The sequence below is a fragment of the Dicentrarchus labrax genome, unplaced genomic scaffold (assembly GCF_905237075.1).
Source record: "Dicentrarchus labrax unplaced genomic scaffold, dlabrax2021, whole genome shotgun sequence".
In the NCBI taxonomy this organism is placed as follows: domain Eukaryota; kingdom Metazoa; phylum Chordata; class Actinopteri; family Moronidae; genus Dicentrarchus; species Dicentrarchus labrax.
In genome coordinates, this window is record NW_026136722.1 from 10147476 (window position 1) to 10284936 (window position 137461).

Genomic DNA, 137461 nt, shown 5'->3' on the forward strand with positions numbered 1-137461 from the left:
CCACACAAAGCAAGAGACAAAAAGAGAGGAAGATAGGACAAAGAAAGATTCATCCTTTTTCACTACGGCTCCAGACAAATTCTCTCTTTCAGCAGGTCAGCCATATCCATCAGTTGTCACATTTGATTATACCACCAGATATGCATTTATAATTATGTGTCAACAAACATAAAGCTAACTTTAGCTGTGGTGATACTTAGATAAAGTACAAGTGTCTGTGCCTCCAGTGCATGCAAATATATTTATTTATGTCCCTCCTTTCCATTCTATTTTTCAGAAATGTAATGCATTTGTAGTTGTTCAAAATCAGTATGTGTGTTTCTGAATAAGCCTGTGCACATACAGCACACACTCCCTCTGCCATCGATATTGTAAAAGATATGAGTTAAGATATGAGATAATGTTATTGTTTGGCTGGGTATGACGAGGGAGCCATGTTCTCCGTTCTCAGGAGGACATGACACATGGCCGAGGCCAGAGGATAGAATAATGTGTGGCAGAGTGAAAGGCTGCACATGCTCATTAGTATCATTAATCACCAGGGACAGAGATGCCTAATGATAGAGGGAGGAGGGACTTCACAGAGGGAGGAGGGAAAAGGATATGACAGAGATAAAGAATTCCTCAAGAATATTAACATTTGGAAAATATAAGTCGCTTTCAGATTCATTTAAATGTATCTATTTTGGGCACTCCTGGGTCTGGCAACATTGCAGGGATTGCTCGAAACAAAAGGAACAGTGTAATTAATACCAGCCTTAATTGTCACTCTAAATTGTCATATAATTCAAATTTAATGTGGCGTTCTCACTCAGGGTGTGAGGGAAAATTGGGCTGAGCCAGTTCCCTTGTGGGGAAAAAAAAGGATCTCTGGTGGGGGGATCAAATGGGGTGTGTGACATTTTCTCACAGACGTTTGATTGTGAACTGAAGGATTCCTCTTATGGGGCTTCCACTCGTCCACCACAGTATGCAGCTAATGGGTGTAGCTGAGCCTTGAACCAGATCTCAGGGTGGAGAGTGTCGGTTGTAGTTCTGTCGGCCGCTCTGCAGCCGGTTCGGTGGGAGCTCAAGGCCCTGAGCTTGGCTGTCCCTCTGCAGCAGCAGAGGCTCTGGGGATAGTCGTGCATGGCGAGGGCAGGTTGTTTGATCAGCACATATTTTTAATTGGCTCCAGGCACCCTGGAGTGTCAGCATTGCCACGGAGTAGACTCCTATTGCACCTTTCCTAATTAAAATCATTACAAATTCCAGGCGCATCATGAAGGATTAAATGAGACTTGTGTGAGTGTGTGCCTGTGTGAGTGTGTGTGTGCATTTTATCCAGTGGTGTGCCTATGCATGGGTGCGTTGTCTCCTTGATAGCTAACATGTATAGCTTAATTGTTTTTCTCCTCAGTAATAGTAAATGAGGGAGGGCTGGCTGTAATCCTGGTCCACTAATCAAATTACATGAAAGAGAATCTCTCAGTATATTCACACTGAAATACTGTGGAGGATTTAAGTTTCTATATGTCTTTTTGAGAAAACTGAAATTAAATATGAGCACCAAAAACTTCTACTTTAGGGAGTGTTTAACCTGCAGTTTTATGTCTTTTATTGAATATTCACATCTGTCCTGCTGTGTATAGCGGCTTTAACGAGAGCTGTTTGTCTTATTCGAAATAATTGATGTCAGGCAAACTGTGCAACTCCTTGGAGGATTATTTTGAGCGGCTTGGAAAACAAATGGTCTCAAGAAAACTTATATTTAACTTCAGTGGATGTTTTATTCATCACGTCTTTTATTGAAACAAAACTCTTTCCATGTGTTGAATTAGATGTATAGATGATGAAGATATTGTATTGAAGCTGAGTGATCTTGCTGCTGTACTGTGCTTTAGGGGACTATGGAAGGAGTGGCTTCAGTCCCCTAAACAAAGGAGGCTTAAATCTCTTAAATATCCCGTGCCACTTTGCCCGGAGGGAACATAGAAACAAGGGAGGGTTTCTTTGGTCTGATATTGGAAGCTAGAGTTCATGAAGGCGAAATACAAGTGATGACTATGGAAGGATTTTAAGAGCTGTCTCTGTTCGAAAACATGCCCCTAAAGCCTTAACACACACCCTGACACAAACATAAAAATCATATGACATATGACTGAGAAAATTACTACAATTTATAAAGGTAATAACTATGTCTGACCAAAGTTAAAAATGAATATCTCAGTCACGAGCCATTATGAGAACCTCTGCTACATTCAGGGACAATAGAAAAGTGTTGGACAAAAGCAAGTCATAGCCGATAGTTATGGTGATCGAGAATCATAATGTCTCTCGTGGAACACAGTGGGACGTCTATTCACAGCAACAACCAATAAAACCACAGCAACTCATATAATAGTTAATGGACAGTATTGTCCAGCAGTGAATGGACATGTTATGAGTAGACAGCACAATATACAGACGCCAACTCAGGGTTCACTGCAACTCGCTATTGTGGTTGGGTATGTCAGGACTAAACTAGTCGCAGATCGAATTGTGTAAACACAGAGAGATATACAATGTATTTAATTGTTAAAACTGGCATGCAGATGGATGAAATTTACAAATTACAAATTACAAATTAAATTAATTATTTCATTAGTGATTTATATGTTCCTTTTATCCAGTCAAAGTTGTCAGAAAAAAATGAAATGGAATTTGATAGTTTGTTCATTCCAAGAGGACTTAATACAGAAAAAGGTTGGTCATTCAAAGTTGAGGGTACTCAATTTTCTCAAGAAAATGAAAAACCACATATTTTTGAAGGGTATATTTGTGGAACATGATCGCTTGGTTACTATTGACTCAAGAGGGATAGACAACAGAGAGACGTGGCAGAGGAACGAAAGTGAAAAATGGATCGGAAAGATGAGTGAGGGTGGGGTGTCTCTTCAACCATCGTGGCTTCCTGTCCGGAAAAGTCCATTCATCATTTTCACGTCTTCGTGTCATGGCTTACTTTGCCAATAGCCAGAAGTGTGGCAATGATGACACAGAGGATTGATGAGGTGCAGGCGGGGGTGGCTAGCAGGGGTTTGGGATGGAGATGATCAAACCAGATGTGGTGTGAGGTGGGGCTGGGATGGACTACGAGGGGGACCTGATGAAGGTCATGATGTTACCTATTGCCCCCATTAACCATGTCCATTTGCAGACACACATGAAATGTAGGCCACGTACAAAGCCTGCACTGTGTATTCTGGTGCATATTCATATAAATCAGCAAAAACATAGATTTCCACATGCCGTTGCCTAGCAGCATACGGGAACACTTATATGAGAAAATCAACACCATTCCAGCAGCAGCTGGTTAGCTTAGCTTCGCCTCGCACACTGACCCAAAACAGGGAAAACAACTCTGTCCAAAGGTAATATAATCTGCCTGTCAGTAGTTTGTTTTATCGGTAGAAAAACAAAAGTGTAAAAATTAAACGTTGTGGTCTTACAGTTTCTAGTCTTTATGCTAAGTTAGCTACCAGCCTGCTGGCTGTAGCATCATATTTACAGTAAGCTACACACTCAGCAAGAAAGCCAATAAGCACATCCCCAAAATGCCAAAATATTCCTTTAATGAAAAGGAATATAATATATTAATTTGGGAATATATGTATTAGTTTGCTTGTTAATTATTAGCAACACTTGTTATCACTGTATATAGGTACATTTCAGTCTGTCTGTCTATGCTGTTAGTTTCAGCGTTCATTTTTGTTGATGCAGTGTATTTGTCAGTGTTTGTAATGTGGTGTGAATATTAAATATTTATATTATTTATTTATTTTTTTTGACCAACAGGAGTGCAGTTTGGGTCCAGATGATCCGTCCTCTCTGGAGCTCTGTTAGTTGTCGGGTTGCCTCACGTTGCTCTGAAAACCCAAAAGTGTTGATTCACCGACAAATGCTGCTAATTAGCCTTCAAACTAATATTCCACACCTTTATAGAAACATGTGAAATGTTAATTAAGGAATTAATTCACTTAAGTATTTTATTAGTTGTTACACTATTTTGCCAACCCCCTGTGAATGTTTAGTGTGACTAACATGTGGTGGCAAGAATGCATAAATATTCAATCTAACATTAAATCTGAAAGGACCTGGTCCAGATGTCACACTGTACCATGAAGTCTTGTATTAATTCTACATTTTAAAGCTCTCCTGTCTGTTTTACAGTAGATGAATGCTGGCAGGTCCACATTAGCAGACACAGTGATACTGTACATGCATGGGTATTGCTGGACTCCCCCTTGTGGTAAAATATTACACAACTGTAAAAGACCACAGTCTGCCAGACAAATAGGAATACACAGAAATGTGAGGGGGTAACTGAACTCAAACTGAATTAAATTAGAGCCAAGAGTAATATCAAAAGGTGTTCTCTCTTCCGTCTCTCTCTTCACTTTGCTGTGTAGTGTATCCCCTGCTGGCACTGGGCGTACTCCGAAGATTGTGGTTCTCCCAACTCAGTAGCTGATCAGAACCAGGTGGGAAGGCCTGCATGTGCTTTCCATTTGTGCAGGATGTAAATGGATTCAATTAGATCCAAATGCACAACCTGTCAGCCAGGGGGAAGTGGCAGACTTTCAAAGGCCATTAGATTATGGACAGGATTTGGAATAAAAACTTCACTGGCCGGGATTGTGCCATTAAATTGGTTGATGTGAAACTATTGAAGTGATTTGAGCTTGCATGCTGACTGTGCGCTATTCATGTGGGCGCAAATTCTGTCACACACACACCCCCTCTCAAATTATCATTAGCAGCCCCCTCCTTTCTTTCTTTTTCCATCTGTCTCCCTCCTTCCTTCATGCGCACACACACACACACACACACATACAAATGCAAACACACAAAACGGCGTACATAAAGCTGTAGTATATCCTCAGACATATTGCCAGTGGCCTCGCAAACTTGCCTGCATTACAAACAGTAGCTCTTACAGCCTTAAAGTCAAATGGCTCCATCAGTCATGGCTGTTAAGAAGCCTCGCCATAAAAATTAAAGACTTCCAGCAATCTGACCAACTGTAACACGTCTCCTTTGTTTTGATTGGCTGAAATAATATGATGTCTACCGTTAACATTCGGTTTCACTCACTGGTCTCTGTAAACATGTAAAAAATGGCGGAATTTAGGCATGTTGAAGGAAAAACAGTGCAAAGGAGTCATTCATCCTCTAAGCGGTAATGCATTTTCACACTTTTGTTAAGGAAGCTTTACGGAAATGTATATCACTGGGCCGAGCAGATGTGTTAACTACAAACCAGTTTCACTCGTCATGAATTGGAGCGGGGGAGGGGCAGTCGTGTGAAAACAAAGGACTTGTCACCCAGATATAGGCGGAGGATAGGAGAGAGGGTTCAGTTGACCCACGATTTTTAATGCAGAGAGCCTTTACTTTACAGGCCTGATATAGAAGTGAATCAATGGGACATTTCTAAGCCATTATTATCAATCACCATTGCTTAAGACACCCTAATGAGCTCATTAGAAAAGATGAACCGCAGATTGATTGCAAAATGGGGCAAGTAAAAAGTAAGATGTAGAGGAGTAGAAGGTGATGGAGGAGAAAGGAAATAGGTCTCATGGATCTCAGAAAGAAGAATGGGAGAGTGAAATTAAATGAGTAAGAGACAGGTCATGTGTCTTGGGCTGTATCTCAAATTCAGAGTTTTTCAAATTCAATATCTGCTTTTGCATCTTTTCAATCTTTTTTTGCAGATTCTGCACAGGCCTTATGAAGATCACAGATATATTTGTTACACTGCGATGCAGAGGTGGTTTCTGAAGGCGAGATGTCATCAAACAGGGTCAACAAAGTGACCGCAAACCCTCGCAGATATAGAAATTATAACTTGACGTCTGTCTCCCACACACAGCCGCTGAATCTTGGCTCTCTGTGGTCCATGGAGCAAAGAAGTTCAAGGCGACCCACCAGCTGTCTTGATAATATGTGGACATATGAAGGAGAGACAGTAAATAAGTAAAAGAACAAAGGAGGAAAGCCAAAGAAAGTCAGTGAAGTCGCAGAAGCAAGAACACAAAGAAGGAGGGGAAACGATGTGTAAGAGATGTGATTCAAGCAGACATTTGTTCCCCTTGGGCGAGCTTGATAGGCCATTCTGTCTGAATTGGGGGGGAATGCTAGAGAACCCCGCTGGTGTTGGATTTTGGCTGCTGTGGTACAACAGCAGATTGAAAAAGTGAAAATATTTAAGAGAAGGTCAGCATTAAAGCAGCAGCAACCCTCTCTGTTTCCACCCAGGACGGAACAGATGTGCTCACAACCCCAGCTGTTGCCAGATGTGGATATAGGACCATCTGTATGAGCTGTTACTGTGTGTGTATGTGTGACTGCGTGTGTTTAAAAAAAAAGAAAAAACAGGCACTAAAAGCTGCTGCATGAGTCAAAGTGAGTAATGTCGCTATTTTTTGATTTGAGTCTGACACCTACCTCTCCAATTACCCCCCGTCAGGATTATTGTAGCTGCTGATAGCCTCAAGGTGAATGTTGGCTGTTTTATGGGAGAAAAAACAGCTCAATGTTTAATTACTGGAACATAGTTTGGAGTGTATACATACACTTTCAGCATCTTGTCACAGTTCTGCATTAAAAAGCAGATCATAAAATGTTTCTGCACAAACACACTTTGATCTCATGTGTGGTCAATTATATCGTGAAGACTGCCTCCATTCATCAGTAGATCCATGCTGACATACAGGCAGCTTCAGTACAAGGTGAATTTACAGGCTGACAATATACGTTTAATGCAACAGTACACTTGTCTTTTTTTAACTCTTCTCAGATATATAAGAACAAAAAAAATATGGCGACTAAAAAACCCCAAAAGAAGATAGAAGGAATACCTAAAAAAAGGAAAAGTCATTTCTTTGTGTGATCCTAGAATATAAAACCTGATGAGACATATAAAGCTATAAAGTGTTATGAGACCCCAGGAGATGGCAGATTAAAATGTGCAAGGGCGATTTCCACCAATAAAGGTGGAGACGGCGGTGGCTCCACCGCTGTGCCGTGCTCCACGAGGCAAAGAGAATGGTCTGAATAGATTTCAGCAACCTTCATAAAGCCAGGACTAAAGCCACTTCACAAAAGGGAGTAGAAACCAAGCCAATCAATTAATGCCCCCCGACAATGACAAGTATAGACAGGGAGAAATGCTTTCAGACCCGGTGCGCGTCTGAAACTTGCTGGGTTCCAACATCCTGTGGCATTGAGCAGGAGAGTCAGGGTCTACTCTCTGCATGTTCACGGCTGCTTTCTTTGTGTGTGTGCATGCGTGAGTGTTCTAATGTATTTGTGTGTGTGTGTGTGTTGAAAAGCTCACTATTGAATGAGTACATTCAACAGAGCACAGAGCTCTTTAAATGCCAATGAAAATAAAGAGAGGGAAATTGTAGGCACTCTGAAGCAACAGGGAAAAAACCAACAGAGCGAGACAGAGAAAGCAAAACCTTACAGTGCCAAAAGAGACTTCATAAGGTTTAGCAGCCCTCCACTCAAATATATGGCGGCCATAAATCCTCCACTTAATGTCCTTTGGGCTCCACTTTTTATGGGTAGTGACAATGACAGTGAGTGACTTCTTCTAAAAAAATGTTAATCAACACAGCAAATTTCAACAAGGCTGTCTGGACAAACTCCAAGGTTTACTCTTTCAAAAACTCCCATTCCAGTAATGAAAGTCGACAATATGCTCTGTTGCACTACACAAGACATTCAAAGGGATGTAAAATATTATGTTTCCACTGAAGTTTGGAAGGAGTAAATCATTAGCAGACAGCCCAATACATGATACTGTGTTGTTAAGAAGGCCACACTTGATGAAATACATTTGTGTTGGGTTTCTTTTCTGGCATTGCTTTTAAAATTGACATTTGCAGTGACACTGCAGGTAGAAAGATAGAGCTGAACTTAAGTATCAATGGTAAAATCTACTACTCATTTATCAAAAGTAAAAGTGCTCTTGTGAAAGGTAAAGTATTAATGCACAGAACTGAAGGAGAAGATACTTCATATAGTCTTGAATGGTCTCAACTCCAATAATGCATCCTATTATCTTAGTAACAAGATGATGAAAGGAGTTCACTTAAAGTAAAAATTCAACATTTTGAGAAATACGCTCTTTTGCTCTATCGTAGTCAGATGAAAAGATCAAAAAAGACTGGAAATGGGGAACCAGCTCGCCTGGCTCTGTCTAGTAAGAACAATATCCATCTACCAGCATCTCTAAAGCTCACTATTTAGTTTTATTTAATCCATAATTTTTCTTTTAAAACATTAATTCAACATTTTACCCCCTTCTGTTTTACGAATTGTTTAATTGACTAATTCTTGTACCTGAGTAGGCAACCCGGGCAACCAGTGGAGACTCCAGGAAGTTACATCTGGCCGAGAAATAGGTCGGCACATAACCCCCAGGGAAATGTTTTTGTAGCAATTAAACAAATAAGATATCCCATGTTGATTCAGTAGATTTAATGATTCTGGTTGGCAGATTTGGACAGAGCAATCGTTTCAATATTTGGTTTTAGTATTACACTTGGGGGAGATTTTTAAAAGAATGGCGCAAGAGAGGCCATTTTTGCCATTCTAAAATATTAAAAAAATTCACAAACACATGGAATGCACTTTTTATTTATTGTTTACAATAATGTGGAGGCCAACAGGAGTCTGTACATTAAGATTAGACTGTTGCAATGTAAGCATCAGTCTTACACAATATTTTTCTCTCCAGAGGAACATGAGTGAGTTTTGCTTCTGCCGTGGGACAAGTTTTTACAAGTAGAGCCAAACAGCTTAGTCAGTCATAATCAGTTGGAGATGTGTGAGGACCAGTGAGTGACTCATTTCAGGTGACAGCAGAGGAGAGCAGTAATTCAAATTATATGTTTTCAAAAGTAAGCATTCGAGATTCTTTTTTGTTTTTTGTTTTCTTTGGAGATATCTGGTGTTCCTCCAGCCAAGGGCATTAACTGACTTCTGCTGTGCTTTGAGAAATGTTCCACAGTCTTCATGGCAGTCACTCAACATGTGTGAAGAATAAAAATAATTAATTTACATTGAGCAATGCTCCAAAATTACATTTATTTTGTAAATAAAGTGCTGCTCTATGGCATTCTTATTTGTTAATAATCTAAAAAACAGAGTCAACGAAATATTGTTGCTGAATACAACGTTAAGTGTGTTTAGTGTGTTAAGTATTTTAAGATTTTATGTTTTATATCTTGTTAAGCTTTAAAAACATCACTGATTATGGGAACCAGACCAGTTGATTATTCAAAAGTCGATATGGTAGTGAACTAAAAAAAACTACTTTGGAAGATACCACATGATTTTCTAACTCTGACTGTTCTAGACTGTTGAGGCCTCATATTATCTTTATCTGAACTTCAGAATAAGGGTCTGTGGATTTTGTCCTCCATGTCTTACAGTGTAGTGTTTTATTCTGAAGGGCTCTGGGTGAAGTTGTACAGCTTTCTTTGACCAAATGCAAGTTATGTATTTTGCTCATTGGCATATTTGCTTGTACAATGTACAGTAGTAACTGTTGTACTTAAGATTAACAAGACAAGGTATTGATCCCCCTGCAGTTTATATCATAATTCCTGCCTTGCATAATGCAACAGTTTTTACAGGCTGAGTAGTACTCATGACAAATAAAGTCAACTTCATGAGTAAGGTAAAATGAAACCCAAGTAAATGCACTTCCACTTACAAATACAACATAGTATAGTAGTAGTAGTAGTAGTAGTAGTAGTAGTAGGGGTGGTAGTCTGACGTGCCTGCGTACAATTGCTGCAAAGTTGACAGTCTTTACAAGAGATTACAACAGCTCAGAATGTTTTCCATTAGTCTTGTTTTTTTTGCGTGTGTTATTAAAGCTCAACCATCAAGGTTTTTGAGGATGAAAAGGCTCGTCATTGGGAATATAGTTCATGGGAACTTCTTCCCTTCTGATTTGATGATTACCCATGTTTTTATACCCCCCACTTTCTAACTGGTCCAGCGTAGACAAGTGTGCACCATCATTCCCTGTGCCATCGAGGTGTTTCAACAATCGTGAGCAAGCCCAAACAATACTCTGTCCAAGGATTACTCACTGTTTTCTTTGGAGAGCCAGTTTGTTTTTATATTTTGTCCATATATCCATGACTCCATATAACTGAGCTCTGTGATGTCAGCCTTTTCTCTTTAGGTTTCTGGTTGTTCACAGTCGGTCTTGATGGCTCATCAAGTTGTCATGGCCTTCCAGCTTTTACAGCATTCCTTTCTTTATGTCCTGAGTTTTTTTCCATCAATGCACACTGCACACTGGCTGCGCCATAAAGTAAACCCACGAGTCGACCAAAAGCTTTGAGGTGCACTCAAGGCCAGGTACATGGTGTTGATGTTGGAGGAGTCCTGCCTTCATTCAGAGTGTGATGCCACTTCGGGCTTGGCTTTCGTCTTGGAGGAACAGTAGGAGGTCACTGTCTTTGAAAGACTGCCTTGGTGTTGTGCGAAAACAACAGGGACTTGCTCCAGGAGAGGAAAAGCTGTGTGGGAGAGAAAAAGGGGGAGAAAGTTTGGTTGCCACGGCCTTGGTTTCATGTTCGACAGAGGAGCCATCATCACTAAGCTGGAAGAGGAGAGCAGGGATGGTGACTTAGAGACGACTAGGCCAACAGACATGATAGATGTCTTTAATAACCTCTGGCTGCTTTTTTAGTGTCCTCTAGGATTCGTTGTTATTAAGATCTAGGTCTTATTATGATGACCACCTCTTTCATCGTCTCCCACGTCTCACTGGGCGTCAGTCCAGTCAGTCAAAATAAACATAAAGTCAAAAGCCCCCCCTGTACTTGTGCTGATGTGGCACTTGTTGATGGTGCCAGCATGTCTCAGTCCTGACCAAGGAATACGTGGCTTTCGCAATAGTCAGCAACGAGGAGAAAACAAAACACCCTTGCTTGGTGATCACCTGTTGAATCAGTTGGAATCTGTTCCACAAAGCCCTGTGGCAACTAACATCACCACATTACAGGGTAGATTGCGAAAGCATGTTTAGGTAAATGGCGTTTGATGGTTTTAATAAGCATTTCCATTACTGAAAAGGAAGGAGGAAGAGGAGCTTATTGGGAATACGCGCAGGACCACGGGAGCCGTAAGGACTCACGCTCATCATTGCTGAAAAGCAAAATGAGAACGATTTTATTGTGCTTCCATTTCTTTTGAAAATAACAATCACAAACACTCAGTCCTTTAGTGTGTCTAAGTAGCTTCAAGCTCTATCACAAGCATAGATTTGGTGAGGGCCCATGTTTTATTAATTTGCAGATGAGCTCAGCTATTGATGGCGTTGGCCGCCCATGGGTTCAATTAGGATAATACAGGGAGAGGGGCAGATTATGGGCGGCTATTTAAGTGAGGGTATATCTCTTCCTGACAGTTATAGTCCAAATGCAACAAATTGCACCTCGGTGGCTGTGAGCGGCGCCATATCAGTCCTCCAGTGATGAAACATGCCTGTGTGGCAGGTCAGCCGTGTGGAGACGACACCAGGCTGTGTGAGCCATGTAGTCCGTCCTCTCTGAGCTAACAACGCAGGCCTGAGTGCAGCCTATTCCCATTCAGTTAATAGGGGCCATTTAGAAAACAGCGGTCTATACGGTGGTGCGCTGAGTGCATGCTCTACCCAGCCAACCCTAAACAGTCCCACTTAGCACGACTTTCTCTAAACTATTGCACTTCTTCTCTCCGGCACTCTCTGGGTTGAAAGCCTGCGAGTGTTGACAGCTGAACAGGGCAAAACTGAACCACGTAAACATCTCGTTTTACAACTACAAGGCAGGGTGTGTGAATATTCTCACAAGCAGCCATAAAAGGAGGAACGGTTGTGGCCTGCATGTGGGACAAGTAACTGCTCACAGCCTTTTCTTTCTGTGTTCTGGGGGTGAACATTTATTATGATTGATTGGGGCCTTGACTGTAACTTCGCTGTGCAATGAAAACAGTCTACTGTACATTGTCTCTGTAGCGCATTGTGTGAAATTGAATAGGGGGGCCATAAAGTGGAACCGGAGATACTGACCCAAGCATGCCGAGCCTGCCCGTTATCTTACTTTTCTGCTCAGTCCGTCCAAAGCATTAAAACTGCAGACAGCTCTATAGAGAGTGGCTGGACTGTTTGCTTTCTTTTGCTTAGGGAAATGACGACTGTTTCTCAGCTGCATTGGGGCAGCATGTTTAGGCTACAGTCAGTGAGATAACCCAGTCCTCCTCTCCGCACCCTGACAGCAACAGTTGGGGAAAGAGTGAGCACTCGCAGGAGCAGTGTAGGCCGGCTCATGGAGGATGAGGAAGAAGATCCTCCTAAGTTTGTGTTTCTACTCAAGAGCAGGTCGTTTCAGCCTGAGTGCTGCTCCTTCAAAGCCATACATTTTAACAACCTCTGTCTTCAACTGACTTGCTCTGCCACCAGGTGGAGTGTAATACATATAAAAATCCAGAATTCCTAACAATAATACTGTATGAAATCCACTTCTTGTTTTATCTGCCAACATGGCAGTAAAATTAATGACAGGTCCGATGTAGGATGTAAAAAGGACTTGCATAAATTCAGCAAACAGCCTAGTATCACCTGAATATCTATCCATCTTAATTCCTGACCTGTGAAGCACTTTATCATCCTGACCCACTAACCCTTCCCTCTCCTTGTTTGCCTGCCACGGCTTTCCCTATTCCCCGCTCCAGCCAGGCCGGGGCAATAGGGCACCGCTAATGTGCTTGGTGGGTCATTAATTCTTCGGATGGCCATGGGGGCAGCAGAGCAGGCGAGCTTTGTTGTTTGATGTTGGGCGAAATGGTGGTGGGGAGGCAAAGCAGATGTTTGTGTTGGCTGGCAAGGGAAAGCAGTACACTTGATGCCAACCCAATCACTATCTCATGCTAGGCAACAGCTGCCCAAATACATTTCAGCCAAAGTCTGGCAAAGAGAGGCAAGGGTGACCAGATCAGATTTAGCTCACTTTTGCTGATGTTCCTTTAACCCTGACATATTTTTTTTAATATACCAAAGCCACTCACTTCAAGGTCTGTCCAGTGGCCAGTGTGTCTTTTTGTTTGTCTAAAATAATCTTGGGCTAGTGAGATTGTTCAAGGAGATTTTGTTTTAATGTGCAAGTCTTGAAGCTGAAGGTGAACTGGACACTGATAAATCTAAAACACATGGTAGTTTGTCTGCTTGTATTTGTTGTGTGTAGCTGATGTTCACTGTGCTTTTGTCTTTGAGGAGAGATGGGAATCGGAGAGGACAAAAAGAAAAGGAGCCGTAGACTAACCCAGATTTTTTTTCGCTGGCCACAGTAAAAATATAACAATGTATGCGCATACATAGACCCCAGAACAAGGACAGTTCATTTAACTCTCTCCTGCCTCTCCACTCAACTGATATGAGCCATTCATCACCGCCCACCTTCATATCTGTGTGCTGCCCAGAAAAGACAGTGTATGCGTGTGTATGGAAACAGATTAAAGATAAATATCTTCTATGTAGCCCACACGTTCTGATGTTGTAGAATTCCCCAACATTTATGAGATTCAGGCGAGGAATACAGTTTGCGTCCTGCTAACACTCAGAGTGTGCTGCCCTCTACTGCTGTCTGCATGAACATGTGGACTCAAAACATCTGCTGTTTAAAAAATACACTGCGTGAGTATTTATGCTTAACAATGTCAACCTTGTGTAAATAATGTTTTAGTCGTCGCCCTGTGTAAATAAAAAACCTTTACTTATTTTACTACTCATTATCCACTCATACCTGAATGACAAGTAATCAAATGGTTCCATGATGCATCCAAATCTTTTTCTAGTGAAGTGTTGAATTTTCTAAACCGCCATAAAAGGAGTCATTTTAAACAGCATGCACAAGGGAATTCAAGCGTTTTGTTGCATGATTAAACTGAGTTCAAATTTAAATATATTTACTTTTCCATGTCTTATCCAATATGTTTTTTTTCCTAGCATTGTATCTTAACAATATTTTTGTTAGCCTAATAAAGTACTATGGGGGTTTGTTGAATTAGCATTTCGAGGTAAATAATGTCTTTAATATGCAGTAATGTTTTTCTCAAACAGAAATTTTGATTATTACTGGGAAAATATTTATCCAAGCTGCTGCTAATTGCATCCTTGCCATCTTAATTACATAGCACTTGCCTGGCTCTAATGTGATGTTTGCTTCCAGATACAAAAGGTGGTTCAAAGGAGGCACACCTCATATGAAGCTAAGATGAAAGGTTCACTTACGACTCACTAATTGTCCCTCTCTATACGTTGCTGTACAGTATGTTTGGTAGCTGCCTCTCAAAATAATGAGAGGCCATGCACCTGAGAAAGGAAAGAGCTACGCTGTCACGATGCAGGAAGATTTCTAATCCTGAATTATCATTGGCTCATTCGTCATCTCTAATTTAGTAGAGGTGGAGCGAGGGAATCAAAGGAGGCAAGTAATAAGGACCCACAGTAGCCGGCAAGGTAACCGTGGTTACGTGTGGTGCATTAATGTATGTAATCTGTTACTGTGTCTGTAACAAGACAAGGACATGTAGTGTGCTAATTAAAGGAACCTTTCACTGCTCCTCGCTTAGACACAGGTCATATCTCATTAATGATGCTCTCAATGCAAGGGGAGTCATTCATTACTGGCCATTTGGAGAAAAAAGGGAGGATGTGTGGATGGAGGGAATTCCTGTTTGCACATACAATACATAGCATGCAAAGCTGAAAAGGTATTTCCTTACAGAAGAATAGCGCGAAGGGCCCGAGATCACCCAAGCAACACCATGTTAGAGATTTATTATATAATATTTAAAAAGGGCCACTTTATAACAAGAATAAAAATCATGCTTGGTTAAAAAAAAAAGAATTGTTTTGTCCAAAAACATTCTTTTTTATTTTTTAAATGAAGGGGTATTTACAAGAAGAAAAAAAAAGAGTCAATGTCAGGTTAATGTCATGTACATTACTAAATACAAAAAATATATCATTGAAAAAAATAAAATAAACCACATCTTCAAAATGCTTTTATTTCTGAAACACCAGTCTGAAAAAATAAAATAAAAATAATAATAATAAAACTAAACAAACAGCAGAGCTTACTCCTGGGATGAGGGTTCAGCATGAAACCTATCCACCTTTAAGAAAAGGAGAGGCACAGCCTTACGGTCAGTGCTTGTACCTGGATGTTCAGTGCACAGGGACACGCATACAGCAACCATCGGATGGTAGTGCACAGGCAGAAAAGGCTCGTCTGCAATTCAAACAGCATTTTAGTGGCTCCAGTAATATTGCAAACAAAGCCTGGGGAATGTCTTTTTGTTCCTACTGTAACCCCCCGCCCTCTGGACAGAAAGAACAATGTTTTCCAATATGCTCAAACGCCACAGCAAACAGCCCTCCATACAATTAAAAAATATATATTGAGAAAGTCTAAAGGAGCTTGAAAGGCAGTAGAGGTCATGGGTGTAACTATGTTTTTGTTTTCTCTTTGTGGTCATAAGAAGCTGGTGATCACTGCATTTGCCCATGATCACAAAAAAACAAAAACAAAAATAACCATAACTGCTTCACTTATCTGATCTAATCTCATAATAAAATATTCTAAATGATTCCCTCATGATGTCGGCATAGTAATCTTTGTTGTCCCGTGACTGATCTTGACATAAATTGATTTGTATTCTCACAATTATTAGAGAAGACGTGCCAGATGTTGTAATTAACTATAATCCATACAAAGCAATCTCTATCCGATACTGCTTTGTGTCATTAGATTGTTAAACAACTGCCGACAACCGCAGGAGCACCATCACTCCCTGAATATCACAGTAATATTACATGGACACTTCCTTTGGTTGCAGTTGCATCCGTTTAAACATCAACGGTATTGAAGTCTGATGTAAAATATGAGCAGTGACGTTTGGCAGCACAATCCATGGCATTATTATTTAATGGTCATGAGAAGACAGTATGCAATATTATGTCGAGATCACATAATGCAGTGATCGCCGGAAAACAAGCGATTCTTATGCCGAGATCATGTAATCACTCATCTATTCCATGATCGAGAGAAAATAAAACAAATGACGGCTAGAAAGCGACACCTGTGCGTGCTACTGCCAAAGCTGCACAATAGACTGTTTCTAAAAATTTGAACAGGAACAATAAACATACTGTATACTTTTTTTTTTAAACCAAGTGCAGTAGCTGATGGAAAATTAGCATAAGTGTTCAAAATTCCCTGTCTTCCTTTGAAAAACATTGTGATCCATGCTAAAAATCCATGGGCCGACTCTCCACTACATCTAACTGAAATCTATGGAAAAGAGCTTTAAATACTAAATAATATTAACTGATAAAATTATAAAATGAAAAATAACCTCCTTGGCCAAGTTAACTCCCATGGCTTCTACATTTTCCTGTAAAGGAGTCCCTGTCTGAATATGAAAGCAAACAAGCAGTCCAAGACAAGTGCAAATCCTCCCTGAGACTGGTCTATGTACTTACACAGACATCAGATTCAGCATTATACAACCCCAAGTACCCTACTAGGAGACTAAACAGGTCACACTGACCGGCCTAAAAATTGTGTTTGGTGCCATTTCTGCAGCTACAGTAGCACTGTTTTCATACAACATTTAAGACAAAACACAGGGATTCATCATCGTCAATCAGTCACAATAAGGCTCCGAGAGCAGCATGTAAACCAGACTGGTCAGAAATCAAGTGGATCACAAAACATGTTTATGTTGATCACACAGTTATTATTGCTAAAATGATTATCATTTTGATTTATTTGAATGGTGAACCCCCTCCAGATACCTGACCAGGAGCTGGTCTCCATCCACAGATATGTAGAGCTGTGAGATATCACAGTAACTGGAGATGGGTGGGAAGAGCTGAGTGAAGTGAATCAGCATGTGATCCTCTGACATGCCTCAGGGACTCAGATCCTCTGGTGGCTGACAGAGAGACATAAGGTCGTCATGTGTCTCTGAGGTGACCTCGGCTCTGCAGGCTCTGGAAGTGGGCCTGCTTCAGGATGCGGTTGATCTGCAGGTAGGACGCCAGGTTTGTAGGGCCGGCCGGTTCTGAGGACTCACCGGAGCTGAGGGGACTGCAGGGGCCCACAACACACTGACTCCCAGCCGCGTGTTCTGGACTGCTGATGCTGCTGCTGCTCTCGCTGTTGGATGACTGAAGTGCAGATGTCAACATTAGCAGTGTGCTAGCTACATAAAAACATCAACATCCAGGGGTTCCACAATAACACAGACTTCCATTTCAGAGAGTCAACTCCGCCTACCCAGCAGGAGAGACGCTTTGCTATGTGCTGGGATTTTATTACTGAATTATGAGCAGGTTGCACAGACTGTGTGGAAACTAGGGCTGTGTATTGGCAAGAATCTGGGGATACAATATGTATCACAATAGAAGGGTTACGATTCAATATATTGTCATAGTCCCTGTAACATCCAGCATAACAGCCCTCAGTTGACAACACTGCTACCTAGCAGTTGGGGGATTTAACACAAAAATCAATGTAGTATTTTTGAGAATCAATACAATATTACAAAACAAAATACTGCAATACAATATTCTTTGATAGTTTCTTACACCCCTTGTGCAGATTATGAAGAAAGGCATTAAAATGTGAGGTAAAAAAAAAGACTCACATAGGAGTAGTTGTTTCTTTTTATATGTCACTGTTGTTTTTTAATGTTCAAATGTTTATGTGTGTAAGTACATGGGATTTATTGTTTGTTTTTGACCGTGGTATTGAATTAGGTATGAAGAATTGTGGAATATCACTAGTATTGGTATCGACTACTAAATTTCTGGCATTGGACATCCCTACTTGTTACTTAAGTTTGTTTTTGCTGGCGTGTTTACTGTCAAACTGTACCGAGACAGCTTGGAAAGTGGGGTCTCAGTCTGCTTCGAATTCTAGTGCAGTTGGTTGGAAGCAGACCAATCACAGAGTTTACAATAGTCAACAACAGTAATGTTGGCATGAATGCCAAATCTAAACTACTATTTAATCCATCTGTTGATAAGGAACCTGGTAGATCCTACACAATCATATTTAGGTAAGATTATTTGGTAACAATGGGAGCATGTGTGTGTGTGTGTGGGGGGATTTTACCCACACTCACACAAATCTTTACTCAGACAGTGAAAACTAGTTGTAACAGAAGGGGTAATATTAAGCTACAAGATGCAATTTTTTCTCTCAACTAATAATGAGTATCTGTTTCTTTGTGAGCTCATTTGTGAAAACAAAAAAGAATAATGCACAGAAAAGTGTTGCATGACTTTCGGTCTGTCCTTAATTTAGATTCTTAAAAGCTAGGTGTGAACAGGAAACAGACTACAACTAATAAAGCATCGGTTCATTACTATTATTATTTTCTTCTGTCTCTTTTTAGTGGGGACAAAGCGAAACAACCTACCTAAAACTCTGGCTACAAACAAAAGAGTAAGACAACTACGTACGCAGCTTCTGTTACAGTTTCTTTAGTATTAAGATTTCATTCCCACAGCTTTGTACCTCAGAGTCCCAGGCATCCCGGCCCGGCTCAGGAGAGAGAGGATGACCTCTGCTGTGCCTTTTGGCTTGGGGCACCAGGTGGCCGCTCTCCTCATCACCACCACTGCGCTGCCGTTTCCTGTTTAAGTGCAAACAGACATTTAAAATCACACACACACACACACACACAGACACAGTATAGGCTCACACACACACACACACACAGACACAGTATAGGCTCGACACACACACACACATATAGTTGCTGTGAACTGAGCGTGAACCCTGAATATGTTAGCATACTCCGGTAACCAACAGTTTTTAAATGGCTGCTTCAAGTGGTTGATTTACCAGTTAGCTTTAAATAAATTGTATCGTAGGCCGAACTCACCTGTTTTCAGTCAACATATGATGACACTAAAATCAATCTCGACGAGTTTCCTTTGTATTTGTTCGGACCAGACTGGAAGGCTGGTCGGCGTTATCGACTCGTTTCCTGTCAGTCGACGGCCTATCACCTGAGTTAGCAAACTAACCTTGCCTCGCTAGCTAATTACGTTTAATATCGACGAGATACTTGTAGTCATCTTGGCAAATACTAAAAGATGATTCTGATATAATTAACTACAGCGATACTTTAAGTAATTGGCTATTAAATAGTACAAAGATCGGGCGTTAACGACCTAGCGTTAAGCTAGCCAGTCCCACAACGCTGTAACGTTAGGTTGTAAGCTAACGTCGCCGCTAGCTAATGTTTGTAGCCGCTTCTCTTCATTAGCTTGCTGAGCACAGCACATACAGCAGGTATCGCTTAGTTTCTTTGATAAGATTCAACTGTTTCACAGCCGGAGTAAAATTACACCTCTTTTGCTTCAACCTAGCTAACTATAACAGTCCCAGCTACAACCACAGCCAACCGCAGCAGTTGTGTTTACATGGTACTGCGGCTGCGCGAAGACCAGTAGTGGCGCCTTTAAGGACTATCTGTAAAATATGTTTTGTTTTATGCTATAATGGAGAACCAGAGTGGGGTTTTCTGTGGCATCAGATATGTGAAGTGTAGTGATATTCACGACGACAATGATTGTAACTGAAGCGATGAACTCTCTTATTTTCTCCTTAAACGTATGTTATACGTGACTTTCGGAAAGGAAGTAGGATTTTACGGGCAGCGCTTAAAGGCAGCATAAAATAACACTGGCGCACATTCTATAATGCAAGTAAGCTGCTAGGCAACTCAATGATTCACTGGAGTTAGCTTCACCACGAGTTTATTAATTTGTTCATGCTATAAAAAAGTAATTGGTCTTAATCAGAAACACTAAACCACAAATGATGCCCTATGGCCTGACACAATGTTCATTTCCCCAAAAGATGTCGCTGTTTACAACAGAACGATTTCATTCGACACATAGATGAATGTAATTATTGCTTTAAGGCTATAAAATACCGAATACTGTATCTTTAATTAAAAAAAACAAAATAAAATCTACAATAATAGACAGTGAGTGCAGCCCGTCTGCCCATACAACCATTATGGCTATTTTACACCAAAGTATGGAACAATATCCAGTCTAGGGGCATATAACTATTATTGTTTCGTATATAGGAGTGAAAATGCTGCAACAAAACATCCAATCTGACCGAATGGTTGACATCTTCACAACCCGGAAGTTACACCCTGTAGTGCAGCAGGTCCAGCCAGCCAATAGTGTAAAAAGAAAACGCCTCCACCAATGACTCAAGCGAAGGACGGAGCTGAGATTAACAGGGATTCTCAGCAGCAGCAGTCCTGTTTATTATAAAGGGAAATAATCGCAATGGGCAGCACCGACTCAAAACTGAACTTCAGGAAAGCAGTGATTCAGCTGACAACCAAAACACAGGTATATGTGCCTCTATACAGCTCAGTAAAGGATCACATAGAGAGACAGTGTGTCGATGAGCGCACCGGAGAGCATCACCGCGGAGATGAGATAACGCGTATGATGTGGTAGCAAAAGGAAAAAAAAGAAAAAAAACAAACTGTCTAATGTTGCATGCGGGATTTTCAGTTGACATTCATTTATTTTGCCATAAGCGACATGTAAATAAAGTCTGTGCGATTAAAAAAAAAAAAAAAAAAAGCTGCTATGCACCGTACTCCAAATATGTCGTGTTTGTCATAAACTGTTGGAGTAAACGATGGTGGACACTGTGCTGCAGATTACCATGAACCTTTATTCAGGCTGTACATGGCGTAGTTAAAGCAAAGATGATGACGTAGGTCTGGAAATGACCACGTTTGCAGATGCGGCAGGTGGACTGTGCTCAGATCAGTGTGCCAGATAATGCTCGCTGCTATAATAGAGGTTGTGTTTACATTGCCATTAGGTAGGCCCTGGGTGAGCTATATAATGAAAGACTGAACAACCATGTAGGCTTATGTATTGTGATAAAAAAGGGCAACATGATATTTGAATGCACCACAAGATCAACCAGGCTTTTAGAATTTCAGATCTCATAAAATCCTCCTCTTGGCTCACATATATGGGAATTGAAATAAAAACATGTTCTTTCCAGCCAGTGGAAGCCACGGATGATGCCTTTTGGGACCAGTTCTGGGCAGACACCACCACCACAGTCCAGGATGTTTTTGCACTGGTGCCAGCAGCAGAGATAAGGGCCGTTCGAGAGGAGTCCCCCTCGAATCTAGCAACCCTTTGCTATAAGGTACATTGTGTATTAACTGTTAATGCATCTGTGTGCAGATGTGTTTATGAGATGAGATTGCATGGGGACATTCCTTGCTTTGAGGCTGTATCGTGGAATAATTTTTGTTTTGAAACAATGCAGGATTTTGTTTGTTAGAGCCCAGCACAGTCTGTCAGCAAGGCACTGCCTCATGCACTCAGATGTGGGAAAAAGTGAGTCAACTCCCCTTCCTTTCCCCCATGCTTCCTGTCTCTTGGTCCCAGCTTCCGTTTGAAGCTGCCTATCAGAAGCAAAACAGAAATACTGTGGTACTTACAGCCTGATTAAATAAAGAGGAGGAGATGAGAGCCCTTGAAGCTGAGCAGATTCCAAGGGCTACCTATTTTAGACACAGGCTTATAATGAGTCATTTTCAGGTCAAAGGCCCAAAACAACATATGTCCCCATCTAATAGGCGCAATATTTTCATTTTGAAATGAAACAAACTGAAAATATCTAGTTCACTTCTCAGGGTAAATGTGTATAAGAGGTTCTGCAGTTTGTTAGTAAAATGGTTATATCTTTGTTCTCCAGAAACAAAACCATTAGTGTCCACTAAAGTTGAAACAAAAAATACATATTTGCATAGTGTCTTTACTGCCCAACAGTCCCATCATTAGCAAGTCTAAGAAACTGAGATGTTTACTATGGAACCAATGTTGCTGTAGCAAATTAGATATGTTTGTTTTATCTGTGTGCCTGGCCCACGCACTCACTCTCATGTACACCTTGATTCTTGTCTCCCCAGGCCGTGGAGAAGCTGGTGCAGGGTGCAGAGTCTGGTTGCCCCACAGAGAGGGAGAAGCAGGTGATCCTCAACTGCACTCGCATCCTGACCCGCATCCTTCCCTACATCTTTGAGGACCAGGACTGGAGAGGATTCTTCTGGTCAACAGTGCCTGGTGCTGGGCGGGCTGGGGTGAGTGGGCACAGGAAAGGAAAACCTTCTTGCAAAAAGCATCAAGACTGGTCTTTTAATTACTCAACACTTTTTTTAAAGTGTCACTTTGAACACAGGATGTTTGTTGCTTTCTCACTCCAGTGTAATGAAAGCTCTGAGGTTATATGAGCACATATCCTTCTCTTGTCAACTGAGAGAAGGATCATATATCTTATCACTCGGTTTCCTCATTCTCATTCACTTTTTTCTTGGTAAAGCAAGAAATGTAATGCTGAAAGGTAATTTCATCTGTACTGAGACATCTGTTTCAAGCTCTTTTTTTCCATTAACATAACTACTTTTAATAAATGCTAGAGAATACCGTTCCTCATCTGGATCTGGTCTCATATATATGTGCATCCTTTCCAGACGGATGAGCTGGATGATGATGACGGAGCTCGACCACTGGCTGAGTCGCTGCTCCTGGCTGTCGCTGACCTGCTCTTCTGCCCTGACTTCACCGTGCACAGCCATAAGAGAGGCCCTGTGAGTACCCGGTTTGGCATTTCATCACCATCCAGCAAATAGAATAATTGCTGACACATTATGACCATAGTTGGAAAATGGTTAACATGATTTGCTATTATTATTCATCGTTGTTTTTTGGATCCCTGTTCGGTTCTGTTACAGCGGTTGCAAATCCTCCTGGGGTCCGAGTACAATTACACAAACAATGACAGCATACAGACATAACAACAAAGAACAGACAGAAAAACATTGTCTGACTCCATCAGTCTAGAAAATATGTGCTGTTCATTTTAAAGGTTAAAAATGTTTTTGAGAGCTGTTTCCTTCTTCCTTGTGTAAGGTTGCCCAACAAACCTGTCACTCAAGTTTCTTCGAAAAGAGAGAACATAGAAAGAGATCATGATTAAACACCGTCAGACAGGCCAGAAAGAATTCCTTGTCCCTCATGAGCTAGAAAGGAATGTTGCATGTCAGTGAATGCCCTTTAGAGGTTTTAACTTCCGTGATAAACTGTAGAATACTGTCATCACTGCATCATGACAAATGCGCTCAGATACAGCTCCTGTGCGAAGTTCAGAAAAAGTGAGACTGTTCTTTTGTGACTGCATCTTTTTTGCATTTGTTTCTTAAGACAAACCATGTTTATTGATAATCGCAAAGCAGGAAGACGTGTGTAAGTGAGGACAAAGGAGTGCACATCCTATTTCTTACCAACACTCTCTTTTGACCTTAACATGTGTTTTAATTGCCTTAACCTCAGCCTGTGCTGTGACCATGATGTTTTCCTTTTTTAGTTTCCAAAACTTTTTTTTTTTAGAACGTAGCATTAAACAGCCTAATATGTCCTTCATGTTTGAGGACTTGTTGAAAGAATAAAGTAACATTTGATCTAACAATTTGATCTATGAATGTTTTCTGTGACCACATCCAGGACTCGGTAGAGAGCATGCAGTCTATAGACAGCTGTGAGTACATCTGGGAGGCAGGGGTGGGCTTTGCACAGTCCCCCCCTCTCAACTACATCCATGACCTGAACAGGTGAGTTGGTCAGCTCTGCGCCGCAGTGCTTATCTCTCATTTTCAACTGGGATTGACTTCTTTTTTTTATCCACCTCTGTGCTTTTTTAACTGATCCTCTTCAGGACAGAGTTGCTGAGGTTATTACTAACCTGCTTCTCAGAGGCCATGTACCTGCCCCCCTCACCGGACAACAATGTCCTCAACCCTTGGGTGACATTCTTCTGCTCCACAGAAAATAGGTAATGGGCAAATGTTGGCACAGTCACAAATGTATGAACAAACAAATGTGATATGTGAATTTTCACTTTAAATTACCACAACAGACTGTAAGCAGAATTTAGCCAGGTCAGAGAGCACAAGAGTCGTTTTTTGCTAAAAAAATAAATAGATCTGCTCTAAGGTCCACTTTTAGGTTTTGTTTTCAGAGCTTTCAACTCCCTCTCACAGTCTTCATCACAAGTGGAGTTTGCTCAGTTACTATGGAGGTTGCTCTAGGCTCAGTTGTCAGTGCAAATACAAATCTAAATAAAGCTTGTAAGTGGACCATGAGTGAAGTTTTTTGTCTAACTACTGTCTCCAAAGTCAAGAATATCACCTGTATTTGTGCTGTCATATTATTTGATATTAACACAGATATTATGCACAAATGCATTTTAATTTCTCTGGTGGACATCACTTCATAATTTCTGTAATCGACAAGAAAAGGATAGTTAATTACAAACTACAGTATATTGCATTTTTCATTCAATAATGACAGCTAGAGCTACAGAGGGTAAACTCTGAATACAGTTGCACATGATTCACTAACATGATTCATATCTTTGTCCCTAGACACGCTCTTCCTCTGTTCACCTCCCTGCTGAATGTGGTGTGTGCCTATGATCCAGTGGGCTACGGCATCCCGTACAACCACCTGCTCTTCTCTGACTACCGGGAGCAGCTGGTGGAGCAGGCTGTTCAGATCCTCATCGTGACGCTGGAGCACGACGGAGGGGTTTCCCACCGCCCCGTCTCCCCGTCCAGCATGGAGGAACAAGAGGTACGTCACCAAGACCACTGCAAAGAAATAAATCCCATGACTATATGGCATGTGTTGTCATTCAAACAAATCTCTTTATCTCTCTGCAGTCTACAGGCCCTGAAAACCTGTTTGTGAATTATTTGTCGAGGATTCACAGAGAGGAGGTATGCTGATCATTATTCATATAAAATACATAGCGATCTTCCATGTAAAGATGCCCAAAGCTCAACCTTCCATCTCTCCATTGGCAGGACTTTGACTTTGTATTGAAGGGCCTCGCTCGTCTGCTGACCAACCCTTTGACTCAGACTTACCTGCCTAACTCTACCAAGAAGATCCAGTTCCATCAAGAGCTGCTAGTGCTTTTCTGGAAGCTTTGTGACTTCAATAAGGTTGGGATAAAGAACCAAAATGAAGACTGTCTTTTGGAAGATGTAGCATTAAAAGTCTGTGCTTTATTCAACAAAATCGCATTTGTGTTCCCACAACAGAAGTTCCTGTTTTTTGTCCTGAAGAGTAGTGATGTGCTAGATATTCTGGTTCCTATACTCTACTACTTGAATGATGCCAGGGCTGACCAGTGTGAGTCTCACCCCAGTGTTGTTCTTGCACCCAACAAGCCCCTATAATGGAAATACATTTCCAAACTTCTGACGTGCTTTATCCTTGTTTGCAGCCCGTGTTGGACTCATGCACATTGGTGTGTTCATTTTGCTGCTGCTGAGCGGGGAGAGAAACTTCGGTGTGCGCTTGAATAAGCCCTACTCCGTCCATGTGCCTATGGACATCCCAGTGTTCACAGGGACTCACGCTGACCTGCTTATTGTGGTGAGATGTCTACTACATTACATCATCTGAAATGGTAATGTTCTTTATCTTTATTGTCATACAGTTAATGCTCACAGCTGTCACTATGTTTGTTTTGCAGGTGTTTCACAAGATTATCACCACGGGCCACCAGCGTCTCCAGCCTCTGTTTGACTGCCTTCTCACTATTGTTGTAAATGGTGAGTTACTTTGGCACCATCTGTTTGTCTGGCAACGCACAGATTTTATTTGCAACATCAACTATTTCAAAGTTGTAACATCTCATTATGCCACTTAATCAAATAAAAATGCCTGGTTTTCTATGTTTAATCACACAATCACTCCTCTTAAGATTTGTTCTTCCTCTGCAGTGTCTCCCTATTTAAAGAGCCTGTCCATGGTGGCAGCTAATAAACTGCTCCACCTTCTGGAGGCCTTCTCCACCAGCTGGTTTCTGTTCTCTGCAGTGCAGAATCATCACCTTGTATTCTTCCTTCTCGAGGCTTTCAACAATATTATCCAGTACCAGTTTGACGGTAAGAGAAAGCTGATCCGTAACAGAATGTTGTTGTCAAGATCGAGGTATTAGAAGGAACTTTGTTATAAATCTTCTCACATAATAAATTCCTCTTTCTCTCAACTCCAGGGAACTGCAACCTGGTGTACGCCATCATCCGCAAACGTAACGTGTTCCACCAGTTGGCCAACCTGCCCTCTGATCCTGCTTCCATCCAGAAGGCTTTGCAGAGGAAGAGGAAGTCTCCGGATGTCATTTCCCGTACCAGCTCCCAGGAGACTGTATCCATGGAGGGCTCTCACCCTGCTGTGCCGGCAGAGCCTGGTACACTGAAGACTAGTCTGGTTGCGATTCCAGGTACTGAATCTGTTACCTGCTATGTGGATGTTACTGTTTGCATGTTAAACTGTACTGTACTTACTGTACTCATATTTTGTAAAATTATAGAAAAAGGTGTATAAATTGTCTAAGTAATGACTGGCTGCTTGATAACAATTGGAATATTTGTTTCATCAATAATTATAATTTTGGAATATAGGATGGGTCGACAAAGGTGAAGTGAATGAAAGGGTTAATTTCTCTAAACATGAAAAAATCCAGTTTGTTAAAAAAAAAAATATATGGATTTTTAGGGATGGAAGACCAGTACCTGCATTATTCCATCTCTCAGTGTTTTCTGGCTTCCCTTTTTCCTTATGGATCTTGACCCCAAACCCACTGGTTCATGGTAAAGAAGAAAACATGTCACCCAGTGCATTGGTGTGTCTCACTGATGTGTTTTTAATGGACAAAATTGAGCTTTATGACACAGAGGAATCAGGTTTTGGATACACTCAGGATCAGTTCATTCTTGGTTTTGGTCTAAAAGAAAAATATAGAATATCACCAGACTTTTTAAAGTATTAAGTTGTGAATGGTTTCCTGCTTTCCTGCAGCGATTGATAAACTGACTGAGAAGTCCCAGGTATCAGAGGATGGCACTATGGTGTCAGTTCCAAAGACAGACTCCCCACACACAGCCCACACAGACCAAAGTGCAGTCGCCGGGACCAGTGACACAGAGTCCAACTCAGGCCGAGACAGTGAAGTAAGTGTGTAAGTGACTGTGTGCATGTGTTTGTTTAAAAGCATATGCATGTTATAGTAAATCTATTTCTTCACATTATCAGGATGTTTTTTACACTGAAGCAGAAATGGAGAGAAGACGTCTGTCAAGTGCGTCTTCGACATCTTTTTGGGTTCCCACACCAGACTGGGTCAGTAACTGTAGACGTTTTTGATACATGTTGTATATTTATCAGAATGTATTACTGATCTGGATTTACCTTTGTTATTTTTTTTTCCAGGTCCATTCCTGGAAGTGTAAACTACCCCTGCAGACTATCATGCGACTTCTACAAGTGCTCGTTCCCCAGGTGGAGAAGATCTGCATCGACAAGTATGCAAACACTTCTGTTCCTTTTTTATCACCATGTAAAAGTCATATATTGGCTGAGATTCTTCAGAAATATTGCCTTCATAAAGCATGCTCACATTTCACTGCAGGGGTCTGACAGATGAATCAGAGATCCTGAAGTTTCTCCAGCACGGCACATTAGTGGGCCTGCTGCCAGTTCCTCACCCCATCCTCATCAGAAAGTATCAGGCCAACGCAGGCACTGCCATGTGGTTTCGCACCTACATGTGGGGTGTCGTCTATTTGCGGTGAGTCAGCCAAAAGGGCTAAGCGTAATGCAAAAAGTCCTCTTTCCACACTGACTGAACACTAACATCGTATTCTGTTTTTCCAGCAATGTGGACCCTCCAATCTGGTATGACACTGATGTCCGCCTTTTTGAGATTCAGAGGATGTAGACGGAAGACTACAAATGGGACTGTTCAACTCCAGGGTTCCCTTCCCTTCGGTATTTGCTGGTTTCCCAGTAAACCTCACTGTGTTTAACTTGCCTCCATAATAATCATCATAATGCTTACGACAATGACTTGGGTAGAAGAGTCATTCAGACGAGTGAGGTAGACATACCCCCTCGGATTAAGAGGGGAGATGTTTGAATTATCAATATTGTCCATAAACAACTGTGTTTGTACATTTTCTTAGACCTCAAGACCATAGAATGTCTGTCAAAGCTGAGACGACTGAAGCGTTTCCTGAAGACTGAAGTTCTTTTCTTGACAGCATAGAAGTGAAAAATGAAATCTCATTTTTAGGCAGACCTGTCATAGAAGATATGGTGCTTTCCAACAGAGGCTTGTAACATATCTTGGACGGCACAATATTGATGTTTCACGTTATTCGTTGTACTTGCCATGCTTTAAAGTGCACTCTTTATGAGTTGTCTGTTATTATGGTTGTAGTTTATGAGACAGTGATACAGATTGTATGTTTTTATGTATATGGCCAGGTTTAAGTGATGATCTGGCTGGATATGCTTATAATGCTTGGTGTTTAAAATTGTATTTTCCTTAAATTATCTTGAAAATATATATTGATATGCATCTGTGAATTTTATGTTGGTCTCATTATTGAACATTGTTCACAAAGAGTCACCATTTACTCTGAGTTAAATCAACACACAACCATCCAGATAACTACCCAGCTATTGTAAGGTCTTTACTTTATCCACCCTGTGTGTAGCTTAGCCACAATATGCTGTTTAAAGTGCTGTCCCTTTACGTCATGATCACTAGATGGCACTGTGTCCCTTCCCAGCAATCTGTCAGCTCAAGTTTGACCTTTAAAAAAGGAACACATTTACACTGCCACAATGCAAAACGAGGTCACGCTTTGCATACATCTAGTTTTGTTGTTTTAACCCCAAAAGGAATTCAAGACAAATCCTAAAGGGTCATGAGCTGACCAACGGTGAAAGATTACAATCAAAACATGCCCTACAAAATAGTTTTTCTATATTTGCTATTGTCTTGTGAAATACTAAGTTTTTATTTCCCACTGTTCAAAATAATTAGTTAATGTCAAACTGTCTGACTCCATTACACTACTTGAATGAATTTTGATAGTCATAAATACTATACATGCAAGTCTAATTTAATGTAATATGCAGCACATTAAACACCTGTCCCCCATGTAAAAGTAAATATACAATACACAGACGTCTTTTAAGTTAAAATTTATTAACATTAACAAGTTCAATTTAAACATTCAATAAATAAAACAGATCATAACATTAGTCTACATGCTAAAAATAAGTCCAGCGAATGAATCCAACTAAGAAATTAAGTACACCTCAAAGAGACTGGCGACAGAGTGCATACGGTAGAAGATTCCAAAAGGAAGTCCAATATTCACAATGGCAGCCCACATTGTGAAGCTGTAGAATTTTATCTCGACGGGATGATCAAACTGGGGACGAGCGCCGAAGGCGGGGATGATCCACAGCTGTTGGTACAAAATGAATAAAGCGGGACATATTTCAACAGGAAAACAGTAACCATTGGTTTGTTGGAATTATAGTTAAAGAACTTAAGCATTAAAACTACTTACAATGATGTTTGAGAGCAGAAGAAAGGCACAAACATCCTTCAGTATTCGTCTCTTCCAGCTTAACTTATGAAAACTTGAAGTCAGGTAGTAGCTGGACTTATTTATCTCCATAACAACGCTCATCTCTGTGTGCTCTTGGAGGTGAGCGTTTGTGTGCAGGGCTGCTTCCTGCATCATGTGGAAGGGCTCTCGATGGAGGCCTTCGATGATGAAGTAGTTCTGCAGGCCGAGCTGGAGCACTGTCAGCACGGCCCAGGACAGGTTGAGGGCATTCAGGTACCCACTGGCACCTGTCGCCACCGCAGCCACGATGGTGAAATAGCTGATGATGAACTGTCCCAGTGAGGCTCCCACCAGCAGCCCCACATCCAGGCTGCGAGTGGGGTTTTTCTCCGATACGTGCTCCCTGTGGTCCAGCCTGTAGACAATGCACCCAATCATGGTGGAGAGGGACATCAGGCTCACGATCACGATATTCATGATAAAATGAATCAACAGGGCCTCGTTTCGCTTTTCCTCATCCTCTTTCAGTATGTAGACCTCGTAGATGATGAAGGTTACGAGTCCCGCCACCACCAGGAGTATTCCCGTTACGGGTCCCATACACACATCCTTTAGACGGAACTTCACGCTGTGGTGGCTGTGATCCTCCACAAGTCGACCGACATTTTTCCACATGACGTAGGCCATAGCCGACGCAAAGAGGCTGTATTCGATGTTGAAGGGGTACAGGTAGTAGAAGGCCTCTTTGAAGGTGTTGCATGCTGAGTGACTGCATTTACATTTATGATTGCCATAGCTGGCTGAAATGGAAAGGACAGTTTTGAGTCATCTCCCTCTTAATCGGATTTAAATTGAAAAATGTGCCTAAGTAAATACCTCTGTACATCTTGTGAGAGACATTGACATTTAGATCAGGAATCTCTGTTTGGTGAATAGATTCCTCAGTCACAGCTGCCATCCACACCACCAGGTTAGTTGAAAGTGTAAGAGTGAGGCCACACCTGCAAGAGCGAAAGCATGAGTGTCCTGCACGAAAAAAAGACAGATTTTGTAACGAGCTAAGAAAATACTTTACCGTGTAAAATTAGTGTGTAGCTGCACGCAGTCCTTTGCATGAACCCACAGGAAGTATGTCTAAAAAACAAAACAAAAAAAACAAGACGTTTTGTTTCCTCAACTCATCCATGTGCAAGTAAGACTGCTTGTTCTTGCAAGCGTGATGTTCATAAAATGCAACAACCTGGACAAACAAAAATACAGCTTGCACGACAGGGAAGGCCACTTTAACAGCAGAGTCACAGTGAAGGTAGCCCACGTAGTTGGCAATCTTGAAGATGTCCATGAGGAGACTGAGAAGCCCAAACAGCAAAAGTCCAGCTGGAATATAAAAATTTGATTTGATTAAGCCTTGAAATGACTAATCTAAACCAGAAAGTCGTGGGGTCTCACCTCGGAGCCACACGGGCCCTGCATGGCTATCTTTGAGCAAGATCGCTTGATCCTTTCGGGAGGTTACGGCTGCGTAAAACAGCATCCACAACATTGTGAGGAGGAGGAGAATGATGAGGAAGATTTGCCTGTGCACGGCAGTAATGGCCACGCTGTTGAAGGCACTGCCGCTGACCAGAGCGCAGCCCAGGATCAGGATGTTGATGCAGATGATGCCAGACAGGAGCCATCCACCACCATGGTGGGCCCTCTCAATGACTACCTCCACATGGTGAACACTCTCTCTGACCGCCTCCACACCGTGAACACTCTCTCTGACCGCCTCCACACCATGAACACTCTCTCTGACCGCCTCCACACCGTGAGGATTGGAAGGACAGGGCAAATGTTGGATGTTTTCCAGCTGTGCTGCTGTCTCAATGTTGGACGGATGGGCCTCCACAACATCGTTTGGAGTTTTTCTTTTAAAAAAAAACCAAACAAAAAAAACCAAACAAAAACTGTTGTTGTTAAGAGATTGCAACCAACTCGCCTCACCCTACTAAGCATGTAGGAGAAACTACAGCAGTCTGCAAAAGACCCTATTTAAAGCCAGTGTTTGGTTTGTCTGTTCTGGGCTGCTACAAAAACTTGGCCCGCTACCTCTTTGGATAAAAATGTCAAATTCAAAAATAAAGGAAAAAAGAAAAACAAAAAAACAAACAAACTATGATTCTTAGTTTCAGGTGATAATGAAAACAGACATTAATATTCTATTCCATTTCTACCAATAGAGTCGCTTTAGTGTCATACACACACAGTGGACCTTTAAAATTTGGCAGGTGCTTAATGTATTCATGTGCATTTTGGTGGCTTTTTTAATTTACAGTTTTTTCTTCTTGAGTGTATCGTTTAATAAAAAAGGCACACCACCTTAGTAGTATTTCAATTAAGTGAAACAAAATATTCAGGAAGATTATGCTTGTACTGTATTATTTCAAATACATTTTGTTTTAGTTTAGCAAGATTGTCTCGCTCTGCCACTTCAGGTAGGACTTTAAAATCTAATGAAAGCCAATGCAACTACTCAACCTTACAATATTATTGAGGTTATTGTTTGCACTGGTGTTGAAGTGGACTGCATTATATTAGGAAGCAGTTCAAATGTTTGGCCCATCCCAGTTACAAACATGTGGGGGGAATAATAGAATAATAATAGAGACATTTCAACATAATGCAGGTGCACTGAGCATTATAATTACAATAAAGTGCAGAATTTGTGGCAGATCTTTTGCATTGATGTACCAAAAAGTGACCATGGAGTGCATCTTAAAGCAAGCAAAAGCTGTTTTTAGACTGCTAACAGTGTATTTGAACTTATAGTTTATTTATATAGGACATTTTTTATATTTTAGTATTTATCCACTGAGGCTGACCCCAGCTCCCAAAGATTTCCACTGACCCTACAACCGCCCATGCTATAGTAGGCCTCACAATTAGTGCTGCACACTTAAAAGATACATATATATATATATATATATATATATATATATATATATAGTGACTAAGATTGAAAATGCATCACCACAGATTTACCCAGAGAAAAGTTTGTTGCAGGTCCGGAACATCTGTTGAGCAACAGTTTTCATGATCCCTCCAACCAAAACGGAGACGGCACGCCACACAAAAAAGCCAGTGCCAGGTCCGAGGTCTATATCGTGTCAAAGATGAAATGCATACGGGGGTCAAACGAAATACACAATGAAAACAAGTAGAGCAGCGTCCCTCCCCTGCAGGTCAGATTGCACAGAGAGCTGGCGCAACGCACCAGGTGGAGTAAATAAATACAAACAGGTGTAATGAGTTTCAGCTGATTCCTTCTCGCCCCGCACCCACAGCCCCCTCCCCTCTACAATACGTTTTCAGGGGCAGCTCCGATCAAGTCAGTTCCCAAAATTTGGCCACCTCATTTTATTGTTATTTTATGTGGGCAACATTATCTCTAACAACATGCAACCGCGGCCTGCGATGAGCTGCCTCGGGGGGAAATTCAGGTTCAACGAGGGCGTGTGTGTATTTGTTGTAGCCCAGCCTGTTCCAAGAAGCAGGATTACGTCTAACTTGGAAATCCTTTTCTGAGTAAAACTCTGATCGTGACATGACACATTAAAAAAATAAATAAAACATCTAATAAATAACTTGATAACTGGTCCATACAAGATAGTGAATTTTAATATTTTATGACATTTTCTTCCTTTTAAGCATCTGTTTGTCACTGTACAAATTTAAATAATAGTTTGAGATTTTAACCATTAGTTTAGATATACAACAGTTCAAACTGAAAACCTCAGCAAATTTTCCAGGCTGACTCCAAAGTGCCTAAGGGGCAGAAAGGAGCTTAAAGTATGTCCAAAAGTTTTCCTTTTAAAAAAAATGTGTGAAATTTTAAGAATCTGTGAATATCATCATTTACTTAGATGAATTTACACTTTCAGTACCCTGCAGTTAGACTATTTGAAGTGATCTCTGTCATTTCATGATGGCTATAAAACACAGGAGAATGGAAGAAAGCCCACCAGATGAATACTGAACTTTAGAAAGTTCATAGAAATTTGACAAACTAAAAAAGAGGGAAAACCATAAAATAATAAAACTTGAAGCAGCTCTGTTATTGCAGATGTAAATCATTTACAGATCACCTGCTGGTGCGGGTTGATGTGGTTCAGAGCTCATCAACTTTACTGGGTAGCTGTGTGCACTCATGTGTTTGTCACAAGGTTGGAAACAAAGTTCACCTGATGCTCTCTCAGTCCATCACAATTATTCAGGATGCTGAAAACATCAGACGTGCTCCTTCTCTTCTGTCTTGTTGGGGCAGCGAATGCCCTGTACAAGCAGTGGATTCCTGACACCAACTATGAGAATAAGACCAACTGGGACAAAGAAGAAGTTCCGTGTGGCAATGACATAGTCAAGTTTTCAGCCCAGAGAAAAGTGTCTGTGTTTGTGGAGACCACGCATGCTGTGCAGGAGATGAAATTGCCAGTTGATGGAGAGTTCATCCTGAATTCAGGAGCTGGATTTTATGTCGTGGCCGGTCAAGATCCAGGATGTGGAGCAGGTGTCACAACCCAGTTCAAAGATTCAGAGTCTCTTCAGTGGTTCAACCCAGCTCTGTGGCAGGCGGCTGCAGCTCTCGATGACCTGCAGCGTGGAAACTTCCTGTTCTCAGTCCACGAGGAGAGCGTCCCGTGCCAGTATGATGATGTGGTTTTTAAAGCCCGCTCCTCTTTCAGGGTGGACACCAGCTCCAGTCAGTCTAGCATTCCTGTCAAATCTGTGTCTGTGCTGGGGAAGATGTTTGATAGCCAGCCTGAGTTCTCCCAGTATGTCAGCTCACGCTCGGGCCGACTGCAGTTTCACGGACCCTCTGCCGTCACTGTTGGGAAACCGGGCTGTGGGGATCCTTCTGGCTGTGACTGTGGGAATTCTGTAAACCATCAGCGGATCTGTGGCACTGTAAAATGTGCCCTCTCTGAGCTGTAAAAAGCCTCTCCTCCCTCTAGGACACTGCTGTGATGTTTGTGGTGCCATTGCCACTATCCATTATGCTGCTGCTTTTAACCTGCAATCTTACAGGCAACGAATCCATCACCTATTTCTTGTCCTGCCAAAATACAAATCCATTCAGCTGGGCATGTCTAAAGTCTTCAAGTCACAGCGGTTCATGGGGATCATCCCTTTTGGTACCTCACCTGAGATCCAGGTGGTTATCCTGGATGGAGAGAAGGGAAAACAGTCAGAAGCTTTGGCCCGGGACATTGTGAAGGATGCCCGATCTCATGGCTCTACCTTGGGGATCACTGGGGCAGAATTTGAAGCCTCCTCTGGGAGCAGCAGTGGTCAGTCTGGAGGCAGTGCTGGGATGGTGGTTGGAGTTGTGTTTGGTATTTTAATTATTATTGCGTTCATTATCATTATGGTTCTCTTGATTCATAAGGGGGTTGTTCAAATGCCATCACTGCCTCCGCTGCCATCTCTGAGCAGCTTGAAGAGACACAGTGATGTTGGAGAGCTTGGTGGTCCACTTGACCATGGCTATGATAATCCAATGTTCGACAAGCCCAGCTTGATGCCTGAAGTTCCTGGTCTGTATGTGACTGAAACAAATAATTCAATCTCCCTGACTCAGACAGGTGTACACTTCATAAATCCAGTTTATGACGAGAATGAAACTGATTTCAATGCATGAAGTTGACTGCAGTGAACGTAAGGTATGTTAATAATTTCCAATGTACCTTTGTATTAAACTGATGATTTTACAGACCTGTACTAAAGCTTTATCATTCAGCTACGTAAATAAACATATAAAGGTTCTGACAGACACTGAAGCTTTTAATAACCAAATGCACTTGTAAGAGAAATAAAGTACTCATTGGCAGACATTTGTGTACTTTTTTTCTTCATTCATATCACATTCAAGAGCAGTGAAGTTGCAATAAAGCTGCAGTAAATTCCAAACACACCTACTGCTGCACGGGTTTCTTTCGTCCATGCTGCACAGTTACCACTAGATGGTAGTAAATGTATCCTTCAATGACGTGTATGTGAAAAAAAAATCCTCCATACCATAACTTTCTGCACCTTGTTATGTAACCTCCATAAACATTTATAATGCACAGTTTTTTCTTTTACAAGCTCACAGTGAAGACAGACTTGTTGGTAAAACATGGGAAGATGCATCATTTTGCATCAACCAGAGAAACTACATTGTCCTTTTTTGACAGCCAGGCTGTAACATATAAGGGCTCTATGAAATCAGCAGTGTACTTGTGGAGCAGCCTCATAGGGCCGGTGACATCATAAAAAGACACAGAGCTTTGGTGAAAGTCAACATACAAGCCAACTCTTGTGATGTCAGTGACCTCCAAGGGCACCTCCACACCAGCGTGCCAGGCAAAGAAACCTCGGCTGTTCCTTCCCACGCACCAGGAAAAGTCGTTCCCACTGATGCAGCTGGTGCTCTGCTCCCCCTTACGGTCGATACTCTTGTACGTGAGTCCTACATGTGCACCTTCCCCACTCAGCTCAGCTTCAATATAGTGCCTCCCCAGGTAAAGGCTATCCGAGGTCATTGCCTGGCGCCAATATTCAAAGCGACTTGGGTGTTCTGGGTAGCTGTGCTGCCAGGGGCTGGTGTTGGTCAGCTTTCTGTTGTTCTCCATTACACGTAGGAAATGATGGGTGGTGTCTGGGTCAAAGGTCAAACTCCTTGTGTCTACAATACAGGGGAAATACCATTTGTGAATCGTTCATAAGCCAACTGAACAGGTGCGATTCGGCAAACAGAAAACACAGAATATCATATATTGAAAAGCGTATTTACATTTCAAAAAGTCCTCTCGCGTCTCAGGAACAGGCAGGGGTGAAGCTTGAGATTCTGACATCGGGGATTTAGTACCTAGTTTTTAATAGACATGAGGATTTATACAATATGCTGACATTTTGATAAATAGAGAGGTTTAAAAAATGGGGCTGAGCAATGAAACATAACAAGAATAGCAACGCTACAGCTAGTGGCTTTGTGAGGCTGTACCACAGCAGTGCAAACATGCTCACAATAACAATGCTAAGATGCTGATGTCAGGCAAGTATGATATTTACTATGGTCCCCATTTTAGCGTGTTAGCATGCTAACATTCACTTAGTGGTCATAATGCAAATATTCCTGACAATTTGTCCAATAGTTGTTGTGATAAATTGTTTGCATAAAAGCACAAATGTGAATCACTTGGTGGCACTAGAGGAAAAGGCAGGGGGGCACATTTGTCTGGGAACCATGAATTCACGGAAATTCATCTTTAAATATTTAGAATCTTTAAATATTTAGAATATTTTCTCCATAAAGAACCACACCCACCACTTTTCCAAATCAAGTTCAGTTTTTCCCTGTAGGAGGAGAGGATCAGGTCACACAGCTCTTGTGTAGCATCAGTCACTACTTGGACATAAGAGGTTAGATGATCCATACGGTTGATGTACACAGTAGGCAGACATACATCCGCCATGCCTTTCTTCCACTCTGAGTACTCCTGAAACAATCAAAACAAAATATATCAACTTGATGACATAAAATATTTTCTGAGGTAGAAAATTGAGATAATACTTGGATGTATCAGATCTTGCTGTGATCTTCCTGTGTGACAGTTACAGTTGACAATAATCAAAGGGTTCCTATGATATAGCTACTTACTACTTTTTCTTAAAAAGTATAAAAGGTAAATTAAAAATGTGAATGGTTTGACATCGAAAAACATATTTCGAGGAATACCTGGAACATGACATGATTAAAACTTTTTGCTTACAAATATATCGCAAGAAAACAAACCCACAGAGATTTTGCACATGCATTGTACTGCTGCACCCAACTTATTGTCTTATGTAAAAACACAGTTTCTGGTTGATTTTGGACAATACTGAACCCTTGGTGTTGACATCAAACAAGAAGACATGCGTTTCAGTATTTTGCACCACTTGGATTTCTGAGGATGTTTCTGTTGCAATTTTTGTGGGGTCATGTTGTATGATACCATATTAAAAGTGACATGTTGAGTATCAGGATGACGAAATAACATGCAACTCCTCTTCTCTGATCCAGAACTTTACAATGAAATGCCTTAATGCCTGCCGTGTGTGCACTGTCAACACACTGCGGCATCCAAAATAAACTTTGTCTCAGAGAACATCCTGTTCTAATCCTATTTCACATGAGACATCTGATCAAAATGAATGCACACCTGGGTAATAGCTCTACGTATTTAGCATTATCTTATATATTTCATATATTTTGTACCTGCAGGAAGTCAACATCAGACTTGCTCCTGGACAGTTTGTTCATATGAGCCAACGTTTTCATCAGCTCTGTTCTCCTCTGCTCCAGATGTGCCTGGATGCCCTCTGCCTGTTTGAGGGCCTGTCTCTGTTCTCCCTCCAGCACCTCCGCTGCCCCTTTTCTGGCCTCCTCTACGGCTGTCTGCAGCCTGGCAAACTGCTGTTCAATGATAACACAAACCTCCTGCACTGAAGACTGAGGAAAGAGAAAATATGCGTAATGAAATCAGAATGTTTAGACTGTTATGCATTTAATGAATGAACAAAAAAAAGTGTTATGGTTTAATACTTGTCTATGTAACATACCTTAATTAAATCATTGTTGCTCTGTAGCTTTCCAATAGCTTTCTCAGCTGCTGAGGCACTCTGACTGATCTCTTCTTGCTTCTTCTGCAACTTTGCCTACAAACGGTCACAACAAACACAGCTGCAACAGATGCTGCATCAGGTTTACACAGATCTAAGTTAATTTGCCCTTTAAAGATAATAAAGGGAAATAGTTTAAAGCAATAAAAATAACCAAAACAGAAATTAATTTCATAATATTAAATGCTCTTTGTTGAATAAATTGTACTATGTCTTGTGCTGTGTGGAGACCTCAATCTGTGTGCGTGCCTCCCCAACAGATGCAGTCATGTGCCCTTCATGCTCCTGATTCTCACAATCCAGACACACACAGCAGCCGTCCATCAGGCAGAAGCGTTCGAGAGGAAGTTGATGAACCTCGCAGGTCCGACAGTCGATGTCGTGGAGGGGATCCACCAGGCGGTGGTTTTGAAATTTGGTGTTCTCCAGATGGGGTCTGAGATGGGCCTCGCAGTAAGAAACAAGGCAGGTCAGGCAGGATTTTAGGGCCTTGCTGGGGCTGTCCATGCAGGAGTCACATAACACATCTTGTGGGAGCAGCGTGTCGATGGAAGGATCCCTTGGTTCCTCATTTACGTCTGTGTTGTGTTGACTCTCCTTCAAATTCTCCTCATTGTTACTGCTGAGAGTTGCCATATTTGAGAGTGTTCACCTTAAACCTGATTTGGTTTAAGTTTAGGCAGTCAGAAAGCCTACTGCGCACTTACCGTATGGTTGCCTTTTCTGAGACCCTCGGAGTGCATAAGGAAAGAATTGAAAACCACGCCTATGGCATCTTGTTCTCAGCCTGCTGAAGAATTCTCATTTTTCACCCCTCCCCTGTTTATCTTTGCTCTGTTTCCAACCTCACAAAGCTTAAGACCCAACAGATTACACAGATGAGGGGAGGAAATGACGAGTGTATTATGATCAAGCCAGGCAGGCCAATGAACATCCTCCTTTTCATTCTTTCTGAGTTAATGACCTGGCTTGTTTACTGACATTCTCTGGCAAGGTTGGGTTTAAAGGTTTATTTCAACAATAATAGTAATAACAAAACAATTTTTTATGGGTCCTGTCACCGATAAGGCAAATGAATCAATAAAAACAGTATCGTCTATGTAAATTATCATCAGTATAGCTTGTGGATGCTGTGTTGTGCTGCCTGTGTGGGAAAATGACAGTGTTTCCTTCTGATAACAACGTTATGTAAGAGGCATGGAGCTTCCAAAGGCACTTATCTACAGCACAACTTCCTGACTTCATGTCATGCTGTACAGGGGAAAGAATGACGCTTATGTTTTGTGAGGATTATCACAATTGCTGAAGATGGCAAAACAAGTATTTTCCGCTCTCTGCTTCTGTCTCACATACATACAGACACACACACACACCAAGGACTTGTTGGCAGAAATGGTGTCTTTATAAGCAGGTAATGACTGAGACAGGATATTCATTGATCTGTAAAAATTGTATAACAAAACATGATACACCAACAGTGCATATTAGTTACACTATGCATAAATACTGTAAGAACTCAATTAATTTACATATGTGGTACACTAATGAGTGAAAATGTATTTACTTTAAACTGGAGCTTTAAAAATACTGTGGCTGGATTTTCCCATCAATCTATATTTTTAACTATAGCTATAGTGTTTCTTAAAAAACACATTTAATTTGATATTTCATTGTTTAATTATAATCTAAATGTTGTTTCAAAGCCTTCTGCACACACCTTTACACGTATGTAATTCCGGTAGAAATGCCTAAATCCCCTTTTATTTAAAAAATATTAAGTTGAAGAAATTTCAGAATCAGCCCAAAGAAATTTTGTCATACGTGTATAATCACAGAGTGTAAAAATATGACAACATGCCCTCAGTGTCATGATTTATAAAGGCACATGGATACATCAGTTATGTAATTTACAGCATTAAAAACCTTTGTATTTTTTATCTAAAATCCACCTAAAATGTTACAAAGTTGACATAATAAACATCAATGTATGTGCCTGTGCAGCTGTACATTACTAAAAAAGATACTCAGTGTACAAACAGTTGGAAGACTGTCATATTGTCAAGACTGACTGAATGATATACAAAGCATATTATCTCCTAGTGCGGTCCTAGAGCTACAACATATTATATTGTGCATCATAAAATAATCTAAAGATACTGTGTTTTCACATAGTTTACAATACTACAGTAAATCAGAACAGTAAACTCAGTGAACAATTGGCCTGCATTGCCAGTTAGCCACACTTGGACTGACATGGCTTGCTGTCTGTAAACATGCACAAAGATGAAATATGAGTTAGGAAACAGTTCAGTGGCTCTGGGTGAAAATGTTGCTCAAAATGTTGCAATTGAACTGGTTAATAATAAAGTTGCAATTAAGTTCATGTCAAAGTTATTTATGACAAAAGACACTTTTAAGCAAATGCACAGGCACGAGCAATGCGGGCACATTAGGGTGGTAGGATTTACCCCACAGGGGCAAACACGTTCAGGGGACACAGACCCCACAATCGACTCTCTGTCAGATCTGCCACACGGCATACAATGACGCTGCACAGCACTGCACTCTGATAATTGTCTTTCAGTTTGTTAAACCATGCAGCGCAGGAGACTCCAACCAACGTACAGAGATATCTTCAAAGATCCTCCAGAGGTTAACAAGACACTGTAAAAGAATCCTGTTAGGAATTTATCTCACACTCATCTCTTCTTGCTTGACATATTCATCTTGACAGTGTCCTTTCTGCTTTGTTACCACTGAGGTACCAGGAGAGGTAAATCATTAAATCCCCCCTGTCCATACATGACATTCACTCCACAATGCTGCACTGACCTTTAAGGCTGGATGAGCACACAGCAGGAGGACCGTCCACAACAACTTTTATTATCTGCAGTACAGAATGAAGACAAGAGAAGACACTATGTTTGTAACTGAAGAGGATCTGCGCTGGAGTGAAATACCAAACAATATGCCCAAATACATTCCTGTATATCTTAAAAATGCCATCACTCACAGTTCTGTGTCCTCAATGCAGTCTGGGTCCTCTATGGTCTCCAGCCGTCTCTTACAGGCATCTAAGATCTTTTTCCTCGGTCCTAAGGGGATATGGATACTCTTAAGGTCATGATCAGAACACAGTAACAGTGCTTCAAGGTCGATCTTCTCCCTCTTGAAGATAGAGAAAAACTCGCTCATGCTCTGCGTAGCGAGGAAGACCTCCAGAGGGCTCGTGTCAGGCTCATCGTCGTCGTCCAGCCCTAATTCAACTTCCTCCCAGGGCAGCTCCTCCACGTTCCTCTCCTGCAGGCTCCGTGCACTACCGATGCTGTCTTCATCTAGACTCGGGTACTGCTGCAACCTGCTGCGTAAACGCACATTATTGCCTGACCGGCCCACACTGGCCTCATCTCGACTGCCGAGGTCAAACATCCCCCCACTCACATAGTTCCTCCTAAAGACCATGGTGCCCAGACCAGGCCGGTTGAACAGGGAGTCATGTCCTGAGTCAGTGCTGATCTCAGAATAGTCCACATCAGGCCCATGGAGGTCCGGCTCGCTCATGGCACGTGAAATGGCATCGTAATTGTCTCTGGGGAACATGTCACGAACATTGCGGCGGCCACGGTGGTCCTTGGGGTTGACATAAGTCCCCTGTTTGACAAACATGACATCGTTGCCCAGCTGAAGTCCAGAGAGGGAGCGAACACTCTTCCTCCCATCCTCGTAGATTTTAAAGGTCCCATCTCCTTGTTTCCTCTTCTCCAGCTTCTTCTGAATCTTTGTCTTCCCTCGGTTTGTGGCATGGAGAGTAGCCTAATGAGACATGAATAATACAGCAATTAGACACAATCACAAATGAAAGGATTAGATTTTCCAAACACTACTAGTGACCATTTTTTAAAATCTTTGATATAGATTCATGTATTTTTTGATACTTTTCACTTAGACACAGGTTTCGGTTCATGTCACTGTAAAACCTTTAGCCATGCTAGCAGGCTTGGGATGGCAATATTCAGTTGATCCACACTGAAATATCTCAACAACTACTGGATGGATTGCCATCAAATTTGGGATAGGAAATTCATTGACCCCAGAAGATGAATTGTAACAACCTCACAAACAATCTTCAATCTATGGAACCATGCAAAAATGCAAAACACAAATAAACTTTAAAAATAGACAAATCAAAACTCCTGACCTGAGAATATGGCACACTGACGGTGGCTGCATTTAGGTTGCGCAGCTTGTGGCTAAGAGAGCTGCTGGTGTAACTGGAGAAACTCATGACGTCTGATGCAGAAGCCTCAGAAGCATCCTTATGAAACTTCCTCTCCATGCGTTTGTGGTGTTTCTTCTGCATCTTCACGCATTCTTTGATACGCCGCTCAGCATCGCGAAACGCCCGGTCCTTCAGCTTACTGACCAGTTTTGGGTTTAGGGATGTCTGCTTGGCGGCGATTGAATCCAGGTAGCGGACGCAATCCATGTGATTCTTTGTGGCAGCCATGTCCAACGGGGTGTGGTAGTCGTTGTCCAGGCACCATATGTTGGCACCGAAAGACACCAGGAAGAAAAGGCAGTTGTGGTGACCATTGGCAGCTGCCAGGTGGAGCGGCGTGTTCCCCCATATGTCACACTTGTCGGGGTTTCCTCTGCAGGTCATAATAAAGATGTTAGATAAAACCTTTATACTCAGAGATCTTGTATCAGATTTAATGAATAAATATTTTAATTCCTAGTTCAGACTGGTAGAAAGATTATGGATACAGGTTGCCTCCTTGGTGTTGCATGTAGATGACTCACTCATGAGTAAGCATGTGCTTTTTTGATTATGTTTTCAGCACTGACCTCCCATCCGTGTGTTGTTAATGGGGCCTTATTTAATAATTTACAGTCTAAACACCAAATTGCTCTTTCAGAAAACCAACCATGGATCTTCTGTAAGCCACACATTTTTTAAAAGCTTTGACCAACTGGCAAATAGGATGGTTCGATTAAAATGACGCAGATGATGATTTACTATCACGCAAGGGCCATAACTAACAACATAAGCAACATTTACCCTTGGCTGACAGTCCACGACCTTAGGGTTACCTCTGTGTGTACTGCACTGTTGCTGTTGGTTTGTAATATGACCACAGGCTTGCCAGCACCACTGCTACACTACCTGTATCCAGTTTCAGGGGAGGCCGAATAGGTAGCGCCTGACTCAAAAAGCACCATTGTGAATGGCTGGTGATGTCACACTGAATTCCTCAAGTCAAAACATACAGTATTACAGCTGCTTGGACGATGTGGAGGACAGATGTGTCTGAAGCTTTCTTACTTTTCTCTCCCGTCATAAGCCTGGTATGCAAATCTAGTTCATTATTAAAATTTTGTTCAAAATAGTATTATGTTAAGAATCTTAAAGTTAATTGATAATGTTAAAAGGAAAACAGGATTTATTCATGATATACAGCTTGTTTGTAGCCACCACAGCTAAATGTGGGTTAAACAATTTCAGCTTAAAGTTCCTGCATTTATTTTTCTTCAGTTTAGAGCACTCTGGTTGATGTCACACCCCCCAAAATTTACATGCTTACTGAACTGTCTTGTGTCTTGTCTTGTGTCTTCCAATGTAGCCACGTACAGACTGCCAGATATTTGATACGATGGATGTGATGCCGCTGTCGAAGTGCAAATGTATTATTGATGGATTGCGTTGTAAGGTTTTCTCAGGGAATGTGTGTCAGATCTGCCAGACCCAACCTGGGCAGCGATTAGCAAAGTCCCACTCTGATTTCAGCCCCCTGTCTCTTTTTGTCTGGACAGGATTGGGTTTAAACTGTCAGAAAGAAAAAGGATCAAGGGTTCATAGAGTTCAAATATAAGGGAATGGGTTGTCATCAGTCTGCATGATGGACGGTATGTGGCAAACAGCCCAGAAAGCGACGATAAAACAATGATCAAACAAAGGAATTATGTACAATGTTAAAAAATGAATGTCAGAAGATAGAAATTAGCTATGTTCAGTTTTTATTTTGAGATGAAATATTTATCACTTTCAGATTATATAATATGTTTGCTGTACAGAGAACATCTAACATGATAGCTTTATCCGTCATAATTTATGTCTGTCCCAGTAAAATGCAGACCGCAGCGCTGATAGGTCTGCCCACTTATCCCTCCCCTGTTCTTTATCACATTATGGGCTGTTTACGTCTTCACCTACTATGACAGCTTGATGTTACTGCAGGCCGTCCTGTGCAATATACTTGCCAAATATAGCACTGCATGGCATCTTTCCCATGAAATTGTCAAACATGTATTAAACTTCTCTTCATTATATCCCCCGGTCTCACGACTTTGGCGCCTCTGTGAAACATTATGGCAGCTATTAATGTTTAATTTTAGTATCTCACTGTCAATCAGGAGTTTATATTTTCTGCTATCAATAGAGGAATACTATGTCCTTGGCAGCTGAATGCCTCCAGAGCACTGTTTGAACTTATTCTGTGGGAAATAGTGAACGTAGTATTAACATGTAGGACTGGAAGGCTTCCTTGCATCACTGCCTGTGCATTTTAAGAAAACAGCAATAATAAATGTCCTCAACATTTCCTCAATTCTGCATTCCAAAAACTAAACACTGATGAATGGTGCTGTCTCGCGTTTACAGTAAGTATCTGACAAACTTTACTCAATTGAGCAGATTCATAATGGGCCCATTTTTCTGGCTGACAAGCAAACCAGGTCAGCCAGAAAACATGAAGAATGGGTTGTTGCGTGTGTCCCTGTCCCAGCTGTCCATGAATACCAATCACATTTGTTCACTTTGCAGAAGAAAGAACAGCATTTATACCACACTGCAGCCTCCTAAAATGATACTAGCCACTGTTAATTAGAGAAATAATGTTCCTTTTCCTGCGATAATATAATGAAAACAGTAATTAATTAGGTAATGAACTAACAAACTATCAGAAAAATACAATAAATTGCTTCCTTTTACAAAATGGTTCATGATTTAGGAATTGTACAGTACGTCTTTGAAATCTTTTCTAGGGGCCAACTCCAACTCTTCCCATGTATAGGTGCTTTCAGAAGAGGTGCCCCTGTTATCAGCTGAACTTGTCATCATGTTAAATGAGTCTCACCTGGCTTTGAAAATGACAGTTTTATGGTGTTTGGCTTTCAGATGATGCTATTTAAGTTTCAAAGTTAGAACAACCTTTAGTGAATGTTTAATCAGTCCAAAACTCCATGTGATCCAAATATGTAAAATATATTGTGCAAATAATAATAAACCCTAAAAAAATGGATATGGGTGTGTATTGGGCTGCACATCATGTGGGCTTATTTTTTATTGCAGAAATATTTCAGTGTCTAGTCCAACATGGGGATTAGTGGGGAACCAAATGGCAACAAAAAAGGTAATTTGGTTAAAAGTGCTCTTAGCCAGGAGCAAAGTCTTAGGAGGGCCTGACCTGTCCTCTGGGCATATCAAAACTCAAATACTGCACTGTGTAGCCTACAGGCTGACCTACATTGTGTGGTATAGTGGTGTATTGTTACTTAAGTAACTGGACTAGTGTGGTTCAACTGCAAGAAATACCTTTAAGTAGTTCAAATATTTAAATATTATTTTATTACTTCTAATTTCTTTCTTTGGCAATGTGATGATTACCTTATTATGTCACTGACAGGGGTTTGGGATAACAGGGAGACTAGTAAAACAGTTCACTTTTGCTCTAAAAATGTTTTTCTGACCAAAGAAAGATATTTGAGGGAATTGCATGGCCGTCTATCCAGTATTGCGCACAGTCGCTAATAAGTCATATTGCAGCCAGTGCTTTCTACCCACCCTCTCGACACGATCAGCCGCAGAGCCTCCAGGTTGCCGTGATAAGCAGCCCATAAAGTCGGTGTCATGCCATCCTCATCCGGAGCATTGAGATCCTTCCGAGTCGCCTCCTTCAGCAGGTCCAGGTAGCCGTCCCGGGCCGCCTTGTGGTACCTGTCATTCATGGTGCAGAATTAAAACACCCTGCTCGACTCCATTTCGTTTCAGCAACACCACCCACACCACCACCATCATCGTCGTCAAGCGGCGATGTAGCGGGATCAAGACGGACTGACAACTTTACCCCGCCGTTCCCCCCACAGCCAGTCGCTCCTGATCAGCGAGGAGCGACAGGCAGAGCGCGTCGGTGGTATCCAGGGACGCCACGATGCGAACCGTGTGGGTAACAGTGCTCCCGGTGGCTGAGGTGGTCCAACACAGACCGGGGACCCTGCTCTGGTCTCCAAACAACAAACCAACTTGAAAGTAGACAAACCCCAAGTCCCATATCTGAATGTAAACAACTGATCAGGTACTTTTATTTAATAATGTGTGTGACTTTGACACTGTGGATCCCCCCACCTGATGAGTCTAGGGCTCTCGGTAATGACTTTAACAAGACACACTCCAGTTGCTAGTTTATTAGGTACACCCTGCTAAAAAGTATTTCAATCTGATACAATGCTGCAGTGAATCCCCATAACTCTTCCCTAGAACAGTTTGAACAAAGACTGAACATTATAACCTTCATGAAGGTAGGTTTTATTGATTGATTGATAGACCACATCAGTTTTAGCAAGGTGTACTCAATAAACTGCCAGCTGAGTGTAGTTTAATCATGCATGTCATCTACCCTTTATGGCTGCAGGCACTGCAAGAGACCGAAAGCAACTCACGCAACCTCAGTTAAGCTGACCCCGTCCAATATTCAAATCTTTATGTTATTAAATCTAAAAACATTTTTGCAGCTTTTACTTTATTCTGTCAAACTCATTCATCATACAGGAATAAAGTGAAGACAAAATCACCCACTGCACTACAAGTTGGATGGCTGTATGATCTTTAGCAGGAAATTATGAGTACAGACATTCGAGAATACAAGTATTATTAATGCAACTGACACACAGGGAAATAATCAGAGTCACTCTTGTCATAGTTTTTCCACTTTCTTATGAATAGACCATTGTTCTCACTTTCAGCTTTTCGTCTGCTGGTAGGATGTAGGCTATTAAGAAACTTGATTGCAGACAAAGACAGATGCCGTGAAGTTTTACAAGAAACCAGCCACACCCTGATGAAAAGGCTATAAATTAGCTTAAGTACTGATCTAAAATAAGAATAGCTGCAGCAGCGACTCAGACACTGAAGTTCTCAGACACTCTACCCAATTGAAACTTCCATAACAATAGGCACAGATAGTGGCCAAGCTTTTCATTTACTACACCTTCAGGCATTTTGCAGAGACAAGTTACAGACACACATCTCTTCACTAAGCAATGAATAGAATTTAAAAGCTTAAAGTATTCCCTCCGAGCATTAAGGCAAAAAGATAGGCGAGTCATGAATGCTACGCCTATTCAGAGAATTTTGATGATGTTTAGATTGTGAGGCGTAGCTGCGTGTGGTCAGCTGCTGCAAAAAAGGGGATCAAGTTGAACAAGACAAAGACAACATAGCCTTTAATAAATACAATGATTTATAAAAATGAAAAAGTTTGGATAATTAATTTCACAGGCAGTTGTGTTGTTGTCTTTAACATTTATTTTGTGCATGCTGTCAAAACTTTTACAACAAAAGACTGGTCTTAAAAATGTATTGTATAATATCAAAAAAATTGCTGCTGATCAAAAAAGGAACCAGTTTCTTGTATTTTGGAACTCGTGAGAAAAAGTTTTTCCTGGAAACATCTTTTGAACTTTACATGATTATTTTGTGCAAAACACGCTGTGTTTGGTAATAATATGGTGTTGTTCATAACAGATTTATGACATTTATGACTCTTTGTACAGTAAACCGCTGTGTTTTTGAAGGGATATAAAAGCCACGATGGCTCAGACTGCTTCTCAGGATCACACTACATCAGGTAGGCTTACAGGTATCCTGAAACCGTTTCTCCATTTTTATAAGGTTGCTGCTTTGTCTGGTTGTCATACGAGTTCAACTTTGGTAATCTATTAAACTAAAGCTATTTTCGCATTTTTATGTGGTTGTGATTTTATCTGAGATGGAGAGGATTAGATGACTTCCCTCAAGAAAATAGAACAGCTAATCCATGTAAACATGTTTGTGGATTCTCACTCAATACAGTGCTGTAGGAGAAATTAAATCCCAATTGTTAATTTGAAGCTGCTCTTTTGTGCAGCACCAACAGGGTGACAATTATGCTGATTTTGGGCCCCATGGAAAAGTTTCACTAGGGCGGGATCTGTCTTTAAAGGGAGCAGAGGAGTGGGTGTAGCGGTTAAACCTGTAATGTCCCATATGGAACCAGATCCAGCGAGCAACTCATTTGTGAATAGATTTTAGAAAGAGAGAGAGAAGCCATGTGTTTGAACACTGGCAACTGCTGTTTGAATGACAATCCCTGTGAACCATGTAGGATGACGGCCAAAGACAGGGAGACAGAGGAGGCCCACCTGTCCAACAACATCAGTGCGACGGATCAAGCGGGGAGCCCATGTGAACCCAACCTGAAGACCTGTTCCAGTGGAGTCGTGAAGGAGCGGGGTCGAAACTGGGGATGGATGCTGTCTGGGATCATCTGTGTCAACATTCTGATCCTGGGCTGTGCCCTCGTCAGTGGCAGTGCCTACAACAATGTGAGCATCAGCACCCCTGACCTGCAGATTTTCCTCATCATCCTCCTTCTCCTCACCTCCATCTGGATGGTTTATTACACCGTCTACACGGCCAGGAAAGAAAATGCTGTTGAATACAAGGATGGCCACGCTGGACCAATATGGCTCAGGGGTGAGTAATTGTTGCACTTGCTTTAGAATTATTCTTTTTCTATTTACAGAGCAATTTAAAAAAATCTGATTTGTCTCCTGTTCTAAATGTTCTTGCTCCTTCAGGAGGACTGGTGCTGTTTGGATTCCTCAGTGTTATCATGGACATTTTCAAGATAGCCAGCTATGTGGGCTACCTCCACTGTGATTCTGCTGTTAAGGTTGCATTCCCTGTGGTGCAACTTATTTTCATACTTGTGCAGGTAAAAATGGCAATTATAAAGACAGAAGAAATGTATTCAAGATTTTATCATTGCACCATACTAATAAAACTGTGAAATCAATTTGCAGACATACTTTTTGTGCGTCCACTCCAAGGATTGTGTGCAGATACAAAGGAACGTTTCACGGTAAGTGATTGATGGCTTTCCTTCCTTTTTTTTTTATTTACTCACTGTCTTTGTAAACATACCCGCTCCCTGAGGTTATGAATTCTTCTGATACTTCTCCTTTAACTTTAAAATTGACAGCTGAAAGTAGTTTTATACTAAAGTTGCTGTTGCCACAGTACTGGTGTTTCATTGCCAAAATCAGACATGTATCTTCATTTGCAGACTTATTATTATATTAGGTAAGCTGTAGAACTGTTGATTGCTTGCTGAACTGTTGGGTTGATAAAATGTAAAAAAAGAAAAAAATGGTGAAAAGGGTATTATCACAATTTACCAGAGCCTAAGGTTTACTATCATAAAATAGTAAGGTCCGTGTAAGGCTTATCAGTTACATTTTTACGTGGAAAATATAATCAAAAAGCATTAATACACCAGTTGGAACCAGATTAAGTAAGTAAGGCTATAAATACATGGTGGGTACTGATTTTAAATGTCTATGTGTCTATTGAGTATAAATATGACATTAAAACCTGCCATTATGGGACAGGTAGAGCAGATCATTATGTTTTTTTGCCTATGATCCTCATTTCCTGTTGCTTCCCTCTTGTCTTTGTATTTAGCTGTGGGTTTATGCTCACCCTCTCTACAAATCTAGTCCTGTGGATGACCGCGGTCACTGAGGAGTCCCTTCACCAAACAACAGTTCCCGACTATCCGAGCAACATTACTAAAATGTCTGGGCGAAGCATCTACATCAATAAAGGTAATTAAAGCAGATGAAGCAATCAAAGTTGATATAGCGATCTATGGAACATCACAACTTAACATTGCCCTGTCATGTCTTACAGTGGGTTATGGAGACGATAAGTGCATGTGCAGCCACACGTCATGTAGCATGTTCAAGGAGGCCTACTACTACTTGTACCCCTTCAACATCGAGTACAGTCTCTTCGCCTCTGCCATGGCCTACGTCTTGTGGAAAAATGTCGGTAGAATAGTAGATGAACACAGCCACCACAACATCAAATTCCATCTGAAAGATGTATTTGTGGGCCCTTTGACCGGAGTCCTCTTAGTGGTGGCAGGCCTGGCAACCTTCATCGTATATGAAATGGAAATGAAAAATGACGACAGCGATGATGACAAGCAAGACAGAGCATTGATGATGCACTTTGTCATGAATATAGTAATAGTGACTATGATGTCCGTGTCTACTGTGATCGGCTGTGCCATCTACAAGGTGGACCACAGGGAGCATGTATCAGACAAAAACCCCACACGCAGTCTGGACGTAGGGCTGCTGGTGGGAGCTTCACTGGGACAGTTTATCATCAGCTATTTTACTATTGTAGCCATGGTTGCAACTGGAGCCCAAGGCCACCTAAATAGACTCAACCTGACCTGGGCTATCCTGATGGTGATCCAACTTGCCCTGCAGAACTTTTTCATCATAGAAGGTCTACACCGGGAGCCCTTCCACGAGGTGCAACCGGTTGTCACCGTGGTAGCAAATCCATATGTGCTGCAGCCAACCAAATCACTGAACAGTCTTGAAGAATCAGACATGGACACAAAGCCCAGTCCAGTATTTACAGTAGACAGCCTGTACGGCCAGGCAGTTGAGCACAAACACAAATTGTTGTGGAAGAGACGGGTGTTGAAGGAGGTCTGTTCCTTTCTGCTGCTGGGCAACATCATAGTGAGTACCATTCTCCCTCACAATCTCAAATTCATTGTTTTAAAGCTCACCAAATACTCTAACCTGTTCTCTTGTTTCTTTCTTTGACAGCTGTGGATTATGCCAGCCTTCGGTGCTCGCCCACAGTTTGACCACCACAGTGAAACTGAATTCTACAAATTCAACATGTGGGCTGCTGTTGTGAATGTTGGACTTCCTTTTGGCATCTTTTACCGCATGCATTCAGTCGCCAGTCTCTTTGAGGTTTTTCTGACGTCATAGTGCTGCAAGAGCATACGATGTGTATGCCCAACTATTTTGACATTATAAAGCTGTTTTGTACAAATTGTAGTTTGTTTTCATGATGCTTTGTTGTCTCTCTATATATTTGTAAGGTAGATATTGACTGACAATTCCCCTCTCCTCAGTGTCCCTCATAGCCTGAATATGTGACAATGTAAATGTATTCAAAATGTTATTGTTAGGAGTTACAAAGCAGCCAATCTTGTGTGACTTGTTTTATGTTTAAGCCTCTGTATGCACAAAATAAAGGCAAGCAATGCAATAAGCTGAGTAAAAAAGAATGAGTAATTATGTATCTGATTCTTCTTGTTCTTGTTCTTCTTCTTATTATTAAATTAGTACTAGTCACAGTTTTAGTAGTTGAGTCAATGCAAAAACTATAGGCTAGTAAAAAAACAGCTGGGCTACATCTAGCTAGCATCAACTTTAAAGTTAGCTAGTGTGAACTAATATTCAGAGCTCAAACCATTAGTCGATTGATTAATTAGTCAATAGTCAAGTTATTTTTTAAGTAAACCTATACTACTACTACTATTCTTGATTTATATGTTTTCTTTCTCCAATCTGGGCTTTAGGAAATTATAATGGTATATATATTTTTTTAATTATATGACATTTAGACCAAATGATTAATTATTTTAAATTGATAAATAAATCAGTGGCTTCATATATATTGAAAATAATTGTCAGTTGAACCCTAAATGTCTTTTTTTTTTTTTTACTTTGGGTAAACTAATAACTAATTTAAAGAATAACAAAATGAAATAAATGCTTTACCAAAGCCTTTGAAATAAAAGCATTTATCCACATTGAAACAATCACATGCGACATAAACTGCTTTTTATTTTGGCTGAATATGAAACCTTTGAGTCAGGCAAAGTTAAGGCCAGACTTACCTGAGGTCCTTAGCACACGGTTTTGTTTACAACCACGTCACCAGGAAATACATCCCCGAAGTGTCAAAATGCGGAGACAGGTAATCGATCTCAAAATCGATTTAGCGATTACTTAGGGTCAGTATTTGCGTGAGTGTAGTGTAGCTCGTCTCAATCGATAGTTAATCCATAATATTCACGACTTTTCAGGTTTGAATGTGAAACTAAACGGCGGAAACAGACAATGTGCGTCCAGAATTAGCCTTAGTCTGAAACCTGCTAATGATCTGTCTAACGTTTTCAGGAATCACAAGATGCTCCTCTTTTTGGCGAAGATGACGATAACATCAGGCCGAAAATGTCAAAAATCCGGTGAGAATGCCATTTTTCCAAGGCAGTGGTGGAATGTGAACTCTCTGCACTTCTACTTTACCTGAGTCTTTTCTGAGTTACTTTACAAATGAAGATTTTTGCACACAAGAGTTTAAACAAAATGATGTTTACATGTCATAAATGAAACTACCCAACAATACAAGTACAGCTCAAAGGATGAGTTGATTCATTGATTTAGTCAATGTATTTGTAAGAATTTAGAATTTTGTACTAGTGGTGGGCCATTTATATTAGTGCACGAGTAGCCTAATAATGATAAAATGAGTTCATATATAATAGTATATATACTCTAAGTACATGTTCCTGGTTATACTTTCATATTACATATAAGACATTTTACTTAAGTAAAGGATCTGAATTAGAGACTGACTAATCAGTCCGATTATCTAACATTTTGAGATAATCTGCTTCGGCCGATGTCTGTGTTCACAAAGCCGATAAACAAAAAATGTCAGCAGACACATCAGCAGGCAGCGCTGTCAGTGTGGCTGCTGTGGAACGATGTTACTTTTGGGAAGGTAGTGAAAAAGTTTGAGCCCTGTACTGTAACCCTCATGCATCCTGCTGTAAACGTTTTGCCTACATTTCCTGTATTAATAGAATAGAATTATACATGACTTTATTTTATTCTCTAAATATTGGCAGCGGCAAATTCAAACACCCATATCGGTCGACCACTAATCTGAATACTCCCCCTGCCACTTCTTCAATGAGGCTGTCCATTGTGACTAAATGTTTTATGACAATCTGTGTTTCAGACATCCGCTGGCTTCATTCTTCCATCTCTTCTTCCGAGCAAGTGCCATCTTGGTCTACTTACTGAGTGACATCGTCAGCGGGCGTTTCATTGCCTGCATGGTGACCATCATCCTCCTGCTGTCATGTGACTTCTGGACCGTCAAGGTGAGGAGGTCAGGATGTGTTTAACCAGTTATCCGGTGTCATGCTTCAATTGTATAGGTAACGCCTTGTTTGTGTTACGTGTAGGGCTGCAACTAATGATTATTTTCATCATCAGTTAATGAACATATAGTTTTCTTGATTAATCATTCAGTTTATAAAATGTCAAAAAACTGTGAAAAGTTCCCCTTTTTGCTTGTCTTTTCTTAACCACATTTCAAACTACAAATCTACAATCATATGATTAAGAAAAAGCATAAAATTCTCACATAAATGTTGAAAAATTAGTAAAATGATTAATTGATTATTGAGATTGTAACTCTAGTTTTGGTATTCATTTGTTTGATTTTGTTTTAATTTTTTGTCTTTGCATGTCCATGTTGCTTGTTAGACTGAATATGTGCATTATGTTGTTCATGTTAAAATCTAATCCCATTACCAGGCTTTCATTTACAAATAGATTCCCTGTTTTTTCCTCCCAGAATGTATCGGGCAGATTGCTGGTGGGCCTTCGGTGGTGGAATCAAGTGGATGAAGATGGAAAGAGCCACTGGGTGTTTGAGTCAAGGAAGGTAAGCAGAAGCCTGTCAGGTAGATCCTTTTGCACTATGCTAAACTCGTCACTCTTCCTTTTCACAATTAAATGTGACCCTGGTTTTCTGGAAAGTAAACACCAGACATATTCAAAGTAACAAGGCGATGGCATTCCAGAAAATATTGTGCATCTACAATTTCATATATTAACTACACCTTGAAGCCTTTTTTGAAGTGTCATTGTAACATTTGCTTAGCCTCTTTATGGTGTAATGTAGCTGCATGACCTTTTGCACAATTGAAGATAATGTAACAGCTGCATTGTCCTCTGTTAGAAATATCATACAGCACAATGGGGACATCGGATGTGAATTTCCAAATAGTTTTTTTTTTTTTTGGATGAATAGCATGAAAGAAAATCTTGTTTACTTTTCCTAACAGACACACAGTCTGAACACGACATCCAGTGCAGAGTCACGGATCTTCTGGCTCGGACTCGTCGTGTGCCCCGTCTTCTGGGTTATTTTTGTCTTCAGTACCATCTTCACTTTCAAGATTAAATGGCTGGTCAGTGCAGTGTTCTTGGAAAAGCATGTCAGTTGAATTCTATGTATAATTAGCTTCTTATTGTTTGCTCATTCCTCTTTGTGATTTTTTTTGTACCCTGCAGGCTGTAGTCATCATGGGCCTGGTTTTACAATCGGCTAACCTGTATGGCTATGTCAGATGCAAGGTGGGTGGGGAGTCCAACCTGAAAAACATGGCGAAGAACTACCTCAGTGTCCAGATATTTAAACAGGTGTGTGAAAATGAATCATACCTCCCTCCTTCCTTAGTTGTTTGTCTTAAACATGATGCATTAACTTTTTTTTTTTTTTTTTTTTTTCACTAAAGGCCATGAAGAAAACAGAGGAGCCTTGAAGTTAACGCTGGATGGACACATTATGTTTATTTGCTTCCTGTTGCTCTTTTCTGAGCGTATATGGGTTTTGTAATGTAAAGGTTTGGGTAAAACTTTGTATGTCCTGTTTCCTCAAAATTCACTGACTTAAGAATTCTGACTTTTCTAATAACTCAAATAAAATACTATGTAGTTGCTTTTGGGAATACATTTTATACAGTTGTTTTGGCAATGCAGGTAATTGTATTATATTTTCATTGATGTGAGGTGATCTTGAAATTAAATGTGTATGTGTAATTATGATCAAACCCTTGCTGGTAAACTGAGTTCACCACAAGACTGTCACAGTTGCCAATAGGCCAATGCCAATGTATCTTACCCAGGAGTTAAAGAAGGTAATGTTAAAATGCCTGATTCCTGATGGGATTTGTATTAAGACAGTGCCCTAAATTCAGGGCAGTTTTGTTGTAAAAATGAAAGCATTAAATGTTTTTCAGATGCAGCTTGAGTTTGAGCCGCTTCTGTGACATTTAACAACACAGCCCTGCAGTCTGCATATGAATGTACTCTATACTGATGTGAAGAGGGCATTTGGAGATAATTTGGAGAATATATGTGTTACCTTATTGTGCCTACTGTTTAAACCTGGATTGTGGACATTAAAGTTATACTACTGCTTTATGTATGTTGTTTAAATCAAAATTGTTATGTTATAAATGACACTGAAGGACGTGGTAGGGTAAAGTGCAAGTTTATTAAGTTGAACATGTTTTTATAGAAGGGCTACTTGGGTGTGGTTTTATACAAAAACTGTTCCTTTACTCAGGACTTATCTGGGAAATTGATCAACAATAAACTTGAGATCATGTTATCTAAACATAGTGTACTGTACTGTAAATACGAACAGTGTAACAAAGGAGTGTTATCAGGGGGTTTCATAGGATATTATAAGTGTCACAATTCCACTATGAATTCCCTGCAGATTACTTTAGACACACCTATCAAGCGAGTGTAAAGGAGTTCAGCAGGCCTGTCTGCAGTGAATGAGTCAACCACCAGGTGGCAACAAAGGACCATCAGAGTTAAGCAGATTATGTGTCACATACATTATTTCCTCTGTCCTTTGCTTGCATTTAATATATGTGCGGACATTTAGCACCTTATTCCAAGGATTAGAATCCCTTAAGAATAACTTATTGAAATGAACAAGTCCGGAAGAGGTTGTGCAACACTGGAAAATCCTCAAGAATAAAATCTATTTTAGTCGTGTGCAGATGTTCTATTTTTAAACAATCATCTCATTAAACATCATGTGGTGATAATCCTTTATTTGTTTGTTTTTCAGAAATATGCTAACTCACATTTGTAGCAGACATCGAGAGACAAACTATGAGTACAAATGATATTTGACATAATGAATGAGAGGTTATACACATGTAACAAATGTAATAAATGTGTGCTGAAATAGTATCAACCTTTAAATCTTTGCATTTGAATGTTGAATTTGAATGAATGAGAGCGTATATAACTATCTTAAATTTGTAATTTTATGAAGAATAGCTCAGTTAAGTTTTTTATAAGATAGTGGCATGCATTAATACGCACTGAGCCTGTTTTATTAGTACCAGAAAGTAAAATGGTTGATTTCGCATTCATAATTTACCATTACATAAGTCATTGCAGAAAAGTATATAGTGCCACCAATGAAATAGAGCCAGAAAAATATCTTGTCCAGTCTGCTGGCAAACTGCTCATATTGCTCACTTTTCAGCAGCTTTGCGTCAAAATCTTCCAGGAAGTCAACCACCTTTCTGAGCATCCGACCGTGCTCCTCTGAGGCACTCAGCTGAACGACACTAATGTCAGCTTTGGCTTCTGTAGGGGTTGAATAAGCAATCAGAGCAGGTCATACAGTGTGTTTTGTCAAAAGAAAATCAAAGTACCCTACTTAATATCAAAAGTATTGCAGTTCTTCCTCACCCTCATCCTCGTTCTCTTCCTCTTTCTTTGGGACTGGGCCTTTGGTGCAGCAGGAGAAAATAATGCTGCCGTCTTTGGCCAACCGTGTCAGCACCAGGGACACCAACATGCTTAACACCAGCAAGACCAGACATACACAGAAGTGGGTTCCTGCAGCACAGACAAACGGTTAGTCACTCAAACTTTGATGCTGTTCGTATAATTGGTTTGTGCATGAGTTTCTGCATGAGAGCTGACATACGGATGATGGGGCTGCACTCGCCGTCTCCAGGGAGCTCATTGTTCAGGATGATGAGGAACATGGTGAAGCTGAGCACCAGAGTGACCTTGAAAGAGTTGCGTTCACCGCCTCCCAGCGGCAGAGCGAAGCTGACCACGTCAGCCAGGACGATCAGAATGCTGGGCAATAGTAATGTTATGAAGGGGTTGAGATATTTGATGCTCAATTTCACCTGAGGAGTAAGACAGAAGAAATGTATGTTCAGTATGTGGGTAAGAATAGTGAAGTGTTGTTTATTTGGGCAATTTTCAGAGGGAATACGAAGAGAACACCTCATCTAGAATAATTAGATTTACTTTCATCATTGATTGCTCTAAATTAATCAAATTGTGTGTTTTATATTTCTCAACTAATCGTTCTAACCTCCCCCCCGTGTCACAATCACACAAGTCAGCTGCTGTTCTTCAAAGCTAAATACTGTAATGTTAATGCAAAAAAATTGGCAGATCATTACTTATATATAAATGACTGTTCCACATGTTCATAAACTTACCATGATGTAATGGTGGTCAAGTCCTTGAGTCAGTAAGTTCACCTCAGTAGTTTGCCAGTCTCCATTGGTTTTATTAACCAGATACACAACATCCAATGACAGCATTGTGCCACATCCTGAAAGAAATTAAGCCTTCTTTAGAAGAGCACTCCTCCAATATAGCATTGCAGTCCTAGAGTCATTGTGGACAGAAAAATCGATGCAGGAGAATCAGAGATATTGTCTTGTTTATTTCAGGTATACATCTTGTCAAACCTGGTGCCTACACCCCCTGAATACTCCATTTTCAAACTTGTGGTCTTCAGCCTCCAACTTTGCCTCAAGTGACATCACCTGACTGTGTTTTAATATGGACCCTGGAGATTGAGCACGTCTGTAGCCAGCCTCAAGTGGCTGTTCGGGGGAACTGCATTTTTTTGTTTGCGTTGGCTTCATTTGCCACAGAGGTTGCCGCTTGCTCCGTAGCTGCCAGTATTTCTTCTTCCAAAGGATGCTGATTGGTCTAGTACCACTGTACCACATGCAAGCCTGGCTCAATGGATTCTCTATCATGATTTTATTTAGTCCAGTTGCCTCTCAAGGTAAATTTCAGTATTGTTTGCTCTGAATTTATGTCAGTTACACACATTTAGACAGCTGAATTATGGTTATTATGGTTATGGCTATGCTTTTAAACAACTGGAAAACCCACTTTTAAAAGCATAACTGTAAAACCCCGCCCAACCTCCACCATAACCATTCATGACTGAAGAAGATAAATCTTAACTTAACACAGATATGTAAAAATAATTAAATTAAATTAAAAAAAAATAATAATACTGTGTAACATTTGTATTAGTGAGTTGCTGAGCTCACCATAATTGGACCAGGTATGGAGCGCGATAGGGCATGCATCAGCAGCGAAGGGATAGTTGAAGAGGTTGATTTCACAGTTCACCTCTGCATTTATGATCACATCGTGCATCAGTCTGCCATCACTGAACACCAGCAGATCACGGGAGCTGTGCTTCATGGTTGTTCTTATTCTACGCAGGTGAAAGACAACAGATGTGTCAGATGAAAGTCAAGATGGATTCAATTTGTGATAATAGCTGTAAACTCTTTTGACTGACCCATTTGTCACATGGAGCTCTGGGGTCCAGACTTTATTTACGGGCAGGATCACATTATCATATGGGTAAACTGATGTGTCCCATGCCAACTCAGGATCTTTCCATTCCTGTGGTTTAAAATTAGAATGAATGCGATTGAAACATACTCTGTTCCTTTTTGTGCATTTATAAATACTTGAAGCTTACAATTGATGCTTGCAGACGACTAAACAGGCGGAGATTCTTTGTGTCCTGTTAAAAAAAATATCAAAAATGTGGTTAGGAAAAATATCAACACTACTGGAGTGCTGGTGGAAATGTTATAAGCAATAATCTGTGTCTTTGTGTCTGAATATATACGTGAGATAAATAAGGTTTAATATGTTTTAAGGCATCCGGTATGCATTTTACAAATGCAAAATACATTCTTAACACATCTTCAGCAGGCTTACAATAACACAAACATATAATGAAATATAATAAAAGACCAGTGGTGAAATGTTACTTAGTAAGTGCATTTACGTAAGTACAAATTTGGGGTTAGAGCTACTTTACTTTCCATTTTATGCAACTTTCTACTTATTAATTTTCTACTTATTACTTTATACTTATTACTTTATACTTACTCCACTACATTTCAGAGGTAAGTATTGTACTTTTAACTACATTTGTATGAAGAATACATCTTCCAACAATGTAAATTGTAAATGACTGCCAAACAGAATAATATATATAATTGTAATTTTAATGATTTAAATGATCAAATAAAACAAATCATAAAACAATACTTACAACTGCCAGGGTTTGGTACTCAATGAACGGCACCTCAATCTCATGGGTGCAGTCTTCATACTGTGGCTGAGACAAAAGTTCTTTCTTGATCAACATTTCAGCAAGACAACGACGACTTTTGCAGTCGGAGTCAGCATTTCCACATCCTGGAATTAGAGATGAATGTGAACCAGAGCTTTAAATATTTTCAGAAATACCTCTGCCAGTCTACTAGAAACTAGAAAACATTGTTTTGTGAGATAAAAGGTACACTTACCTACTGTTAAAGTCAGTAAGATTACTGCTTTCCACAGACTGTGTGTAAGAAATATTTCTGACTGCATCTCCACAGGAATGACACTATTAGTTTCACATATGAGTAATAATTGCAGATTAACTGAAAGCCGTGTTCCAGTTTTGTACCATCCCTTTCTTTTGCTCCTTTCTTTAGATTTCAGCTTGACATGAAACTTAAATAGGCCTGTCTGTGACGTTTAACCACATATTTACCACGTAGGCTCACTACAAGACAACATGACTTAACCACAGTTGTGTGTGAGAATACCATCGCGTGATTAATTACACTGAGAGTACATCTTATCCTTCAGTCATCTGTGTAAACACTAAGAGCATAAATGCAATTACTGTCACTATCTATACCTGCCAGCACATTCAGGTAGCTCCAGCTGCTATTTTTCATCATGGCTAGCCAATGCAACTTTGCATTACAATGGCACTGCATGACAGTGAGCTGAGGCAGTCAATAAAGGAAACATGAGTTTACCCTCAAAGAGCCAGTTCTCCCAGTGATGGATGCAGGACAAATACTTGCAGCCCTTTGACTACACTGTGGTTTCAGTGCAGTCAAAGGGCAGGCTTCTCTTCTCACAGAATGGCCATTAAAAAAACAATTTGTTTTGACAGCTGGATTATGAATTTAGGCTTTATAGATTTAGCATTTTACTTTTGACAATATGACTCACAAGCTCATTAGCTTATGTAATATTCAACTTATTTAACTTTGATTGCACTGTATTAAGATTTCTTTTTAAGTGTCATATGATGTAGTGATGGGGTGTGTCATCATTATAACCTATTTATAAAACAGAGCAGAAGTTGTGCCATGGTCTCAAGTGTCTCAAATAAAAGTTATAATTTAAGGAATTCAAGTGAAGTGGCTTATGAATAAGGAAAAGGGAGTTTGCAAATAGTTTAAATCCTTTATCCCCCTGGACTATTAGACCATTGAGAAACAGGTGCTTTATCTCGAATATGCATGTTCCATACCTGAATGACCTGATCATTATCAGTCATAGATGAGATTATTCTGGTCTCAAATATGTCAAACAAACAACACCCTTCACTGTTTCAAAAGCCCCCTGGGTGCGCAGGCTGCCTCCCTACTCAAAACCCTCATCCTCCTGGTTGCTGTGTTTGACTCCTCCTTCTGGGCCACCTTGTGATTACTAGGAAAAAACATGTGCATGGTTGTTTTCCTTTATACTTCAGTTTTTTTTAAATAAAAATATATAGCCCACGATTTACAGTTGTTTTGTTTCCCAGTACTGTGATTTGAAGATAAGTAGCAGCAGGAACTGGTGAGTATTACTATGATTCCTATAACACAATTGTATATAGACTGTAAATTGCAAGCTGTATTATTAAGTGTTACTGAAACACATTCTTTACATTCTCGGCTCGTATCTTTAAATCAATGTTCTCTCACCACATAAAGCCCATGGTCAATGCTACTTAGATGCTCCTACCCTGTCCCATCCAGCCAATTAGATCACATTTGGAAACATCAGCTCATTAACATTGCACTTTGCCCTTAATTTCTCCAAATTATTCCTTATTACACCTTCCTATCTGAGCTCTGATAGCTTCCAATGGCTCCAATTCAATGCCAGCTGAAGGCCACTGTCTCACTTACACTGATGTGGTGAAATGACTTTCTTGCTTCCATTCCACATAGACTTGATAAATGTTTCCTTACTTCACAGTAACAATTATTTGTCTGGTCAAGATTCTCTGTTAAATACTTAAGTAGTTAAAATGTAATAGTTTTGACTCATGAGGTATACTGTGCGTCATTATATGTAGACCTATTTGGCTCACTGATCCTGAAACTGTACATTACAGATTGTTGCATGATCGTGTTGTAGTACCACACGATGCAGGATACTTAAATCAATAAATACACCAGTCCTGTCACATGTATGGGTATTATTATGTAATACTAATATGTATTATACTATTAATATGTAAAGGAAGTACCACTATTTTCTGTCTGTGGTTTCACTTGTTCATTATATAGTTGCTGCCCGTAAATGACAAACTGATGAACTATTCTTTCTAGGTTATCTCTCAGAGGAATGTTTCTTATCTTTATATTCACACGTCATCTTAAAAACCCAATACATGATGAATCCGGTAGGTTTCAGAGGGGAGGGAGGTCATGTTCTATTTTTAAAAACACAACAAGGTTGTTTTGGTGCTGTCGACCTCTATCTAACAGCTTTGGGTGCTCTTATGACTGCAATAAAGGTGGTTTAAAAGTTAGTGTGTCCTGGCGGTTCAGCTGTGATCTCTTGTCTTATCAGAACCAACTGAGGACACCTGAGACAAAGAAAATCCTCTCCAATGACAGTGTCTGCACCTTATGTAGCAAAGGTTAACTTTCTGTCTAATGAATCACGGAAATCCGAAGCAAAATGACTCAAATATACATAGCTGCAAAATAACCTGCTATAAATCATAAGTATTTCTCAATCTGTGGAGGATTATTTAAGTTGCACAATTTCTTTTTCGTCATCTACCAGCAACAAACAGTAAGGAGGACATCTGATGTTTTTTTCCGGAGGAAGCTCTAAAATATTCCATAGGTCATAAATTCTTCCAGATTGTCCAATAAGGTTTCAGAGGGAAGTGATTGCTGGGATATCAGAAGAAAATGGGACTTTGCCGCAGAACCAGGCCAGCCCCCAACACTCTGATACCAACTGAACTCAGAGGTTACCTCCACTGTGGCAACACAGCGTCCAATGCTTGGGAGAACTGATGGGCTTATGTGACACCTGACAATCTCTAATTTCTACTCTGCAAGTAAGTTGAATATTGAAATATGCCATGTCTGCTTTTTATAAGTATTGTGGTATGCTGAAGACTTATTCAAAGTGATAAACAAGAATTCTGTCATGGATAAACCTTTCAATTTCCTGTTCCGACAATACAACAAAATTGGCTTTGGCTTTCTACAAAATGTCAGACATTTTGAGAGAATAGTGTGTCAAAGGTTTAACTAAACTAATTTCTAAGTAGCTAAAAGTTACTAAATAATTGCAATAAAGTGCAGAGGAATAGATACAAAATTCAACATATTACTACTTCAAGATATCAGCAGGGAAGGAAAATAAGGATAATAAATTAACTAATTGATAAACAAATGTGGTCATTATATGAGTTTTGCCAGAAACTGAAGAAACATAAAGAAATATATTACACCCATATTTTGGTTTGTATCTTTTCCCTTAGTGTTTTTGCTGTGAATCCACATTAAATATGGGGAAACATACGTGCTTTAGCAAATGAACTGCATTGTTTGGAATTTAAAAAAATATATGATCAAGGGCATACAAGTATAACGCCTCAGATAACGAAACATAACTCAAAATAATTCCTCAAACATGGAAACAGGTTATTCTGTAGGATTTAATTAAGAAAGACTCCAGCTTATTGATCCGTTATACTCATAGAGTATCTCACAGAAGTTAAATATGCATAAAACATAGATAAAGTAAGTAGAGTTACATGTGTGCAAAAGGTAAAGAAGTAGAGATAAACAAACCTACAAATGATAAAACCACCATTTCTTAACAGATAAGCTAGTCTTGGTTATTTCCCCTGCTCCTTTCGTGCCATGTGTCATGTGAATCCTGGAGGGTGGGCGCGTCATACCTCTGTGAACCCTGATTGTCCTGTAACCTGTTCTTGTCCTTCACCATGGACTTCTGTGATTGCTGTGTAGAAATCAGGCTGCAACTGTCTGAAACCTGTGACTCTGCAGTTTATAAGTCAAGTATTCAATTGCTTATGAATGCATGTTGACTTGGTAACTTGTTGTTTTTCTGTGTTGTTCTATACACATTTATCAAATTCTGTCACCACTTGCTGCAGCATGCAAAATTATTTTGAGCCTTTACTGAAACACTTGAAGTTGGTTTGAGTTGGTTTTTTTTTTTTTTTAGTAGTGTTTTGCTCTTAAAGGTCTCAATCTTTGACTTTTTAGAATATTTTTGTACTCAGTGTTTACCTGCCAACAGGAGCCCATTTAAACTACAGTAACATCTTATTTGAACTGACATTTATCTGACTGACAGGAACACTGTGTGTTTTACAGACTGCACTTGGCACTACTGCGCAAACACTATAACCAATAAAGCTTACAGGTACCCACAATAGTTTAGCAACGCAATTACATTACAGTAAAAGTAAACTCTTGAAAAGCCATTTATCATACCTGAGATAAACATCAGCTACGTGTTCTCAGGCTCAATTAAGCAATAAAAACTCTTGATAAAAGTCTGACAGACTTCTTGCAAGGAAGGACATAGCTTTAAAAACATATTGATCAATGAGTGAGGTTACTCGGCACTGTGTACTCATAACATAAGCTTGATAGTGTGCCTTTCATCAGTGACAACTCAAGCAGCTGTCAGATTACAAAAGTGTAAGGAAGTGATAAAAAATGTTCTGACTTTAGTGTATTTTATCTGTTAGTGAAAGGGAGGTGGTGTGGTTAAAGATTGACATTTCAGGTAACATTTGGAGGTGGTTGGAGGATAATAATTTACCTTCATGAGGACAAAAGGGATTAATAACTGCACCAGACTGAGGTCAAGGTTTTGCCTAATTAACTGATACATACTTTCTTTCTGGAGTAAAGACACAGATGATATAAACACTTTCATGATGACTGTTTTTTTCTTTTGGCTATACATTTTTGTCCGCACAGGGTTGGAGCAAAATATTGATACTGATTCAAAGTACCATACATTTGTTGGATTTCTCTAAGCTGTGAGTTTTATTGTCAAAAGTCGGCTGACTGTTCCCTGTTTGACATTGTTCTGGGTCACGTCTGGGAGGCAACAGACTCAGAACTAAAGAGATAAACCAAACTGATTAAAAAAGAGGTTCTTCCCTGTGGGAAATAGATTTCCCTGACTCAAAGCCTTAATCTTGTCAGATGGTCATGGCCAAATCTATATATATCACCATGGGCTAAGATCAATACCTGAACAAGGTCAAGATTTAAGGACTTGTGTTGGAGCTTTCGGTGTATGAAGGACAGAAATATAAAGTGTGTCAGGCTCACGTCAATAAAGCTTGCATGAGAAAACAACTTTACATTTGCAATATTTTTTTCTTTTACATATTATGTCAAAATTTACAAATACTTAAAGAGCTTAAATTATTTGTGACTAAGGGTTGATGACACTAAAATCTATTGTTAAAACCGGAAAAGGAACATGAGCATTAAAGGACAGAAAGTCTCTTTTAAGATTAATATCCAGTGACTAAAATGAATATTAACACGATTAAAGGTACTATATAAAATGTAGTCCAAGTTGAGTAAAATGTACATGCATTCAACAACACAACAAATGCTGTGGATGTAGCTTTCTGAAACCTAGGGGGCACATTGGAGAAAAAGCAGCAACATGTGATTCTTGAGATATATATACATATATCTGCAAAACAGCAGCAACTGATAAAAGTAAAAGACAAATAGGAGTTGTTGTTGATTGTGAGATCAATCGCCACCCATTTTGCTTGAACAGATTACAAAGATTAGCTGGCTGATATTCTAGGCAGGGACAGCAATTCACTTCTGGATATAGATGGGAAATAAATATGTTTTTGTACAATTGTACAAAAGTTAAAAAATTAACAATTCCACGTTCTTGTCAGCACTGACAAATCCAGGGTGCCCTAACAAATCAAAACAACATTAAATGCTCAGATAGATACATAGAAAAAACAATAAAAAGGTAAGATCCAACCACTCTGAACCATTCACTTAACACAAGCGAGAGATTTCTGTGAATACAATAAACATAATTTGCTCCTGGGTTTGTTTTGAGCCCTCTTACTGTATTAAATGTACATATTAAAACATTTAAACTGATGTTTGAATATATTGTATTGACCTTGCATGTTCTTATGCTTGGTTTGTGGTGTGTTGAATAATGGAATTTAAATTTGTCTCTATAATTTCTATAATTGTTTAATACATTTTTACCTAGAGTGATCACAACTGTAATTTATGCAGTAGCTCAAACACTTCCACACTGAATGTCAAATGTCAATAGCTCTTATTGAGTGTTGGAGTATTTTTAACATAACAAGCTGAATGACAGAAATCCTCTTCATGATTACATGTGGCTATATTGTAGAGATTAATGTGTTTATTGAGAACGTTTAGCACAACTGATTTGGACAGTGTCCAGTGACCTGTAATGGAACTTCTGGTAAATAATCAACCAGTAAGAAACTCATTCTCTTGAAGTACATTTTTCACACCAAGAGCCGGGCACCACTCAAGTCATTTGCTTCAGATAGCCTGAGGCTCAGATTGACCGAGGCTGCTTGCTCAAACATGAAGGGTTCAGCTTAACAAACAAGTCTGAAAGCCTTTTACATTTTAGCCACATGTAATGAGTAAAATGCTGTCCTTACTTCCCATGAGTTCACTTTGTCACGTTATTCAACTTTAACTTGACAGCATATTCTATTTAATCTCTGTCTTTCTACAGGATCCTGACAGGCTTGGTCATAATGAGTATTGAAAGGGGCGAGCAGGACACCATTGATACCCACTACACTACAATCCACACACTGGGCAGGCAAAATGAGGGCAGGCGGCTACGCTACATGCAGAAAGATGGCAGGTTCCCTGTGGTTTTCCAGAAAACCCCTGGAAACTGGAGCCCATACCTGATAGACATATTCACCACTCTTGTGGAGAACCGCTGGAGGGTGATGCTCCTCATCTTTTCCCTCTCTTACATTCTCTCCTGGCTCTTTTTCGGCCTGTGTTATTGGCTCATTGCATATGTACATGGAGACGTTGACAATGTAGATAATGAACCCTGTGTGGACAATGTGCGTGGCTTTACAGGAGCCTTTATGTTCTCAATGGAGACCCAGGCAACTATTGGATATGGCTTTAGGGGGATGACTGAGAACTGCATTGTGGCCATTATTGTAGTGACGGTTCAAGATGTATTCAGCTGCCTCCTTGACACCATTATTATTGGTATTGTTCTTTGTAAAATGGCATCTGCTCGTAAAAGAGCTCAGACGGTGGGTTTCAGCAGCTGTGCGGTGGTCAACCAGCGAGACGGGGCTCTGTGTCTGTCATGGCGACTTGGGGACTTCAGAGGTAATCACATCCTGGAGGGTGTTGCCAGGGCCGTGTTAGTCCGTTATGTGAAACAGCCACTGGGGTCTATTGTGATGTCATACCAGGACCTGGACATCCAGGATCGAGACATTGTCCTCGCCACACCAGCCACCATTATTCACAAGCTGGAGCCTGGCAGTCCCCTCTACAGCCTGGGCCCTGACGACCTGCTGGAGGACAACTTTGAGCTGGTGGTGTCTTTCACCTACACAGGTGACTCTACAGGTATGCTCCACCAGACACGAACCTCCTACACCTCAGCAGACATCCGTTGGGGTCAACGCTTCCAGGACATGCTGAAAGTGGGTAAGAGGCGCTACAAGGTGGACTATGCTCTGTTCAACGAGACTATGTGGGTGCCGGTGCCCCTGCTCAGTGCAGAAGAGTGTGACAGGGGGAGACGTCCTGCAGAGGGTCCACAGTCCCAAAATCCACTTTTTCCATCAGTCAAGAGAAACGGACACGCTCACCAGATGAATCCCAATGTCAGTGGAGAGGTGATGCAGCAAACATGTTTGTAGCTTAAACAACCAGAAAAATATACATTATAATACAAGGTGGATTCATCCAATAATGCCAGTTATGAGGGATGTGATGGGATGGGCTATATAATAATAATAAGGTGTACTCTTGTAAATATATTTATATGTGACTTTATATCCAGTGTTTTTTGTTTTTTTTATGCTTTAGATGAATAAAATCAATGACCACAAATGTAAGTCAAATAAAAGTTGCTCTGACCTTGTAAAACTCTGAAACATGAATTACAGTAACAACACCAATCACATGATGCCATCGCTTCAGTGAGTCCTCTTTGCAGCTCCACGCCGCCACCTTGTGTTCACTGAGCACACTCACCATCACTCCAGCAGTGGAGGATTATTTTGGAGAGCCCTAGAGTGCTCCACACTCCCCAGTAGGCTGTATTGCTTGATTCTTATAGAGAACAGGAAAACAATCCACATATGAACACCAATTATAATTGATTAACTATGGTAGTTTTCAGCGACTCTGGAGATGTTTTTCCACCCCTGTTTTAAGTTTAAATGTCAAGTTCTGTAGCGTCCCTTTGATAACAAACGGTCTTTAACTGCACTCACAGATAATGTAAACCCTCTGTGCGGGCTCAGACCCCTCAAACAGGCGCTGCAGCTTCCTATTGGCCGCCGCTGCCACAGGGGCGGGGTTAGGCACACGTGTTTTTAAAGTCTGTCTTTGCAACGACAAACATCTTCTTCAGTATTGCTGGAGAGGGTTATGGCAGAATTGGCTGCGCCAGGTGGGAAACTAAGTGAACACAACAAAAGAGCAGCAGGAATCAAAAAGGACGAAGTGTGCATATCTGGCGCATATGGGACTTTTTACACCAAAGGCACGGCAGATTTGCGCTGCAAGGACCAACAGGTAGGTGTAATAAGCGGGACAGATTTATCTCTGATTCTGAGAGTGATGAGGAGGGAAGAAATATACCTGCACTCTGCAAAAATCTGATGTTTAATCTCTCAGCAAAACACTAAAACTCATAGTCCTGTAATAAGAAATGAATTTCAACTCTAAAAGAAGGCTGTTTCATGCGTTATAATGTAGCTTTAAACATCTCAAATCTTAGTATTCCGTTTTATTATTATTGTTTATTATTATTATTGTAATACATTGCCTATTTCATTCATCTGTCATTGGAGATTGCAGGATATTGATGATCTGCTTTGCCCCTGTCCTTGATCTGAACTAAACTCTAGCTCATGATGTCTGTGCATGGTTGAATTTTGTAACACTATACTGACCCTGTAGAGTAAAAATTATAAAATATGAAGAAACAAATAAATAAAAAAACAATATGTGACATTACTGTTGTGAGTGTTGTGAAAACATATAAAAAAAAATATATAGCATCTGCTGAATGACCGGCCATAGTTATTGATTTGTGTAATGATAACTAGAGCAGCTTTATGTAACCAGTTTCCATCTGCCTCAGCTGTTCGCTCTAATTGAAACCACATGCAAAACAAACAATCACAGGTTGTGCAGCCTCTGGAAGCCTTGGTCTGTCACCATGTACCAACCTGCAGTAATAAGTGATGTGATATAGTGAGCAGGTGAAAGCTCAGTGAGAAGGAACCCAAAAAAACACAGAGGAAAGAGAGGGACCTCAGTTTGTGCTCAATGTCAGTGCATCAGCACCACAAAAGTTAGAGGTCTGATCCGTGCTGGGGGTCACCTATGTTAAAAAATGTATGCACTGTTAACTGCAGTATGAATGTATCACACAGATGATCTCCCCCATCCTCTTGATCTTAACTTCTCCCCAATCATGTAGTCTTAACTATGTGCAGCCAAAATACTAAAAATTAAAAATAAAAGAGATGACTGAATGACTTGTATGTACATGTGGATATTGTGCGTGTAATAGGGACATGGTCTAAGTTTACTGTGGCAAAGTCAGTTTCACAAAAAATGTAACTCTTAATGGATGGGTGCAACATTTTCATCATCACATATAAATTCCTAAAATCCAATGAGAAAGAATTCTGGCATGCTCTGACCTGTGAATGAATGGAGCCCTATATTCCCAGTAGTGTGCGTGACAGGTTTCTATTTCTAGTCGAGCCAGCAGTGACATCATTTGTTGAGAAAAACAAAGACAATGCAGGGGGATTTAGGACCACTTCCTGCACATCTCATCCCAAGTTTATTCAGAATATGTACTGAAAATGGCCGCTAAACTTTATTCTTCACTTTGTCTCATACAGTTGTGATCCACAGATGAGACACAGTCAAAAGTGGAGTTGGGGAGTTATTTTGGCACTAGCAGAGTATGTCTGGCTGACCATGGCCTTTTGTAGCCTGTGGTGTTGCATTTTAATGGACCTTTCAGGCCACACACACCAAGTCAATAGCTTTTCTAATTTAGCTGTCCTTGTTGCTCTATTACATATGACGCAAGGTTACTGTTGCTTTCAGAGAAAGAGACACATCCTCTCTGAAAAGCTGCAAGGCTCATTAGATATTGTTACATGATGAAGTGGTGCAAACTGTAGTTGTGAATTCATTTTGGCTATGCATATGTACATGTTATTAAAACGGTGTACTCAATAACTGAGATTTAATAACATTATATGCAATAATTTATATTATTAAATGCATGGAACATGATTAATCTGTATGCATTGTTGTCTCACATATGTCTGTGTATGTCTAGTTTAGAGACACATCTGCACAGAGCTGCTACTTGTATCCTTGCTCCAGCAGCTCACTGGATTTACACGAACTTGATCTGTAATTTGACTCAGCTCTGCATGGACTGACCTGCCTAATTAATACTTACATTAAGCAAGGGTAAACATCCTTTCCCACTTTGTCAGCTATCTAAGTGCTTGAATAATATTTTTAATCTACCACTGATAATGCATGCACAATGCATTCCCTGTGCTTTCTAACTGCACTGCATACACTACACTGTTTGTATATTGTCTGTGCAAGAATAGTGCTGCAACTTGGAGTATACACTGCATTATTTAGACAGCAGGTAACCACACACCCACAAACACTGATCTTTGCTCTGGTTCCTGCCAATTACTTTAAAACTGTTATTCTCTCTGTCTGTAATTTCCACAGCCCACTTCATTGATGAGGTCCAAAGCAGCCGTCAGAGAGGAGTGACCTGCCCTCACCAAAGGTGCACAGCAAGCCTGCAGAAGCATAGGCCCGATCACCCCTGTTCCCTGCAGGATCTATTCCTGTTGTCACCATTTTCTGCTTGAGTTTGTCCCCAGGATCATTTAAAACTGTTTCTCCAACGCTTCTACCAAAAACTTAGACTGTTTTCCAAAGCAGAATCGGCCCAGCCCTCCCAGGCGGAAGTAATGGGGAGTGTGCGAAGCCACCGTTACAGCATTGTGTCCTCTGAGGAAGACGGCATGAAGCTGGCTACTATTGCCGTCCCGAATGGCTACGGAAATGGCAATGTGAACAAGGTGCACACAGAGCACCAACAGCAGAGCCGCTTTGTCAGTAAGGATGGCCACTGCAATGTGCAGTTTATCAATATGAGTGAGAAAGGCCAGCGGTACCTGGCAGATATCTTCACCACCTGTGTGGACATCCGCTGGCGCTGGATGCTGCTCATATTCTGCCTTTCTTTCCTGCTGTCATGGTTGTTTTTTGGCTTGGTCTTCTGGGTAGTGGCCCTCTGTTACGGGGACTTAGAGAATGAGACTCAGATGTGTGTTTCCAATGTGGACAGCTTCACCGCTGCCTTCTTGTTCTCAGTGGAGACCCAAACCACTATTGGCTATGGTTATCGTTATGTGACAGAGGAGTGCCCCGTTGCTGTCTTCATGGTCGTCTTCCAGAGCATTGTGGGCTGCATCATCGATGCTTTCATCATCGGTGCTGTCATGGCCAAGATGGCCAAGCCCAAAAAGAGGAATGAGACCCTGGTGTTCAGCCATTATGCTACAGTGGCCATGAGGGATGGTAAACATTGCCTAATGTGGCGTGTGGGGAACCTGAGGAAGAGTCACCTGGTGGAGGCCCATGTCAGGGCCCAGCTGCTGAAGTCCCGCACCACCGCCGAGGGTGAGTTCATCCCTCTGGATCAGGTTGACATTGACGTAGGATTCGATAGTGGCATTGACAGAATCTTCCTGGTGTCTCCAATCACCATTGTGCATGAGATTGACGAGGACAGCCCGTTCTATGAGATGAGCAAACAGGAGTTAGAGAGGTCCGAATTTGAAATCGTGGTGATTCTGGAGGGCATGGTCGAGGCTACAGCCATGACTACTCAGTGTCGGAGCTCCTACGTGGCCAGCGAGATCCTCTGGGGCCACCGCTTCGAGCCTGTGCTCTTTGAGGAAAAGAACTACTACAAAGTGGACTACTCTCGCTTTGACAACACATACGAGGTGCCTAGCACGCCAACCTGCAGTGCCAGGGAATTAGCCGAGAAGAAGTCCAACGCATCCAGCTCGAGGAACTCCTTTTGTTACGAGAACGAGGTGGCTCTCGAAAAAGTCGAGATGGAGGAGGAGTTTGAGGAAGAGGAAAACAGGGAGATGAGGGATGTTGAGGTTGGTGCACTTGAGGACATAAACACGGATGTGGTGTCAGACTCTGAATGCAATCTGGACTCTTTGCCTTTAGAATCAAGGCCTTTGACAGCAGAATCAGAAATATGACCACAGAGTTAAAGAAAGGTTAAAAAACTAGCGCAGGATATGTTAAAACTAGCTTGAATTTGGTCCTGATTGCTGTCTTATAATGCAAGACAGTTTGTAAAAGACTGTGATTTGAGTATAAAGTTCTCTATGCAGAAGCTCACGCACAAGACACCATGGAAATTATTGTTGTTACTTTGTTTATGGTGAAGGTGATGATAAATTCATTGGTTGCATGGAGCTAGAGGGATAAAATGGCTTAGACTCCTTCACTTACACACTGTGCAGTCTCCCCTCCTTACAATATTTTACTAGAGCCAGTTTGGTTAAGAAGCGTAACTAAGTTTTCTAGAAAAAAGCAGTTTCTCATTTATTAGTGCAAATTCCCAATTTGGACATTTTGCTTTTAGCATCTTGAGTCTAATTTGTGTTTTTTTGTGGCCTGAATTTGATATAAGATTGTGACAAAAAAGATTTGAACCTGAAACTTTGAGATTTGTTTAAATTTATATATTCTTATATAGTAATTTTAAGTCTGAGAATCTTGTTTTAAATGCTAAAAACATTTAATTTTAAACCCATTAATCCACCTGCACAGAGGCTACTGTTTGTTAATGAGCTGGTCTCTTAGCAAAAAATATTTACAATCTTCTTCATTGTTGTGGGCTCGGTGTTGCTCTGCGTGAGGCAGGAAAGAGATGTCTTGCAGAGATTGCGAGCACTACACTATGCTCCTCAACCTATCATCTTGTCTAAGTATAGCGTCTTCTGCAGTGTGTGCCTTGACAAAAGTCTCAGTCTTGGTGGAGGTTTGGCTGCGACTGAGCACACACTGCAATAGATGTTACAGGGAAAAAGAAGCATTCAGAGGTGATTCACTGTGCAGTATACTGCCACTCCCTTGCAGGTCTTCATGTTCTAATGTGCAATACAGGTCAGTGGTAGAAGGTGACAGGAAGCTCAACCCTGAGCCCAGGTTATGAATGTTGATGATAAGTGCTGCTAAGTTACATATTGTATGTTTAGAGAGAAATCTAGGAGCCAAAATGTATTATTTGTCTTTTAAAGTATCCATTTTGAAGATTGCAGATTGCAGCCTATAATGTTATTTCTAGATGTAGACAAGCATGATTCTGTCAGTGTGTTTTCCAAAGCTTTAGTGCACTTTTTCCCCCCATAACATCAGAAACTGTTTTATTACCCAAAGCCAAATGTGTACATATATATAAGAGACAACCGTAACTCATCTGTTAGTTGATGTTGATTTTAAACCTGAACTTTACCTCATCTAACAGCGGTTTGCTGTTGAAACATTGAATTATTTGAGTTGACATAGTCTGCATTATATTAACATCAGTGTTCTTGGCATGGCAGACTTGCAGAATCTGGACAAATCCCCGTTCACCCTCACACTTCACCACCGCGGGTCTTGTGCAGTTATTTGTCATTTCTGAATGGGCCCTTGCTTTGTCTTTATAAAGATCAGGTCTGCTGATACTTTTCAGTTACAATCAAAAATCCTGAACGGATATAGCACACTTGACTCCAGTCTTACACAAGATTGAGCTTTAATGGGGTTTTTTTAACTACTACTTTAGGTGTTATTGTGAAACATTAATGCTTGGATAAATAACATCAGTGGAAGCCTGAACACTGTACTGCTTCTCTGGTAAGGAAATCTATTAAAACATTTGATCGGTTCACTTCTCACGTTGACACTTCTCCTGTCTTAGGTCTTTATTTTTCTACCAGAGTCTTCCCACCTTCCTGCACAAACCAGAGACTGTACAGATTTTTTTTATTTTTTGTAAATTATAAGGCAAATGCTGTATATTGATATTGCAGTTGTTGAAAACTGTTTATGTCCTTTTTTTGAATAAAAGCGTAAAAAAAATCATTATGAAGTTGATGCATTGATTGTAAACAGCAAATCAGTGAAACGGACACAACTGTGATAGTATGACCTTTTATGTTTGCATTTGCAGTCAACTGAGCAATAATTTTTCCAAAGTTTAGCATTTTGACCCAAAATGTGTGACATCTGGAGCTGGTGTGCAGAGGCCTGCTTGATTTTTTTAGCTGTGGATACACATGCTGCTCCTCTAATTTGGAGCTGTGGCCCAAATTCCAGGCTGCTAGCTGTCAGAGCTCACACCATCATTTACTATAATTCACCAAACTGACTCACTCCAGTTCTGTGAAAGCCCACAGAGACCCCGTGCTATATCAGTCGGCTCTGCTGGAAGTCATTTTCAATGACAGCGATGGAAAGAACGCCTCATTCGCCTTTCCCAATCTATTTCAGTTAACTGTGGAAAATAAGTGTATTCTGTACTACAGGGTGTCTTTAGGGATGGTGTTAATGTGTAGAATTAGCAGGAGGATATATTGCACAATTCACATTCCTCAAACCACATAGTTTGAATGAACAAAAGTATGATCGGCTGTTCATTCATCCACATTTGCACTCTGTCTTTCAGAGATTTTCAGTGGAAATGAGGATTATGTTTAGTGTGATCTGTTTACAAAACCACATGGATGCCCAGATTGCATAACACACCGATACTCCAGAGAGGATCCCAACACCCACCAGCTCCTGTAATTTAGCATAAGCATGCATAAAACACTATTAAGCAGAGTGTGATCAATATGGTTGTATCAGAGATGAACTTGGAGTTGCAGTATGACACATCTGTCTGCAGATTTAGTTTGTTTCCATCCGCAGCTGCATTCTGCCAGCATGAGACGTAGTCGGGGAGCTATTGATCAGACTCGTCCGCAGGAAGGCAGTGAGCCGATGTGATTTGGTTCTACATATAGGAAGTGGGTACTGCCTCGGGCCTTTTTCCACATTAGCCAATGAAACTGCCACAAAGCTCCGGCTTGGAGTGAAAATAGGGACTGTCCCTTTTCCTTTTAGAAAATAAATTTCAGTTTATTGTCACTAAGTCAGTCTCTCATTGTCTTAATTGTAAAAGCTCATGATGTTTTACTGCTTTTATATGGCTTTTCTCCTCTTCTCTCCTAAGTCTTGGGGCGTGGTTTCTTATATGAAAAAAAATTTGAATAATTTAGTTCCAGCTTCATTTCAAAATGACACAGTTAAGCTCAGTCGGTAGAGCTGGCGACCGATATACGGAGTTACTGCAGCAGCCCAGGTTTGAATCCGACCTGCGGCCCTTTGCTGCGTGTCATTCTCTCTCTCTCCACCCACCTTTGCTGTCTCTCTACAGCTGTCTCTATAAAAAAAAAATAAGCCAACAAAAGGCCAAAAAAAATTACTTTAAAAAAATATCACAGTTAAATTCTTGAAACCTCTTTGATGACATTTAACCGAACAATATGGTGACTGTTCAGTCCGTACTTGGTGCACTGTTTCAAATAAATTGACAGCCATCGTTGGCCAGAGAGCTCCTGTCGATGATGCCTTTGACGTCTCTCTGGCGGAATCCCATCAACTGGTTTATTAACAACAGGCTGATCAGCTTGACCTTCAGATTAGATGGGTTAATATAAACATAAACAATTAATCAGCAGAGGAAAGTAACACAACATAAGGTATTTGATTTATCTGTTTAATGTTAAATCAGGTAACAGCTGTTGGTAGACATATTCCATGCTCCAGACGTCAGCATGAACTGATAAAACATAAAGATATGAGCACTGGAAATGTAGCATTTGTCCTCTTGTTACCCCTTAGAAACACAGCTGTTTTATCTCAGCAGCTGTTATTTAGAGACAGTTTATACACATAATTTTAGAGAGTGTTAAAATCACAGACATATTTATCGCTCAGGAGGAAGTGTATATAGTCTGGACAAAGTCTTTCCGTAACATATATAGAAAGGGTATTATATCAGAAAAAATATCTGATTCTGACTTTATGTGGGGCACATCCACAGCCTGCAACTTTATAAATAGCTGTAGCTGTATGTGTTTGGCCTAAATTCATGTCTTGTGCGTCCTTCTGAGGTCAACAGGCACCACTGACATTAATACTTTAAATCAAATTAAATAAGAAAAAGAAAAGATGAGTTTCTTCTTAATTATGAACAAAGTAAATCCAATAAGGAAACCTCCATCCAGTCAACAACAATAAGAGTAAGATAAAAAAAGAGTGCAACATCTGACAGATGTGACGTCTTTGTTACACTCAGCTACTCCATTTTGTGCCACTTCCAAGAAAGCAGTGCGATAATGTTGACAGTAAAGTAAAGCGGTAGTGTAGCAGTGACGTCCACAAAGTGTAACCATTCAGTCAAAATGACTTATTGCTTCAGCAAGTCTGGAAGTGGGACAGAACCTGCAGACGGCAAACTCTAACAGAGTGAAAGCCAATACAAGTCTGAGGGATGTGCTTGAGGGGCTTTGACCTTAGATTTGACAAGCATATAACTCATGCAACATGTTGTCTTCATAGTGACGCTGTAATTAACGGCCTGCTGAAACCTGTGATCTACAATATAGAATTTGATAAACTGTTTGACATTTTTTCTTCTCTATGTGTCTTTAAAAGCACAGTTTAGTGTTTCATGATATCCTACACTGTTTACTTTTCTTATGGCTCTTTTTTGTAATGTGCATATTGAGTGTCAGGTGCTTTTGTAGATGTTACCCCATACCTTCACACAATAATTAAGGTACAGTAATACTAGTGAACAATACAGAGTGTGCAATGCTTCATGGTCCAGAATGTGCCTTGTTTTTCCCAGAACTGCAACACATCTTGCCAACTTCGCTATCACACCCATAAGTGTATTGTCACTCTTTCTATTTTAACATTGTCTGCTATTATTTTTATGTGCGTGTTTATTTTCTAATACAGCATAAGCATGGTTTTGTTGAAGTTTAATGATAATTTGTTTGCTTCAAACCACCATTTTAATTTACTCATTTCAGTTGTAACCACCTCCCAGAGCTACTACAAATCCTGCCCAGAATAAATATACAGTAGTCAGGTCACTCAGACTGTAATGCAATTATAAATTGTTTTATTGATTTTCAGCATTGTCATCTGTGGCCTTGCCCCTTCACTGGCATGAAATAAAAAAAAACCTTCCTAGAGTGTGATGGGATTAAATTAGGTAATTATATAATTCTGATGGCATAGCAATTGCATAAGGCCTCTGGTGTGTCTGACGCTGCAGCGGAGACCTGCTGCCTCATGCAGCCAGCTAGCCTGTCAATGATGGCAGCGGGCTGACTGCATTTTTGAAATTCTTGATTCTTGATTGTAAAAGCCTTTAACAGAGGCTTAGAAAATATCAAACTACCTTTTTAATGTAAACCTACGTACAGTAATTCTGTGCAGTGGATATTCAGCTAATTCAAATGAGCCTATGGAGCCTGATTTGTCTTTTACACTTTAGAATACACAGATACACTAGACCCAAAAAGGTTTACAGTTAACTTTAAACAAGACCGGCGTGTCAGATAACAGATGAACGTGTTTCATCAAACAGCCAACAGCTGACACACTTGCCAGAACCTTCTGCTGCTGCTGCTGCTGCTGCTGCTGCTGTTGTGTTGTGTGTGTGTGTGTGTGTGTGTGTGTGTGTGTGTGTGTGTGTGTGTGTGTGCGTGCGAGTGAGTAAAGGGGATTCCTGGCTAGGGACAGTGAAAACCCCTGTAGTGATCTGCTTCCTCTCATCATACCAGGGTATTCCAATTCTTTTTAGTGTCATGTGGGGTTTTAGTTTTGCACTTTAAATTAATTTTTTATGCGATTTATTTTTTAATACTACGTTTGACAGCAAAATACAAAATATTAATATTTTTTTTCTCAAAACTAATTTTAGCCGCTTTGTAAACAGTCTATTATCTCTCTCTTGCTCAGTTTTTCTCGTCTGCTTTCCTCTGGTTACATTTAATTATAATTTCAACAATTTCTGAACTGTTATAACCTTACACATACAGACACACACACTCTCTCTCTCTCTCTCTCTCTCACACACACACACCTGCTGGCACTCATTTTGGCTCTATCTTTGACAGCTGAGTGTCTCATGACACTCAGGGGAGGAATGGGAGATTCAAGCAGTTACAATATGTTGGATTAGATTCAAACTTTTTCCATTCCCTGGGCCTGCTGAAAGACAATATGTATATTTATTCACACTGGGTGTGTCTGGTCACACAAGTAGAAACAAAAAGGCACGGGGCACACAGAAGCTTATGATGCAGTCGTGTGTGTTTGTGTTAGGTTATTGCTTTTCTTAATGTTTCATGCTTTGCTTTTCCTTTTTAATGCAACTACATCTACTTTTTTGTCATTGTCTGAGATTATGGTGACTGCGCATTGTCGTCAGGGCAGAATACATTCACAGTCTTACAATTGTGTCGCTATATCTCCGTCAGTAACTGCTTGTCTATTCATGCCGCTGACCTTTATGCTTCTGGCTCTGGCTCCTCTGACCTTGACAAATACTCCCAGAGCCAGGAAACAAAAGCGATACCTACTTTATGCTCATTGTTGGCTCTTGACCAGTGGCACCTTGTACTGAGAGAACTTGGCTCTGTGTGGTGTGGCACTTTGTTGCCTATAATGGAGGTGCATCAGCGATTGAGCCACAACAGTAAACACAAAGCCTCCCTGACCTCCATTTATCATTTCTGCTTCCATCATAACAAGCCCTGCTGGCAATGTGAATCCAGCTGCAGAAAAAAGCTTTTACTGAGTTGATAAATCTATATCTATATCTATATCTATATTGATGTCTACATCTATATATATATATATATATATATATATATTATATATATATATATATCTACAGTATATCTATATCTATTTATTTCACTCTTCCATTTCTAAGATTCCTTTATATTCAGGTTCAGTCTGTGGTTATCCTGCCGGGATCTTTACCAAGTCTCGCCACAAAACAACAAACTCTTAAACTCAGTGAATGAAGCCCGGAAAGTGACAATGGAATAAAATAAGAATATAAAAAAGCATGGACAATTTCAAGGATGGAGAATTTAAAGGACAGGGGACACTTGAGAAGCACTTGTTTATGAGCACAGCTGAGGAGAGATGGATACCTCTGAACTGTATCCAGCCCTTGAGTGATAAAGGTTACCACCAAACTGGTCTTGCCAGCTAGCAACTATGTTCATACACTGACAACCACCATCTGTCACTCTTATGTCCTAAACAGTGATGTTGGCCAAAAAGCCATATGCTGGCTATAATATTATCAAAGAATAGTTTATTTTCCACCACAGAGATTACCTTCTTAAAAACTTTCTATATTCAGGCAAGGTCAACTTGAGCATACTTGCTGTTTTCCAGGAATACCATGCTTCACATTCATACAGTTAAACACATTCACACCTGGTAGTTTGGACACAGATGTGATAATTATCAGGCGGGAGGGGAGATACTCATTCACTCTTAGTACACATGTATTCCCGTCCTTCTCTGGGGATTCACTTTGACCCCGAGCCTGTTTCTGTAACCAGCTCTTCTGCTGGCTGCATGTTCAAACAACCAAACTGTTCACTGTTTTTGTGAATGGGGCTGACGTCTTTCCATTGAATGTGTGGCACATCACCCCCTCAGGGCAAAGCAGCTTCCGCACCTAAAAGAGCCAAGAAAGGCCTACAGCCAGGGTTACTATAACGATATCTGGGCAACCAGCAGCATCAGCTCTGGTGTGGATCCCTCTGGAGGATAGACAGAGACAGAGAGAAAGAAACTTGGAATGAAACTCTTGTTGTTTGTCCAAAGAGAGATGAGGATCATGACTGACCCATTTGATTATTTTTAGGGCTCACAGCCTTAATGACTACATCTTTGCTCCTTAAGGTCTGTAACTTAACTGTAAATATGACTTTTGTAAAATAATTTATTTTAAATAAATTATGCATAAGCTATACACATCAGCCATAAAATTACGACCACTGACAGGTGAGGTGAATAACACTGATTATCTGGTTATCATGGCTGTCAGTGGGTGGGATATATTAGGCAACAAGTGAACATTTTGTCCTCAAAGTTGATGTGCTAGAGGCAGGAAAAATGGGCAGGCGTAAGGATTGGATGATGCCAAAAAACAAAAGCCTGTTGCTATGAAAATACAAAACACACTATACCATCCCTGCTATGTCAGTGTCACATTTCGCCTCACCTTGGCATGAAAAGTAAAAGGTGGACCGTATGCTTTAGCATGCTTTGTAACTGAACCCAAACCATGACTAGTAGTTTGGTGCCTAACCCTAACCAAGTCACTGCTCCTCTCCTCCAGGCTTTCCCCAATCATTTGGGCAGCTGTTTTTCTCTTGGCCCCTTACTCCTACTTTAGTCAGCAAATTCCATACAGGATGAGCAGGGAATCCATGACTTCCCACTGTAAATAGCCATGTTGTCCACCCTTCTTCTTGGCAATCTTGGACCAATTGATATATTTATTGTCTTGTTAAACATATAAGTTACTGCTAGACAGTAAAATTGACATTAAAACTCATATCTAACTTGATCTTTAACCTGGGTCTTCAGGGTCAATGTATGCGCACATATCCTTGATGCATTAATTTGCTTAATATTTTATTATCAAAATACTGATTACCTATTTTTAACCACATTTCCTTATATATATTCTCACCACAGAGAAAATGTTGCCCTGAGCACGGCTTCTGTGCTTGGACCTTTAATGCAGCTTTCAAGCTGCATTTGCAATTTAGAACACCCATGGGCGCCTGTTAACGTCAGGTAGAAATGGTGTCAAAGCTAGAGATCCCTATCCAGAGCTAGGATCACTGTCTCATACTGTATCTGTTAATCATGGTAGGGGAGGAAGTTACTTACAATAACACACACACTCACGCACAAAGAATCGGAGCACAAGGCAAAGTGAATGCGATCATCCACCTCCCCACTTTAGATTTAATTCACACAGAACAAGATTAGAGGATCCAATCAGTGGTGACATTGAGCTGGGCACCAAGTGGAATGGGACACCAGGGAGGCCTAATCATCCCCACTGCTCCGCTCTGCTGCGGCAAGCCAATCAAATCCCCTCCAGACGAAGCAGATGGTCGATATCGTCTTCTCCCTTTTCTGGGTGAGATTATCTCCTCGGCTTCAGACCTCACGGGTGGATGTTTACTGTGACTGTGGCCTTTCTGCCATCCGGCTGTGGGATGCTGATGCTGAGTTTCCCATGGTGTCAAGCTACCTGAGATTTAAAAATGTACCGGCTGAGATGGGGTCCATGATGTCCCCGGTGTGGTGCAGTGAGCATCACATCCTGTGCCGTATGTGACCTTCAAAAAAGGGAAGTTGACAAGGATGGGGATGTTTCATTAAAAAAAGTACAACACAAAAATGTTGTGTTAAGAAAACATAAAACCTAAAAGACATTTTTCTATTAAATGATATTTAAACTGCTAATAAGCAAACAGCTACTCCATTCTAAAAATAACAAGTGATTTCCTCATTCTGCTCAGAATGCAATCTCTCCCAACAAGAAGATTATTCCTTACGTCACAACACAATTTTCTTTCCTGCCCTGCCTGTCCTGAGATTATGGAGGTGGCTTATGCTTGGTTTAAGCAGGTCTGTAATGAGGAAAACAATAAAGCAGAAGCTCTACAGGAGATGGCATGTGACTTCTGATTAGAAACTCCTCTGGGGAATGAGAGAGGGAGAGAGAAAGAGAGTGGGCAAAGGTTGACATGATGGGCAATTTCCCTCCGTGTTTATGTCACACATTATTATTGTCAGCCTTATCAGTTTAACAGCAATCTGACGGCCCTGCAATATACAACCAAATCTGTGCTTAAAATAGCAACTATTGTAAAACAAGGGTAATATACAACACCAACACATGTTTGTGCACTTCTGGAACTGCAAACACATACAGTATCTCCCTTGGCATGGTGCCAAAGCGAGGGCCGCTCCTCCAGTGTGGTCTAATTAATGCAATGTACAAGAACCGCAAGTGTAATGGTAGCTAACTCTACTCTAGTAGAGCACTGAATACAAGGCAAGTTTTCCATGTCCACACGGAGGAACTGGTAACAGGAGAGGAGCGGCACGCCACTTAAGGACGTCTTTGCACCAGAGAGAGGGCTCAGTGTTACACCTGTGGGCTCAGGTAATCAATGTTGTCTTCTGATCTCTTGACTTTCCTCATCACTTACAACAACAGATGAGCAGCACGAGGACCTGCCGATTAAAAGTCAACTTGATATCAAGACAGGAATAATTACACAAGTGACAGTGGAATAAAGGAAGTGTCAGGCCAGAAGTCTCTGTCTAATTCACTGCTTTTGTCATGCAGTGTGTGCATGTGCATGTGACGCTCTATGCACTGTTTTGCCAACTTGAAGGTTACTTTGAAAAAGAGACACAGCACATACAACATCATCTCTTTCCCAGAAGCCAGGATTATTTGTGTCATTTAAATATTGGCAGACTTGGAAAAATAATCTGGACAAAAGTCAAACGCTTTGCCAAGTCTATTTCAGGAACAATACATCATCCCATTCATAAGGGACGATTACTTTCCATCGTTAATAAAAAAAAAGAAAGAAAGTGAATGGGGCATGTTGGGGAAAATGGACACTAATTACTCCCTAGCGGATCTTGTAAGGCCTCAGGAGCAGGCCTGGCTGGCTGGCATTGTTCCTGCAAGTGAATCATATGATTGGAAAAAAGACCTTCCACCTTTCCAGCGTGGAATTTAATCCTCAACATACTGTACACCTGTCCCCGTCACTGCGACACTCTATAGTCTGCCTTAGACACACTTACGCATCCTTTTCATGTTCTTGTTGTTCCTCTCTCTCTTTGCTGATGTCTGTATCTCACCTAGTCAATTAAAAAAATTACAAACGCTTTGAAACTGAAACTTTCTCTGCAAACCATCCTCGCACCTTGTTGTTGAATCCAAAGTAGATGGGCATCTGCACTTTTTTCAGCATCTCTTGCAACAGTTTGATGCAAAGGTATTGTAAGAGTGGTTGTATAAAAATACACAATCTTCAAAGGGACAATGTGATAGCTTCATGATCACATCCGGCTTCATAACATTCAAAAGACTATAAGACGTTTATATATAAAAATTAAGCCTCAGTGGTCTGGTACTTTTTTTAGTCATGGTTGTTTTGCATTAACAGGCACAGACTTGCAGCGATGCAGCCTTGATGAGAAGCATCTCTCTACACTCACTCTCACTGGGGACGAGCATGTTTCCATTAGACCAGCTGGGCTCTAAACGCATCACCTCTCCTTCAGAAAAACAGCCCGGGTTAAGGGGGCAGAGCTCTTTGCTTCTCCTGTCCCCTGCTGCCAGCTTCACTCCACACCATGAGAAACCAGGGGCCATGTGATGGCAACAAAGAAAACACTCATTTGCTGACCTCACTCCAGTGTCAACAGTAACAGGTATAAAGAAAGAAATACTGTTTATACTTCATGTAATCTGTCCTGGGGAAGGATTTAAATATTAAGTTAGCCATGCAGGCAATTAGGTCAGCTCCATTACAGTATAATATCTGGCTGAAACCCATTTCCGGAAATCTGAGCACCTGTATATTTTGGCCTGTACAGAAGTGGTTTGATTCTGACATTTGTCTGGTTAATTGTTGTTGTTGTTGTTGTTGTTGTTGTTGTTCCAGAAATTCAGAAAGCAAGTGTGATGTTTAAAATGTCTGAGTCAGAGGTGCCGGGATTTTGGGGCCCATGAAAAGATATCACATTCGGCCCCACCACCACAGGCCACGCCAACTGCTGTAATCACAGAACCTAATCGTTCAAATGACTATCTTTGCAGGCTATCAACGCTCTCTTACTGACAGTGAGCAAACTGTGCAGACATGCACGCAATGGAATTCCCTATTTGATGCAAGGCTTATATCCTCTGTAAGAAATGTGTTAAAGGCCATCTTTATAGTCTCAATGTACCTCCACCATTCAAATAAATTAGCATTATCATCTATAGAAAATAATTACATTGTTTGAATTCTTTAAGGGCTTAAAGGGATAGTCCGGGTCTTTTGAAGTGGGGTTGTATGAGGTCCATAGTCAGTGTGTACAGTAGACGGAGGTCAGCACACCCCCACTTTGGAGAAGCAGACAAGAGTCCTGGCATGGAAGCTAAGCAATGCACTACACATATTTTAGGCCTGCCTCAAAAAAAATTATAATATAATATCACCACTTTACCCATCGTCAGACAGCCTTTTTCTTTGCAATACACTGGATTTTTGTCAAAAAATAAATATAAAAAAGAAAAATAAATAAAATATTTAATCATATATTTACATAATGTTTGCCATGATCATATTTGTAGCCTTAGCATATGGATGCTAACACTCTCTCCACTACATTTTAAGCATTCTAACATACCTAAAAAAGGACAGCGGAGACAGTTGACAGTGCTAGCAGTTGAAAATGATACCATGTTGATGTTTAGCACGTATATTGTATATTGTTTACAGTGGTCACCATCTTAGTTTAGCATGATAGCCTGCTAAGATTTGCTGATTTGCTCTATACTACAGCAGAGACTGATGGGTATGTACAATGCAAGTCTTAAACCAAAGTTAAAATTCATCCTGAAGTGGACATGTCTGTACTATTGAGGGTAGGTCTGTACCAAATTTGATTGGCAATCCATCCAGTGATTGTTGAGATATTTGACAGATATCACTGACCGACATTCCCACCCCTTAAGCCACACTGCTAGTGTGGCTAATAAATGAAAAGTGTGCACACTGCAGTCTTGCCGCAGGCTCCCAAAACTCATTATTTCATGTTGTTGGACAATATTCTAGTAAGTATTAGTCTTAGTAATGTTAGCAGTATCTCTGCTCATTTGCTGGGCTGCGTACCACAACAAAGATCAATAGATCCTTGTCAGTAATGCTGGAGGTCATCAATGGAAACACGGAAACACATTTATGTAATCAGGCAAATGGGAGATGTGAGGTCAAAAAATAATCCTTTTCTCCTTCTTTAGATTCGGATGAAAAATAAACCCTGTGGCATAAAATAGGTGTGAATCAAACTGCAGTGCAGAGCAACTGACTTGTCTTGGGTACATTTTCATCCCTGACAATATTTGGCTCGATCTGGATGGTGAGGGCGCTGCCTTCAGCTGTGGTTTGACAGGAGAGGATGCCTTGCCTCGCTGCAGCTGTTCCACTCGTTGACATCAGCCCACAGCACTTCTTCTCCAGCAGTGAATGTGGAGATATTACATTTCACCTTCTTTGGCTGTCCCGTGTTTTAAAATAGTTCAAATGTTCCGAATCATGCAGTAAACAACACACACCCTCCTTCCTTGCTCAGCCTGCAGTATCTGAATGTTGCAACTGTAATCCTTCAGAGCAGCAATCATACAGGCTATTGCTGATGTCTATTTAGGGTCTCTATTAATGTTTCACACTGTATATGGTGGCTTGAGTATGAGTATTTTCCCACGAGGAGTTAGCACCTGACCATTTGACTAAAGGGGGGTTTTGAAAAGTGCAGAGTGCCACTCACTCACCTGTTTTGATCTTAATTGGTTAATTTATTGAAGCCATAAACTGGCAAAATAAATCAAACAGATTGTAGAAGGGTGTGTCAGGAAAGAGCTTGCAGAACATCTCTCACATTTGCCGCTCTGATTAAATATACTGTCATCTGCTTTTTATGAGGAGCGCAGATCACAAATATTTGTTTTAATATGGTGACTTCTGCTTATTCACACACATACAGTCTTCATCAGTTTGCACATATGAAACGGCACAGCGGCAGACAGGTCTCCTCCCAGGCTTTGCTTTGGCATTGTGATTTGTGATGGATGCCTGTCACCGGTGCTTCGGGGGGTTTAATTACGAGATGGTTTAATCCAGGCTTGACTATCAAAACCTATCCAGGTATCACCTTCAACGCAAGAGAGAAGAACGTTTACAAAGGAATTGTTTCAGCACAAACCAGTGAAGTTAAGCTGCTGTATTGGATTGTAAGGGTGTAATACTAGAGTGCTGTATTTCCAGTGAGTTCAGACTACTTTGAACTCTGTTTACAAAAGGCAGTTGGAGTTTGGGGATATCAGTTTGAAGCACATCGTCCACTCAAGTTACCAAGGTTAAGAAATATATCCCGAACAGGTGCTACTCATGATACGAGATGCCCTCGAGAAAAATAATAACACAACAACAGTAGACATTCCCAAGCCACTAGCCCTTTTTTATTCCCAAAGATGTCACCAAAATGTAATTATGTAATTGCCTCATCCTGAACAAGTCCCCGGAGGAGAGAGAGAGAGAGAGAGAGAGAGAGAGAGAGAGAGAGAGAGAGATTTTCTTTTCTGCAGAGAATTTATTCATGGACTAGCGTCTGCTTTGTCGCCCAATCCTTTGAATCCAGAGAGCACAGCACTGCCCTAGAGGCTTTTGGTAGAAGACATTGCAGAAGTACACTTTAGGTTTAGCATTAGCATTGCATTAAAGCATGCAACGCAAACCTGTCCATTATTATTATTGTAGAGCTTATTTGAGCCCCACCCTCCAACTAAATTACTGAGTGGACTGACAAACTTTTATGTCCTCCTTTATGTCCGATTGATGCTACTTTGTAAACGTGTATATTTTCTTTTCTTTATCATTTTATATCCATTTATATAAATTTCAGCCAAAGCAGCAATCAAAAACTAGATGGTGGTGCTATCATAACTTCACACTAAAGATCACTGGGTTAAAAATGGACCCAGTCTGGGGTTAATCTAGCACAGATGCAATTGTGGTTTAACTTTACCCAGTACCCAAGGGTAAAAAAACAGAAGGGTAGTTTTGATCCAGTAACCCAACAGTAATATAAAAATAACACCAACACTGGGTCAATTTTTTAATCCACTCAATTCCAAACATTTTGCCGATTGCAAGAAGATGTTATATCTGGCTCACTGGATCTAATTTCAAATAAAAAGGCTAATGAAAATCTCTCCAGTGGCAAAAATATAATCAAAACTTCTTTTTTCAAACTACTTTCAGGGTATACTGTACATATTTGGCAAAGAAGTCCCAATCTTATGGTAACCCGCATGAAATATTTCAACCTTTTCCCATTTGCAGAAATGAAAAGGATGGCAGTTAAATGACAGCATGCTCTGAATATGGTTCTGACATAACATTGTTTGTGTAGGTTACACAGTATGTGCATGTTTGCGTAGGTATCAGACACTCTAATTTTGACTGTGATGAGAATACTCAAAGCAACTCAACTACTGCAAACATGCCCCCGCCCCTCCCTACACTCCTCTCAGACATAGACTCACAGTGCAATAGGAGCCCAGCATGTTGCATAAGGATGTGCAGTGTCAGCCCAGAGCCAAAAAAGATCTGGTTCCATAAAGGCTCTTTCACCCTCCTCAGAAAAGGGACCCCATTCTGACTTTCTACCACAGGCCACCCTGTGTCATGCCTCTAGAAGAGAAACTTATACAACGTAATCTGCTGCTCCTAGGTCTGCCATCTAAGGGCACGATGAGGGCCACGTTTTCCTTGGCAAGGAACAGAGTGAGCGACTGAGAGAGAGAGAGTGGGGTAGACATCGAGGGTTGTTGAGGGAAGATGTCCCAAGTTCCTCACCATTTCAATTTGTCCATTTAAAAATCACAATGCATAACCATTATAATTGGCACATCGCAGTCATGAGCAGGATGATTGTATGGAACATTGTGTGTGTGTGTGTGTGTGTGGCACTCTAATGAGTTGCCGGGTGGTGTGCAAACGCTGCTGCTGGATTTCCATCTCCAGGACGTAGGCAGGTCAGGAGATCGTGAGATCTGGCATAAGATTAAGGAAATGATTCAAAAATGGAGTGCACATACATACCATGTCTTGTCTGGCACTCGTCTATCCATCTGTACGTCCCTTGGGGCAACAGCAAACAGAGTTCCCAAACTTGACTTCACCGAGCAAAAAATAGGCATGAATTTAATCACTTGTTCTTGTTTGTCAGATCAGACCTGCCTGAGAAAAAAACAAAGAAGTAAAGGCTGAGCAGAAAGGAATAAACTTTGAATAGTTCAGAGCCCTGGCTTTCTTCACAGGCTACTTAAATCATGGGAGCTGCAAAAGTCAAAAGTGTGTGATAAGTAGCCACAGTATCACCTCTCTGTCTCTTACGCACCAGTTAAAGACTGGAAAGGGACTGGAAACAGCTGTCCTCTTGGTGTTGCATTGCACTCTTGGAATAAATGACTGTCTGCTAGGGTTTGACTTTATATATATATATTTTTGAGTGTTAAAAAGATGGAATACATAACTTCAACATCAATCAATACAATTACACCTTTCCTCAAAAATGTATTAATATAGAAAGTCATATATCATAATAATGATCAGGAATAGAGGGTGTAAGGTGTTGAGAAACCTTGTTTTCATGCCTTGCTGGATTTGAACACAGATACAAGTGTCTTGATATTAAAGCTCACACTTTATGACTTTATTGCAGATTTTTTAAGTTTTTTCTTGCTGGGCCAGATCAGAGTGATTTTCTACGGGGGTGATAAGCTGTTAGTACAGACCGTCGACCAGCAGCAGTGAATCCTCCACGGAGAAGAGCAGGAGACTTTTTTGGCTATTTTTTTGCACTTTGCTGCCGGTCAAGTTTTCCTATTATTATTATTATTATTATTATTATATTGGGACTAATTATATAGCTAAAATGCCCTAAATGTTGCACTCCCAAGGAGTGACGGAGGAAATATTCAGATCTTTTATCTTCAGTAAAAGTAAAGTACATATAAAGCAAAATGTACATATCAAAAGAAGAAGTGCTGATAATGAAGAAACATTTCCCTGGTGAATGTTATGCTATTATGTATTATTATTGCTGATACATTAATATGTAAGCAGCATTTTTGTAGCTGGTCTGTGGATATATTTTCAACTATATTATAGACTGTTGGGATGTTTAATCTATAATGGTGCATCATATGTTTGGTATGTAAAGTCTTAATGTGTAAAGTAACTATTAGCTGTCAGATAATTGTGGTGCAGTAAAAGGTTCATTTCTCTCAGAATTGCAATGGCGTGTAAGTATAAAGCAGCATACAATGGAAATTGTGGCATAAAGTAAAAGTACCTTAACTTTAAATACTTCTAATGTACTTTTTTTGTTACATTCCACAACTTTTCTAATGTCTTAATTGTGTTTATAACATTAAGTTGCTATTATGTACAAAACAAGCCACAATTACCCAGTCCATCACTTTCACTGCTACCCTGCTGAGTTCCTAAAATGCCCTTTTGCAGTCCAGAGATATTGTGATTCACTTCTGCATCACATTCCGCATTGAATTGAGTTGGGACAGTAATTGAACTGGATGTTGCCTATTTTCCCCCTCACACGACGATCTTTTGAGCGGCATTATGTAAGTCCTTCCTAAAAAAAGAGTGTCTTTGGTTTGGCTGGCAAACCACTCTCTCTGCAGAACACTGGAGCACTGCCTGCAGTCCACTGGCATTGAGTTTTGTCATCCTGGCATGAAGTCATCGGTCTTTGACGGACACATGGAGCAGAGTAGTCTGCTCCAAGTGAGCTTTTATTAACCTCTATTGTTAACATTCACAGCAAAAAAGCACTCAGAAAGAGCCATCAAAATGAGATTCTTCTTTCTTTTCATCGCTCATCCTGAAGAATCACGACTTACCAAGAAGTGTGCGTTCACTTCGGCGTACTTACATAAGGATATTTACACAAACAGGAACTTTAATATTACTGGCATACTGTAATATAAAAGACTGACTGTGCTGGAAACTATTAGACCTTTAACCCTTCTTAATCATATTTCACAGACAATTGTCTGGCTTATAACCGCAGAGGGTAAAAGCTACATATCCACCCAGCAAGTTGGGTTAGATTACCATGCTCGTGTGCTGAGGGCAGGTGTAGCATTTCAATTTCGTGCTTCAATCACACTTTCATTACATTATGCCTTCTTTACAGTATCACATGTGAGAGAAAAGTGGCAGAGTTGGACACTACTGCTGCAGGTAGAAACCCAAAGACTTGGCTTTCTTTTATCAGCTGGATCAGTCAGCTCCAGTATCTCTGGTCTCGATTAGAGTGTGCGGTTGCAGGAATAAGAGTCTTAAGTGGAACTGTTAGTGACATGGAAGTAGGAATTAAGTGGGTTGAAGAGCGGCCTGAAATGCAATTTGACCATATACAGCAACATGCATGTAGAAAGAGAAGCATGCCTGGCATTACACTGGAAAAGAAAATCAAACTTAAGTGAAAACATAACTTGACTGCAAGGGCAGTAAGTGATTTTCACTTAATACAATTTCTTAAAATAAGCCACAATGCCCAGCAACAAGAAGTCTTAAAACAAGATTACTTAGTCCACTGATATGGTCGTACTCCACCAGCTATTGGATTTCCATGAAATTTTGTATAGACATTGATGCTTCCCAGAAGATGACTCTGAATGGTTTTGGTGATCCCCTGGCTTTTCGTTTAGCGCCACCATAAGGTTGACCTTTTTGTTTGTTTTAAGGGAGATGTTTTGCCAACTACAGGATGGATTGCCATGCCATTTAGTATCACTATTCATGGTCCCCAGAGGAGGAATCTCAGTGACCCTTTGCCTTTTTCACTTATCCATTGAAACATCTGCTGTATGAATTGGGACAAAATGTGATACAGGCAGTGTATGTGGGATTGAAACAAAGTGAACAACTGTGCCCATGTTCATGATAATGTAGGAATTTACTATTAACAACAGTATGATGTGTTATTAATAGTTTTTGTAGACAAATGGAGGAATAAGCTTTATAACGCTTTAACTGTACACACAATACTATTTAGTAAGTAAATGCATTGTTGCTTTTGGTCTTTCATGGTAATAAGAATATAGAAAATTGCCAGCCTTGTTCTTTAAACTTTGACAGTGTTGTAATCTCTGCATTAGTGACACAAACTACCCATTTAATTGCTAAATTGCAGCAACCATGAAAGGAAAACAAAAAAACAGACATAATGAACAATAAAGCCTTTATTTTTTTGTCTTTCCATAGTTCAAGTTTGTCAGTCCCACCCACTGAAAAGGTGGTAAAATAGAGTGAAGGAGTAAGAGGTAGAGCAAGTGTTCCATTCTCATTGTGATTCGTGTAAAAACTCATTTTTACACACCAAGGGAATGGCCATCCAAAGAAGGCCGACTAAAAAAAAAAAAAAAAATGAAGAAAAAAATAAAAATAAAAACAAAAAACAGCAGCTTCTTTGTGGTGTTGCTAGCTTTCCCTTATTATTCACAATCATAAATACTCCTAACTCACTGACTTTTGATAAAGGTTGCACTACAGTGTAAACCAGAGAGGCGATGAGTGCCGGCCATGAAAAGAGGCATGGCACTCATCATCACTATCGTCACCATCATCACCACCATCATCATCACAGTCTCTGAACACTTGGGAGTAGGGAAACATGCCACATGGCAGGGGCCTCTTACTGCGTGTCTGAGGCGAAGGGGCTCTGCATAGTATGGTCAGACAGAAGAGATAATGGCTGCCCACCGTGGACTGAAAAGAGGCTCTCGGTCCAGCAGTCAAGGAGAGCACGACCTAGGGAAAAATAAATGGGGTCGTCTCCGTATGAAGGAGAGCGCGGAAACCTGAGCGGTGGAGCCTGACAGCACATCAGTCCAAAATAGGTGTACGACAGTCAGCTGGCCCTGTGAGTACAAGTGTTTGTGTGCGCGTGTCACACTGCATTAAAACTAACTAATACCAACCACTCCACCACTCACCAGCACTGCCAAGTTAGGACAGTGCCATGTTACATAAAAAAAAAAAAAGGAGATAGTATTTACATCTTCAACACATAAATTATTTCCCTAACATACTGTCTGTGTAATGCATATAATAAGGAATCCGGGAAAAAAAATAAACATAAATGCCTCATATGAGAAGGCTATGCTGACTGCAAAAATGAGAAAGGTAGACCAAAGGGAGAAAAGATAAGTTTAAATGCTGCTGTAATAAAATCAAATGCAGGCCTGAACAAGTCTAAAAAAAAAAGAAAAAAGAAAAAAAAACACAATTAATGCAGTAATTCATGAGAACGATTTGCAAAATGGCACACAGAAAGAGATAAAGCTGTGAGCTTGATTAGGCAACCCCTGAATACTTCCAGGTAGTAACAATGGCAGCACTGGAGCCGACTCGTTAATACCGGAGAACGAAGAAGAGTACGGAGGGGTCAGCTCGGATCGATATCAGTTCAGATGATACTGGACGCTTTACATTCCTGCCATTCACCGCCAAGAGATCTAGGAATGACTTGCAACTCCTCCCTGTCCAGAATGTGACCTTTGACATGTTTTTTTTTTTTTTTTGTTTTTTTTTTTCTACATGTTTTGTCTTGGCTCTGGAGCTTTCCACAGCCCGGCCCCGCGACAACTGCAGCCCCCGCATTGACCAATCACCTCAGGGCAGAGGCAGGTCGAACAGTTCACCTGATGCAATCTGACAAATAAGGCCCAAGTCCGGTAAAATTCACACTTGATGATATACAGTATCAAAACTCTGTATAATGAGAAAACATACAAACGCATATGCAAATATAGCTTTCAGTACACAACAACATACAACATTAACTGTTGGTTTTGCAGATGAAATTCAAAGTATTCATACAATATGTGTCACAAAGAAATAATGGCTGGCTCTGTCTGTTATGAAGAGAGAGAGAGATAAAAGGGGCAGTGGGGCAAAAACAAAAGAAAAGCAAGACAAAAACAACTAATTGGCTTCAGTTCATATTCGTCATGTTGAATAATTGAACACACAGGAAGCTTGAAGGAGCGAATTAAACCTCTCCAGTTGGGTTTTTGACCGTACAAGTTCATATTACCACCACTATCCCACTCCAGTGCTGCTGTCAGTCTTTGGGTCACCTCCCCACCCCTGTTGTGTGTGGGTGCACAAGAGTCTGTCATTCCAGTGAGTTTAAAAAAAAAAAAAAAAAAAAAAAAAAAAAAAAGAAAAGGTAGGCCATTGGTTTGTTTGCTGAGAGTTCCCCGCCTACCCTGACGGGGAGGAGCCTGGAGGCAGCCCATCAGTCATCCAGGATGACCTTGACAAAACTGGCCACGTCTGTCTCTTTGGAGTCATGCAGGGTGAAAAATGGATGTTGCTGCGACAAAATAACAAAAAAAAAAAAAAAAAAAAAACATAGTTAGATATATGTTACTGAATAACAAATGCATGTTTAAACAATGTCTGTGTTGTTATTTACTGGAAATACACACATCATCACATTGGTGGGTTAATTGGCTAAGCCTGGCCTCTTGTGGACAAAAGCATGAACCAAAGCACACTCAATGTTACTGCAGGGATGGTTTCAGTATAATATTTTTTGGTGGCTTTTGGGTATGGACAAAACATTTAAAAACTACCAACCATTAATTCTGTATAAGCTGGTCTCTCATTTGGCTTCTTTCTTAAGCTGTGAAAATGAAGGGATGAATGAAAACGTGATAAAGACAGCAAACAGCAATCAAAATAAATGTGTTACAACTTCATTTTAAAAAACTCTTCTAAAATTAGTCAAGTGACATAAACATCATCTAACATCAAGTTGGAGCTCCACAGATACTGTACTTGTGCCAACTCTCTCTGTAAACACAGCGCAAACACTGACCCCTGCTGGGCCTTAGTGGCACCATTTTTTATTTTATTTTTCCACAACAAGGTGAGTGAGGAGCGTAAGGCTGAGGTAAGTCTACACGTTTGTCATCGAGTGTGAGGCTCACCACTGGGAGATGAAGTCTACAAACTCTGGGGAGAAACGGTCGGCAGGCAGCTGTGGAGATGGCTCGTCCACCACCTGTTTGAGCTGCTGGAAGGGGGTGCCCCATGATTCATAGGGGAATTTCAAAATGGCCAGCTCGATCTAGGTGACAGGGGAAGGCAGATTGAACAAGAACCATACATGTTAGAGCTACTATTCACAACAGCATATTATGATTTTGCTCACGGCTCAGTATTGTATTATTGTACATTTTATGCTTATTTGTATTTCATGAAACAATTTTTCAAACTCAGAGCCTTCTCAGGTTTCAACAGTGTGAAATTATTCCTTCAGGTGAGAGGAAATAGAGAAAAATAAGATATAAGTGTTGTTCCATTGTGTCTGTTTTGTAAGCCATGTTTATTATGGAGGCCATTGTGGACTACTAAGGATCTGACATATCAAAATTATCAAAAGGTCATTAGTTCTGGGTTGTGTTTGGAAATAGGAGTTAGATGTAATGGGAACTCTTTTGATTTATCATATATTTAACCAACTGTACAACTTATGACAAAGTATACTTTTTTGGGAGGACAGACTGAAATGGAGCCTTAGTTTACTAAGAGCATTATCAATGTCAAACAAAACAAGGTGCTCAGAGCTGAATGGAAGAAGCTCCACTTTCACTGTCATATAATCATATATCATACAATATCATAATAAATAATAAATAATAATAATAATAATAATAAATGATTAAAAATTGCATTGTTTTAAATGTGAGCAGAACCAAGAGTTTGATATCCATTCCTACTCACCATCGTAATACCAAGACTCCATATATCTGACTTGACACTGTAGCCTTGCTGGTTGAGGTCAGGGTTGATCCGCTCGGGCTGAAATGGGAATTATTAGCAACAGTTAAGTACCACTACTATCTGAAAATAATGTGAACAATAAGAGCTACAACTATACTGTACATTTAAGAAACAAGGTTTGCTTTACAAACATTTTTGAACATAAAGAAAAAAGAAGGACTTATAATCAAACAAAATGATGAAATATCAGACATGCATTGAAATCTCAAGAAATAAAAAGGCATCTAAAGACGAGAATAAGTGTAATAAATCTGTAAGCTAAATGTTTCTCTTTTTTTTTTTTTTTTTTGGAGAGGATTTAAAATAATATACTGGTTTTAGCTTACATTCCAGGCAAGATGTTTGAAAGCTTAGGGGTTAAGACAGTAGAGACCTGATGACTATCAGGCTGAGGTCTAGGTTTCAAATGGAGCTTCTGGTCTGTGGATTTCTGGTTCTACTCCAACTAATGAGGAGACCTCAGACATTGACACAGGGAATCCTTCAGTAAATCTCTGGAGAATCTTTTCTGTGAATCTCAGCTAGCTGGTACCAGGAGTCCCCACTTACCGCCATGTAGGGCTTGCAGCCTGCATCCATTGTTTTGGCCACAGAGTCCACCAGGTGGCCACTGATGCCAAAGTCGCACATTTTCACTTGGCCCTGAGTGTTGATGAGGACATTGGAGGGCTTCACATCTACAGAGTTGGGAAAATGATAAGAGAAAGAGAACATAGCAAACCAACAATGAGAAACATCAGGAAAGTAAAAAACTTTATACACTGATGATGTGATCTTCTAATTACCTCTGTGTATCACTGAGAGGTTACTGTGCAGATGCTCTAATGCCTTGACAATCTGTGGAGTGAGTAGAGAAAATGAAGGAAAAAAGTTGAATTCTTCAAGAAATATTCTCATAGATGACATCTCAATGATTACAATATGTGTTTTACATGCACCTTAATACAATTATATGCAAAAAAATACCAACAAAATGAATAGTTTGTTTTATAATGTGCTGATTGTTGAGTTTGGTGCAGCAATTTCCCTGGAGTCTCATATATTTTAAAAAGCAGCACATATCTAAGTAACTAGTGAACACAGCCTCAACATCCTTTCATACCCAAACAGAGATGTAAACATTAATTTGTGGTTTTACGTGATATGTCTATTTCTTATATAGCAATAGTTAATTCATCTGCACCAGAGCATTTCCGGTTAAATTGCTGGTTGCCTGGCAACCTCCAGAAATTCACTGCGCCCAGCTGTTAGAAATAATTGCAGCACAATAAAGACACACATTCCTCTCATCTCGCTCTCAGAAAACAAAGCGAACAAGCGCGGTTTCCCCCAAAATTTGGAAATATTCCTTTAATGTACATGTAAACTCTTTTATAGTGTAAAATATATGATAGGACGTACTGCTACTGTGATCTTGCCCAAGATGTCCTCGGGGATGGTTTTGCCTTTATCAATAACCTTCTTATAGAAATTATCCAGAGATGTGTCCATCAGCTCCATACAGATCCAAACATCCCCCTGACAAAAGATAAAATAAGAAACGATGATCACACACTCAGCGTAACACAGGCAGGAGTGCATGCCAGTCATAAATGTCACTGTTTATTCACCTCTCTGAAGAGGGCGCCATAGAAGGTCACAATAAAGAAGCAGTCCACTGTCCTCATGGAAATGTCCAAGTCCATCAGGAGCCTCTTCTGCTCCAGAGTGTTGACTGTGGCACGAATCCTCTGGGGACACAAACATCACAGATTGGGCTGCCAGTGTCATCAGCGGGGAAGATATAGCTTAAATCAAAATGGTGTCCAGTGTCCTATAACCCTCAATATAACATGTCATAGATGCAATAGATCTATCAATGTTCAAATGTTTACAAGTTGAGCTCATATGTTAAATACATCCATGAGTCATGGTGCTATTTTAAAAAGGTGCGGTGCATTTACAGAGATTCCAAAATCAGGTAACCTGAGCAGCGGCTTGCCAGCCTACCTTGACAGCCATGATAACACCACTGGGCACATGTCTCATCTTGTCCACCACCCCGTAGGCTCCCCTCCCCAGCTCTGCAATCTGCTCCAAGTCATCGGCCTTCACCACAAAGTTCTGGACAGAAGAGGCAGACGGTACATGAACGTATTTATTCAGCTCAGCAAAAAAAAAACCCAACAAGCATTGGAAAAAAATCAGAGGAAAAACTTTACCTGATCTCCAATTGTGACGCAAGCTTTTGAGTCAAGATCTCGAGGGGGCCTGCAGGGAGAGAGCAACGTTGATTAAAGTCGGTGCTAAAACCAATTTTAAATCCAAGTGATCCATGCAAGGACTGACTCTCTTTGAACCCATCTAACACTGATGCTTGTAATTAACAATTGTACCAGGCTGTGGTGCTTAAGTGGAGTGCAGAAACTATACATTTCCCCCAAAATGTTTATTCTTAAATGAAAAGCCAATGCAGTTCCCAAGAATATCCTGACTGATACTGGAATTTTGAAGTAGATCCCGACATCAATTTAGGAAGTATTTAAAACTATAGGAAAATATATCAATATTCTTTTACATAAACGTTTTTTGATTTGGATACCATTCTTTTTTTCTTTGTAAGCATTTGTGGTTGGGATATGTACTGAACAGTACCATTGATAGTTGAAAAAAAAAGGAACTTGCCTGCCTCACACACGTTTTGGTATTTCTGTGCTAGAATTTACTTGTTGGCTCAAATGTACATCAGCACAGATCAGCGCACTGGAATATTAATGGCCTGTGGCTCAGAAGGTAGAGCGGGACGTCCACTAAACAGAAGGTTGGCGGTTCAATTCCTGGGTTAGTGTGAAGTGTCCTCGAGCAAGATACTGAACCCCAAATTGCTCCTGATGCTGTGTATTGGTGTATGAATGAATTCTTTTCCATTTGTGATGGCCTTTGTCATCACTTTATGAATGTGGCATGTAGCATACAGTGCTTTGAGTGGTCACAAGACTATAAAAAGGTGCTATATTAGTACAGTCTATTAAATATTCCAGGATTAAAGCCATACAGAACAACTACCGGACATATGTATTACAACAGCCATATAATAGCCTACATGTAAAACACAAAAGGCTGCGACCTAAATACATAATACTGCGATGAGAACAGAGAGGGAAGAAAGGGAGAGGGAAGATGGAAATAGAGGACAGCAGGATGCAGAGTGATTGTTTCTGACGCTCTCAGCTCAGATGTTACAGTAGTCTCTTCAGCTGACAGCAGAGGAAAAACAAACATTTGCAGAATAGAAGTTTCCACTTAAGTTGTCCTGGCAACAGATCATATATTTTAGACAACATTAGACTATTTAATATGCTGCTAATGAATATATGTAATTATTCGGCATACTTTCCACCAGACATGTTGGCCTTTGATATTTTCATCTGCCCGACAACTACATGTGATACCGGCCAAAGTAAACTCACACAGATATATCTAAGCTAATACCGGGCCGACTTATTGTCCCAGCAGTTTAAGTGTCCTGGCTCTCACTTTGAGATCTTCTTGTGATAGTTTGAAAACACTGTAACAAAAAAAAAAAAAAAGAATTAAAAAAAAAGAAGCCTTACGCTGCTGCAGGTGTGGGCTGCGCAAACACTTCTTTGGCCAGCTTCAGCCCAGGGTTCTTCTTCTTCCCTAAGAGACAAGAAATTAGAAAACCATGACCATCTCAGTTCCAAGATGGATGTACAGCGATCAATAACGCTGTATTTAGCAGCAACCACAAGCGGGTATGATTAGTAGTGTTTTGTGGAAGGACTAAGGCACTCGGAGCCCATTTACCACATTACTCGGAGTTTAGAGCCGAGGTTTACCACAAAAGAGCTCCCAGGTTCTAATTCAGATCATTAAGTGCAAACTAAATGGACTTTTGCTTGTTTTCATGTTTCCACATTGTCCTATTGATAGTGGCTTTTATTTCTATTCTGGTAGTATAGAGTTTTCAAGGTTACAATCAATTTACATTTGCCTCTGACACAAACTATAGATAATGATCTGTTATCTAACAGAGAGATTAGGTGTACTCAAAGCAGAGGCCCTGCAATAGAGAGAAGGTGAACTAAATGACTAATGGACATTGGTATGATGACTCAAATGGAGAGGGAAGGGGAGAAGTGTTCAAGGGAATCAAGCTTTCCTTCCTGTCATGATTTTTTACTGTTACAATCACTGCTACCAAATCATTTATGAATGGGTTTTTTCATGTTTAACTTAAGGTTCACGTGCAAGGATCTTTTACATTTCTTATTCCCTTCATAGCTGAAGTATGGTGCTATGAACTTCAGCTCTAGGACCTTTCTGTGTTAAATCACTGACAGCAGTCCATTCATAAACACAGTTTACCAGCAGCCTCTGGGACTTCCCACAAGGGGCTGCGAGTCCATGCCAGAATGACACAGCTACCAGGCCTACGAGCAACAACACAGGAAAAACAACTTAACTTTTCTTGACATGGACACTCGTGTTCAGCGTGTTTGCGCTTGTTGCAAGGTCGACAGGAAAAATAGAACACTTTTCTTGACCTTTATCTGTGTGTGTGTGCTAGCAGTTGGCCACAATTTTGCCTCACTGGGATATGTTGAGAAACAGTTAAGACCCGGCTGGTTATTTCCTGTTCTTGTCCTGCAGCATACAGGCTGGGGCCAGGCTGTGTAATTATTCCACCCCAGTTCAGAGAAACTGGTTTAAAGTGCAAGCCAGTCACCTTCACTTTGTAACAAATGCAGCAGCTTCTTAGTTAATAAGCAAAAGTTAGCAACCTGTCAGTTTATAAAGGTAGGATTTTAACCGTCTTTATTACTGCGGGGTTGTGTTTGCCATTAAGTGAGTCACACCACTCCAGTGTAGAGGAAGTACGATTGGGTAAACCCCTCCTTGCTAGATCAAGCTGGAAGGGAAGTGAGGTTTTACTAAGATTTTAGATTCTATGGCCTTCCACTGAAACGTCAGACAGGTCCATTTTGTGCTGCGGCCCAAAAATAGGCCTACAGTGTCTGGAAAGACTACAGTAGTCTCATGTGGTAGGGAGAGATTGAAGTGTGATTTACTCACACATGCTCCGTCAAAAATAGACTTTGCATTTCCTCTGCGTGGGATAAAGTATGAGTACTCAAAGCCATCCGATGACCTGACAAATAGGACAAGTTTTTCTTCGTGCAACAAAACTTAGGGCAGCACATCTGACATGTCTGACACGTTTTAAAGCTGTTGGAGATATCTAAATATGCTTTGCTGCTACAAGAAATCTACCAAAACCATACAAAAAACATGCAGATTGTAACACGGTGCATTATAGTTTAAAATTAATTGAGCTAAACATATTTACAGTGAAGCATTAATGGACTCGAAATACAAGCCGATCCCAGGTTGCAGTGTGTGAAGTGACCCTGTAGCCAGGACTGTGGGGTGGGATGTGACTCACAGCCAGTCAGACTGGACACATCCGCTTAAAAAACACAACAACTGTCAGGGACCCTTTGGGAAATATGATGTCACTTCACTTGGCCCACTTGCGGCTTGCTGTCCCCATTAGGGCCAAGTGAGGCCAGCCTTCTGCTGCAAAACCTGCCGAGCCCTCAAACTCAGCCCGATAGGACACAATAGTGTCATGACATCAGCCTCAGCTGCAGTCAAAGTATATCAAGGCAGCACAGTAAGAAATACATGTCCACAGAAACCATTTTCTCAGAAACGATCTGAGTAGTAAGTACCTCAAGGGGGGTTGGTGATGCAGGGTAGCAACCCCTGTGTAATTCATGCCGCTGTCAGTAGTATATGATGGAATTAAATAATTATAATAATTACGTGATCTCGCTTTATAACTAGGGATGCACAACATTAATTAAAAAAAAGAAATGGACAATAAAATAAGTGATAACTTCACACTTTCGTATTTTAAAAACACATTCATAACCTGTAGTTAATTGTAAGAAAGGCTAAGACACATTTACCATTATTGGTGTAGATAATGATCATGCATTAATTTTTATAATCAAATATGGTATAAGTTGCATTCTGCATTTTTTTTAAAAAGAACTGGGAAGATGTTTATTAACCTAAAGCATTTCTCATTTTAAGTATTAACCATGGTGTCTCTTAATAAAAAAATCTACATTTTTGCTGATGCTGTGTTTGATGTTTGAATGATGTGGTTGTGTATCAACTACTAAAGACAGCAGCAGTGAATTGGTGCAGTTTTACAGGAAATGCTGCAATTCTAAGAAAACCAAAGATGTTTTGTGGAAATTATCCAGAGTGCAGTAACACATACGTAATGTGAACAAGAATTTCTGGATTGTGCATGGGATCAAAGTGCCAATAGCTGTGTGGCGAGTCACCATCAGAAAGGCTCCAGCCTCAGAGTGGGTCCATATACAGAAAAAGGATGACTCATGCGCATATAATCTTCCACACCACCCTATCAGTGCTGTTAGGGAGAACCCAATCTCCAAACGTGCCTCAGCAATACGCAGAAACAGCACTGCAATGCACTTAGGCTCTTTGACCACCAAAGGCACAACTCCATACAGTGGCCAGAAGTAGAAGAAAATAAAAACAAACACTTTCACAAAAGACACCTCGGGCCTGCTTTGGTACACACAATAACTGCAGCACAGAACCTGTGTAGCAGCTATACAGTCCCTGCTTGCAGCCAGTGAACTGTCAACAAAGAGTGGCTGCACTAGGTATTGGTGGTGCAAGTCAAAACATGCCATGGTAGGCCAAAGGCTGTGATTGCCTGAGCCAATCTACACAGCCCTCTCAAAACAGTGTGTACTCCCGACCATGGTAACGCTAGTATGATTGTGTAACAGCACAAGCGGTGAACTTGAAATGTAAATTGACATCATCATGGTCTCTCTCTCTATGCGTGTGTGTGTGTGTGTGTGTGTGTGTGTGTGTGTGTGTGACGCAGAGGAAGGACCTTGATTTTTCCAAAGGTGTGTATTTTATTCAACAGTGTGTACAGTAATTATTACACAGCACTCACTCACTGACTGACTGACTGACTGACGGAAGCCTATAGTGTGTGATAGCGCGCTGGTTCCTTTGGCATAGCCGCCTGTTTTTAAAATAAAGAATTTCCTACTCTGATTTATAATAATAATAATAATAATAATAATATTTTCAAGGAAGCTGGGCCACTATTTTTGCGCTAACATACAGACCAAAAAGTAGCCGACACAATCGATCAGTCATGAGTCAGGAGGCCGAAAAATACAAACACCTGTGGTCCCGATGTGATTTACTTTAACCCAAAAAAGGAGAAACTAACCCCAGCGCGGTGATTTCCAACTGAGGGGCAAGTTGGTTAATAATTACAGCTTGGCAAGAGTCCTTTTATTGTCGCGAAAAATGTGTTAGCTAAACACAACACGGGAACTTAAAAAGGAAGCGATGCGCGCGTACCATGAAGCTAAAATATGAACATTAAAACACATTTAGCCCGCTACCAGTAGGTGTACGGTTAATACTTTCAGACACCGGGATGTCTAGAGACTTCGCATAATGATAGAAAGCAGGAAAGACATGCTGGCTAGCTTCTTTTTTTCTCCTCCTCCTCTCATACATGCAGCTTTCCACCTGGCAAGGTTACGTTTCTCAAACATAGCTAGCAAAATTACTTCACCGCAAACTGCACCTCGATATTTAAAATATGTGCACGGTTGTTTTCGAAATGAGTGGAAAAAAACCCACTTACCTCCTTTAGACAGAGACATTTCCCCTTTGCTTTGATGAGGGGGAAGGGAAGCACAAAGACTTTTGCCTTTTTTTACTCCCTCCCTCCCTGCATCTAGCCTTACACCCGCTCAGGATCGCTGGTTTGTGCAAAACTAGCAGCGTTTAAAACTAAATGGTTCGTCCTCGTGCAACCTCGGTGCTTCAAACAGCAGCTCACGCGCTCACACGCTCACGGATCGATTAGCGGATGAATGCACAACTTTAACTAAAGTCGGCGCGGCTCGTACAGTTCGAGTTAGTTTGCTAACAAAACCTGCACTTTTAGGGTGGCCAAAGTCTGACAGCTGAAGGCTTCAGCGACGTAATGACGTACTTCCTGCCTGGTGCTAAGCATCATGGGATTTGCTGTTTGCTGTATCTCCTCAATTTTCCATCATTCACTCACGCAACTCATCAAGAATAATAACCCACAGTAAAATCATACGTTAATTTAGCCACATATTACAGGGCACCACAGACAGATGTTTTTATATTACTGTCTTTATTTATTTATTTGTGTGTGTGTGTGTGTGTGTGTGTGTGAAAATCACATACTTGTGTCTTTAAAAGTTGGATATAATCCATGCGTAGCAATAAATAAGAGAAAAAACAATTGCAGTCAACACTGTCTTGCAAGTAACCTACAGTATACAAAGGAACACTGATCATGGGATTGCACTTTTTTTTTTTTTACACATTCTGGTATGTAAACAACAAACATGTATAGGTGTATGTCAAAGGATATAAGTGCACTGAACTAAAAATCTATATTTGCTGAATAGTGAAATGCATAAAATTAATAGCAAGAACATTTATTTTAAAGCAAAACATCTACAGTAGCCTACCTATGCAAACAACATTAACCATCACGTAGATTTAATAAATTCAAGGAACAAACTGCTGGACTATAAAATACCTGAACAAATACAACACAGTGAAGTGTTTTTTTTGTTTGTTTTTCTTAGTATGAATGAAAACCCTCATTATTGTGATAATCCCTGCTGAGCTGTTTAATTGTGAGTCCTTTTTTGTACCCAACACCTCTTGTTAAATAGCTGGAAGACAACACAATGCACAAACTACTCAACAGTGGAGATGTCACAGACTTGATGCATGAACATGTTTTGTGATATGAGTTTACTTATGTGCATGTGATTGTGTGTTGGAGGGTGGATGACTGATGGTGAGGCCACACCAACTTCCTGTCTTTACTTCCTGGCAACAAGGAGGGTATGGTAGAGAGGTTTTATCACAATGTGCAGATAGAGGGAGCTGTCAATGAGATACTCTGATGCACGGCGCTGCAGGTCAGCATCCAGCAGGAAATCCCCGGCCTCCTCTGTGCTTTGGTGGAAGTTGTAGACGTGGCGAACCACCACTTTTCCTTGCTGTCTTGCCATCACAATAACCGTCTTCTGGAAACTCACACCGGCAAAGTCTGGGCTAGAAGTGGCTGGTGTCACAATGATGCGAGGTCGACCACCGTCTGTGCGCGTAGGCTGCATGGCACCCAGTTCGGTATAGGTTGACCTGGCACTGAGTGGGAGCCAGCGAGGGGAGAACAGGGCATTCCAGGTCACTCTCTTGCTGGAATCATGGCCGCTGGGACCGAGCTGGGTCTGGAAGCTGAAGCTGCGGTCATCGCGAGTAGGGTTGTTGATGACCCAAGGCGATCCCCAGGAAGAGGACAGGTAGTTACGTGGAGTGAAAATACTGCAGTTGACATCAAAGTACTTGGCCAGTTGGATAGGTGAGGCGGAGTGAAACTGGAAAGCTAGATAGAGTAGATCGCGGATAGACTCGTAATACTTCAGCATGAGGGGGGATTGCTTCTGAAGACGGAAGAGGTGCTGAGGGGGGATCATGCCGTATCGAACAACCCTTAGGGCACTTTCTACTGTTGCACTGACAGGCTGGTTCTGGCTAATCCAGGCCTCCAGGGCCTCGTACAGCTCCAGCTCACTCTGTAGAATGAGGTCAGAGCGCTGGAGCAAGGAGAGGAGCAGGTCTTCACTGATGGAGCCCCATTCTTCGCTCTGCAGCACAGAAGACAGGTTCCAGGACAGGTACTGCAGGCAGCTGTCCCGCAGGGCCACGTCCCCAATTTGTAGTGCATAGTTGTACCAGCCGACTACATGGCCTGTGGATGAATCACTAGACAGATGTTGGGACATATATTGGGTCAGACCCTGTTGCAAGCCCCACACGTGGTACTTGCTGGCCAATTTGTGCAGAGATATGGCCTGATCCAGGCGCACTGAGATGTCACCGCAGTACAGATACCTGCAAGAGTAAGTAAAGTCAGTAAAGCATACGATTTTTTTGAAGCTTGTTTTCTCTCCTCACATCTGAGTCACTGAATAAACCCACACTGTCCGATTTCTGACTGTGAGCCGAAAACAGCAGATGTAATTTTAGAATATTTCACAAGATGGAGCATCTCACTCCTCCAAAGGAGAGAGGCAAAATGGTGAGTGAAGACCTATAACTTTATACTAGTGGAAAATACAATAGCATCTACAAGTAGCTCCACAGTTTCTTGAGGGGTTACATTTGATTGAACCGGGTGAACTTTGAACAAATGATAACAATCTGAGTCACCCTCACCTGACAAATTTGTCAAAGACAGCTGCACAGTCGGGCGTTTCCCTCAAAACCACAGCGCTGTTGTTCCGGCTGAGCAGCAGTTCCTCAAACACGTCACTCTGCATTGTGAGAACCAGGCTGTGGGCCTGGATCACCTTTACCTCGTCCGTGTTGATGGTCTGCACCCGGAGAGTGACATCACTGCCATTGCCCAGGGCCAGCAGGGTCTCCATACGCTGCACCAAACTCATGGAGTGATTCAGCACCGTGGCCCCATTGTCCAATGCCACGTCCTGCTTCAGGGCAGCTGTGGAGAAAATAGTGCAAGATGATGGATAGGCAGCACTTAACTGAAACACAATCACTAAATGCAGAAGAAATTTGCTTTGGAATTGCAGTTACATTATCAACCTTTTGCGAGATTGCTTAAATTCACCTCTAAATTTGAAAAGTACCATACATTCTTTCTTATTTCTTGTTAATCACCATAATCGGCATCAACTCTGACTCTGAGGATTTCACAGCAGAATTCATTTGCATTTGTTCTACAACTTAAAACAGATTTTACTCAGCAGGAACTGGAAAAGCACTCCCTAACTCTTCGAATAAGCCGCAATGTGTCAGGAAAAAGCAGACTTGCACATCCTTCTATTCTTCTGGTTTTTAATGAATAGAGAAAGAGAGTGACAAGCCAGGTGGCTGACTCAGAAAACCTCCGGTACCAGGTGCTCAGAAAGAATCCTGAGTTTGCAGCGCCATTGCAGATGGTTGCTTCTATGACTTCTATGCCCTCTTGTGCATAAGTACAAGTGGCGCATACTGGAGAATCACACATGAAAGACTCAGCGTGAGAAGCTACTGTTTCCATTCTGCTCTGCCACAGCCATCAGTGGCCTATTACTGGGGGTTTAATGAGACACAGGGGGAGCACACTTGGCTCCCTGGAATGCCTCGCAGTCTTCATATCTTTACCACAATCAAGCACCCCCACTTCAAAGTAACCTTTTTCCAATTAGCCAGCCAGCACCCTGAGCCAGCTGAGCATGGTGAAGCATTAGAGGGAGTGTTTTGACAAATTATTCTGGCACAGCATAACAAATTGAAAAATCACCATATTCATTATAACTGGGGAAACAGTACATACTATCTGTTACATTAACAAAAATGTGACAGATTCAATTCACCCAAAATGTGACCCCAAAAAAAGTTATGAATAAAGAATGTTTAGTGTCTCTTCCACTCAAGCTGAGAAGAGCTGAAAACATTAAATAAAACATTTAATACACAGTCCCTAAATATAAGATTAGATGAGTGCTCACGAGGAATTTCAAATGAAATCTAACCTGACAGCACAGGAATGTGGCCCTCAGTAGCTTTGGTCAAAATCAGTCAGATCAGATCTTTTAAGGAGTAAGAAAATCCTTCCTTCTCGTACTGTACTGTACTGAGCCGGCACAAAGCCAGGCAGCAAATGGACTTGCCTTGTCTTTCTCTGCACCCAGCAGACAAATAGATGAGGACAGGATGAGTAGAATAGATAAATACCCGTCCCCTGCCCCGAGGCTGAGCGCGAGCCACACATTCATGCTGTGCCCTACCATCCACTGACAGTATGGGGGAAGCTGGACTAAAATAGAACAATACAGCTTCTCTTACAGTGTAGGATATGAAAGAAAAGGTGCAAAAGTGACCTGACTCTTTGCAAGCAAACAATTCAAACTACTGATTTGTTATCTTACCTCCTCTAACTGTGACAGAGTGGAAGTGGATAAAGAGGATCAAGGTGCCCACATAGACCCAGGCAGGGATCCCTTGTTCACATGAGCGTACCATTTCTTCTCAGTTATTCCCTGCCTCTCTTTCCTTTGTCCTTTCCCCCTCTCTTCCTCACTCTGTGCCACTCTTCTCCTGACTCTTCTTCTTCTTGCTGCTGTGCCTTTGTTGTGTGCGAGCAGAAAGGTGTGTTGCCCCGTGTGTGTCGCCCGGCTCCCTGTCCCGCACTCTTTATGTAGGACGCTGGCCTTTCCCTGGCGCATCTCGCAACCCCACGGGCTCCATTGATTGGTGGAATCTGGCAGGGGCGTTGCTATAGCGACAGCTTTGATTTTGAATTTCTCCCTTTTGGATGTTACATGGCATTGATCAGCGGCACCGGGCCAGCCAAGGACTCAGCTTAATGGTTTTTGTTAGGGTTTTTTTTTGTTTGTTTTAAAGTCAGAGGAGTTAGGCACTATTAACAATCAATATTAACACAGTTTCATGTTTTAATGGCACTCAGAATGCAGCAGATCACTGGACTGCAACATTTTGTTTATAATATCTAAATTAGATACAATCAGTGCCATATAATTAGTCAATTAATTACAGTAGGTTGCCACTGAGACTATCTGCCAAAAGTAATTGAAGTTCTAATATGTGTGTCCAAATGCAGTCAATCAAATTTCATAATCCATTTTGTTGGACAGTTTTTCAGCTGAGAGCAATTACTTCTCTGATGGCATGTTAATCTCCCTAATGGGAAGATAATTCCATTGGTGCGGACTCTGCTCATCAATCTAAGGCGAGCTCTGTTTATTAAATTCAACTGCCAATCAGGACTTTGTGTAGTCACATTACTGATGAATATCTTTTAGTTATCCATGTAAAGCTTGCGAAATTGTCCCATTGTGGATATGGCGCTAATGGTCTGCCGCTTGCAGGAAACATACTATGATAATCAATACGAAATGCTGTCACGGCTCAAAGTGAACAGTCACATGACAATCACACATTAACATACATAGTACATTTCAATGTGAAATGGCAGCAATGGTGGCACATAATACACAATGCATTCATGACCTCTGGGCTCACAAATATGTTTACAGTGCCATTTATATGATCCCTCAGTTAGCATCGATCTGTCAGTCTGGGGTGGGTCAGTCAATACTGAGATCCCAGTTAAAATTTCCCCAAAAGATAAGCTCAGTATGGATCTGATTTTGTGTTTTTTTAAATCATTGCATCTGACTAGGCCATTAGTCCAATCACAATATTTATACTAACATGCTGCTATGTGACAAATATGTTTTAAATAGCTCAAAATCTGCCATGCCCACTACAGAGAGACAGACAAGGAAAGACATCATTTCAGAGGGAATTGGGTTGTGGTGAAGCCCCGAGGGCTGCCAGGCTGCAGTAAAAATGCAGGAGAAGAGACGTCCTTCGAGACCCCAACCTAAGCCACTGCTATGAATAACCTGACAGGTTCTCATAGGAGAGCGGTGCTGCTGAGATGCCCTAATGATGCCTGCTGCAACAAACTGGACGAGACAACCTAGTTGAGGCAGCATCTTCTATTTTATTTTTTTTTATTTTTTTACTTTTTGCTGGTGGATACACAAATAAGATTCACGAGCTTTATATGAATGCAATAAACCTATGTGGATGCAAATACTGAGACTTGTGTTAACTTTTTGCTCTACCTAACACTGTATTCCTATATATATCATATTGGTTTATAGCTTAAAGTATAGCTGTATACTAAAACACAATTCAGGCAACTATTGTTTAGCTACACATTGAAAGCAGAGCCCTCTTAATGCATCGGAAAAGGGCATGCCCTTCATTAAGGTCACATTGCTTTCTCCTTTGAGATCAGCTCCTATTAAGAATCTGCTCACAGGACCACAATGCAAAGGGACGGATCGACGAGCAGCTAGATTTGTGAGAGCACCCCTCGGGACGAGATCCATAGAGGGATCGATGCACCACAGGGGGCTCCATCACGCAGTATAAACAGTATGTTTAGTACAGGCTGAATGCCAGAGTTAGCTTCAGCAAGGTGTCCTGGATGACCTTACTCTTGTGCTGGACCCGGAGGGGATGCTCTAGCTATTCAGTTCGCCGAACCATGACACAAAGTGGCTTTTGATATAAACACACATTTTATTTGTCGAATGCATCAAGTGGCCATGAATAAAACAAACACAAAAGGAAAAAAAAAATTAAAAAAAATATGACATTTTCACACATCTCACTACTTAGGCACTAAATTCAGTTTAGCGTCTGTATTATTAGGCCTTTTTGATTTCATTGTGACACTTTCACAACTAAAGGAGAACGAGAGATTAGTTTTGTGACTTTAAACTATACATACAAACAAACAGACAGAAAGAGGAAGATCAAGTGTAAATAAATATACTCCTAAGAGACTTTATTCTGCTCTTATACTGTATTCTAATATATTCTCTGATCTGACAGAATGCTGCAGTAACTAAAAAGTTAGTTAGCAGTGTATGACATTTAATACATATTTTTATTGGCACAACAACAAAAAAGTACTGACAATGTTTACAATGTTACATGTACCACACGTGTTACAATTGAAAAAAAACATTGTTCATCAATATTTCTCAAGTTAACTGAGCATTTCAAATCTTAAAATCAATGGCATCTGTCAATATTCCAATTAATCAAATGGTTGTTAAGTGTTTCGGCCTTCGACAGATCAATAACAAGATCTATTTGGTTGTGTAATCTGTTGTGAAGAGTCCATCTCTCCTGTAACAATATTTTCCACCAGGTGGCTCTGCAAACTGGATACACACTCTCCTCTCTGATGCTGACTATTCTGAAGTGCTTATAGCTTTAATAGAAAACACAGACTCTGATTGACTGTATGATCATATATCTCAGCCTGTAAGTGTTTATGTATTAAGTATTAATTTATCTAGTGTGCGTGCACTACATGGCATTTATTAGAGTCGAATACTTCTCAAATTAACCTTTATGCAGACCTTTTTTTTTTCGTCTGTTAAACAGAAAGTGGGCCAACTTAAAAGGTGAACTGCTGTATTTGCAGCAGCTGATCATTTTATAAGAAATCACCTGCAGGAGACTAATCAGAAAACCGATCTGATTACTAACCCCGTGAAAGCCATTAATCATCAACCACCAATGCGTTTGAAATGAAAGTCTCTGCATGTTAAACAGGTCACAGACCATGTTACATATAAAGGCCTACAAGCGGAAACTTCTCACTTGAGAGGTGAGTGGTCCCTTTGTTTGGATGTAAGCTGCCTGAAACAAATAAGCAGGCTGGATGTTAATCTCACAGAATATGCAAAGCTGCACACCATAGAGGTTGGGTTAAGAGACAGAGGGGATAGAGAGACTGTCTCTTCACGGAGTTATAGTAACCGTAACTGCTCTGATGCGACTGCCGGTGAGTCCATTATAACATGGTTGACCAGAGAAGGAGTGGGCAGATGGAGGACTGTCCATGATCACCGCCCGGACTGACTCGTGGATCCATTAAGTGAATATCTGGATGCTTTGGAAATCGGCCGAATCATCTGTCAGGAGCCTGATAATAGTCGAAACAACAACTAATATTACAGGGCAAGGCAAAGTTTTGTGTTTTTTCTAAGGTGGGTTAATCTCACCTGTTGGAGCTGTGTATCACTGTCATCAGTCCGGGTAAGAAGTCACTACAGGCTGTAATATTACTCTAACTAATGTTTTAAAATCATATTCAGCCATATACTATTAACGTGCTTATGTAAAACTGATGATAACGATTATAGCCTCGGGCCTTTTGCCTCATTTAATTTGAAGATTGTATTCAACTTCAGAAAGTTAAATACAATCTTACAATTAGATCAAACTGTATTTGATCACCGAATGACTCCAATATATGGGAATACTGGGAATACTCATTATGTCTCCTGTTAAAATGTTAAAATGATGTCAAGATGCAAATTAGATGGTGTAGCAATACGGCTAGACTGCGCTGGGATTATAACATGACTCCATGCTGTAATTAAAGACAGGGGAGACAATTTGTTTGGATTCTTCAGAGACTCAAATGTATTTCAACGGGAAGCAATTTTAGGTTAACAAAGTATGACAGTACAGTGTGTGAATGGTTTATAATATATATATGTATATATATACATACTCGCTGGGCGACAGTAGTATATGTGTACCACTACTATATACTATATATATTGCAAAGTCAATTGTTGGTCTTTGCATTCCTCTTTTAATGATGCAAATAATATAGCGTGTAACTATAGTATCTGCATGAATGCTTAAATAATCAGGGTATTTTTTAAACCTACAGTGAAGCCATGGCCAGTGCTCCAAAAGGATGTGGTCCCACTATCAGCTCCATATATTACAACCTGTGTGACCTGACTACAGTGTGGGGGGTCGTGGTGGAGGCCGTTGCTGCTGCCGGTGTGGTAACTTCCTTTCTCCTGTTCATCATTCTCATGGCCTCGCTGCCATTTGTAACAGACAAGAAGAGAAAAGGTATGGTGGCCCTGCAGGCGGGCATTCTGATCTTTACTCTGGGACTCTTTGGACTTTCTTTTGCCTTCATTGTGGGCCGGTACTCCACTAGCTGTGCAGCACGGAGGTTCCTCTTTGGAGTACTGTTTGCAGGCTGTCTAGCCTGCCTAGCAATGCATGGGTTGTGGCTCGCTCTGCTGCAGCGGCGAGGCCGGGGGCCCAGGAGCTGGATGTTATGCCTGGGAGCCATGGGTCTGTGGCTGGTTGAGGTGATCATCAACACAGAGTGGCTTATCATCACTATGGTCGGGAGCCCACCCAGAGATGTCATTATCCCTGACCTGTCCTGCAACATTGCTAACCTGGACTTTGTGATGTCTCTGATCTATGTGATGGTCCTGTTGCTAGCTGTGGTGCTGATGCCTGTGCCCTCACTGACACACAAGCACAAGCAGTGGCGCCGAGATGGAGCTTTCATCCTGGTCACAGGGCTCCTCACCTTGGCTATCTGGGTAGCTTGGGTTGTCATGTACATATATGGGAACAGAGCGGCTGGGAATGACACCTGGGACGACCCTACTCTGGCTGTAGCTGTGGTGTCAAACGCCTGGGTATTCCTATGCCTCTACACCATCCCAGAGATCTGCTTACTGACCCAGAAGGACCCAGATCAGGAAGAGCCACATGATGGAGATGTTTATCCCGCCAGGAGCATGGTATATGACAACATCCTGAAGGAGCTGGAGCCACCCCACCAGAACGTGTACATGGAGAATAAGGCCTTTTCTATGGATGAGCCTCCAGCAGGTACAGCATGACACATCATGGTCTTACATGGTCTCACTGCGCTCAGCCACATTATGTCTAGATCGGTGCTTAATCCTCAGAATCAGAAATCTAAATCAGCAGAACAGTCACACCAATTAAATGATTTATTTGTGCTCATACGATTCCAACCAAGCACAGGTGAGCTATATGACATAATGAGGCGCTACAGTGTAATGGGAGGTACCATTACTGTTTCCTCTAGTGGCAAAGGAAAAGATTGTGACATAATACTTACTATAATAATTACTGCTATTTGTTAGTCTCTCTGTTTGTTAGAATAACAACTTGCAGCATGTTCACTGTAATTATTTGTCAGTATAACCATTGTCATTGTTCCATCCTCTTATACAGTTTTTGTCAAAATGGAGGAATATTTTTAATTTACAGTCTTTGTTCAGTTCTTGCATTGCAGGGCCAAAGCACAAAATTATGGACTCTGTGGATAGACCCCTCCCCACATCCAGAGCTATCCATTCTAGTATCTTTGAAGGCCCTCCTCACACAAGGGCCCAACTCAGTCTCCCTTTTAGAGAACATCTTTACCAGTTTGACAATATGTGTGCAGCATTTAGAAAGAAAACACTGAACATAGAGAACTCAATACAGAAACACTCAGTGTCCCATGGCTGACATGATTTGAGCTAAACATGTAATAGATTTCTTGGTAATCACACTTGAAGCTAAAAGTATGGCCTTGGGAGCTCAGCACACTACAACTTGAGAAAACACATGAAAATAGAGAAAACACAACCAAATGCAGATTGCTTTGCAAGTAGCACAGACAGCTACAGAAACTGTTTCTGGGGGACACTAAAAAAGTGACCCACACGATTGCGAACACCACCGAAAAAACTAACAACTTAGCTAATTTTCCCACATCACTTATGGAAAGCTGACTTCAATATCTTCATGAGTCCCTGGAAACAGTTTCCGTTGCTGTCTGTGCTACTTGCAAAGCTTCAGTATTTGGTTGTGTTTTCTCCATTTGCATGTGTTTTCTCGTGATACACTGTGTTGAGCTCTCTACTTCTAGCTTCAAGTGTGATTACCAAGAAATCTGTTACATGTTTGGCTCAAATCATGTCAGCCATGGGACACTGAAGTGAAAAACAAATGTTTACAAGGAAAAATATGTAAAAACACAAATGATGACAGACGAGGCTTGCGTCATCTTCGCAGATTTGGACTTACAGTTTTCCTCCTACTCTCACTGCTCAATCTCTGTGAAGCTGAAGGGGAACTGTTAATGAACCTAAATGTAGCTTCCACTGTTATTCAACCATTCAGTGTTGAAGTGTGTGAGGGAGATTTCTGGGTGTAAATACTTTATATAACATGCTGTGTACTACTTTGCCTGTTGAATGTGTTGATTTGGATGCTACCTACCGTGCAAAAAACACCCCAAACAAAACCCATTCAGTGGAGCGTGCATCCCAGTCCGTAAAATTAGGACTCCTTCGTGCTTACCTGTTTGACACGCCAGGCCCAAGTCCACATGTATTAGTGTCTGGCAGCGCCCATGGGAATCTACTTATAGGATAAAGCTAAATATGTGCCACTCAGAAACCATGCCTGCCCTCTTTTAGGACAAAAATCTGATCTACTTATTGAAGGTTGTATCCTTGGCCAATATTATGAAGCAGTTACATCAGTTGCTTACTTGGAACTTACTTTACCACATCACAGTTACAAAGTCTTTAAATAATATAATTAGTTCACTTGTTTGCTTGGAAGTGTACCAATAGTACAACTCTTAATATTTTCAATGCTGACAAACAGACACTAATTAGGAAAGAGAAAATAGTGACAGCAAACTTTTTTTGTTGTCAGGTTGGTGAAAAATATAAGAGAAATTAAGTGTCTGAGTATGTCATATTTAAAATAGGAGACACTGCAGTGTGCTTTCAAAATTTTACAATATGCAACTAGCAGATGCAGCAAATATTGATTCCCTTAAATGGTCAGCTTGAGTAAATGTCTGTCTCTTCAAACAATGGCAGATGTCTCAAAATGTGTTTGTGTTTTTCATAAAAAAAAACACCAGCAGCCAACGCTCTTTCTTATTTTCCAATACTTCTCCTTTCTTTTTCTTTTACCAGTACCCACAAAGCCAGTGTCTCCATATGGTGCTTACAATGGTCAGCTACGCAGTTGTGTGTACCAGCCCACTGAAATAGCCCTGATTGCCAAGGGTCTGACTAAGGTGAGTGTACACAGTATTTCACTCACTCACTCACTCACTCACTCACTCACTCACTCACTCACTCACTCACACACACACACACACACACACACACACACACACACACACACACACACACACACACACACACACACACACACACACACACACACACACACACACACACACAGAGAGAGAGAACATTTCCTTATTCTGTTCACATCTAAAATAATCACTTCTTTGTGCGTTTCTAAAGATGGACCCAGGCACGCTGTTCCCTCGAGCCAGAACCCCGTCTTTGAATCCAGGAAGCAGCAGCTCCCTGTCTCGTTCAATCGACTCCTTACCTTCTTAAGGACTGTCACATACAGGCAGCGCGAGTCAAGAGTCACCACTCAACGCTCAGTTGTTAGAGCTATGAAAAAAAAATCCACCAGCGGTTTGTCCTAGTATCAAATGTAACATGTCCCCCTTTCTCTTCCTCAGGAAGATGCTTTAAATAATAACAGTGTTTAAACTACAGCAATAGGCGGTAATGTGACCTAGCTCCTCTCACACACTTCTTATACTTTATTTCTTCTAATGTTCGTGCATTGTTTGTCTGTTTTGTATGCACAAGGGCTGAGTGACACGAATCAAAGGTTGTAAAGACACTGACAATATAGGAGATGGACATCTTATGAAGGCAAATGTATAAACCGCTCAAAAGTTAGGACTCGCCTGCCACAAAAACTTCATTCGGTAGTCAGATGGCTGAGAGCGCTACTCTGTTTTTGAATGGTCTTTCACGCTTTTAAATGGTTTAATAAGAATTTAGGGTCACTTGTGATTTTCAAAATTGAAGGGTATTTGGGGGGAAAATGGTTGCAGCAGTATTCTCCCTTGATGCAACACTGTGAGGGCAACTCCTAAATAGAAGTTTGAATCATTTATTCTCATTTGAGGCTAACACTATTTCAGATGTAAATGACACATCTGGTGTCTGAATAGCCTACTGTTTGTACTGTTAAAAAAGCCAGTATTGAAGAATAAAAACATCAATATAACAGGTGACCCCAAACTTATGAGTGGTAGTTTATGGCCAAAATGATTTTCATATGGAAAGTTTGCGCCTCAGCTCCTCTATTTCATTCCTATCCTCACTTAATGGAAAATAGTGCCCTATCCGTTTTTTTACTGTCAGCTATAAACCAGCTTTACTTTACTGTAACTTCATTCATTGGACAAAAGAAAAGTAAATAACCTGAGATAAAGAGTGGCATTTATGTATCCCTATGGGGAAGCATCTACTTTACATTCTAGCTAAGAGCAAGACCAAAAACTGTTCTGTCTCTACAAATCTAAATCCCAAAGTGGAACACTGTGTAACATTTCCAGGTGACAACTGATTTTCTGTAGGTGGAGAAACAGTAGACAGGAATTAGGTGCAGAGTTTAAAGGTCTATAATGTAACTGTTACAAGTTTTTATTCACAAACATTGAAAATGTGTGTTCTCACTGATGTTTTTCTTGTCATAAAACTGCTGATTTGTTTCTGTTGTTAAACATACTCCGTTCACTTGTGAAATAATGCTGTGGCAGACTTCCTCTGAAAGCCATATGATTTTGTAGTGTCCTGGATTTATAAAAATTCAACTGTATGTAAAAGGTATAAAAAAATGTAACTTATTAAACATATACATGTTACTTAAATCCTGTGCGGCTGTTGGATCACTGTAACAGGTAACACAACTCTCAAGGCGGCACATTTGGGATAATGCAAGAGGAAGTATCACAAGGATCAGCATGTGCAGTACATAGAGCAGTTATTTACATATATTGGCTTGATAAACAGTCTCATACTGTGGTGTAAGCAACTATTTTATGTGGCACCGAGGGATATGGTGGGAATGTCACACTAACCAAACAGTAATATACGATAATAAATCCCTTGTAATTCTCTTCCTAGTTTGAATCTAGGACTGTAACAGTCTTAGTGTGTACACTTATATTTTGAGTTTAGGCATTAACAATATATTTGATGTAGTTTCTGATAAAAATGAATGCAAATAATCACACTATGAATGAACGTGGTTTAATTACTGAAAAAAACTAAGTTTTAAAATGCTACTGAGGGTATATGGTTTTTAAATAAACATACTGTATATTCAAAACATTATCATGGAAACACAAATTAGCATTGACAACTGCTTTGACTTATGAGCTCTTCCTTTTCTCTACAGGGAGAGGAACAATTACTCACATATAATTTGTCACACACACTCACACACACTTTAAGAGCTTCAGAATGAGCTGCGGCTGCCTAGCAGCAGGCTGAGTAGGCTCTCTCCCAATTACTCCCACCATCCTGTACTGTCAGCAGCCATGAGTACTTGCTCAGAGACGAAATTGCTCACCAACTGGAAATCAGACACATCAGAAAAGAACATGTGCTTGTGCCTGCACCCTTTAATCTCCTGCATGAAGGTGCAAAGACCAGTGGTCTTGTCAAACAACCTGATCACAACAGGACTAATCCAAATTTAAATTTAAACAAAAGAAGGAGTAGAGACATTTGATATAACATTCTATTTGCATTTCCCAACAATGTCCGACTCTTTACTTTGTCAGTCTAATGTCACTGACCTGGTTAGCTTTAGATTAATACATTAGACATGAATTCCTCATCAACAGTGACTTGAGCTGACATAAATAAAAAAAAAGCATCTTTCTCTGACAGGCAGCAACTGTAATCCCCTGATAATATGAATAGCTGTCTTGTGCACATGGACACGGGTGGTTACATGACCAGTAGTGGTTGAGCCTGGCTCAAAGGAGTCAGCACTACCAATCACAAGCAGCTGTTCCCACTTAATGCATTTCCTTGTCACTGTGACAACCCTCAGAGGACAAACATGGACGTAGGAAAAAAAAAAAAAGCTGATCAAACAGAAATCAGTGTAAGCACCGACCAGACAACAGGGATTTAATATTAATAGGTAATAGGATCTAGTGATATCATTCACTATATCACAAATATATGAATATAATGTTTGCTTTTAGATCTACGATGCTTTGAAAGAACAACAAAACATCTCTGAACTTGTACAGTTTGTCCCAGAGGCCAATATTTAAACAAAGGCCTTGTTCATGGGGGTAAACCTTTAACGGATTACAAAAGTAAATAGCTGTGCCAGGCTCTAATAAGTGATCTGAAAAAAAGCTGATGTGATTTATTTGTCCCAGGATTCAGGCTCTCAGAGAGGTACATGAGAAAACAAGGGACAGCTTTTATAGTTAATTTCCCCCACATTTTTAGAATGTATTCCTATAAGTGAGGTCCAAAATTATTTCTTGCGCTTGGCAACCGCAGCTGAGAAAAACTATCATGCAATCTTCAAGGGTTGACCGTGTTACCTGCTGAAAGCTCCGCGACAGCTGGCGAATATACCTGGTGGTAAGACTTGTTTCTCAACAGCAGGAATTAACTTTGAACCTCATCTTTTTAAGACAATATGGACGAGAAGTCCTTAAAGTGCTCTGTATATCTATATGGTATTGTTGACTACAACCATACGTTCACATATATAATATTGCATGTTGTGCCACAAAAAAGAAAAATGTTTTGCTTTACAAAAAGTCGAAAATAATTCAGTTCACTCCCCATACAAACAATATGAAACCAGCTTTCTACTGGAGGACTGCCATCTAGTGGGTCCACAGCAAACAATCAAAGGTTTATCCTTGATGATTTTATTGTCTACCATATCACAAATGTTACCCTAAACGATGAACACAGCGTAAATGAACACTTGCCAGTAAACATCCAACACAGTTACAGGGTGACAAATCAACAGAAGTCACCTGTCTGGATGTGTTTAGCCGTCATCAGTTTGTCCTTTGTATTCAGATTTAAACAGGCATTAATAATAGTGCATGTCTTGTTCTCTTTTGAGCTAAATGTGATATTGAGAGTGGCAGTGGGAATGCTGATAGTAACTTATCTCATACTGTGGCCTGTGGATGCAAATGTTTGCTACTTTCCCTGACAGTTAGCTACACTGTGGTAAGCTCCCTCGCTGGAATATTCCATAGTTACATAATACAGTCCGTCTGCTCGTGGTTATCTTACAATAGGAACTGCCCTGCTGACTTTCTTTGACACAAAACGTCACTGAAGGCTTTTGAGTTTTTCCAGACCGGCAGTCCTGGCCTCGTTCTGCAGCTGTTTCTGTTTCTTAAGATGACGGTAGGCCTCCACCGCTCGCACCCTCTCCTCCTCCATTATTCTCTGTCTGGCCATGGAGGGCTTGGTTGTGGAAGCCACGGTGTGGCCGAGGAGAGAGTTGAGAAGCAGGTTCTTTGATCCCTTTTGGATGACGCAGGTGGAAGAGAAAAAAAAAAAAACTCAGTTAACCTCTTACTCAACTATTAAAATAACCAAAATGACATGGGATAACTGCATAGCAAGTTACCTGAGATTTGCCCGGAGCTTTCCTGGGTTTGAAACTCAAAGACGGCGGGGCCATTGAAACTTCACCAAAGGGAACATTATCTACAAAACAAAAACCCATCATATCAGTACACAAACACAAAATATTTTACTCTGTAATCCCTTTGCATTACATGTAATGAGAAAAATAAACATTTTGCAGCTTTTTCATAAGCTTGGCCTGGAGAAAATCAGCTGGTTACTTCTCACTTTGAATTCAGGGCTACACACCAAAAATAAACAAAATTCACTCGCATTAAAGGTAAAATCTGTAGCAATTTTGCTGTAGGGAAACAGCAAGAATTATAGATTTGAAGCTCTCACACATTTTTTGAAAAATAAATGCCTTTTTAGCACAGTGGATCATTGCAAAGGTCTCTTTTTTGATTTCCCCCATCAAATGATCATTAGACAGCTACAGCACATTCAAAAGCTTGTGTCAAAATTATAACAAGAAGTTACTCCTGTTTAAATTAAAACAAATATTATGACTTCCAATTGGCTTTAGAATATATGTTTCTGCAGTGCAATTATAAATCACTGAAAGGCTTAGGGATACTTTTTCTGATAAACCTGGAGAATATAATCCTGGTGGGTTCCTTAGATTTTTTCAGGAAGTATCAGCTTCTAGACAACTAGTTTGATCAGTGCATGTTTATAATGAAATAAGAGGAAATACCTCCTCCCTCACATCCTTCAGTGGCAAATGTTCCTGAATAAATATGCTTTCATTACCAACAAACATCTCTTTTTCCAACATGTCCTCCTGTCTGTCCAACTTCTTCAGTTGCAGTCTCTGTAATCTGCCTTTATCATACCTGTAGCAAGACAACAAAGATCGAACCGATTAGCTATGTGTCATCAAGGACTCGGTTGGCCCCACATCGACACAAACACTGGGAGAAACAGCTGTATACTCACTCTTTCTTTTTCTCAGACTTGCCCTTGTCTGCAGGCTTCTCTTGTTCATCTATATCCAGCTCAGGCTTTCTGTCTACCTGGTTCTTGGTGAGGAAGAGGACGTGATTTGTCTCATTCTCCATGCGCCGTACGTATGCTTTCTCACTTTCCTGCTTTCTCCTCTTGAAATGTGGGACAGGTATGTCTCCATCCTGGGAGTCCTCTGGTTTACCTTTAGGGGGAATGACTGTAGAGACAAAGACACAACTTCCTCATTGGTTATAAACAAACCCATGGCCTTTTTAAAATTGCTTTTAATGTTGAGCTTAGTCTGATGTGTTTTTAATGTTTTACTATTTGATGTTGTTTTGCTGCTTTTATGTTTTTATGTAAAGTGTCTTTGAGTATTTAGAAAAACGCTTATAAATAAAATGTATTATTATTATTATTATTATTATAATAAATGAATAAACAGTAGAATCAGAATCAGAAATACTTATTTAAATGTGTTACAGTAACTTTAACAGGCAGTCACTACATAAGGATGTATAAGGATGTATAACAGAAGTATAAAGAAGCTTTTCCACTCACCGTCTTTAAGCTTTTTGGCCTTGAAGGGTCCCGTTTTCATTCTCTCCTTGCTCTTCATGATCTCTCGGAGCCTAAAGGGGATGTCTTTCAGGTGGTCTGGTTTGGCTCTCTTAGGTTTCCCATCTCGTTTCAGCTTCTTATCACTGAAGTTTAGACACATTACAGTCCCGACAGCGTTCAGGAAAAAAAAGTGGAGTCAACATTTTAAAAGGCACACATTCTTAACTTAACGACTTAAACACAAGGATGATGTAACGTTAAACAAGTTGAATCTCTTTTTTTTAATAGCTCGCAACTAATAGCAGCTAACAGCTAACGTTAGCTAGCCAGCAGTTTTTCTGTTAGCTTTACGTTACCTTGGATTTCTTCCGGCCTTGTCCGCTTGTTTTCCTGACTCGTTTGGCTTGTTCCTTTTATTCTTTCCCATGTTACTATCGTTTATTTCAGCGCATCACAAATGAATTGGCTTAACAAAACAATAACACACGTGGAACAGCGTGTTTAACCTTTGACACAGGAACCTCAAACCCAAAGCGGCAGGAGGGAGGGAGGAAGTGAAGAGCTCTCACTCCGTGTGGTTTCTCGGGTACCGTGTACTGTCAGTGGTACTGGCTCACCTGGAAAAGATCTGTCAAAGGAAATAACAAAGATCCAGTTCCCCTCCTCTGCAGTTATATATCCCACTTTTATCAATTACATTGTTTTTAAAGACTCCACTAAGTGGCAGCATGTCGTGTGTCGAGGACCTCACTCCTCTCCTTTACTGGTTTAGCTGTACTTCCTTTTCAGACATGTATATAAGGCATATATATACAAATAATCTGCTTGGAACAGTAATGTTTGTCTGATATGTTTCCCTCTTACAAATTATACATTAAAATCCTGCAAAAATGCATCTACTCCTTCAACCTCATTAAACATTGTTTGTTCATTGTTTAAAGTTTTGCTGCTGAACACAAGATGTCTCCTACTTCACTAAAGTGCATTTTCAACACACACACACATATATATATATATAAGTTTCTACATCACAGTCATTGATCACACTTGTGTAAATTGTAAATTGGACGAGGACAACTTTATCCCGGAGTGAGGCACTGATATGACAGACGATCTTGCTGCTGCTTGTGTTACTATCTAACACCACTAGATGGCGTCAATGATGATATTGAAAGTACAGTAACTATTTGATCTATCTGACCATCCGGATTGTGTATCATTGATTTTGACCTTCATTAGCAGTCATAACTGAAATTGTCAGATGCACCACACACATCAGAGTTTCTTGAACACATGTAAACATATTTTCCTCCCCCCCCAAAAAGTAATTTCCCCCAGGGGATTATTAAAGTATTTCTGATTCTGACTCTGATATACACATATTATATATATATATATATATATATATATATATGATCCACAGGAAGAGAGAGTGTGTGTCCAAACATGTGTCCTGTGTTTGTGCATGTGTATGAATGGAGTAGATCACAGAGAGAAACTGCAGCATACCATCAGATGAATGGACCAGGTGTGTGTCTGTGTGTGTTGGAGGTATATGTGTGTGTCGGGGCGATTACCAGGGTGAAATAATGCAACTCAATCTGAGAGACTGCTGATGAATGAGAACGCTGTCGTCATTCATGCTAGCATGTTCCTTGGCTGCAGACGTTGCATAATGTTGCAGGTGGTGGGGAGATACTGAGCATTATGGGACATATTGAAAGAAAATCCCACAGCTCTGTCCCTACACTGCACGTGTCTGGAAGACTGAATGAGTCCTGATGGACCCCCATTGACGCACATCCTCGTTGTTATTCTGAAGATGTTTTTTCTCTGGGGTCATGTGTCTGTTCTGGTCAGTCTTAGCTCAGATAACCCCTTAACCTGCCTGTCAGCCAATCCCTAATGAATGTACTGTTCCATATACAATGTGAGAGACCTGTGTGTGTACAAGTGAGGAGAGCCCTGCAGTTTATTGGTTGGAAGCCTCAGAATCGTCTCAGAGTCTGAAGTGTATAAGAGGGCTTCACCAGACACAACTCATCATCTAACAGCAGCCCTGATCTCTGCGACACGGCCAAAGATAACACATCACAGGTGAGCATTAACAGTGATTTACATTGTGTTTTTGAGCTGCAGACTGTGCTTTCTGGACACATTGTCAGTTTATATGTAAAAATAATATTGTTATTATATAACAATATGTCTCACTGTGTTATTTTATTTTTCTGTACTTTCAACTTCAAAAGTTCTTTAATTATGAGAAAAATAAAATGTTTCTTCAAATTTAAGATATCTACGGAGCCCCTAAAGGGACATGGGAAAATTTTTTTAAAAATGATTCTAGTGCGCACTAGATACTATCTTGTGAGCACTAGATACTATCTTGTGCGCACTAGATCCCTATCTACTGCGAACTAGATTTGAATATTAAAATTAGCCTTGTGTTGATAGGTCACAACACAAAAATGTAACCAATGAAATTACTTATTTTGACACACATTTTAAGCCAATAAGTATTTAACTAACAAGGTAATGTGTCGAAAGGTGGACTGTTTTTGTTATTTTCTCAAAAGAAGGACAAATGAGTGTCCGGCTGCAGGACAGGGCATTTAAATGTGGACTGTAACAAAAAAGGTTACAGATTAATTAACATTTATTTTTTAGTTACAGACAAATTAGTTTAATACTCATTTGAATATTAAAATTAGCCATGTGTTGATTCGCCACAACAGGATCCATATCTAGTGCTCACAAGATAGTATCTAGTGCGCACTACATAGTATCTAGTGCGCACTAGATAGTACTAGATAGTATCGAGTGCACACAAGATAGTATCTAGTGCACACTAGAAATGTTTCTTTTTTTTTCTCCCCCATGTCCCTTTAGGGGCTCCGTAGATATCAGTTTATTGGATTAAAAAAGTAATTCACTGATTAGAATGGTATTGGAAATGGGGAAATCAATGTGTCTAAGAAGAGCTACACCCAGTGGTCACTTTATTATGTACACCTGTCTAATGCAATCTATAATATCTGCTATAAAATTTACTTTTATGTCTTTAAATAATGTTCAGTTTTGATGTCATAGAGGTGTTAATTATATAAAAAAATTTAGCACTGAGGTCATAGGTAGTGTGGTGCAACTGTACTGGACTGCACTCTAACATTCTGCCTCCGTCATGCAGGCTGTAAAAAGGAAAGGTAAAAAACTAGAAACACCTCTATACCTCACCTCAATAATGAACATATCATTGAATGTACACATTTACAACAAGGGTCAACAAAAAACTGAACATGATAAACTTTATAAACAAAGAACTATAAATAACATTTTAAAAAGTTGTTAGAATTGCATTAGATTGTACCGCTGTACCTCATAAAAAAATCACTGAGTGTATATTTGTAACTGTGAGGCTACAGGTCTTAGCAATATTTAGAATATCACATGACTGAATTGATTTTTTTATTCTAATTATTTAAACCTCCACATTGGTACATATTTTCCTTGTAATCATAATAATAGTTTTATAAAATTTACTTTAAAAACTGTGTTCACCGGCAGACAATCGCAGTAATTAATGAGCTATTGTTGGGTTAGGACCATAAGCAGATTCAGCAGCTCGCACTAATCTGATTATAAAGGTGCTGTGAAGCTTAAAGGGTTAATTGTTAATGTGAGTGTGGCATTGCAGCCTGTATTGTCTGTAAACATACAAACAACAAGTCTCTGTTTCTGTAGTTATTAAGTTATTTACTAATCACAGCACAATTAATTTCGTATCAATTTGTCTAATGTAATAGCAAAATACAGGAAGTGTATTTAAATATAATTTTTTTATTTTTAGAGTACATTTCTTTTTATAACATATTATCTGTCCCATTACAGTTCAAACAACAACAGTATGGATTTGGATGTGGCCAAACCTCAAGCCAAGATTGGAAACAAAGGTCCCCTCAGAGCCACCGGCCCCGGATCCAGCCCACCCAAGTTTAAACAGAGGAGCAGCCGTCAGTTCAAGAGCAAGCCTCCCAAGAGGGGCGTCATTGGGTAGGCTTTTCTTAAGTGAATTGTCATGAGTGTCATTTAGTAAGTTTATATTTCCACACAATAAAGCTTTCTTTCTTCCTCAGCTTTGGAGAGGATATCCCAGGAATGGAAGGGCTTGGCATGGGTGAGCAGAATGACCAAAGTTAGGCAGCACCACAAAAAAGAACACACAAACCACACAGCTTTTCCTTTTTTACTCACTATTTGTTCTTCCTTTTTTTAGACATCACAGTAATCTGCCCATGGGAAGCCTACAGCCATCTAGAGCTACACGAACTGGCTCAGTATGGCATCATCTGAGTCTCTTTGCCTGAGAAGTTATTTTTTATATCTACTGAAGGGAACTGAGGTGGCAAGTTTTGATCTGGATCATTAATTGACTTTTACTTTTGACTTTAAATGGTTAACATGTAAAAAGATGATGTATATTATGGATGCTGTTCTTTGCTTAAGTTGTTTTATACATGAACCATATACCATTTTCATATCACTCTCAAGCTGCCCACTGATTATGAATGTTTTCTTGTGCTGTTGCCTGAGGTTACCATGGGGGCTGTGACTATAGTTACTGGCTTCAGAGACAGAGTTTCTGCACAACTGACAGCATCATGTTTGATCAAACTCAGAATGAATCTTGGATTTTTTAGGAATAATTTCTAACATTTCTTGTTTTTGTCAATCATAGTGTGTTATTAAACCATGCTACTGTGTTTTCTTACATAATTGCTGATGTAATGCTCTATTTGTCCCTTTTTGACAAAGAGTAGCACACATGAATCTGAAAACAATCGGAACAGTAAAGTAATTCAGGGATTTAAACTGATTCCCATGAATTTAGCACGCTATGTCCTGTGTATTTTGCTAACACTTAAATTAATAGTTTGACACTGATAATGGCATGTATGCTTTTTGGCTTTCTTGTTGAAGAATGATACCACCCTCGTATGGTAAATATGAAGCAACAGCCTAGCAACAGTTAGCTTAGCACAAAGAAATAGGGGTAAACAGCCTGCCTCTGTCCAAAAGTAACAAAATATGTCTACCAGCATATGTTATATTTTGTTTGTGGTTTTGTGCTGTTATGCTGTTTCAGGGACTATTTTCTTTTGTGTGTGTTTTCAGCTACAGCTCATTAAAAAAACTGGAAATTGTGCTTGATTCTAAGTATCATTTGATGGTGCTTTGCTGGGATGAAAAGTTAATAAATGTTGTCTGGTAGAAGGGAAGTTTTACTGCTCAGTGTAAGACGTATATAGGTGGGTCCTACATACTGTAGATTTAGACATATAAGCACAACATGCCTTGTAACTGAATGTTTAAGGTCCAGTGTTTAACATTTAGGAAGATTTATAAAATTCATAGGAATGTTTTCACTAGTGTGTATTGACCTTAAATGAGAATTGTTGTGTTTTTGGTACATTAGAATGAGACGTTGTTATCTAGAGCAATCCGCCATGTTGAACCACCATTTTCTCCTACACACTTGGAAGGCGAGCTGTATTTAGTTAACAATCTTTAACTTCACCGCTAGATGCCACTAAATCCTGCAGAGTGGTCCTTTAAATAGGTCTTCTTGGGCTTGGAAACTTACAATCTCTTTCTGAATCAAACACGGAATCTTGCCAGCTGAATATAGCACTTTTGTCTGTCACCTTGACATTATATGTTGGATTTTGCTGTCTTAAAATCCATAGTTATTTTTCATTTCTTCTGGCAAAACAGGCGCAGTCATCTGAGTTTTTTTCAACCAGCTGAGCTGTTTTTTGATCTCATGGTTTATAGGGTACAGTATGTTTACTGCATGTGACAAACAAGGTGAAGATTCAAAAGCATTTGAGCACTCATTAAATAAATATATTCATCAGCCCATTGCAGTTATCTGTAAACCTTATACCACTGGATGCTTTCCAACAGTCGTGTAGTGATAAACACAGTCAGAATCTGGACGCCCAGCACAACAATTCCAACTGTCCCTATCAGGCCCTCGTGCTGTTCAATCCAGCGAGAGATTCCCCCCAGACAACCGCCCAGGAAGATCACACTCTGAGCAGTAAACTCATCCAGCTGCTGGGCTCCTACACCACACTGAGAGTTCCACACTGTGCCGTTCTCCAAAGGGTCCACACAGCATGTCGCAGGGACACCGCAGGCCAGCACTCCTGGAGCTGAGCAGTTGTAGTATCTGAGGAAAGGAAAAAAATATCCAATAACAGTCTGTGCAGCACTTACTTTTTCAAGGCATTCCTACATCATGACCAAAACGTCATGGTGTACTTTTTTTTTATAAATATATCCAAGTTAGTCACCCTCTACTCACATGTTGATCTCCCAGTCACGATAGTTATCTGCCCCACAGCACTGTAGATTTGACTGAATCTCATCCGTGATGAACCTGAGATCCAAGTCGTCTTGGTAGCGCACCATGGCAGCTAACATTCCCGACCGCAGGTAGCCTCCAACCTGATCTCCTAGACTGTAGGCCATAATGGCGACCAGTACCTGCGCCGTGATGAGCACTAGCACAGCGGCAGAGAACAGTTTCAGTAAGGAGCAGTTCTCTCTTAAGGCGCCCACACAGCCTGACAGGCAGAGCAAAGTCAACACAAAGCCCAGAGTCACGAGTATCAGCATTGGGTCAGTGCCGATACTGCCGATCTTCTCCTGAGCAAACGACTCTTTGCTGATGAGGCCCCACATCCCCAGACCAAGAACCACCAGGCCCAGAACTGTGAACACCAGATTGCAAAGGAACAGGAAGTATTTTAGGAAGTAGTCTATCAAGGAATATCTGTGGTGGGGTTGGACACTTGCGAATACAGGGCTGTTGTTATCCTGTCCGTCGTTTGGCCCTGCTTGGTGAAATTCACTGGTGACATGGCTGAGCTCCTCAACATTCTCTTTTGTAGAGCCTGCCTTTGGAAACAGAAAATGCAACTTAATATCATAGTTTTTGAGAAGTAATTCCACCTCGAACATTTAATTACACTTCAGGTACTCTTTACTAAGGAAATGAATGTAACAAAACAGGCCACATACCAACTTAACATGAGAAAAGTTCAAAAGAGAGCAAAGTGACCCCTTACCTTTGGTATGAGCGGACTGGACTCATTCTGCGTGGTGTCCCTCCTCAACCACGGTAAAGGAATCCTTTTTAACAAAAAATATCTCCTCATGTTCCTCTCTGTGCTTTCAGCTGGTCAGACTGACACAAGCTAAAGTGGATCATAGGGCGAGCATTCACTACAGTATGAACAGAGGAGCATGTGAGCTGAGGTGGAGTAACCATGCAGTGTTTAGCCTCTGGCTACTGTGGGGCGTGGGATTTCTTCATCATGTGAGAGTCACAGTTAGGGGATTATGGCGATCAGAGCATGTATGAGAGACTCACACACACACACACACACACACACACACACACACACACACACACACACACACACACACACAGTGGAACTAGAACAAGAGACTTTTGATGTGAGGTTTACTCGCATAAACCACTAAGATGTCAAGGTGTTATATAATAATTTGATTACAGTTAGAAAAGATAGTTGAAAAGTAAAATATATGTTTTGCCCCACTGACTATAAAAGCAAATAATAATAAAAAATAAAAACTGGTATGCGCAATTTGTTTTAGGTCATCATCTCGTCTGTTTGGACCACAGTTTTCGGAATCATTATTCCAACCAAACCTGGGGGTCAAGGCCCTCACAGCAACTCTCAAAATACATGTGGAGTCATTAAATGATTAACAGGAAAGCAGACACAAGACTAGCAGCTTTGTGAGGCTGTATGTAGGCCCAGCAGTACTTCAAGGTAAATGCTAATGGAAACAATAACAATGACAATGCTAATATGGTGATCTTTAGGAGTTTTAATGTTGATGTTCATCATTTTAGTTTAGTGTTTTAGCATGAGAAACATTAGCCATTTAGCAATAAACACAAAAAACAGTACAGCTAAGGCTGATGGGGGGTTGTATGAGATCATAATTCACATGCATATTAAATATTTTGGCAGTAAAAAGACCCATGGCTGTAGCCCGATGGCTGTTAACATGCCCCAATCGCTATAGCCTGTGTACTTTGAAGTGGCAAACTCATATTCTCCTAATCATATTCTAACAAATACGCACAAACACAATAAACACAATTGTAGATAAATAATATTTTATCACCTCCGCTTTGACCAGTTACACATTTTAACAAATTTGCAACTACAATACACCACTTTAGTTAGGTGCAGTCCAGTTATAATATTTCTTCTCTTAACTATCCATTTAAATAATTCTAATTAAGTGCTAATTCCTGGCCCTATTAACAGACATTGCCTTTATCTGCTTAAAATGTCAAAGGTCCTCAATACAGATCAGATCTAACATCAGAAAAATATATTCCTACATTTTTCTCAGTTTCATTGCTCACACAGTAAGGCTGTTTGGCTGAGAAGGACATATCAGCTGGCGCTGGTATTATGGACTGGAATTTATTTTGCCAGTTGGAATATAAGAAGATCAAAGTTTCCACCAACGATCTCAACAGAGTTAAGAACGCCAGGCTGTTCTGGTGTAGATCCAAAGGAAATAATCCCTGAAAAAGCTGATGATGATATGATATGATATGCACATAAAACATAAATGCTCTACAATGAGTGAGGTGCATGCACATGGACTGAAGTAATTTCACACCCCTCGCGCAGTGAGCAAATGCAGCATTGATCATAAACAGCTTTCTTTTATGGGAGTAAGAGAAGGTAATCCAGGCTTGTAAATGTTGCATTTTATAGGATCGATGCTTGGCTATCTTTATGTTTTATCGGGGGAAAAAATCACCATGCAACACTTTCCCACACAGTGTTTTTATTTTTCTACGATTCCACTACTTTATCACTATTCAGCCATTTCAGCACTTGTTTGGTGACTGTATTTTGAAAGTATTCACCAGAGATTTTTGTATGTTCTCTGCCAGTCTAACAGGTAGACTGGTCTAAAAAAAACTGTTATTGAAGCAATGGTTTAATAACCATTTATGGTAGCATTTATTGCCAATACTGATGTAAATATGGCTCTGCCTAACAATCATATCAATAATATGTACGTAATCTTAGTATAATATTTATATTGATAATGATACTGTATTAGCCACAAGTTTAATATTGTGTTGCAGTTCCTCACTGGGACCACTAGAGGGCAAACTAATGACTCTAAACACCACGTGGATGAGGAAACATTCAAAATAAAGCAAAAAAATAACAAAAAAAAAAAATCAGTTTAATATGCCAAGTAGGTAGACCAAACAATCCTGAAGGTATTTTTTATTGCAGGGTTGTTTACTGGTTTTCAGAGGTTTGTATTGTTTAATAATAACATGTTAATCAACAACACAAATACTATTAATATAGCAAAACATACCCTTATTGCTAACTCTAAATACAAATAAAATGATGTATATGAGGATTATTCACTCTGTGTTAGACTATACAGAGAATAGGTGTTTTTTTGTGAATGTTTATTGTGTTCAGTAGAGCAGTTACTCCAGAATGTGTTAGCTTAGCTCAAACAGTGGAGGCAAGGGAAACTGCCAGCCAGTTAGATCTTCCATCTTCTCTTTAACTGACATCAAAATCAGATCAGGATTGTGGCAGCTCTTTAAAAGTGTGAAACTGACTCTAAATGATTACATCCCTCCTGTCAGGATTTTTGTTAAAAGTGAAATGAGGTAAGATAACAACAGCGTCGTTGTGGTCATTTGTCTCCTATAAACACTGACAGTCATGTGACTCGGTGAATTCTCATGGTGCACCTTCTGTTTGGCATCAGTCTTTGAAATATAAGAGCTGATGTGTTCCGGTTTAACTGTGCTCTCAGTATTGCTCTGATAAAGTCATTATGAAGTGATGTGCTGCTGTGAGTCAATAACAAGCAGCATGTGACAGTGAGTTAAAAAGCAGAGAGAGGCCTGGTTATCTCACTCTCTGGCTCTGTAGGTCCAGTGCTGTCATTCTTTCCTCTGGCTGTGCTGGACAGAGCTGCAGGGAGCTGGAAGGAAGTCAGTCTACTGACTGGTGGTGGACTCCAGACGGGGCTATAAGGCTTATAAGACTGGGCATTAGTGCTGCCATAAATCTGTTTCCATATTAATGTGTATTAACTGAAAAACAAATTATAATTTGTCATGCTCATCACTGACCTTCCAGATAACTTTGTGTGTACAGTTTGTAATAGCTTTCGCAGTTTTCAAGTAGTTTTCAAGACTTTTGTCTTCTTGGCATTGCAGATTAAAGCGTTTGGTGGTGTTCCTGTAGTTGGAGATACACTTAGCAGGTGCCTGTATCACTGCTCTGCAAAAATACACAGTAAACTGTAATGGAAAGCAACTGTGTATATTTACTTGAGGTACATTTTATGCTACTTTATGCTTATATTTCACTACATTTCTGCAAATATAATATTTAAACTATCTACAGGTTATTGTTTACTGCCAAGATTAAGGATTTACATTCAGATCATAAATTATGATGCGTTGTTACACTATCCAACTAAACATAAAAAGGTAAAATGCTGCAAAAATAATCCAGCAGTGCAATATGGGGGGCCTTTCTGCTACATAATGAGTACTTACTTTTATACTTTTTTCTGCGGATCATTTTACAGAATATTTTCACTTTTGCATGAATTATACTGGAGTATTTTTACCTGGAGCTTTTGCTCGATATTTCTTCCACTGCACATACGACACATACCTTCTTTTACTGCTCTGCTGCTGCTGCTGCTGCTGCTGCTGCACATTTCCACTGATGTAGTGGAAAATAATAAGCTAGGAGAACAATGAACTTCAGTCTGTGATGATTAAAAGATAAACCACTCCAAAAAATTATACTTAAATGTCAGTTTCAAATGTAGGAAAATGGGTTCAATCCAGATTTACAAACCAGCTACTTTACTGTGACTGGTTGCTGACAGAGTGGATTATCTGTTGGGTGTCAGGTAGCTTTTCTTAAACGAATCTAACAAATCCCACTGTTTCCTTGTTTATAAATCTTTTTGGGGGATCTGATCCAAAGAGCATTTCATTTAGTTTTGAATGGAATCCAAATAATTCTCTAGTGTTGTCAGCAGTGAAGATGTATAGTACTTATTGTATCATGTTCATCCTACTTACAGCATGCAGTGCAATATGTTGTCTCATGGGTTTAAAGTTGGTGCAGATGGCAGGGACTATTGCCCAGTCAGATTCCTTTTCAGCAGTGATGGGCTCATGCCATGTATGAATAATGCGTGTGCAGTGCAGGATGCAGCACCAAGGAGCTCTGGAATAGATCAGTGCTGGAATTTCTTGTGACAAAAGGTATTTCATTTCAGAGCCGACAAGGAAAAGGCAATCCTTTTGCCCGGTATTTAAAAATCAAGGAAAAAGTGCTTTGGTGATATATATTTTTCTACTTCTTTTGGGTCCAGCTACATTTTGCCTGCCCAAAACTGTCCTGATTGAAGATGGAAGAAATTTCTCCTAGCAATGAAACTAAAGAAAATGTGTTGCTTCACCTACCATCAGCAGTTAATTATCTAGACTCATCAAGGCTGGATAATGTCAAGCTTAGTGAACTGACAGCAGCTTTTATGAGTTAGGGATGTCAGCGGTAAGGGAATCTCTTGGGAGCTATATATTTCTCTCATGACTATATAACAGCTGTTTTAAAGTTGACTGTTAGAACGTATCAACAAAGTTACCATACCCAGGCTCTGCTACAGCCCCTGACTGAGGAAAACTGGCAAATATTCTCTAAAATAGTCAATTTTATTTAAACAATTAACACTAAACAATATGTCTTCACTCCCTTATTTTCAGCATCATCACCCTTGACAGTTAAAGGAACCATTGCTGGCTGGGGCTGCCGTAGCCCAGATGTTGAGCAGATTGTATTACAGTAGGCAGTAAGAATGCTATATCGGAGCCACACGGCTACATCAAACACCTCCTCTGGATTAGAGCCCATAGGGAGTGCAGTTGCCCTCCAGCGCTCAACAGCTAAAAGACATGTGGAGGATGGATGGAGCATAGATAGGGGATTATCAGGACCTCCCATCCAGCTCTATGGGTTATTTATCATTGTAGTAGATGCACAGTCTGCAAGACGCAAATCTGTAGTGGAAAGCATGTGTGCACATGTGTTTGGGGAGCTTTGCCTTTGGTGCCTGATATGTTATATGTCTGTGCATGCAGCAGAGTGTGTCATCACTACATCACTGAAGTGGGTGGGAGCAGGTGGGGGGAATGGTCTCCGGGAGTTTAGGGAGGCAGTTATAAGAGAGTGCTGCCCAGGTCATGTTTTCTCAGTGTGTCACTGTTGAAGGATCGTACTGCGTAGTGTGTTCTGCTCCTGTGACCTGGAAAGACCCCTGGTACTACTTCTCAGAAAGGTACAGTAAAACTGTTTTCATTCTTTGCATTGGTTTTCACCCACAGAACAGTAAAACTAAGTGAAGATAGAATACATTGCCTCAAATATATGCACGAATCAGTGTTATCTCATAATTATAATCTGTATGCTGTAATCTGGGAGACAAATCCTTTGTTTACTAAGATCTTTAATTCAAATATATATTACTCACTTATCAAATAAATCAAGTGAAATTCTAACATTGTCACCAAGCGTAAGAGGCACTTTACAGGCTACTTCCAAATTTGTCTGATATCACTTTCCTGTTTCTCAGCAGCACCCATATCTTATTATTCTGTTTGTGTGAGGTGAGGAAGATGAGGATGAAGGGGGTTCTGGCCCTGCTCTGCATGACCTTAACATGTGGAGCTCAGAAATGGAAACAGGAAACCCCACGTTGGGACCCTAAAGGTCTGGGACTATATGATTTTCCACAATCTGCAAATGATTATCGAAACGGTTTCATTTAAAAAGCACGACATTTTATTCATACTGTTCAGGGTAAATATGTATATACTCCTAAATTTCTGTCTTCAGCAGAACACACCAACGGCAAGACCTGTTCCAACCTGACTCAGGTACTGGACAACTGGAAATTTGCTATTATAACCCAAGTGAAAGACCTGCTGATCAACGACCATGCCTCTGTCCTACCTGAATACAACAGGTGGGTCCAAATGGCTTCTGACTGGACGTACTGTAGATTGCAGTGATGGTGGACAAAGAGGCAAGAACAAGGAGAGAAAATAGAGTCCAAATGTTGAGTAAGAGAGGCGAAATGTGCAAGAATAACAGCAGTCAGTGATGTCAGTGAACATGTTATTGTTCTCTCAACAGTCGTACAAAATTAGGAATTATGCAACTTCCGTTGCTTTGCATGTGACCACTGACCTGTCAGAGCCAGTAATGTGAGCCTCTGATTATTCTGGTCCACACAAGGCCGACTCTGCTTTTTAAATGACCTCACTACGGATCTGTGCCAATAGAATACGGGAAATGTTTCAGCCTTGTGAGCTGAAGAATTGAGTGTTTCTGGCAGATATTACTGTAAGTCACTGACCTGTTCCTTTGGAGATTTGGCTTTTTTTATTAGCATGATACCAGCTAAGAGCATGTTTGATGTGAACATTTCCACATAACATAACCACAACATTTGAACTGCACTCTCAGAGTCCATTCTTAAATTTGCGCCAAAAATCTGCTGTTTATACTTTCTTTCCATTTCCGTTCTTTTTTCTTCCGTTTTTGATGTCTGCTATCCTGATGTTTCCTGCAGATGATGGGACTGTTCCTGCTTAACAGCATGTCGTGACTTTCATGTTCATGTTGCCAATTTGACTTGGTTCTCGTCTTGGTTATGTTTTGCCAATAAGCAATGTTCCTATTTCATGTGAGCTTGTGGAACATTACGGTGCCAAAGCTCTTTGACTGGTCACTTCAGTACTGAAATAATTTACTCATTTGTATTTTCCCAAACCTCCCTGCATGTTTGCAGGATCCAGCCTCTATCAGACGCTCTGGGAGACCTCTACAGGCAGTTTAACACTCTAAAAGACGAGCTGGGGAGGCTCACCTCGAAGTTTGACAGTGTGGAGGGTTTTGTGGACGATCTCAAGGACGGCAGATCCACTCTGCCTCATCGGCCCGTACGGAGGGTCCCCCCCAACGTTGGTCTGAGGTCTCCACTGCTAGCACAGATGAGGGCTCCTGTCAAGGGAATTATCAAGGGGCCAACATTGACCAGAGCGAGGAGGAGAGGGCCACAGAGACCGTAGACCTGCCTACCGGCTTTTGTCTGGTCTCAATGCTGATGTATGGAATAAGAGTTGATATGTTTATTAGAAGATGATTAGTTTATATAATTTTATTGATGAGTGTGGTGGGAGATCTGGTCACATGAATGGTGTAGAAAACATGATAAAATGTATTTCTCTTCGCCTGTCTGTACAACGTCACTTTCCACCACAAGGTGGCAGCATTTATGAAATTATCTCGACTGTCATCCTGCTGCACTATGTGTATTAATTGCTGGACATAAAGTAACATAATGGCTGAAAATGTAGTCTAGAATTATGATAAAATACAGTATATACAGTATATTTTTCACATCAATTAGCATTGTATGAACATTTTTGTTGTAATGGAGTTTTTTACCCAAATAATTATTAAAAAGAGATTTATGTGCAACTTACATTAATCAATCTAAGTAGACATTTATTGAGCATTTTTCAAGACTGAAACTCTTTCTGTGCTACCTCATACACACACACACACACACACACACACACACACACACACACCAGTGGTGGTAGAGCTGACATGCGAGATGCTGGTCCAACCAAGAGAGCTTTTAAACATTTATTTCCTTATACAAATAAAACTATTATATAAAACATTTATTTATTTTACAATACATCTCTAAAAGAAATGGTTTAGGAAAGTACAACTATATACTTTCACCCTAATATACTGATTAGCCATCTATACAGTAGAATTACATGGACAATAGCATAAGCAAGAATGAAGGAGAGTTTGTTTCTGACAACTTGATGAATTTTAGAGAGCAAAAACAATTCACCCGTTGATTGTTTCTGTGTTCCTCTCCGCCACAACCAAAATAAAGATCACATATAACAATTTAAATAAGCAGTATTGAAAATATTGTAACAACACTGAGTTTATGTAATTTCTACATTTTCAATTTTATGTTGTTTGTGACGGCTGCAAGATTCACTCACTACATTAGACAATGAAATGTAGTTAATTAGAGGTAACCATCTTGTTTGGTTGATAGAAAGAAAGCAAGTGGTTTTAACCTGGAAGTTATCAATAAAGTAAAAAGTGTATGACAACAAACTGAACATTTTTACATTTTACAAATAAAAGTTTTTATCTACATTGACAATGGAGAGAGAAAAGACATTTCCCTTTACAGAAGATAAGAGACCAACAAATGTGACAAACCATGCAGAATGAACCAAAGCTCCTCCTCCTGTCAGTCACTCTCAGTTTCAGTGTTGTATTAAATTGCTCCTCCAGCACCTCATCTCCTCATCCTCCAAACCCTCTAATCTGTCAGCAGTACACTCACTTTCCAAGTTACAAGGCCATTCTCAGCACACACTGACAACATGCTGGGGACCCTCTGCACTCTCATCACTGCTCTAACATGTAAGGAGGCTGACTTACTGCAGCTTTGAGCTCATGTTGGATTCATCAGTCTATGTGTTTCTCTTGACTCCATGTCATCTTGTTGTTTCCAGGTGTGAGTGGTGTGACGGTGGTGACACAGAAGCCTCCTGTTGTGACGCTGAGGAAAGGAGAGACAGCCACCATGGACTGTAACCTGGGGACTGTTACTGGTAGTGCTGCTCGCTGGTATAAACAGATTCCAGGAGGAGTTCCTCAGTATGTGTTGAGGTTTCATCACAGCGATAGCTCTCCAAGCTATGGCTCTGGTTTCTCCTCTCCAAAGTTCACATCTACTCATCAGTCACGATCAGATTATCGTTTGATCATCAACAATGTGGAGGAGGGAGACTCAGCAGTCTATTACTGTCAAACATGGGACGGCTCTGTCAATGAGTGGGTATCACAGTGATTTACACTGTGACAAAAACCTCCTCAATGAACATTTCTGCTTTTTGAGTCTTTTACACATCTTGACTGGGAATCAGCAAACAGCCAATGCTTTCTGTAACTTTATGCATGTTAAAATTCCATTTTAAAACTACTAAGCCCATTTATTGTATTCTCACATAAATCCTTGGAACTATCTGGTAGTTGTCTATGTGCACAACATACAACAACAGGAACAATAATAAACAAACTCAAACAACTGATTTGGGGTTATGTTGAAAAAACACATACATTCTGTCATTTATTAATGAATGAGAACAGTGTTGAGTGTTTACACCACACACTGACAACATGCTGGGGACCCTCTGCACTCTCATCACTGCTCTAACATGTAAGATATTCTTCTCATTCCTTTTATAGCCCATATTTTCACACAGAGACCTTTCACTCATGTGTTTTTGACAGATGTTGATGCAGTGATAGTGCTGACCCAGACGCCTGCTGTCCACACAATTTCGACAGGACAAGAGGTTGTTCTCAACTGCAACATTGAGAGATATGATGGAAATGATGTCAGTTGGTATAAACAGGTTCCTGGTGAAGCTCCTCAGTATGTACTCAGCTTTCACTAAACTGACAGTTCACACAGCTTTGGAACAGGATTCTCCTCAGACCGATTCAACTCTAAAGCCTCATCAGACATAAATTACCAGTTTATCATTAAGCGGGCAGAGACAGGAGACTCTGCTGTCTATTACTGTCAGACATGGGACGACTCTGATGATGCAGCTGTATCACAGTGATTTACACTTTGACAAAAACCTCAATGAGAGACTCACCTCAGCTTCTATGAATTCTGAGAACATTTTCATATTGTTATTCTCAGTTTGATGCTGATATTTGAACTTTTAACAAAA

General features: G+C 40.5%; 20 protein-coding genes and 2 long non-coding RNA genes across 34 annotated transcripts in view; 12 read left to right on the forward strand and 10 right to left on the reverse strand.

Moving 5' to 3' along the window:
* The first annotated feature begins 5094 nt into the window (after positions 1-5094).
* On the forward strand, positions 5095-6665 carry LOC127355858 (uncharacterized). Its single transcript, XR_007881872.1, has 2 exons — positions 5095-5200; positions 5739-6665. It is a non-coding gene; the product is annotated as an uncharacterized LOC127355858 (long non-coding RNA).
* Positions 6666-15089: 8424 nt separating this feature from the next.
* On the reverse strand, positions 15090-19556 carry LOC127355857 (uncharacterized). The gene is made up of 3 exons (XM_051387106.1): positions 18997-19556; positions 18627-18744; positions 15090-17272 (listed from the first exon to the last, which is right to left on the reverse strand). Exons 1-3 carry the CDS (start codon positions 19011-19013, stop codon positions 17060-17062), a joined length of 348 nt encoding a protein of 115 aa, XP_051243066.1. The 5' UTR covers positions 19014-19556; the 3' UTR covers positions 15090-17059.
* A 770-nt stretch (positions 19557-20326) lies between these two features.
* On the forward strand, positions 20327-28615 carry hid1a (HID1 domain containing a). Its single transcript, XM_051387102.1, has 19 exons — positions 20327-20491; positions 21168-21317; positions 22087-22257; positions 22648-22764; positions 23678-23784; positions 23889-24005; positions 24598-24805; positions 24895-24951; positions 25039-25179; positions 25279-25369; positions 25464-25615; positions 25716-25794; positions 25966-26130; positions 26241-26468; positions 27047-27198; positions 27281-27367; positions 27458-27549; positions 27657-27815; positions 27902-28615. Exons 1-19 carry the CDS (start codon positions 20426-20428, stop codon positions 27963-27965), a joined length of 2403 nt encoding a protein of 800 aa, XP_051243062.1. The 5' UTR covers positions 20327-20425; the 3' UTR covers positions 27966-28615.
* Positions 28616-29224: 609 nt separating this feature from the next.
* On the reverse strand, positions 29225-32932 carry LOC127356296 (proton channel OTOP2-like). Its single transcript, XM_051387925.1, has 7 exons — positions 32641-32932; positions 31066-31526; positions 30857-30993; positions 30692-30750; positions 30493-30617; positions 29614-30416; positions 29225-29508 (listed from the first exon to the last, which is right to left on the reverse strand). The coding sequence occupies exons 1-7, from the start codon at positions 32691-32693 to the stop codon at positions 29338-29340; spliced, it is 1809 nt and encodes a 602-aa protein (XP_051243885.1). The 5' UTR covers positions 32694-32932; the 3' UTR covers positions 29225-29337.
* A 322-nt stretch (positions 32933-33254) lies between these two features.
* LOC127356298 (tripartite motif-containing protein 16-like) lies at positions 33255-39160 on the reverse strand. Of its 3 annotated transcripts, none has more exons than XM_051387931.1 (7): positions 39009-39160; positions 38533-38923; positions 38242-38337; positions 37898-38131; positions 36965-37136; positions 36431-36505; positions 33255-36322 (listed from the first exon to the last, which is right to left on the reverse strand). In XM_051387931.1, exons 2-7 carry the CDS (start codon positions 38806-38808, stop codon positions 35787-35789), a joined length of 1389 nt encoding a protein of 462 aa, XP_051243891.1. In that variant the 5' UTR covers positions 38809-38923; positions 39009-39160; the 3' UTR covers positions 33255-35786. The 3 variants fall into 3 exon arrangements, with proteins under 3 accessions (XP_051243891.1, XP_051243892.1, XP_051243890.1); XM_051387932.1 differs by having other exon boundaries at positions 38533-38920; positions 39009-39137; XM_051387930.1 differs by having other exon boundaries at positions 38533-39144.
* Positions 33874-35487, forward strand: amn (amnion associated transmembrane protein). The gene is given in 2 exon segments (XM_051387935.1): positions 33874-34575; positions 34577-35487. Coding segments are annotated over 2 exon segments (1422 nt in total). The 3' UTR covers positions 35297-35487.
* Positions 39161-39296: 136 nt separating the features above from the next.
* On the reverse strand, positions 39297-46486 carry ush1ga (Usher syndrome 1Ga (autosomal recessive)). Of its 3 annotated transcripts, XR_007881966.1 has the most exons (5): positions 46145-46486; positions 42500-42953; positions 41315-42114; positions 41134-41188; positions 39297-40965 (listed from the first exon to the last, which is right to left on the reverse strand). XR_007881966.1 is itself a non-coding variant. In XM_051387933.1 (4 exons), the coding sequence occupies exons 1-4, from the start codon at positions 46306-46308 to the stop codon at positions 41185-41187; spliced, it is 1422 nt and encodes a 473-aa protein (XP_051243893.1). In that variant the 5' UTR covers positions 46309-46485; the 3' UTR covers positions 39297-41184. The 3 variants fall into 3 exon arrangements, 2 of the variants coding, with proteins under 2 accessions (XP_051243893.1, XP_051243894.1); XM_051387933.1 differs by having other exon boundaries at positions 39297-41188; positions 46145-46485; XM_051387934.1 differs by lacking the exons at positions 39297-40965; positions 41134-41188 and having other exon boundaries at positions 41311-42114.
* Positions 46487-48148: 1662 nt separating this feature from the next.
* Positions 48149-51737, forward strand: LOC127356297 (proton channel OTOP2). Of its 3 annotated transcripts, none has more exons than XM_051387928.1 (7): positions 48149-48218; positions 48723-49093; positions 49198-49334; positions 49423-49481; positions 50084-50226; positions 50312-51162; positions 51253-51737. In XM_051387928.1, exons 2-7 carry the CDS (start codon positions 48724-48726, stop codon positions 51421-51423), a joined length of 1731 nt encoding a protein of 576 aa, XP_051243888.1. In that variant the 5' UTR covers positions 48149-48218; position 48723; the 3' UTR covers positions 51424-51737. The 3 variants fall into 3 exon arrangements, with proteins under 3 accessions (XP_051243888.1, XP_051243889.1, XP_051243886.1); XM_051387929.1 differs by having other exon boundaries at positions 48160-48206; XM_051387926.1 differs by lacking the exon at positions 48149-48218 and having other exon boundaries at positions 48593-49093.
* Positions 51738-52346: 609 nt separating this feature from the next.
* zgc:112148 (uncharacterized protein LOC550424 homolog) lies at positions 52347-55728 on the forward strand. Its single transcript, XM_051387942.1, has 7 exons — positions 52347-52420; positions 52624-52691; positions 53471-53615; positions 54095-54184; positions 54588-54713; positions 54817-54945; positions 55041-55728. The coding sequence occupies exons 1-7, from the start codon at positions 52409-52411 to the stop codon at positions 55065-55067; spliced, it is 597 nt and encodes a 198-aa protein (XP_051243902.1). The 5' UTR covers positions 52347-52408; the 3' UTR covers positions 55068-55728.
* A 632-nt stretch (positions 55729-56360) lies between these two features.
* Positions 56361-88430, reverse strand: LOC127356303 (5-hydroxytryptamine receptor 3A-like). Of its 3 annotated transcripts, XM_051387939.1 has the most exons (10): positions 88413-88430; positions 88115-88252; positions 59684-59829; positions 59099-59143; positions 58913-59019; positions 58656-58825; positions 57801-57916; positions 57269-57479; positions 57028-57177; positions 56361-56922 (listed from the first exon to the last, which is right to left on the reverse strand). In XM_051387939.1, exons 3-10 carry the CDS (start codon positions 59777-59779, stop codon positions 56666-56668), a joined length of 1152 nt encoding a protein of 383 aa, XP_051243899.1. In that variant the 5' UTR covers positions 59780-59829; positions 88115-88252; positions 88413-88430; the 3' UTR covers positions 56361-56665. The 3 variants fall into 3 exon arrangements, with proteins under 3 accessions (XP_051243899.1, XP_051243898.1, XP_051243900.1); XM_051387938.1 differs by lacking the exon at positions 88413-88430 and having other exon boundaries at positions 88115-88405; XM_051387940.1 differs by lacking the exons at positions 58913-59019; positions 59099-59143; positions 88115-88252; positions 88413-88430 and adding an exon at positions 59940-60351.
* On the forward strand, positions 62587-67648 carry LOC127356304 (inward rectifier potassium channel 16-like). The gene is made up of 2 exons (XM_051387941.1): positions 62587-62767; positions 66478-67648. Exon 2 carries the CDS (start codon positions 66500-66502, stop codon positions 67646-67648), a length of 1149 nt encoding a protein of 382 aa, XP_051243901.1. The 5' UTR covers positions 62587-62767; positions 66478-66499.
* LOC127356302 (inward rectifier potassium channel 2-like) lies at positions 70975-75190 on the forward strand. Its single transcript, XM_051387937.1, has one exon. It carries the CDS (start codon positions 70991-70993, stop codon positions 72305-72307), a length of 1317 nt encoding a protein of 438 aa, XP_051243897.1. The 5' UTR covers positions 70975-70990; the 3' UTR covers positions 72308-75190.
* Positions 88431-91266: 2836 nt separating the features above from the next.
* Positions 91267-102965, reverse strand: LOC127356502 (dual specificity mitogen-activated protein kinase kinase 6). The gene is made up of 12 exons (XM_051388273.1): positions 102624-102965; positions 98491-98557; positions 97099-97147; positions 96887-97000; positions 96508-96627; positions 96299-96415; positions 95683-95734; positions 95447-95574; positions 94838-94915; positions 94042-94181; positions 93689-93734; positions 91267-93422 (listed from the first exon to the last, which is right to left on the reverse strand). Exons 1-12 carry the CDS (start codon positions 102640-102642, stop codon positions 93345-93347), a joined length of 1008 nt encoding a protein of 335 aa, XP_051244233.1. The 5' UTR covers positions 102643-102965; the 3' UTR covers positions 91267-93344.
* Positions 102966-103598: 633 nt separating this feature from the next.
* Positions 103599-107246, reverse strand: btbd17b (BTB (POZ) domain containing 17b). Its single transcript, XM_051388272.1, has 3 exons — positions 106969-107246; positions 105251-105536; positions 103599-104926 (listed from the first exon to the last, which is right to left on the reverse strand). Exons 1-3 carry the CDS (start codon positions 107060-107062, stop codon positions 103852-103854), a joined length of 1455 nt encoding a protein of 484 aa, XP_051244232.1. The 5' UTR covers positions 107063-107246; the 3' UTR covers positions 103599-103851.
* Positions 107247-110270: 3024 nt separating this feature from the next.
* LOC127356558 (G-protein coupled receptor family C group 5 member C-like) lies at positions 110271-116207 on the forward strand. The gene is made up of 4 exons (XM_051388388.1): positions 110271-110689; positions 111336-112312; positions 114433-114536; positions 114772-116207. The coding sequence occupies exons 2-4, from the start codon at positions 111343-111345 to the stop codon at positions 114868-114870; spliced, it is 1173 nt and encodes a 390-aa protein (XP_051244348.1). The 5' UTR covers positions 110271-110689; positions 111336-111342; the 3' UTR covers positions 114871-116207.
* Positions 116208-116945: 738 nt separating this feature from the next.
* On the reverse strand, positions 116946-121024 carry ccdc137 (coiled-coil domain containing 137). The gene is made up of 6 exons (XM_051388389.1): positions 120834-121024; positions 120478-120620; positions 119908-120133; positions 119722-119804; positions 118970-119049; positions 116946-118863 (listed from the first exon to the last, which is right to left on the reverse strand). Exons 1-6 carry the CDS (start codon positions 120902-120904, stop codon positions 118666-118668), a joined length of 801 nt encoding a protein of 266 aa, XP_051244349.1. The 5' UTR covers positions 120905-121024; the 3' UTR covers positions 116946-118665.
* Positions 121025-124294: 3270 nt separating this feature from the next.
* Positions 124295-127811, reverse strand: LOC127356922 (tetraspanin-10). The gene is made up of 3 exons (XM_051389001.1): positions 127611-127811; positions 126845-127440; positions 124295-126709 (listed from the first exon to the last, which is right to left on the reverse strand). The coding sequence occupies exons 1-3, from the start codon at positions 127698-127700 to the stop codon at positions 126403-126405; spliced, it is 993 nt and encodes a 330-aa protein (XP_051244961.1). The 5' UTR covers positions 127701-127811; the 3' UTR covers positions 124295-126402.
* On the forward strand, positions 124382-124897 carry LOC127356923 (retinal cone rhodopsin-sensitive cGMP 3',5'-cyclic phosphodiesterase subunit gamma-like). The gene is made up of 3 exons (XM_051389003.1): positions 124382-124527; positions 124611-124651; positions 124751-124897. Exons 1-3 carry the CDS (start codon positions 124382-124384, stop codon positions 124825-124827), a joined length of 264 nt encoding a protein of 87 aa, XP_051244963.1. The 3' UTR covers positions 124828-124897.
* A 5011-nt stretch (positions 127812-132822) lies between the features above and the next one.
* si:dkey-282h22.5 (uncharacterized protein LOC107988040 homolog) overlaps positions 132823-137461 on the forward strand; it is a 9317-nt gene continuing 4678 nt past the window's right edge. Inside the window, exons 1-4 of one of the 5 annotated variants that reach the window (XM_051388150.1) lie at positions 132823-132945; positions 133243-133376; positions 133503-133632; positions 134461-135156. In XM_051388150.1, the coding sequence (XP_051244110.1) occupies positions 132851-132945; positions 133243-133376; positions 133503-133632; positions 134461-134740 (639 nt within the window). In that variant the 5' untranslated portion in view covers positions 132823-132850 and the 3' untranslated portion in view covers positions 134741-135156. Of the gene's footprint in view, positions 132946-133239; positions 133377-133502; positions 133633-134460; positions 135157-137461 lie in introns of those variants that run through there. The other 4 variants (XM_051388152.1, XM_051388149.1, XM_051388147.1 and 1 more) reach the window with 4 other exon arrangements.
* The window catches only part of LOC127356426 (immunoglobulin lambda-1 light chain-like), a 2877-nt gene continuing 1419 nt past the window's right edge, over positions 136004-137461 (forward strand). The window contains exons 1-2 of the mRNA XM_051388153.1: positions 136004-136136; positions 136229-136551. Of these exons, the coding sequence (XP_051244113.1) occupies positions 136097-136136; positions 136229-136551 (363 nt within the window). The 5' untranslated portion in view covers positions 136004-136096. The remainder of the gene's footprint in view (positions 136137-136228; positions 136552-137461) is intronic.
* LOC127356427 (uncharacterized) overlaps positions 136280-137461 on the reverse strand; it is a 13032-nt gene continuing 11850 nt past the window's right edge. Inside the window, exon 3 of the long non-coding RNA XR_007881983.1 lies at positions 136280-136412. This is a non-coding gene — a long non-coding RNA (uncharacterized LOC127356427). The remainder of the gene's footprint in view (positions 136413-137461) is intronic.
* LOC127356422 (immunoglobulin lambda-1 light chain-like) overlaps positions 136855-137461 on the forward strand; it is a 15370-nt gene continuing 14763 nt past the window's right edge. Inside the window, exon 1 of the mRNA XM_051388144.1 lies at positions 136855-136935. Coding sequence (XP_051244104.1) covers positions 136896-136935 — 40 coding nt within the window. The 5' untranslated portion in view covers positions 136855-136895. The remainder of the gene's footprint in view (positions 136936-137461) is intronic.

Coding starts and splice junctions, on each gene's coding strand:
- LOC127355857 (XM_051387106.1), bottom strand. Junction 17,273..18,626: donor GGGATGCCTGGGACTCTGAG/GTACAAAGCTGT, acceptor TCTGCACTTCAG/TCATCCAACAGCGAGAGCAG.
- hid1a (XM_051387102.1), top strand. CDS start 20,426: ATGGGCAGCACCGACTCAAAACTGAACTTCAGGAAAGCAGTGATTCAG. Junction 24,806..24,894: donor CCAGCATGGAGGAACAAGAG/GTACGTCACCAA, acceptor ATCTCTCTGCAG/TCTACAGGCCCTGAAAACCT. Junction 27,550..27,656: donor GAGAAGATCTGCATCGACAA/GTATGCAAACAC, acceptor ATTTCACTGCAG/GGGTCTGACAGATGAATCAG.
- LOC127356296 (XM_051387925.1), bottom strand. CDS start 32,693: ATGAAAACTGTTGCTCAACAGATGTTCCGGACCTGCAACAAACTTTTC. Junction 30,618..30,691: donor CTACACACTAATTTTACACG/GTAAAGTATTTT, acceptor TCGCTCTTGCAG/GTGTGGCCTCACTCTTACAC. Junction 30,417..30,492: donor CTCTCACAAGATGTACAGAG/GTATTTACTTAG, acceptor TTTCCATTTCAG/CCAGCTATGGCAATCATAAA.
- LOC127356298 (XM_051387930.1), bottom strand. CDS start 38,937: ATGGCAACTCTCAGCAGTAACAATGAGGAGAATTTGAAGGAGAGTCAA. Junction 38,132..38,241: donor GCAACAATGATTTAATTAAG/GTATGTTACATA, acceptor CTCTTTCCTCAG/TCTTCAGTGCAGGAGGTTTG. Junction 36,506..36,964: donor GAACTTGATTTGGAAAAGTG/GTGGGTGTGGTT, acceptor ATTAAAAACTAG/GTACTAAATCCCCGATGTCA.
- ush1ga (XM_051387933.1), bottom strand. CDS start 46,308: ATGAATGACAGGTACCACAAGGCGGCCCGGGACGGCTACCTGGACCTG. Junction 42,954..46,144: donor CGGCTGATCGTGTCGAGAGG/GTGGGTAGAAAG, acceptor TATGACCTGCAG/AGGAAACCCCGACAAGTGTG. Junction 42,115..42,499: donor TCAGTGTGCCATATTCTCAG/GTCAGGAGTTTT, acceptor ATGTCTCATTAG/GCTACTCTCCATGCCACAAA.
- LOC127356297 (XM_051387926.1), top strand. CDS start 48,667: ATGTGTTTGAACACTGGCAACTGCTGTTTGAATGACAATCCCTGTGAA. Junction 49,094..49,197: donor TGGACCAATATGGCTCAGGG/GTGAGTAATTGT, acceptor TTGCTCCTTCAG/GAGGACTGGTGCTGTTTGGA. Junction 51,163..51,252: donor TGCTGCTGGGCAACATCATA/GTGAGTACCATT, acceptor TTTCTTTGACAG/CTGTGGATTATGCCAGCCTT.
- zgc:112148 (XM_051387942.1), top strand. Junction 53,616..54,094: donor GTGACTTCTGGACCGTCAAG/GTGAGGAGGTCA, acceptor TTTTCCTCCCAG/AATGTATCGGGCAGATTGCT. Junction 54,714..54,816: donor CTTTCAAGATTAAATGGCTG/GTCAGTGCAGTG, acceptor TGTACCCTGCAG/GCTGTAGTCATCATGGGCCT.
- LOC127356303 (XM_051387939.1), bottom strand. CDS start 59,779: ATGTTGATCAAGAAAGAACTTTTGTCTCAGCCACAGTATGAAGACTGC. Junction 57,917..58,655: donor CCATACCTGGTCCAATTATG/GTGAGCTCAGCA, acceptor AATTTCTTTCAG/GATGTGGCACAATGCTGTCA. Junction 57,480..57,800: donor TTGACCACCATTACATCATG/GTAAGTTTATGA, acceptor CTTACTCCTCAG/GTGAAATTGAGCATCAAATA.
- LOC127356304 (XM_051387941.1), top strand. CDS start 66,500: ATGAGTATTGAAAGGGGCGAGCAGGACACCATTGATACCCACTACACT.
- LOC127356302 (XM_051387937.1), top strand. CDS start 70,991: ATGGGGAGTGTGCGAAGCCACCGTTACAGCATTGTGTCCTCTGAGGAA.
- LOC127356502 (XM_051388273.1), bottom strand. Junction 97,148..98,490: donor CAGCCCACACCTGCAGCAGC/GTAAGGCTTCTT, acceptor CTCTCCCTGCAG/GCCCCCTCGAGATCTTGACT. Junction 93,423..93,688: donor CAGCTTATACAGAATTAATG/GTTGGTAGTTTT, acceptor ATTTTGTCGCAG/CAACATCCATTTTTCACCCT.
- btbd17b (XM_051388272.1), bottom strand. CDS start 107,062: ATGGTACGCTCATGTGAACAAGGGATCCCTGCCTGGGTCTATGTGGGC. Junction 105,537..106,968: donor CTCTGTCACAGTTAGAGGAG/GTAAGATAACAA, acceptor TTTTCTCCACAG/CTGCCCTGAAGCAGGACGTG. Junction 104,927..105,250: donor GTCTTTGACAAATTTGTCAG/GTGAGGGTGACT, acceptor TTACTCTTGCAG/GTATCTGTACTGCGGTGACA.
- LOC127356558 (XM_051388388.1), top strand. CDS start 111,343: ATGGCCAGTGCTCCAAAAGGATGTGGTCCCACTATCAGCTCCATATAT. Junction 112,313..114,432: donor TATGGATGAGCCTCCAGCAG/GTACAGCATGAC, acceptor TTCTTTTACCAG/TACCCACAAAGCCAGTGTCT. Junction 114,537..114,771: donor TTGCCAAGGGTCTGACTAAG/GTGAGTGTACAC, acceptor GCGTTTCTAAAG/ATGGACCCAGGCACGCTGTT.
- ccdc137 (XM_051388389.1), bottom strand. CDS start 120,904: ATGGGAAAGAATAAAAGGAACAAGCCAAACGAGTCAGGAAAACAAGCG. Junction 119,805..119,907: donor AAGTCTGAGAAAAAGAAAGA/GTGAGTATACAG, acceptor GTCTTGCTACAG/GTATGATAAAGGCAGATTAC. Junction 119,050..119,721: donor GGAAAAAGAGATGTTTGTTG/GTAATGAAAGCA, acceptor TTTGTTTTGTAG/ATAATGTTCCCTTTGGTGAA.
- LOC127356923 (XM_051389003.1), top strand. CDS start 124,382: ATGGATTTGGATGTGGCCAAACCTCAAGCCAAGATTGGAAACAAAGGT. Junction 124,528..124,610: donor CCCAAGAGGGGCGTCATTGG/GTAGGCTTTTCT, acceptor TTTCTTCCTCAG/CTTTGGAGAGGATATCCCAG. Junction 124,652..124,750: donor AATGGAAGGGCTTGGCATGG/GTGAGCAGAATG, acceptor TCCTTTTTTTAG/ACATCACAGTAATCTGCCCA.
- LOC127356922 (XM_051389001.1), bottom strand. CDS start 127,700: ATGAGGAGATATTTTTTGTTAAAAAGGATTCCTTTACCGTGGTTGAGG. Junction 127,441..127,610: donor CCAGTCCGCTCATACCAAAG/GTAAGGGGTCAC, acceptor CTGTTTCCAAAG/GCAGGCTCTACAAAAGAGAA. Junction 126,710..126,844: donor CGTGACTGGGAGATCAACAT/GTGAGTAGAGGG, acceptor TCCTTTCCTCAG/ATACTACAACTGCTCAGCTC.